General features: G+C 33.7%; 8 protein-coding genes and 2 long non-coding RNA genes across 15 annotated transcripts in view; 5 read left to right on the top strand and 5 right to left on the bottom strand.

Annotated features, from left to right (window-relative positions):
• The window catches only part of LOC134273552 (uncharacterized), a 5,595-nt gene extending 3,043 nt beyond the window's left edge, over positions 1 to 2,552 (top strand). Inside the window, exons 2-4 of the mRNA XM_062755746.1 lie at positions 1 to 27; positions 281 to 416; positions 1,031 to 2,552. The exon at positions 1 to 27 is cut by the window's left edge and continues 134 nt beyond it. Of these exons, the coding sequence (XP_062611730.1) occupies positions 1 to 27; positions 281 to 416; positions 1,031 to 2,064 (1,197 nt within the window). The 3' untranslated portion in view covers positions 2,065 to 2,552. The remainder of the gene's footprint in view (positions 28 to 280; positions 417 to 1,030) is intronic.
• An 18,107-nt stretch (positions 2,553 to 20,659) lies between these two features.
• LOC134273541 (uncharacterized) lies at positions 20,660 to 22,838 on the top strand. The gene is made up of 3 exons (XR_009993432.1): positions 20,660 to 20,705; positions 22,097 to 22,219; positions 22,317 to 22,838. It is a non-coding gene; the product is annotated as an uncharacterized LOC134273541 (long non-coding RNA).
• Positions 22,839 to 23,699: 861 nt separating this feature from the next.
• Positions 23,700 to 27,527, top strand: LOC134273551 (uncharacterized). Of its 3 annotated transcripts, none has more exons than XR_009993439.1 (7): positions 23,700 to 25,406; positions 25,491 to 25,598; positions 25,692 to 25,836; positions 26,061 to 26,169; positions 26,469 to 26,546; positions 26,658 to 26,752; positions 26,867 to 27,527. It is a non-coding gene; the product is annotated as an uncharacterized LOC134273551 (long non-coding RNA). The 3 variants fall into 3 exon arrangements; XR_009993438.1 differs by having other exon boundaries at positions 25,689 to 25,836; XR_009993437.1 differs by having other exon boundaries at positions 25,491 to 25,836.
• A 4,538-nt stretch (positions 27,528 to 32,065) lies between these two features.
• Positions 32,066 to 58,633, top strand: LOC134273556 (AP-1 complex-associated regulatory protein-like). Its single transcript, XM_062755752.1, has 9 exons — positions 32,066 to 32,188; positions 32,845 to 32,896; positions 44,681 to 44,701; positions 45,358 to 45,383; positions 56,865 to 56,961; positions 57,273 to 57,442; positions 57,538 to 57,620; positions 57,748 to 57,852; positions 58,105 to 58,633. The coding sequence occupies exons 1-9, from the start codon at positions 32,145 to 32,147 to the stop codon at positions 58,302 to 58,304; spliced, it is 798 nt and encodes a 265-aa protein (XP_062611736.1). The 5' UTR covers positions 32,066 to 32,144; the 3' UTR covers positions 58,305 to 58,633.
• LOC134273540 (uncharacterized) lies at positions 40,879 to 43,478 on the bottom strand. The gene is made up of 3 exons (XM_062755736.1): positions 42,700 to 43,478; positions 41,599 to 41,745; positions 40,879 to 41,392 (listed from the first exon to the last, which is right to left on the bottom strand). The coding sequence occupies exons 1-3, from the start codon at positions 42,914 to 42,916 to the stop codon at positions 40,920 to 40,922; spliced, it is 837 nt and encodes a 278-aa protein (XP_062611720.1). The 5' UTR covers positions 42,917 to 43,478; the 3' UTR covers positions 40,879 to 40,919.
• A 1,665-nt stretch (positions 58,634 to 60,298) lies between the features above and the next one.
• On the bottom strand, positions 60,299 to 62,854 carry LOC134273539 (uncharacterized). The gene is made up of 3 exons (XM_062755735.1): positions 62,396 to 62,854; positions 61,545 to 61,691; positions 60,299 to 61,433 (listed from the first exon to the last, which is right to left on the bottom strand). Exons 1-3 carry the CDS (start codon positions 62,610 to 62,612, stop codon positions 60,928 to 60,930), a joined length of 870 nt encoding a protein of 289 aa, XP_062611719.1. The 5' UTR covers positions 62,613 to 62,854; the 3' UTR covers positions 60,299 to 60,927.
• Positions 62,855 to 65,530: 2,676 nt separating this feature from the next.
• Positions 65,531 to 95,208, bottom strand: LOC134273545 (uncharacterized). The gene is made up of 30 exons (XM_062755738.1): positions 95,169 to 95,208; positions 94,519 to 94,685; positions 93,110 to 93,214; positions 92,586 to 92,712; positions 91,970 to 92,298; positions 89,296 to 91,826; positions 88,148 to 88,329; positions 86,579 to 86,729; positions 86,078 to 86,247; positions 85,254 to 85,424; positions 83,106 to 83,294; positions 81,331 to 81,464; positions 81,014 to 81,187; positions 80,559 to 80,666; positions 77,905 to 78,057; positions 76,852 to 76,960; positions 76,112 to 76,347; positions 75,724 to 75,960; positions 74,776 to 75,235; positions 74,211 to 74,374; positions 72,953 to 73,183; positions 72,486 to 72,656; positions 72,206 to 72,366; positions 71,410 to 72,109; positions 71,112 to 71,244; positions 70,268 to 70,515; positions 69,333 to 69,507; positions 67,633 to 68,874; positions 67,375 to 67,478; positions 65,531 to 66,314 (listed from the first exon to the last, which is right to left on the bottom strand). The coding sequence occupies exons 1-30, from the start codon at positions 95,206 to 95,208 to the stop codon at positions 66,117 to 66,119; spliced, it is 9,300 nt and encodes a 3,099-aa protein (XP_062611722.1). The 3' UTR covers positions 65,531 to 66,116.
• A 1,568-nt stretch (positions 95,209 to 96,776) lies between these two features.
• On the top strand, positions 96,777 to 108,103 carry LOC134273538 (MAM and LDL-receptor class A domain-containing protein 1-like). Its single transcript, XM_062755734.1, has 17 exons — positions 96,777 to 97,004; positions 97,216 to 97,344; positions 100,024 to 100,075; positions 100,513 to 100,548; positions 100,686 to 101,000; positions 101,369 to 101,449; positions 101,701 to 101,967; positions 102,144 to 102,278; positions 102,458 to 102,618; positions 103,017 to 103,203; positions 103,405 to 103,665; positions 103,911 to 104,057; positions 104,841 to 105,001; positions 105,503 to 105,704; positions 105,823 to 105,972; positions 107,206 to 107,363; positions 107,739 to 108,103. Exons 1-17 carry the CDS (start codon positions 96,777 to 96,779, stop codon positions 107,928 to 107,930), a joined length of 2,862 nt encoding a protein of 953 aa, XP_062611718.1. The 3' UTR covers positions 107,931 to 108,103.
• Positions 108,104 to 109,817: 1,714 nt separating this feature from the next.
• On the bottom strand, positions 109,818 to 113,382 carry LOC134273537 (macrophage mannose receptor 1-like). Its single transcript, XM_062755733.1, has 9 exons — positions 113,277 to 113,382; positions 112,816 to 112,898; positions 112,553 to 112,640; positions 111,463 to 111,529; positions 111,115 to 111,266; positions 110,920 to 111,002; positions 110,720 to 110,807; positions 110,237 to 110,456; positions 109,818 to 109,860 (listed from the first exon to the last, which is right to left on the bottom strand). The coding sequence occupies exons 1-9, from the start codon at positions 113,335 to 113,337 to the stop codon at positions 109,827 to 109,829; spliced, it is 876 nt and encodes a 291-aa protein (XP_062611717.1). The 5' UTR covers positions 113,338 to 113,382; the 3' UTR covers positions 109,818 to 109,826.
• A 2,639-nt stretch (positions 113,383 to 116,021) lies between these two features.
• LOC134273550 (protein TBATA-like) lies at positions 116,022 to 139,141 on the bottom strand. 4 transcript variants are annotated; one of them, XM_062755742.1, is made up of 10 exons: positions 138,814 to 139,141; positions 131,032 to 131,080; positions 129,780 to 129,991; positions 127,892 to 128,140; positions 125,538 to 125,800; positions 125,282 to 125,363; positions 124,947 to 125,109; positions 124,449 to 124,523; positions 123,450 to 123,553; positions 116,022 to 116,441 (listed from the first exon to the last, which is right to left on the bottom strand). In XM_062755742.1, the coding sequence occupies exons 2-10, from the start codon at positions 131,064 to 131,066 to the stop codon at positions 116,221 to 116,223; spliced, it is 1,404 nt and encodes a 467-aa protein (XP_062611726.1). In that variant the 5' UTR covers positions 131,067 to 131,080; positions 138,814 to 139,141; the 3' UTR covers positions 116,022 to 116,220. The 4 variants fall into 4 exon arrangements, with proteins under 4 accessions (XP_062611726.1, XP_062611727.1, XP_062611728.1 ...); XM_062755743.1 differs by lacking the exon at positions 138,814 to 139,141 and adding an exon at positions 132,775 to 132,793; XM_062755744.1 differs by lacking the exon at positions 131,032 to 131,080 and having other exon boundaries at positions 116,023 to 116,441; positions 138,814 to 139,140.
• Between the last annotated feature and the right edge of the window lie 5,038 nt (positions 139,142 to 144,179).

The following is a 144,179-nucleotide window of genomic DNA, read 5'->3' as shown; positions in this document are numbered from 1 at the left end:
GTTAAAACCCTTGCACTTAAATCCCAGGTACGTCCATCAAAAATTCAAAAGACATTTCAATAATATTCAAATTCTTCATGTACTCCAATGTTTGTTTGTTTTTACTTTAGCACAATGTTTGGTAGGTACATGTTTAATACTATTCTTATTCAATTTTCAAACTTTTTGTTCTTGGGTGTTGGTTACCGTACATACATGTTTCCATTCTTAGGACATATGGTCATAATTCCATTTCCATTCACCATACAGATGTTTTGTTAACATATTTATGACATTGTAGAAATTAGAGAGCTTACATTTGAAGTTCAACAAAATTTCCAATAATCTATTGATGAATGTGGTGGAGAATTTACCAGCTGTAAAAGAACTGGACCTATCCTGTACAAAGTGTAATGATGCCATGATGAAAATAATAAGTATGATCTATGTGATATAATTCTGTATACTAATGTTTTGTTGTTTTAACAATTCAAAAATGATTCTTAGGATCTCATTTCTGCTGCTGATGTAACATTTTTTTGTAGAAGCAGATAAAACTTTAAAGGGAAATTTGTATAATTTTAATATAAATTCTGTTGGAAATTTTCCTACATGAAGAGAAAAATTTTCTGCTTTGTATTTGAGATTTTAATTTTTTAGTTTTTCTACTATTGAATTTCTGGTGTTTCATGTTTAATGTTTTGTTCTGACACAGATTTGTATAGTTTGTAGCTTTTATTTTTCTTTTTCATGCTCAAGTTTTGGGCTGATTCAAGTAATCATATATTCTGACTGTATTAAGGAACAGACCCATAAAACAGTGTCAATGCATTCCTTTACGTTACGATGTAGGACATGACCTGCTAAGCCTTTACCTCCAATTTCGTAATATATTTTCTGACAATTAGTTTCCTTTTAACAAGTCAAGATCAGTTGGTATACAGCATTGTTATGGATTTATAATAAAAAAGTAGACAGACATGGACATGTAACCCTCTTTACAACTTTATATTAATACTTGATATTTTAATGCTGTTGCATTTTTTTTCAGGTTTAAATTGCCCTCAGTTGTACAGACTCTCCATTAGTAGTTGCCCAGATGTTTCAGATGATGGTATACACTTCCTGTGTGCTGGCAAAACACCAAAGTTGCAGTATGTGTCTCTGGTAGATTCTAACACAACAGAACAATCAGTCTATCAGTTACTGCGAGCCTATCCTGGATTGAAAGAGGTGGATATGAACATCAACATCAATGGGGTCGCCCAAGTCATTGAAGAAGACATTTTGTGTGGGAGAACAGAGAGCAAGTATGGAATCCAAAAACTGAATTTAGAGATGTCAGTACCCTTTACTACTAGCACATCTTTGATGGCTGAACACTGCCCATGTGTCTCTGATGTTACGTGTTATGGTGTCATAACAGCCGATATTCTGAAGAAAGTAGCATCGTTCAAAAGCATGAAAAAATTGAAACTTTTTCATACAAATGAAAAAATGGGACGTCATGATTTAAAGGGTTTTGTCAAGTTTTTGCAGATCGTAGGAAATCAGTTGACTGAATTGAGTATTAGCAACACGGGCCTTATGCCTTTGAATGAAATTGGGATGTTCTGTTTAAATTTGAAACATCTGTTAATTATTTGTGAGGAAGACATTTTCCAGCAAGATACAGCTGCAGTTGATGACCTTTGCCTCAATTCTAGGAGTTTTACAAAATTAGAAACTGTTAATCTAATAGCATTGGATAACTTAATTTTAGCTTCAGAACAACAAGTTACATTTCTTTTGTATCAAGCTGAAAACCTACAGAAGTTATTCTTTGAAAAAATTAAGGGAATAACATCAACAGGTTTACAAGCAGCATATCAGCAGCATGGGTTTAAACACTTGAAGTATCTAGGACTGACTAATTGTCCTGCTGTTGATGATATCAGTGTTTTTAAAATGCTTTTAGAAACTGAGAATGAATTAACTCATTTAAGTCTTATGTCATGTTTTAACATCACACAAGCACACAATGATGAGCTTACAGCATGTCTTAAAAAAGGCAAAAATTGGGACATAGCGTATAAATGGGAATAATGTTACCTACTGTTACCACCTCTTTCAGTGTATTTTAACAGAACCTAAATATTTATAATTCAACACAGCATGTATATGTATTTATTAATTGGTTTTCATTTAGACTATTGAACTAGTCCCAGGTTTTTGAAAATGATGTGTACTTTTGACATTACATGTATATTAATCGGCAGACTTTATATTTACATGCATATTATTCATTTACTGTATATACATGTGCCAATACTTTGTAGTATAATTAGTTTAGTGCACCTGGTATCAAAGAAACAGATAATAAGAAAAAATAATTTCACTGTACAAAAAGATTATTTTTGTTATTTCCATGATATATGGGTTCGAGTATGAACAGTAAAACGAATAACTTTCACCGCATAGTTTTTAATTTTTTATTCAAATTTTCACAAAAAATGGAATTTGAAGTGAAAAATATTTGTATAGATAAATAAGGATGGTTTCAGAAGAGCAGACTTTTGAACAATGTAGGAGGTTTACAATTTCTTAATATTCTAGAAATTTATTATACATGTATGCATCATTTGTAATGAAATTAGGCCAAAAATATATACCTGTATCATCTGTCCTTAGATAATAAAAAAAAAACCTGTTGTCTCAAAATACAAATAGTTATGTACGCAAAATTATTTTGATTATCACTTTATATTTCTATTTCAGTGTTTTCTCTGTGATAACTCTGAGAAAGATAATTGAGTTAATTTCCTAATCATTCTACTAGAATACAAATTTCGCCAAGTGATAGACCAGGCACTAAGGGGGTCTAATATGCATGTAAATCTTGTGCTGCTGTCTTTGTGTGGGACTATTGAATTAGTTGAAAACGTGGGACAATTTATGCCTAACGGGCTACGCCCATTATGCAAATTACTACACGTAGTATCCCACGACGTTATCGTTTATGCCATGGCATACTCTACTAACTAGACTGATTCCTTAAATTACATTGTAGAACTCTCTCTAGATCCAAAGGAAAATTTGACTTGTATTCTTTCTGAAAAATCCATTGGATGACATTGTTTATATTGGCCAGTTCTAATTTTTAATAGAGAAATATTAATTCGAGATCACTTGTCATATAAACTGTATGATTTGGTGATGGCACCTAAAAGGTTCCTCACTGCTCAATGGCCCTGTTTGAGTGCCTAGTAGCAGCTAGAATATGACACCATTTACAGCTCTTCACTGGCGTCTCCATAATGATACGAGTGAAAATTTCTCGGAAGGGACATTAAACCACAAACATATTCGTTACTGTAGTACTTTAATGTATTAAAGCCAACCAATTCTGTGACACCATTTTCAACTGAATGACTTACTTACTAAATGGCCCCCTTCGTCTTGGCTAGCACATAAGCTAGGCCGTCACCAGAGACTTTCATGTTGGTCTGTGTCCCCAATGTCCAGTTGTTTTTTTTTTATTTCTCTAGAGATCTTCATGTCTCTTTTGGCTTCCCCTTTTCTCTTCACAGTTGGTGTCCATCCCAATCCAACCCTTGAGATTGGGATAGAGGTTGGGTGCATATAACGTAATTACTAAGTATAATATGTCCTTTCCATAGCCTTTTTCTTTTCTTTAATTTAGAACTTGAGATAGAGGGATGATGTTAGTCTCTTTGTACAGCTCTTCCTTTGAGATGGTATTAAGCCAGAAGATGTTATAATATTCTGCGAAGGCAACAATTGTCTGGAAGGCATCTAGCTTGTTTGAAATGTTTTTTTGTAATTTTCCATGCTTCAGCACCATATGGGAGGACCCCGAGCATGTTGCTCTTGAAGATCATTATTTTGAGAGGCCAACTTTTTTTTTCAATAACGACATCTTTCTGTGCCAAATTTTCTTCATACAACACTTCATTACCCTTATATCAATTTTCTCTAACAAAAAGGGGGGTGTTAACCCGTGAGCATTTCATTGAACATTTTCAATAGTAAAATTTAAGTTTGGAAAAAAAGTGGGGAGCCTCCTCCTAAACCCCCCCACCCCCCACCCCATCCCCCCACTCTCCCGTTGCTACCTGCCTACATTTGTGGTGATCTTGCTTCGTAGATAGACAAATTTTGTGACCTTTTCTAATTTATCATTATACCCCCCGCAAACGAAGTTTGGGGGGGGTATATAGGAATCACCTTGTCCGTCTGTCTATCTGTCCGTCTGACCGTCTAGCTGTGACTGTCTAGCTGTCCGTCTGTCTGTGCAATCATGTCCGGTCTATATCTTCTTACAGAGGGACATTAGAATCTACTACTCTACACTAAGATTGCTCATGACCTAAGGGTATGTCATGACCTTGACCCAAGGTCATTTGGGGAAGTTCAAGGTCACTGGAAGAAAAATTTCATAATTCGTGTCCGGTCCATATCTTTCTTATGGATAAACTTGGTAGGTTCTCATTTCACACAAAGATTGCCCATGACCCAAGGGTGTGTCATGACCTTGACTCAAGGTCATTTGGGGAAGTTCAAGGTCACTGGAAGAAAATTTTCAAAATTCATGTTTGATACATATCTTTTATGGATAAACTTGGTAGGTTCTCATTTCACACAAAGATTGCCCATGACAGAAGGGTGTGCCATGACCTTGACCCAAGGAAATTTGGGGAAGTTCAAGGTCACTGGAAGAAAAATTTCATAATTCGTGTTTGATACATATCTTTATTATGGAAAAACTTACTTCTGAAAAACCCAGCGGGGGGTATTTTGTCCCGTTTGGACAGTTCTAGTTTATATTAGGGTGATGTACGTGCTTGTCTGATTTAGTATATTGACCTTCATGATCTTAGTCTTGGTGTTGTTAGTCAATTTTCAGGCCAATCTTCCTTGCTGTTTCTGCTACTTGGTTGTTGTTGGGTTTTTTGCATGTCTCAATGTCGGTGTGATAGCAGTGCTACGTCGTCTGCAAATTCTAGATCTCTAAGCATCTCTGTCATAGCCCAAGGAATTTCCGTCCTTTATTCTTGGTGGTTTCTAGCTCGCATATGATTCAGTCGATGCAGAATGTGAAGAGAAGAGGGGAGAGCAGACATTCCTGTTTTACATCAGTCGTCAATTTTACACATGTAACTCCTCTGATAGGTTTGTTTCACAGATACATGTAACTCTGGCATTAAAATCTGTGTGCAGCATATCTTAATGATGGAGATGATTGTATCTGGGATTCCATAATGACTGAGATTTTTTTTCGTATAGCGATTAACACTGTCAAAAGTTTTTGTAAAGTCAATAAAGTTGATGTAAAGTGGAGGGTTCCATTCATAATTCTGCTCTAATATTTGTCTGAGAGAGAATACCTTGTCGTCACATGACCTTCCCTTTATAAAACCTGTCTGTTCTTTTTGCAGTAGAGGATCTGCTATGTCTGTGTAGCTGTTTGTCAAGATGGTAGGTGTCCAATATTCTTCGGCCTTGAGGAGCTCTGCATTTATCTGGTCAATTCCAACAGCCTTTCCTTTTTAGCTCACCTGAGCCAAAGGCTCAAGTGAGCATTTCTGATCACATTTTGTCCGGCGTCCATCTGTCTGTCTTTAAACTTTTCACATTTTCGACTTCTTCTCAAGAACTGCTGGGCCAATTTCAATCAAATGTGCCACAAAGCATCCTTGGGTGAAAGGGATTCAAGTTTGTTCAAATGAAGGGCCACGCCCTCATTCAAGGGGAGATAATTGGGAATTAATAAAAATTTGGTGGTATGTTTTAAAAATCTTCTTAAGAACCACTGTGCCAGGAAAAATGAAACTTATGGGGAAACATCCTCAGGTAGTGTGGATTCAAGTTTATTCAAATCATGACTCCCGGGGGTAGGGCGGGGCCACAATGGCCGACAAAATTTTTACATAGAAATATATAGGAAAAATCTTTAAAAATCTTCTTCTCAAGAATATAGCCAAGCCAGAATTGATCATATTTATATGGAAGCATTCTCAGGTAGTGTAAATTCAAGTTTGTTCAAATCATGACCCCGGGGGTAGGGCGGGGCCACAATGGCCGACCAAAGGTTTACAGAGAAATATATAGGAAAATTCTTTTAAAATCTTCTTCTCAAGAATAGTCAAGCCAGAATTTATCATATTTATATGGAAGCATCCTCAGGTAGTGTAGATTTAAATTTGTTCAAATCATGACCCCCGGGGGTAGGGCGGGGCCACAATGGCCGACCAAATTTAAGTTTTACAGAGAAATATATAGGAAAATTCTTCAAAAAACTTCTCAAGAATAGCCAAGCCAGAATTGATCATATTTATTAATCGAAGCATTCTCAGGTAATGTAGATTCAAGTTTGTTCAAATCATAACCCCCGGGGGTAGGGCGGGGCCACAATGGCCGACCAAAGTTTTACATAGAAATATATTGGAAAATTCTTCAAAAATCTTCTTCTCAAGAATAGCCAAGCCAGAATTGATCATATTTATGTGGAAGCATCCTCAGGTAGTGTAGATTCAAGTTTGTTCAAATCATGACCCCTAGGGTAGGGCGGGGCCACAATGGCCGACCAAAGTTTTACAGAGAAATATATAGGAAAATTCTTTTAAAATCTTCTTCTCAAGAATAGCCAAGCCAGAATTGATCATATTTATATGGAAGCATCCTCAGGTAGTGTAGATTCAAGTTTGTTCAAATCATGACCCCTGGGGGTAGGGCTGGGCCACAATGGTCGACCAAAGTTTTACATGGAAATATGTAGGAAAATTCTTTAAAAATCTTCTTCTCAAGAACAGCCAAGCCAGAATTTATCATATTTATATGGAAGCATCCTCAGGTAGCGTAGATTCAAGTTTTTTCAAATCATGACCCCCGGGGGAAGGGCAGGGCCACAATGGCCGACCAAAGTTTTACATAGAAATATATACCCTTACCAAAGTAAAATTATTGCAGCAATATTGCCGCTATATTGCGGCAACATTGCAGCAACACATTTTTGTCACCAGAAACAAGCTTTTTGGGTTACTCTGTGAAATATCACCGCTAGCGGCAACAACTTCTGGTGACATTCTGGCAATACTGCCAGAAAAAATGAAATATCACCGCTAGCTGCAACAACGATCATTATATTTCTATTAAATAAAAATTTATATCTAACTTACATACGAAAAACGATATTGCCGCAATATTGCGGCAATAATGCCGGAAGATGTTGCCAGAAGAAAAATATTTTGGTCATGATTTGCAGCAATATTGCCGCAACCCCTTTCTGGCAATATTGCCGCAAAACTAATTAACATACGAAAAATGATATAGCCGCAATATTGCGGCAATAATGCCGGAAGATGTTGCCAGAAGATCAATATTTTGGTCATGATTTGCAGCAATATTGCCGCAACCCCTTTCTGGCAATATTGCCGCAAAACTAATTTACATATGAAAAACGATATAGCCGCAATATTGCGGCAATGTATTGCCAGAATGTTGCTGCAATATTGCGGCAATAAAGCCAGAAGATGTTGCCAGAAGGTCAATATTTTGGTAAGGGTAGGAAAATTCTTTAAAAATCTTTTTCTGAAGTCAATAGTAAAACCATGATCATATAGGAAAATTCTTTAAAAATCTTTTTCTGAAGTCAATAGCAAAACCATGATCATGGGACTACTTTTGGATTTAATTAACTTTTCAATAATAAACCAATTTCTACTTTTTCCTAGCAACAGTGCTCAGGTGAGCGATGTGGCCCATGGGCCTCTTTTTAACAATAGATTCCATCTGCAGTACATGAATATCCATATCATCAAAGTTTAGTTTTGCGTACTAGTATGTAAGTAGTGTTATTCCTACAAGTAAGAGCCTCGGTTAACGTCCCTACGCTCCTTATATACCTCGTTACTCGGCGCCAAGTCAAAAGTATCTCGCCGTGAACCTCTAGCATGCTGGAGTAGTAGTAGTGTTAGGTACATGGTTCTGCTACATTTATTGCCTACGTTTGGACCCAGGTGTTTTCTGGCGAGTGAGAGTGATTCACTCAGCTGTTACTTAGCCCCAAAGGTGTCAGCAAGCCAAAAGAGATGAGGACATCTCATTCTCTGGAGGGGGACAATGTAGTAGTGTCAGATATATGTCAGCTTACTAGCTTGGGTTATCGGGTTAGCCCTTTAGCTCAATCAGTAGGGTACTGGAATGGTATGCCAGAGGCCTCGGGTTCAATCCCTAGCAGAGGCAGTTACATGTCTCTGTTACACTGAGAAGGGAAGAAGATTTTGATTTTTTGGTAAGTGGGTGGACATTGTAACCATAAGGAAATTGACACTTGATCACCGAGATATGTGTTCTTTCTCATCTACTGAGCATCATACAGAAACACATTACATATGTATGTAATGTATGTAGAATATGTATATACAGCATATTGTATTATAATGTTCATAAATAACTAAATGACTAAATGTCCATCAATTTTTAGCACCCAATGATAAAATTTTTGATTCCCTTGATTGACAGAGATGCACAAGTCAGGTAAATCTGAAGGTTAATTATTATCTCAGCCTTTAATTTTATGGTTTGATCAAGTCAATGAATGCAATTCATAATAATGCTAAGAATATGGTTTAAAATACATGTACTGTCAAAACTATTTGGTCTCAGTCCATTTTATTGTGAAGCAGAAAAAAGGTGTATGTCTGGAAAGTGGAGATGAAAATAGGATTGGGTCATTACAAATCTTTTTATTATGCCCCGCCATGAATATGGCCGGGGCGTAGTGTTTGTCATGTCTGTCCTCCGTCCTTTCGTCACACTTTGCGTTAATTAGCTCTGTTCAAAGCTAAGTTTCAAAGAAACTATCAAAGATATTTTTATCAAACTTCATATGCTGATAGATATTGATGAGAGCTATGCAACTTCAACAAAAGTTTTTGACCTTGACCTTTCCTTTGACCTTGGTCTCACTTTTCTTAAATGAGTGTTTAGCTCAGTTTTAAACATACCACTCAAGATGGTGTTATCAAACTTCACATGTTGATACAAACTTGCATGGATGATAGTTTTTGGAGCAGGTCCATTCCTAAGGAACTATAATCCCTACTTGGACCAAATTAGCATGCATGATGCATCTAGGGATGGACAATACCAGACTTGCTTTGGATGCTGGATCTGACCTATATTTTCATTCCCAAGTAACTATAAGTCCTACCTGAACCAAATTTGCATGGATGATGCATTTAGGGATGGACACTACCATGCAGACTTGCTTCGGATGCTGGATCTGACCTATATTTTCATTCCCGAGTAACTATAAGCGCTACCTGAACCAAACTTGCATGGATGATGCATCTAGGGATGGACACTACCAGACTTGCTTCGGATGCTGGATCTGACCTATATTTTCCAAACAAGCAATTCAGCTGCATCACTATTCAAGATATTCTAATCAAATTTTATACACATACAAATTTTCATGTTGCTTTGCTAATATATCCTCAGCGGGGCATTCATGTACAATGGACATATTTCTAGTTTTTCAAGTACCACTGGGCCAGAAAAGCTTTATTGTATGTGGAAGCATCCGGTGGTAATTTAGATATTAAATTGTTAAAATCATGATCCCTTGGGGTAGGGCGGGGCCACAATAGGGAATACAATTTTCACATTGAAATATAGAAAAAAATTTTAAAATCTTCACAACCACTGGTGTAGGAAAGCTGTCTTATTTGGAAATATCTGTTCATGTAGATTCAAAATTTCCCAAATTACCATCCCATGGCATAGGTTGGGCCACCATAGGTATTGCAATGGAAGGGGGGAATGAAAAACAGCATTGCCAAGTTTTTTCAGGTGATCACTGTGGTCCATGCATTGGCCTATGTTTAACAAATGTTTCTCAACAAATCAGATTCAACCAATTAAAATGAGAAGTATAAAATTCATAGCTATAACATATTTCATACAGAAGCAACTTTTTCATGCATGGGTCGAGGACTTTAAAAAAAAAATTCGGGGAGAGGGGGCACTGATCTTTAAACAAACGTGATTCTAATTACATTTGTTTTTGTTTAAGACAGAGTGTGGGACAGGTCACTTTCCAGCTAAATTCTTGAGAGTCCCATGGAGGTTTGGATCCCTCCTCCCCAAGGATCCCAGTTACCCTACTTAACTCCTCGCTTGGGGGGGGGGGGGCATATTTAGGACAAAATGCTTTCTTTCTTATCTATGACTTTCCTTAAATTCTATGGTTAAAACTAAATCAATTAGATTCATTGGGAGTCTAGGCCATGCTTTTAATGTTGAAATATAATATGCCGACTTGGTATCCTGCACTCAAAATTAGCACGCAAACAATATAAAAGATTGATATACTAGTATCTAAGTATATCAATAAATATTTTATCATTTACTTGTACAATTTATATTCTGTTTAAAGAATAAATACGTATAACATATAATGCAATTTATAACTGTAATTTTAAGTAGTTTATTAAAATACCCACAAGATTTGTTTTCCTACAGTACACTTAACTTCGACGAATTAAGCAATAATGCGAAGGAGGAAAATGAAGGGGGAAAAAGAATTTCTGTTGAAATCTGCAATATACAAATAACAAAAGATTAGTGTACATGCGGCGTTAGTTTATACACATTTCACGATTTAATGACCGCAGTAGAGTAATGAGTGAGGAATAATTAAATCACGTGAGCATGATCTTTGAACATAATTCACCGATTGAATTCACAAAGTAGTAGCAGGTAAATGCGCAGCAGTCTTTCAGATCATTTCATATACAATTTTTCAGTAGAGAATGTTTTACAGGGGCCTATAGAGATCATCAAGAATTGAGGTAAATATTCTAAACAGCCGTTAAAGCTGTTGCAATAAAAATATTTTTAAAGAATTGATTCAATTTCTCTAAAGAAGGTCGTGTATTTATGACATTCCCGCCACTTTCAAACGTTATTTTCGCTGGTCAGTGGTCAAACGACACGACTCCCAGATCTTCTTAGACAGTTGCATGTAGGTTTACAAGTAACACAATATAGTTTTATTTTATTTACAGTAATATAATTTTAGGGGGAAATTGCACGTTTATGGATTACAAGTGCATGTATGTGACATGTACATGTGTGTGGTATGTATTTATTGACTGTACATTCACAGGTTGATTTGGTACGGTGGTACCACTTTAGCAATTTGAAGCAAGATCGCAAATGGGATATAACCATGATAACAGCACGTTTGAGTCGTACATGTAATATGAAAAAATAGGACAAAATATATTCGCATTAAATGTTGCAAATATGGATCAAAATTTGAAAAAAATGAAAGAAGGCTTTCGGTAAAGAGCTTTCTCACATTCTCAAAATGCAACAGTACTCATAAAATCAGTTGAAAACATGGAAAATTGATACCATTTACTAGTATTTCTTTAAAAAATATTATCTCAGAACCACCACCCCCTTTTTTTCCAGAAACCTAGCAATGTCGCTTATACCATGTATACATCAAGACAGACTTGAGACAAAGTCACATTAATATTTTTATCCTGTCTAGAGGTAGAGCATGTTCTAGGTTAATCGCCAAAACTGTTCTATAATTGGGGGATAAAATAATGCAGATATGTTTCCTGCAAGTATTTGTAATTTATTTGCATCGGGATCGAAATTGTGAGTTTAAAATTGTGACATGTGGCGCGAACAGCAAATTTGGCGTCAGTGGACGGTCAGGTGAGCTTGTTGAAATTCGTCGGGGGAAAACATGATTTGTTGTCTCATTCAGATGCAGTTATTGATAAAGTATTTTTTAAGCTGCGGAAAGGGACAGCTTAAAGCCTAGTTTAGCCTACAACTTAGTACAACTACAAGTGAATTTAATCTGGTAAAAACAGAACAGGTTTTTCTGCAACCCCACAGTTTGTATTAAGATTGATCCCCAAGAAGTTAAGGAACTTCCGAGGGATCAATCTCCGAAACAATGGGCATACAGAAAAACTTGTCAACCAAAAGTTATTCCTTTTTAAGTGTCCTGATGCGGATTTATGATACTTATTACCAAAATAAAAAAAAAATAATTTTTGCACTGTAAATTTATAGCCCATTTGGGATATTATATCCCAAACGGACTATTATATCCCATTTGGGCGATATGTCCCAACCTGGGGAATAGTGAATTATTATGTTGTATTTTGAAAATGTATTGTGCTGATAGACTATATAAGTTTGAGACGTCAGATCCTGAGTTAGGCTAACTTTGCATTGAATCAGCTGTGTATTGATAATGCAGATATATTTACTGTCAGGCATTTTAGGGGGTTGAAGGGGGCCGGGTTTTTTTGCTCCTTTCTTAGTGGCAAAAAGTGGTTTCCCAATTTCATCAAAGAAAATTTCCAATAGACAATCAAAACAAACAAAATTTGGTTATAAAATGTTGGGACTTGGTAACATATAATCTAAATGATGTTCAAAAAAATATATAAATGGCGTGCTCTGTTACAACGCACTTTAAAAATTTTTTTCAAAGTGCGTTAAATTTGGGACCACATCAACGAACTTTACAAAAATAAAATTTCTTTTTCAAAGTGCATTAAAATTGATGATGAGGTCACTTCAGGATTTGAAAGTGAGCGATTTTGATTTTTCCATGCTTTGAAAATTCTTTCTCTCTAAAATGTTTTACTGAACTTATTTTTTTCCAGTTTGCATGCATTTTTTATTAATTTAAACTAAAATTTATTGAAAGTTTTCAATGTTATACCAGTTATGCAAATAAATACATTTGGTGTAGCATAGAAATTGGTGCTATTGTATGTATAAACTGACAATGCTGGTAATTGTTTATGTTTGTATTCAGCATTAATCATACAAGACTTACAATATTATAATACGCAATCTCTCCTGCAATACAAGTGACTAGATCTACACACCTCCATGCACAACAGACGACAACATACTCACACTTGCGCATAGCACACAGTGTCAAGTTAACACATACCTGCACACACTCATACAACACTACACTCCCCTCCCTTTTGAAAAAGAGGGAGGTACTCCTGTACCTTAATGCAACACATGCAAGTAAAAAAGTCAATGAGTACCTTGCAGATAAAAGAAAAACTATTATTTAATTACATAAATAGAAAAATGACAAAATTATAGGTTTTTTTTTAAATTTCAACCAAATGTCACTTTTTAGCTCACCTCAACGAAGTTGGGGGAGCTTATGTGATACCTTCGGTGTCGGCGTCAGCGTCCCGGGTAAAGCTTAAGTTTTTTTGAGTTTTCTTTTAAAGTACTTTTATGTCCTATATTGATTAGACATGCATGGGAGATGTTTTAAGTGTGTTTCATTGTACCAGTCAAAGTTTCAGATGCTGAAATTTCAGCAAAGGAATGACTAGGTTAATGTTTTTGGAGCAGGTTAACATTTTTGGTGCAGTTTTTGGTGTAGGTCTCATTTTCGAGGAACTATAAGCCCTATGTTAACCAAACTTGCATGGATGGTACATCTTAGTATGCACACTACCAGGCTTGGGATGCTGAATTTGACCTACATTTTACGGTTGAGTGAACAGGGTAAGGTTTTTGGTGCAGGTGTCATTTCAAAGATATTATGAGCCCTATAATGACCAAACGTGCATGGATGGTACATCTTAGGATGCACACTACCAGGCTTGCTGTGAATGCCGAATCTGACCTACATTATCCGGTTGAGTGAACAGGTTAAAGTTTTTGGTGCAGGTTTCATTTCCAAGTTAATATGAGCCATTTAATGACCCAAACTTGCATGGATGGTACATCTAAGGATGCATACCACCAGACTTGCTTCGGATGCTGAATCTGACCTACATTTTCCGGTTGAGTGGACAGCTTAAAGTTTTTGGTGCAGGTGTCATTTCCAAGTTACTATGAGCCATTTAATGACCAAACTTGCATGGATGATCGGTGTCGGCGTCCCAGGTTAAGTTTTTTGGAGCAGTTTTCTTTTTAAGTACTTCTATGTCCTATATTGATTAGACATGCATGGGAAATGTTTTAAGTGTGTTTCATTGTACCAGTCAAAGTTTCAGATGCTGAAATTTCAGCAAAGGAATGACTAGGTTAATGTTTTTGGAGCAGGTTAACATTTTTGGTGCAGTTTTTGGTGTAGGTCTCATTTTCGAGGAACTATAAGCCCTATGTTAACCAAACTTGCATGGATGGTACATTAGATTCAAGTTTGTTCAAATCATGACCCCCGGGGGTAGGGCGGGGCCACAATGGCCGACCAAAGTTTTACATAGAAATATATAGGAAAATTCTTTAAAAATCTTCTCAAGAATGACAAAGCCATAATTCATCATATTTATATGGAAGCATCCTCAGGTAGTGTAGACTCAAGTTTGTTCAAATCATGACTTCCGGGGGTAGGGCGGGGCCAAAATGGCCGACCAAAGTTTTACATAGAAATATATAGGAAAATTCTTTAAAAATCTTCTTCTCAAGAATGACCAAGCCATAATTCATCATATTTATATGGAAGCATCCTCAGGTAGTGTAGATGCAAGTTTGTTCAAATCATGACCCCTGGGGGTAGGGTGGGGCCACAATGGCCGACCAAAGTTTTACATAGAAATATATAGGAAAATTCTTTAAAAATCTTCTTCTCAAGAATGACCTAGCCATAATTCATCATATTTATATGGAAGCATCCTCAGGTAGTGTAGATGCAAGTTTGTTCAAATCATGACCCCCGGGGGTAGGGCGGGGCCAAAATGGCCGACCAAAGTTTTACATAGAAATATATAGGAAAATTCTTTAAAAATCTTCTTCTCAAGAATGACCAAGCCATAATTCATCATATTTATATGGAAGCATCCTCAGGTAGTGTAGATGCAAGTTTGTTCAAATCATGACCCCTGGGGGTAGGGTGGGGCCACAATGGCCGACCAAAGTTTTACATAGAAATATATAGGAAAATTCTTTAAAAATCTTCTTCTCAAGAATGACCAAGCCATAATTCATCATATTTATATGGAAGCATCCTCAGGTAGTGTATATGCAAGTTTGTTCAAATCATGACCCCCGGGGGTAGGGCGGGGCCAAAATGGCCGACCAAAGTTTTACATAGAAATATATAGGAAAATTCTTTAAAAATCTTCTTCTCAAGAATGACCTAGCCATAATTCATCATATTTATATGGAAGCATCCTCAGGTAGTGTAGATGCAAGTTTGTTCAAATCATGACCCCCGGGGGTAGGGCGGGGCCAAAATGGCCGACCAAAGTTTTACATAGAAATATATAGGAAAATTCTTTAAAAATCTTCTTCTCAAGAATGACCAAGCCATAATTCATCATATTTATATGGAAGCATCCTCAGGTAGTGTAGATGCAAGTTTGTTCAATCATGACCCCTGGGGGTAGGGTGGGGCCAAAATGACCGACCAAAGTTTTACATAGAAATATATAGGAAAATTCTTTAAAAATCTTCTTCTCAAGAATGACCAAGCCATAATTCATCTTATTTATATGGAAGCATCCTCAGGTAGTGTATATGCAAGTTTGTTCAAATCATGACCCCCGGGGATAGGGCGGGGCCAAAATGGCCGACCAAAGTTTTACATAGAAATATATAGGAAAATTCTTTAAAAATCTTCTTCTGAAAGATAGAAAATCCATGATCGTTCATGGAACTACTTTTGGATTTTACTTTTTCAAGAATAAACCAATGTATACTTTTACCTAGCCACAGTGCTCAGGTGAGCGATGTGGCCCATGGGCCTCTTGTTTTTTTAAATAGGTTTCATTTTCAAGTAACTTTGTTAAGCAAACTTGCATGGATGATACATCTTAGGATGCACACTAATTGATTTGCTTCAGATGCTGAGTTAGACATATATTTTCCAGATAATGGACCTAGTAAAAGTTATGGGTGCAGGTCCATTTCCAAGAAACTGTAAGTCCTACCTGATCCAAACAAGCATGGATGATGCATCTAGAAATGGACACTACCAGAATTGCTTCAGATGCTTGATCTGACCTACATTTTCCAGATGAGTGATGAAATTATTCCCAACTCAGCCCTACCCTGACCAAACTTGCATGGATGATGCATCTAAAGATGGACATTTGAAACTTGCTTTGGATGCTGGATCTGACCTGCATTTTTCAAACGAGTGACCAGGTGCAAGTATTTGGAAAACGTCAATCCTCAATGAATTTTAAAACCTATTTAAACAGAATTTGCTTGAATATTGTTGTCAGGATAAATACTAACTGTTAAGGAAATATGATATGAATTTTGGATTACTTAAACTGATCATTCATCGAGGTGAGCTTCATAATCTTTGATTATCTATGCTTTTAAATGAAGTTTCATACTTGATATGAAATGAGAGTGTCTCCCCTTTAATGTGTCTGTTTTTTCTTTATAAGAGCAGAAGAAAGTTGAGGCTGACCAGGATCCTGAAGTGAGGAGTATTCCCTCTTCTGTTTAACAGCATTCATGAGCAGAAAGTGCGGGTATGATTCATACTTGACCTCTTTGCCCCTTTTCCCAATATTTTGGCTTTCCAATTTGGTGTTGGCTTTGTCAGGCTTTGACCTCTTGATTTTGAATTGACAGGAAGCAGAGATGCTGAGACAGTTCAGAAGAAACATCACCAGGAGCCACAGCAACAGCAAAGGAAGCTTACATGGAAGTATTTTTGATTTTCTCCCTTCTTTCCTTTGCTCCCTGCTGACTCTAACATAACTAACCATCACCTACCCTTTCCCCCTCATTCTTCTTCCTGAATTCAGTCAATGTTTTCTGATTTTTCAATGAATTGTGTTGTACTGATTTTATTCACGTGAATTTTTGTGATTTGTTGCATTGATTTGAAGTTTTACTAACATTGTGCCAGTTTTATACTTTCAGGGACTCGGAAGAGGAACAACGATGGAGGAGTAAGGTCGACCCAAAGTGGTAAGTAACTTTTCGTGATTTGTTGCATTGTTTTGAAGTTTTACTAACATTGTGCCAGTTTTATACTTTCAGGGACTCGGAAGAGGAACAACAATGGAGGAGCAAGGTCGACCAACAGAAGGAGACGAGATGACGAGTCCATTTCCCATCTCTACGCAGCAGCCAACATGGCCCAAAGTGGTAAGTAACTTTTTGTGATTTGTTGCATATTTTGAAGTTTTACTAACCTTGTGCCAGTTTTATACTTTCAGGGATTCGGAAGAGGAACAACGATGGAGGAGCAAGGTCGACCAACAGAAGGAGATGAGATGACGAGTCCATTTCCCATCTCTACACAGCAGCCAACATGGCCCAAAGTGGTAAGTAACTCTTCGTGATTTGTTGCATTGTTTTGAAGTTTTACTAACATTGTGCCAGTTTTATACTTTCAGGGATTGGAAGAGGAACAACGATGGAGGAGCAAGGTCGACCAACAGGTGGAGACGTGATGACAAGTCCATTTCCCATCTCTGTACAGCAGCCAACATGGCCCAAAGTGGTAAGTAACTTTTCGTGACTTTTTGCATTGTTTTGAAGTTTTACTAACATTGTGCCAGTTTTATACTTTCAGGGATTCGGAAGAGGAACAACGATGGAGGAGCAAGGTCGACCAACAGGTGGAGACGAGATGACGAGTCCATTCCCCATCTCTGTACAGCAGCCAACATGGCCCAAAGTGGTAAGTAACTTTTCCTGACTTTTTGCATTGTTTTGAAGTTTTACTAACATTGTGCCAGTTTTATACTTTCAGGGACTCGGAAGAGGAACAACGATGGAGGAGTAAGGTCGACCAACAGAAGGAGACGAGATGACGAGTCCATTTCCCATCTCTATACAGCAGCCAACATGGCCCAAAGTGGTAAGTAACTTTTCGTGACTTTTTGCATTGTTTTGAAGTTTTACTAACATTGTGCCAGTTTTATACTTTCAGGGATTCGGAAGAAGAACAACGATGGAGGAGCAAGGTCGACCAACAGGTGGAGACGAGATGACGAGTCCATTTCCCATCTCTGTACAGCAGCCAACATGGCCCAAAGTGGTAAGTAACTTTTCGTGACTTTTTGCATTGTTTTGAAGTTTTACTAACATTGTGCCAGTTTTATACTTTCAGGGTTTCAGAAAAGGAACAACGATGGAGGAGTAAGGTCGACCAACAGAAGGAGACGAGATGATGAGTCCATTTCCCATCTCTATACAGCAGCCAACATAGCTCAAAGTGGTAAGTAACTTTTCGTGATTTGTTGCATTGTTTTGAAGTTTTACTAACATTGTGCCAGTTTTATACTTTCAGGGATTCGGAAGAGGAACAACGATGGAGGAGCAAGGTCGACCAACAGGTGGAGACGAGATGACGAGTCCATTTCCCATCTCTGTACAGCAGCCAACATGGCCCAAAGTAGTAAGTAACTTTTCGTGACTTTTTGCATTGTTTTGAAGTTTTTCTAACATTGTGCCAGTTTTATACTTTCAGGGATTCGGAAGAGGAACAACGATGGAGGAGCAAGGTCGACCAACAGGTGGAGACGAGATGACGAGTCCATTTCCCATCTCTGTACAGCAGCCAACATGGCTCAAAGTGGTAAGTAACTTTTCGTGACTTTTTGCATTGTTTTGAAGTTTTACTAACATTGTGCCAGTTTTATACTTTCAGGGTTTCAGAAGAGGAACAACGATGGAGGAGCAGGGTCGACCAACAGAAGGAGACGAGATGACGAGTCCATTTCCCATCTCTACACAGCAGCCAACATGGCCCAAAGTGGTAAGTAACTTTTCGTGACTTTTTGCATTGTTTTGAAGTTTTACTAACATTGTGCCAGTTTTATACTTTCAGGGTTTCGGAAGAGGAACAACGATGGAGGAGCAGGGTCGACCAACAGAGGAAGACGATATGACGAGTCCATTTCCCATCTCTATACAGCAGCCAACATTGCCCAAAGTGGTAAGTAACTTTTCGTGACTTTGCATTGATTTGAAGTTTTACTAACATTGTGCCAGTTTTATACTTTCAGGGATTCGGAAGAGGAACAACGATGGAGGAGCAAGGTCGACCAACAAGTGGAGACGAGATGACGAGTCCATTTCCCATCTCTGTACAGCAGCCAACATGGCTCAAAGTGGTAAGTAACTTTTCGTGACTTTTTGCATTGTTTTGAAGTTTTACTAACATTGTGCCAGTTTTATACTTTCAGGGTTTCAGAAGAGGAACAACGATGGAGGAGCAGGGTCGACCAACAGAAGGAGAGGAGATGACGAGTCCATTTCCCATCTCTATACAGCAGCCAACATGGCCCAAAGTGGTAAGTAACTTTTCGTGACTTTTTGCATTGTTTTGAAGTTTTACTAACATTGTGCCAGTTTTATACTTTCAGGGTTTCAGAAGAGGAACAACGATGGAGGAGCAGGGTCGACCAACAGAAGGAGACGATATGTCGAGTCCATTTCCCATCTCTGTACAGCAGCCAACATTGCCCAAAGTGGTAAGTAACTTTTCGTGACTTTTTGCATTGTTTTGAAGTTTTACTAACATTGTGCCAGTTTTATACTTTCAGGGTTTTGGAAGAGGAACAACGATGGAGGAGCAGGGTCGACCAACAGAGGAAGACGAGATGACGAGTCCATTTCCCATCTCTGTACAGCAGCCAACATTGCCCAAAGTGGTAAGTAACTTTTCGTGACTTTGCATTGATTTGAAGTTTTACTAACATTGTGCCAGTTTTATACTTTCAGGGATTCGGAAGAGGAACAACGATGGAGGAGCAAGGTCGACCAACAAGTGGAGACGAGATGACGAGTCCATTTCCCATCTCTGTACAGCAGCCAACATGGCCCAAAGTGGTAAGTAACTTTTCGTGACTTTTTGCATTGTTTTGGAGTTTTACTAACATTGTGCCAGTTTTATACTTTCAGGGTTTCAGAGGAGGAACAACGATGGAGGAGCAGGGTCGACCAACAGGTGGAGACGAGATGACGAGTCCATTTCCCATCTCTATACAGCAGCCAACATGGCCCAAAGTGGTAAGTAACTTTTCGTGATTTGTTGCATTGTTTTGAAGTTTTACTAACATTGTGCCAGTTTTATACTTTCAGGGACTCGGAGGAGGAACAACGATGGAGGAGCAAGGTCGACCAACAGAAGGAGACGAGATGACGAGTCCATTTCCCATCTCTATACAGCAGCCAACATGTTCCAAAGTGGTAAGTAACTTTTCGTGATTTTTTGCATTGTTTTGAAGTTTTACTAACATTGTGCCAGTTTTATACTTTCAGAGACTCGGAAGAGGAACAACGATGGAGGAGCAGGGTCGACCAACAGAAGGAGACGAGATGACGAGTCCATTTCCCATCTCTATACAGCAGCCAACATGGCCCAAAGTGGTAAGTAACTTTTCGTGACTTTTTGCATTGTTTTGAAGTTTTACTAACATTGTGCCAGTTTTATACTTTCAGAGATTCTGAAGAGGAACAACGATGGAGGAGCAAGGTCGACCAACAGGTGGAGACGAGATGACGAGTCCATTTCCCATCTCTACACAGCAGCCAACATATCCCAAAGTGATGAGTAACAAATTTCTTATTTAAATGAAGTTTGTCACTTGTTAGGGAATGAGAGTGATTCCCCTTTGATGTGTTTGTTTTTTCTTTTTAAGCAGAAGAAAGTTTAGGCTGACCAGGATCCTGAAGTAATGAACAGTCCCTCTCCCATTTAACAGCATTCATGAGCAGAAAGTGCGGTAAGATTCATACCCGATCTCTTTGCACCTTTTCCCAATATTCTTGCTTTCCAATTGATGTTGGCTTTGTTAGGCTTTACCTCACTTTTATTTTCAGTTTCCTTTAACCGCTCAACCAATTTCAACCAGTTTTGGGATTAAGCATTTATGGGTGAATGTGAAGAAAAATTGTGAATTTCATGCTCTCCCCCCCCCCCCCCCCCCTCCCCCTAAGGCCTGAGGGGTGGGACAATCTTTAAAAATCTTCTTCTTTATTCCTGGACTTATTAAGCAGTCTGTTTGCATGATTGTAATCAACTTTGAGTCCTCTACCAAAAATGTGAAATTCATGGCCCCTTGATCAGGGGTCAAGGGCAGGGATAAATTAATTAAATAGTGAAAAGAGTGCATTATTTCTTTAAAAATCTTCTCTACTCATGGACAATAGATAAACTAACCAGGTACATAATTATGTTGAATAAGGATGCCTCTTTCAAAATTGCAAATTTCATTTGGTCCCAGGGTCAGGGGTTCTGTTGTAAGGGTGAAGTTTGTTTGATATACACTTTATACAGGGTTATTTTCGCTCCATGTTATTTTCACCCTTTCACACATGGAAAATATTTTGCCCAGTTTTATATTTGCCTAGTTAGAATTCTTTCTAAGAAATCATTCTGTGTTTTACAAATGCAACCCTGTTTTAAATTCACCCTCATGTGTGTAGGGCAGATGGGGAGAAGATAAAACGGGGGCAAACAGTAGTGAAATTGCATTTTTTCTTTGAAAATTTTCTCTTCTCCTGGATAACAAACTAATCATGTACATAGTTATGATGAGCAAGAAAGTCTCTTCCAAAATTGTGAATCTCATAGACCCTGGGTCAGGAAATCTGGTGTTAGAGTGGAGCTCTATTGATTATTTAGTGAAAAGGCATAATTTTTTGAAAATCTTTTCTACTACTGGGTATTAAACAAACTAAGTACATAGTTATGATGAGCCAGAATGCCTCTTTCAAAATTGTGAATTTTATGGCCTCTGTGTTGAGTGTTTTGGAGTTAGGGCAGGGCTCTATTGATTATATAGTGAAAATACATTAATTCATTAAAATCTTGTACTCTGCTCCTGGGTATGAAATAAACTAACCAAGTACATACTTATATTGAATAAGGCTGCCTCTTCCAAGATTATGAATTTCATAGCCCCTGGGTCGACGGTTCTGGTGTAAGGGCGGGGCTCTATTGATTATATAGTGAAAATACATATATTCTTTAAAAATCTCCTCCTCTGCTCCTGGGTATTAAACCAATGAATTATGTACATAGTAATTATGAGGAAGGATGCCTATTTTAATTTGTGAAAAGTCTCAAATCAGTTTGCAAGGAAAGATGAAACTCATGTGGATTTATTGTTAGGTACATTGTAGTGGTTGAATAAGGAGGTTGCTGACTCTGCATCGTTGAAGATGGCGGAATAAGCATTTGGAGGAAGCTGGACATATTGGATTGGAACAACATGCCAACAATGCTGGAATGGAGGTATTTCTCAAAAGTTAGAGAATAGCAGAGGTAAGTTTGTTTTATTATTATTTTGACACACCTACTGAGTACTAACATTTATGATATTTATCATTAGGGGTCTAGGTGGTCCTTCGTGTTTATGGGTCCCATCGGTTGTTCGCGATGGCCACCTTTGATGGTCAGTCTGGAGTGTTTCCTGCTGCAGTTGAAAGGTAAGAAGTGTATAGTAGTTGTAAGTAGCATTACCAAGGTGTTTCTTAGTGTTAGGTTTAGTTTGGTGTTGTAGTTTGAGTTAGTAAGTAGGCTTTAGTTGTTAGTTAGACAGCTTAGAGTTCTTTAGGAGTGTAGGTTGTTATTGTAATTAAGGTATTTGTTAGTTAGTGCATGATTAGTGCTTGTGGTGGATAGGTTTGCATGATTAACACGCTAACAAGCAGGGTTCTCCATGAGCTGTTTTACTGTGTTGGTCCCGACACAGAAAAATGTTCTCCGACACAGTAATGATTCAAATTTTATCTGTGTGAACAGGAAAAATTTTGCCAACACAGTAAGATCTGTGATAATAAGAAAATCGAAACATACAAATTCTCTGTATCTGAAACATTATTAATCAAACAATTCTACCGTCTTTCAATTCTAAAAGATATCTAAAGCACTTAATTACGGTTTCACCTTGCGTAATCAATTATTTCCTACACCCTCATCAGACTTTACGCATGAAAGAACAAAGGCAAATAATTGGTTCTCATACTTCCATGTAACGGTTAATTGGTACTAGTAGTTGCAATTAAAGTACATTGTATTATTTTTAGAAATATATTTAAATGTCTTTTCTATAGAGCAATGGCTCTAGAATTACTGTAGATCACTAAATTTTCGCGACACCTTGATTTGCGAGATAGTCATTGACTCTTGATAAGCGAGACAAAATTTCATGAATTGTGGTCATTGCTCTGTATAATTTTAAGGAATACTATTATACGCGAGAATTAAATTTTGGCTAGCACACTATCTTGCGTAATTACACAAAAATAAAGTTCACACAAATAAAAAGTGATTTACAGTATGTTGGCAATGTAAATCAAACATAACACTGTACCGAAATCATTTACTTGATGTAAATAAATACCGGTAGTTTTAAATTTTCAAGGAACTTTTAAAAGTATTTTACTATTCCGAAGTTTCTTTTTTTTGTAATTCCTTAATTTGATCAAGAAAATTGACAAAAAAACAAATTTGCTTTAAAAAATTGTAAGTAGTTTAACTTTATCGACAAGAATTTCCTCTACATTTCACAATATGTGCTAATATGTTCGACCATACTATTTTTGTAACGAATTAGCAATTTTTTTTTTAAAAGTGTGTGCATGTATTCTTAAGTTAAATAATAATAAATAGTGATTCAGTTGCAAATTCGATCGCTAAAATACCGTGAAATTTTAGTGCTTTGCGTAAACTCTACAACACAGTAAAATTTCAAACGATGGAGAACCCTGCACAAGTAACAAGCTACTAAAACTACTAACGTCTGCTAAATGTTGTGTGATGCGTCTAGTGTGTTGGTGTTAGTGTGTGTGTGCTTGTCACCTCTCGCTTTCATCCATCACCGCTGGCTAGCAGCAATGTGAAAAGGGAAGGAATTTTTATGTCTTCCCCTGCCAGAACATAGCCTCTCCACAACAAGTCCTATGCGATGCCTCCACGTGGAAGCAGACGGATACTGGGTACCATTTGGTCCCAGGCTAAGTTCGCAAGGGCGCACGGGAAGATGAGTCTCAAAAGCATTGATAAACATCTTATCTAGGAAAGAAAACTGATCACAACCCCTATTTAGTAGAAGAATCAATTGATATAAGTGCTGGTTTTTAAAAGAAGTGAACCTTTGTTCATTTTATGTCTTTGTCATCTTTTTTGTAAAATTTCCCATTTTCATCTTTGTCAAAATTCAAGGAAACTTGGCAAAGAGTATCCTTGGATAAATGCCATTATGGGATTTAAGTTTATTCAAATGAAGGCCCACTCCCTCTTCAAACGGAAGATTACTACAAATAAGTGAAAAATTAAGGACATCTTTTAAAAATCTTCTTTTCAAGAACCACTGAGACAGGAAAGAGACTCTTATGTGGCATCATCCTCAGGTAGTGTAGATTCAAAGTCAAATTAAGACCCCATGTTGGGGTCAGAATAGGGGATCAAAAATATATATTACACCGTAGATTCCTTATTTTCCGCATGTAATTATTATCGCGAATAGGCTTTTCACTCTCAAATCACGAGAATTATAATTCGAATGGATGGTTGGTTAAAAGATTTTACATAGATTTCAGCTCCATAAAAATAAAGGCGAGTAATTTAATTTTAAGTTTGATGCCCCTCGAGAAATTACGCGATAATTACTTCCACGCATATATTTAGGAATCTATAGTATGTACCAAGGGATATACATAATTTTTTTTTTCTCAAGCCACAATTAGTCATAAATGATATCAGATCATCCTTTTTGGTAGTGAAGATTTCATTTTGTTCAAATCACGTCTACCGGGGACCACAATGGACAATCAAAGTTTTACGTTGGATTATATTGGTAATATCTTGAGAAATCTCAGAAACAAAAATGTCATGACTGGTAATATGTATACGCTAGCATCTTCATGTAGCGTAGATTTAAGTTTGTTCAAATCATGACTCCCGTGTGTAGGGCAGAGCCCCAATGGTGGATCAAAATGGACAGGAGAATATATAGGAAACGTCCTCTCGATAATACTAAAGCCATATGTAGTCATATTGATATGGGAGCATCCTTAGGTAGTGTAGATTCACATTTGTCCAAATCTTGATTCCAGGGGGCAGGGAGGGGCATCAATGGGGATAAAATTTTAACAAAGGAATATATAGAAAAAAAATCTTATGTTCAAGAACAGCTAAGCCATTGTTATAATAAATGATATGAAAATGTCTCAAGGTAGTTTTTCAAAAATTTATACTTTTCAATACTGGACTAATTTGTGCAAATGCTTAGGTGAGCATATCGGCCATTGGCCACTTGTTTATTTTAGAAATCTTCTCACTTGGTATGAAGTGCCAATGATCTCCTTTTGGTGTCTGTTTTTATCTTTTTAAGCAGAATAATGTTAAGGTTGAACAGGATCCTGAAGTGAGGAAGACTCCCTCTCCCATTGAACTGCAGACATCAGCAGAAAGCAGAGTAAGATTCAGACTTGACTTCTTGTATCTTTGCTTGCCAATTGATGTTGGCTGTACCAAGCTTTAACCTCTGGACTTTCGACAGATTTCAGTTCCTCTTTTATTCAGAAGAGGAACAACAATGGAGGACCAAGGTCATTAATATAAGAGTCTATTCCTGTCTGTGTTTTGAAGGCATTGTGTTTCAAAAGTGGTAAGCAACAAGCTGCTTTTTACTGAAGCTTCTCACTTGATATGAAGTGAAAGTGTTTCCCCTTTTATGTCTCTGTTTTATCTTTTTAAGCAGAAGAAAGTTAAAACTGACTAGGAATTTTAAGTGAGGAAGAGTCCCTCTCCCATTCCGCTGCAGCCATGAGGAGAATATTTGTACTCCTTTTTTTTTACCTAAGGAACTTCATCAGGACCCACTTGAACAAGCAGAAGTCTTACAAGTACTTTTTGTTTAATTATTTCTGAAGTATTTTTGTCCTCCCTTCTCTAAAGTAACTATGCATTCCTCTCCTTGCCCCAATAATCCACCTTATTCCTATCATAACCTTATTGTCTTAATTTGCTCTTTGATTTTCCAGCTAATAATGTTGTAATGATTATGATCATTTGAGTTTCTTTGATTATTACATTGCTTTGAATTATTGCTTATCTTCTCTCCATCAAGTATTTTAAAGGGATTTGACAAGGGAAGAAGGAAGAAGACCAGTGCTGACCAAGAGAAGAAGAAGAGTCCATTGCCATGCTTTGTCCAGCAGCCAATATCTGATAATGGAGTGAGTAAAAAGCTCTTTTTTTGCGATTTTCAAATTTTCTTTATACACTTATTCAAATCATAGGTTCAGGGTGATTTACTTCTGCAGCACAACAGCAACCATGTTGCAATCTAAAGCATCCTGAGGATGTCTTGATTCAAATTAGGTTACATCATGATCCCTTTGGACTAGGATTAGTAAAAATATGAATTAAGATTTTTTTTTCTTCTGATGACAAGGTCAAGATGATTCAGGTGAACATTTTGGCACAAGGTCTCCTTCATTATTTTCAATGATTTTAGATTTTTCTTTGTTAACAGGCAGAAGATGAGACTGACCTCAACTTGTTAACAAGTCTGGAGATGAAGGACTAACTACTGTCTAACCTGAAATCTTTGGTAAGTCAGTTCATGAGTTGTATGTCAAGCTCCAGACCTTGTGTTATGTGAATTAAAAGAGATTATGACACTCGCATTTCTTGAATTTCTAGTTTCTTTTTTTGTTAATAGGTAGGGGTTTATGCTGGCATTGATCCTGTTTCCAAAAACAGCTTGCCAAGTTTCTGTGAGAGTCCAAAGAGATCAGCTAGAACCTGAAAATAAAGGTAAGATACAAGCTCTGCAAACTCCTTCTAATCTGTGAAAATATGTTAGCCTTTTTTCATTTATTAAGATTTTATTAATATTTTTTTATCCCTCATTATTTGTTATCTTTACAGACTGACTGCCATCAATTTTGTTTCTTTGACAGCAGACAAATATGCTTCAACAATAGTGCAGAGATTAAGGTTTGGGCTGCAAGTGATGGACACACTAAAGAGCTTAACTCACAGAATTCAATGGACTGTGCTGAGTACATTGTTATCAGAAAGTGATGGACACACTAAACAGCTTACCTCACAGAATTCAATGGACTGTGTTGAGTACATTGTTATCAGAAAGTGATGGACACACTAAAGAGCTTAACTCACAGAATTCAATGGACTGTGCTGAGTACATTGTTATCAGAAAGTGGTGGACACACTAAATAGCTTACCTCACAGAATTCAACGAACTGTGCCGAGTACATTGTTATAATAAAGTGATGGACAGTTGGACTCACTAAATATCTTAATTTGTAGGATTCAGTGCACTGTGCTGAGTAACTCTTATCAACACAGTGATGGAAACGCTAAACAGCTTAACTCACAGAATTTAATGGATATTGCTTGAGTATGTTGTTATTACAAAATGATGGACACAGTAAATAGCTTGATTCCAGAATTCAGTGGACCGTGCTGAGTACATAACTCATAAAGGATAACTCCTGACATATTCACAGCAGATCACTCAAAGTTAACTCTGTTAAATTTGTAATAAGGCATTTGGAGAAAGCTCAGAGTGCTAATACATTATTGTACATCTTTTCATATACTAAGTTATTTTTTTGGAATGTTTTTTCTATCTGTATATTATATTTTTAAATAAAATTTTTTTTTTAAAGACTGGATTTTAAAGCAAAAATATCAAGAGAGGTAAATCAGAGATTGTCGGAATATCTAAGCTTAAGAGAAATGGAGGTGATTTTTAGCTCACCTGCTCAAGTGAGCTTTTCTGATCACATTTTGTCCGTCTAGCTGTCCGTCCGTCTGTAAACTTTTCACATTTTCGACTTCTTCTCAAGAACCACTGGGCCAATTTTGACCAAACTTGGTACAAAGCATCCTTGGGTGAAGGGGAATATAAATTGTTAAAATGAAGGGCCATGTCCCCTCAAAAGGGGAGATAATCAAGAAAAGATAAAAAAAGGGTTGGGTCATTAAAAAATCTTCTTCTCAAGAACCACTGGGCCAGAAAAGTTGAAACTTATGTGGAAGCATCCTAGGGTAGTGTAGATTCTAAATTGTTCAAATCATGACCCCCCCGAGGAAGGGCGGGGCGACAATGGGGAATCAAAGTTTTACATAGAAATATATAGGAAAAATCTTTAAAAATCTTCTTCTCAAGAACCACTGGGTCAGTAAAGCTGAAACTTATGTGGAAGCATACTGGGGTAGTGTAGATTCTAAATTGTTCTAATCATGACCCCCAGGGGTAGGGTGGGGCCACAATTGCCCATCAAAATTTTACATAGGAGTATATAGGAAAAATCTTTGAAAATCTTCTTCTCAAGAACCACTGGGCCAGAAAAGCTGAAACTTATGTGGAAGCATACTGGGTTAGTGTAGATTTCAAATTGTTTAAATTATGATCAGTGGGATAGGGTGGGGTCACAATATGTATTACAAGGGGGAAATCTGGTAAAGAACAGAATGGCCAAAGCTTCTCAGGTGAGCGATGTGGCCCATGGGCCTCTTGTTTAGCTCACCTGAGAGATAGGCTCAAGTGAGCTTTTCTGATCAAAATTTGTCCGTAGTCTGTCGTCGTTGTCGTCATTGTTGTTAACTTTTCACATTTTCATCTTCTTCTCGAGAACCACTGGGCCAATTTCAATCAAACTTGCTACAAAGTATCCTTGGGTAAAGGGGATTCAAGTTTGTTCAAATAAAGGGCCACGCCCTTTTCCAAGGGGGGATAATTATGAATTTGAGAAAAATTAAGGGCATTTTTAAAAAAGCTTCTTCTCAAGAACGACTGGACCAGGAAAGGTGAAACTCATGTGGAATCATCCTCAGGTAGTGTAGATTCAAGTTTGTTCAAATCATGACCCCCGGGGGTAGGGTGGGTCCAAAATGGCCGATCAAAGTTTTACATAGGAAATATAGGAAAAATCTTTAAAAATTTTCTTCTCAAGAACCTCTTGGCCAGGAAAGATGAAACTCATGTGGAATCATCCTCAGATAGTGTAAATTCAAGTTTGTTCAAATCATGACCCCAGAGGTAGGGTGGGGCCAAAATGGCCGATCAAAGTTATACATAGGAATATATTGGAAAAATCTTTAAAAGTCTTCTCAAGAACCACTGGGACGGGAAAGATGAAAGTCATGTGAAATTATCCTCAGGTAGTGTAGATTCAGGTTTGTTCAAATCATGACCCCCGGGGGTAGGGTGGGGCCAAAAAGGCCGATCAAAGTTTTACCTAGGAATATATAGGAAAAATCTTTAAAAATCTTCTTCTCAAGAACCACTGGGCCAGGAAAGATGAAACTCGTGTGAAATTATCCTCAAGTAGTGTAGATTCAAGTTTGTTCAAATCATGACCCCCGGGGGTAGGGTAGGGCCAAAATGGCCGACCAAAAATTCTAGGGAAACCTTTTAAAATCTTCTTTTCAAGTACTTCAAAGCCCTGATTAGTAATATTTATGTAGAATTATCCTCAAGTAGTGTAGATTCTAGTTCATCCAAATCATAGTATGTGCTTTTTCCTAGCTGATGTGTTCAGGTGAGCGCTGTGGCCCTTGGTTCTTTTGTTTAATTTCCCCATTGCCTTTTTAACCTTTTCTATATGTTTTTATGGCTGGAGCCTTGGTTGCTTTTCTCAACTTTTGCATTTAAGTGTCCGAAGATAAGCTGGACATCGTGAGATGTTGTCTTGTCTATAATCTCTTGTAAGCTGTTGTAAAAGGAGACTTTCTCATCATCTGTTGGTGCAGACCATACCACTGCAGTAAGTTTGGCAAAAGCTGAGTTGAACCTTGCTGTTATGATACACACATAAGTACTCTGAAGTTGACATCAAGAAGATGCTTGATTTTCTGATTGACAATATCTATGTGGTTTTTGGAGACCAGGTATTCCAACAATCTATTGGAATTCCCATGGGTACAAATTGCGCTCCGTTATTAGCAGACTTATTTTTATATTCATATGAAGCAAAATTTATGCAAAATCTTATGCGTGAAAAGAAGAAAACACTTGCTGTGGCCTTCAACTCGACATTTAGATATATCGACGACGTATTGTCAATTAATAATGATAATTTCCATTCCTACATCGATACGATTATCCTGGTGAGCTTGAGATAAAAGATACCACAGAGTCCGACACTTCTGCTTCATACTTGGATATTTTACTTGAAAAAGACACTAATGGTAGTCTAACAACCAAGCTATATGATAAACGTGATGACTTTAACTTTTCTATCGTCAACTTCCCTTACTTATGCAGCAATATACCTTCATCACCTGCATACGGAGTATAAATATCTCAGTTGATTCGATACGCAAGAGCGTGCTCTACGTATGAACAATTTCTTAAACGAGGTAAATTATTGACAAGCAAGTTGATGAAACAAGAATATCAACAGTATCGTTTAAAGTCATCATTTCGTAAGTTCTATGGTCGATACAATGACCTTGTCAGCAATTACAATTTATCACTGAGTCAAATGCTGACTAACGTTCTTCATACCAATTGTTAGTCCATTATTTATACACTGAATTGACGACGGATTTGTCCAGTTATTTCCTGATCATGACAACGAGCACACGGCGGGTGTGACCGGTCGGCAGGGGATGCTTACTCCTCCATGGCACCTGATCCCGCCTCTGATGTTTCGGAAGTCCGTGTTTGCTCTGTTCTTATTTTGTATATTGTTTAATGGACTTTGAGATTGAATACTGTTCGTTATCTCCATATCCTTCTCATACAGCCACGTAGCATCGTTTTTGAAAGTGTGGGGGCCAGCCAGAGAAAAATTTTTTTTTACTAATCTGAAAAAGTTGACAAGCTAAAAAAGAAAAGAAAATTGCCCAAACTCGAAAATCCTCTTTCGTGGGAGGGGGGGGGGGGGTAGAAGCCAACTTTTTCCAATGACAACTCCTTTCAGTACCAATTATTTTGCTTCCTAAACTAAATTTTCCATGATATCAATTTCCTATAATAAGGTGGGGACCAACCAACCTTTCAGTGAACATTTCCTATAGTCAAAGTAATGTTGGGAAAAAAAAGTGGGGGGGGGGGCTGTAAGGGGGTACCCAATGTCCATCTGCTACCTAAAGGCAATACCTGGCAGAGACTACTAGTTTAACATATTTTGCTAACTCTTTCGCAGCAAAGTGCTGGCCAGGGGTGGAGCTGAAGACAAGCAAAGACATACCCTATGTATGCGTCACACAGCCATTAAGCAGTTTCAACTGAATAAAGAACTTGGCATTGGCGTCGGAAGCAAATTGAAAGTGGGGGGCTAAGTGTAAAAAAAAAATTGTACCTTCAAAAAAAACCTGACAAGCCAAAAAAAAAAAACAAAAAAAACAAAACAACAAAAGGGAAATGTCTATTTCCAAAACACGAAAATCCTATTTCGTGGGGGGAGGGGGGGGGGTAGGTTCGAACTTCAGTACCAAAAATTTTCTTCCAAACACCACCACTTTCCCCATTTTTAACCTTATATACTAAGACGTATCTGTGGAAAGTGGGGGGCTTAGCCTACGAAAATATGTTCAATGTCTTTACTATAAGTATATATTTGGAAAAAAGTGGGGGGAGGGGGCAAAGCCCCCCTAGCCCCCCCCCCCCCCCCCCGGTTCCGACGCCTATGCTTGGAGACGATGAGATGTAAAGTCATGCTGATAGTGTCAGCAAAGACCTACAAGTAAACAAAGCAGGGATTCTACGTGATTCGTGTATAAAATTAAGCACCAGTGATTATTTCATTACCAAATCTCCTTTAATATGGTTTGAGTGGCTTAGTGTTTAATCAAATTTAAAAAGCACATCTTAAACTCCTCAGGATTTAAATAATATACATATCAAATTTTCATCTCTTTAAGATTGGTAATGTTTTACCTCCCATTTTATAATAAAAATTAAAAAAGACTGAAGTATTTACAACCCGACGATGATCCTCTTTAATTCAGTACATTAAAAAAAGATTTCACCTTTGACTTTATCAAAAGAAAAGCGGGAGGGGATGGGACTTCATTTTCGCAGGTAATAAAAAATCCCTTTGTAATATAGATTTTAATCGGGATCAGGATGCAAATAAATACAAGAAAGGCGGAAGTTTATGTCTGCAAAGCCAGGCCAGTCATGGGAAGATGACAGGTCGATTAACACAATTTCTGACTGTGGTTTAGGATGGGAAACTGCATAGCGAGATGCTTTGGCATCTCAAGTAAAAGGTAGTGATTTGTAGATTCATGCTTTGCATTTACAAGGCGGGATATGATAAACAATTCATTTAAAGTGATCGATATATTCGTCAAGTTGTTTTTAATTTTGGTACCGAATTTCCTCTTTCAAATTTATCTCAATTTCTGCACTTTAATTAAAACAGACATACATTTTGAATGATAGTTGAATCTGTAGCAATATCCGATACTTGTTTCACTATCCATGAAACAGCGTAGTTTGAATTAATTACGACACGTACACAGAAACCAATTCATGAAATCGATAGTTCTTCTTCTTCCATTAATGTGCCTGGCACCAATGTTGGGCATTATGATGCCATTATCGCACATGTTTAAAAGGTTGAAATCATGCTGATAGCATTTGAGGTGGCAGAATGGTTTTAAGAACCTCAAACAAAGCATAGACCCATCGTAAGTGTACATTGTATTCTAACAAAACGGAAGTATGAAGCCAGAAGGAGATGGTTGCATCGAAAAATCAAGTCATGTTAAATGAGTGTGCAATTGTATTTAATGGATTAAGCAGTATTTGAAATAACTGTGCACCTGACTGCCCGAGACATATTATTTAGTATATTTACTGGTTAATATTTATGTAAATTATGTATTCCTTATACCTTGTATAATGTTGCTTTATTTTATAGGAGAAAGTACCTGCGAACAAGATACAGTGTGGAAAGAGATATTTCTGTGGAGGTACGAATTGTGATCATGAAAATGTTTTCAGAAGCACCTCTCTCATAGACAGGTGCATTTACACATATATTGCTAAAAAATAAATGAAAAATGGAAAAAAAAGAATGATCATTACTGCTCTATATTCTATAAAATGGCAGTAGTGGGTGGTACCCCCTCCCCCCCCAATAATTTTACCGATATATTATATACTACAGAAAACATAGATACTACATGTATATGCTCATGCCCCCTCAATTAAAACGTCTGATGACCTTTTTTTTTGCTTGTCAAGGAATATATGGTGCCCCTAACTAAAAATATAAGTCCCACCCCCCAACTGAAATTGCTTCGAAGGGGCCTGTATACTGTTATTTAATGTCTGATTGTTGTTTTAGTGGATACATGTATTCATGGTCAACCAAGTGGTGAGGCAGTTAGAGCAAACTAATTAAAACTAGATGTTAGATCCACTCGCATACTCGCTACACTTACATCTAAAAACATCCCATAGAGGGTCACATCAGAGATCAAATTTGGAACAACTCTAGATTTATTTGCTTCAACAATACAATGGTTTTGCAGGCGACAATTTGATTGGTTGATAGAATTTAACCTCTGACGTGACCTGCAATGAGATGTTGTTAGATGTTAGTGTAGTGAGTATGCGAGCGGATCTAACATCTAATTTTAATTAGATTGGCAGCTAGAGCATTCTGCTTTAGAGCTGCAGAGTAAGGAGTTGATCCTCACATCCCAATTTTAAATCTTTCAGATAAAACCATAAAAACCTAGGTCCAATGTTGTTAGGTGATGCTAGGCTGTTGACACAATTGACAAATGAGATCCCTCCCTAGTCAATGCCAAAAAATTTGAGTGCTACAGATCTAAATTTACAGCCTTCTTTCAGAAATTAGTGATGTCCCAAATTCCCAATATGATAATGGATGAAAAATTCTCAAAAGGACAAGTAAATGAATTAGGTTAGATATATGTTATACAGTACATAGTCATATGCACTAGTATGTTTTATACATTTTAAAACCATACATGCTAAAGGTGAAGATGACAGCTAATCAATCTCATAAATCAAGTAAACAAAACAAATCATGAACAGAACTTAAATACAATTCCCCTAGAGACACCAAATGTGGAATCAAGTGCTTATAAGACTAGTTAGCATTTACTATTGACCTCTTGAGCCCTTTGTATTCATCATGTATAGTAGGTACAGGTACATGTATATACAGAATACTCTGTACTGTAGACAAATTGAGTATAAAAATGGTATGATTCATGACATAACATATTTTGGGTTTCCCACAGCAAAACATGGACACTGCCATTATATTCATATGGGAGGCGGAGGGTATCATTTAGTAAGCTCATTGCTCACAGTACCTCTATTTATCATTGATATGTAGTCAGTTAAACATTGAAATAGGAAACATGCATGGCAGTTTCTGTATAGCTGCAGAACTGTAGCGTTCTGGTTTTATTTATTAGTCTTTGACCATAACACAACAGATTCTGTAATGCAAAAAAGGTGGAGGATTGACTAATGCTAGAAAGTGGAGGAATTCTCACCAACCATGTACAGAAAATCTTGCACTAAAAATTGCACCTTTTTTGCATTACGAGTCTGTAGCGTTATGGTCAAAGACTTGTATATAACACTGCAATGCTACAGTTTTGTAGCTAGACTCTATAGTGCCATTTATTTCAAGTTTATTGAGATACAAAATGTTGAAATAGCATTATGAATGAAAGTACTGGTAACTATTGTTAGTTGTTGTAATGTTCAGTTAAGGGACAAAGCAAGAGTTTTCTTTTTTCTCATGTGGTAGGTTTTGAATGAATTCTGCTACATGTATACTTAAAGCAATATGAGCTGCAAGTTTGACATTGAAAATATTTTGTTGTAAATATGTAATCAACAACTTCAATGACGTAAAAAATAGTACATAATAAACTTCTGTTGTTTATATTTGTGATAGAATAACTTTTATAAATTTTAATTGAAGCAAAATTACATTATTGTCGTCCCGTACAATATTGATTTCTTATATAATACTATACGTTCTATTGTACAGAAATATTTCTCCTGAAACAATTTAAAATCTTATTTTGGTTTTAATAATCATAAGGGTTTAAAAAACATACAAATAAATCATAATAACACATTTTAACAGCAAAATTTTTTTTTCAGAAATGCAGCTCATATTGCTTTAAAGTACCAGTGAAAAATCTCTCTTTATGTGATTGGGAGTGTGAAAACTTTTAATATTGATGGAAAAGGTGCATTCTTGTGCATGTGAAGTCCCTCTCTTCATCCATGTACATATAAAATTTGCTTTAATGCTTTTAAATTTAAATGTTTAATTAAATTACACTTAAATCAGCATTCTATGTGGGCCTACAGATTTAAAGAAAGAGACATTATACTTGTAAATTTTTAAAGGAAATAAGATTTGTTGCTATTATTGATAGCCCTTTCAAGTTATTTATTTAAATGTAAAGTTTTTGTTCCCTCTTCTAAGCATTATGTATTTAATTAGATGAATTGATATGAAGGCTTTTATTTCTAGAAAATAAAAAGAGTTGTTGCATAAATCATTTTGAATTTCATTTTTGAAAAAAGCCTTTTGATTAAGTAAAATTTTATGATATAAGAAGTATTCTGGAATATCATTTTGAACAGAAAAAGAAAGACAACTCTTTGAAATTTTCCTAACACAGGAACCTACATTTATTTCATTAAAGCAAAAACCAAAATTATTTCAATTTAGCCATTTATTTCTTTTAAATGAATTCACCATTAATGCGATGTAACTCTAATGCAACTTTATTGAGGAACATTAAGTAGTAATAAAGTGATGAATCGAAGAATTTATGTTGTGAAGCACACAATTTTTAGAGTTAGCATATATTAACCAGGTTCTGAATTGGCGGTACAAATGAATAACTTACTATATTGCAGCCCTACATATTTCTATAATTATTCGTCTTGTTGCCTCTCCTTTATGTGCAATTAATTACATCAAATCAAAATTTAAAAATAATCATAAAATCATAATTTAATGTATGTATGTTCGAGAGGATATATTTCTTGTGAATTTAACGTAGTTCTATTGTAGTTTGGAAAATTTCGTTCGTTTTAGAAGCAAACAGCATATTCATCTAATTTTCTTTACTTACATACTAAGCAAATGTGGTTGTCAGAAATGTCTTATAGAAAGTGATTTAAAATTAATAAATACCATAAGTTCTTCCTTTGTCCTTTTATACACTAAGGCACATCATGCGATTTATCAAGTTTCTAATTCACTTTGAAATTCTGTATTTGAGTGCTGTCAGTCTGTTTTATTCAAAACAAACGCTCGGTGGGTATGCATGTCAACTCACGTCTGCTCAAATATAATCAATATATTAATATTGCTAATTTTAATTGCTTTTCACTAGTTTATAGTGCGTCAATAGATTAGCTCTGTTCCCTCACCCAAATGAAAAATGATTTATTTTGCAATTTTGGAAATGGATTGAATAGATGCGATTGGCATAAACATTGAGTGTCATGCATGATACTGACAATATCTCTCTCTCTCTCTCTTTCTTTCTCTCTCTCTTTCTCTCTCTTTCTCTCTCTTTCTCTCTCTCTCCCCAATAAAATAAAAAAAAAAACAAAGCTTGGATGAGTTTTTTCTTTTTAAATCAGAAAACTTGCCAACTGAATTTCATCTCTTGTTCTCAAATCATACACTTGCAGAAAATTATGAGTTGTTCTTTTTAACTATCGATTACTGGTACTTGAAAAGCCATATTCACTGATGAATTGTATGGGTTGTATAGACGCTCAAAAGGAATGACAACACGTTTAAATACTCTACAGAATGAGAAATATTTGTTTATATTTGGAGTAAAGAATTCAAAGGAGAAGTATTTAATTTTTCACACAAGGAATATTTGTTCTCAGTTTCTATTACCGGTAATAAAGAAAATGACGAGAGGTGCGATTCTAAAGATCACTCACAATTCGTCAGTGTTGGAAGGAAAGAAATCGGGCCTAAGTATTTTTCATAAATTAGCTCATCCTTTTCTATTACAACTAAAAATCTTAGTAGAATTATTTCTAAACCCATTAAAATGTCAACATTCAGATACTGGCATGCTTAAGTGTATGCTTAAGTAAAACAGCAATTTAGCTTGCATAAGTCCTTTTCTTCAAAGTCTAGCTATAATTTTGCCTGATAACTGATTTTAGAAGGTGGACAAAGTCATTAATAAAATTTTATTTTATTAATATGATAGCCAACTAATTGAATTTTTTCTTTTTAAAAATTTTCTTTTTTTAAAATATTATTTTCACTTTTTATTTGAAGAATTGACATAAACATTTCAAGAAAACCATATTTACTCCATATTGCTTTGGGAAAAGGGGGGGGGTATTTTATATCAGAATGACTGCTTCTTATGATAAGTGCATAAGAATTCGATCAGGAGGTCATTTGGGGTAATTCGTTACTTTTTTTCCCACATAATTTGTTTAGAGTGCAGCTTGTATTTTCTTCAAATTAAACTTGAAAATCGGTTATTCATCTTTTCAAAACAACAACAAGCACAAAACAAGCAGGAAAACATATTTTCTTTTGCAAGCATACAGATTACAAATATACTTTTTTTCCTACCGTGATATAATGAATGTAACCCTTTTTTTTTTTTTAGCAATTTCTGTAGTCTTACTTTGTTAATTTGATTAAATGATTGAATTGAAAATTATTAAGGACAACAACAGAGAATGAGACGTCTGAGTAATTAGAAACAACTAGAGTTTCCGTTGCGCAATACTGTGTTTCGCGCAGCATAGTGATTATTAACGTATCAACACCATCAACATTATTTTAGCACAAGTATTTATCAAATCAGACAAATTAAACAAAATCAAATGCATTTTTAAAGTATAGTAATTTTAAAAAAATGATATTTCAACTAATTGCTTGATATGAACCTCGTTATGCATTTGCTCTTAAAAGCGGGAAAATTTGTAAATTTTGATATTCGTCTCCCGTCTGGAAACCAGGTAGTTTCTTTCATATACTAGCTGTAATGTACCACCAGTGATGTGAAGTTAATATTCATCATTACTTATAATAATATATGAGCATAAAGTCAGTTGTAGTATATTTTAATAAATTGGTTCCCCCTTACAATCCATTAGTAAAGAATGGAGGCGTACTTGCCAGATGATAGTTATAAATTGCTACAGGCACAAGTGTAGTGTAATCTTAAAGAATTTCTCTACCGTAGTTTTTACGTCAAAAAAAATATTAATCTTATTTTATATTAAAAGTTATATTTTTCAAAATTATATGGTTTATATTATCTTTTACACATTTAATTTAAATGTAACGGGATCATATTAGATAAATGATTAATATATTGTCATATCCTTTTTAACATTACTGTTCGATTTTCATATTTTAAAAGAAATTCGGTTATCAGAAATTAAAATTCACTTAGTAAGTATTACTGAATTAGTTTCATCCGTATCTGATCATTGCTTCAAAGTAGATCATCATTAAGATCTTCCATATATACTTATTTTGCATTTAAAAAACGGTTAACTGCAGGGGTATTTGGTTTACATAAATTAAACTGCATTATGTAGCCCAGAGAATATTTTTTAATTTAATTTGTAATTACATTTTTATAGCTCTAGTAAACCCATTTTCCAGGACAAAATGTGCTAAATTTGTCAACTTAGACATGAAAATTCCAAAGATTGATTTTAAAAATTGATAAGCCGTAGGGTATACTGTAAAATAAAATAATAAAATGTTTTGAAGATGACATTACTGAGAACGTGATTTTAGAAAAATACAACTTTTCTGTGAATTTTGAAAATTGAGAAACATTTTGTCTCATATATGAAAGAGACTTCATATTTGGTATGCATACTCCACTAATTAAACTCTTTCAAATGACACCAAGGTCAATGACCTTGTGGCCTTTAAGTAACTATTTTTAGATTTACTGGGTAACTTTTGAACCATAAAAGATAGAGACTTCATATTTGGTATGCATAATAGTTATAAACTTAAATGCTACCATGGTCAATGACCTTGTGACCTACTGTGACCGTAAAGAGTTTCTTTTCTACAAATTTTTCGTTAATTTTTGAACAAAGAAAGTGCATGAATATTTGGCATGCAAAAATAAAGCCAAAATAATTCGGTAAATGGCCTTGTGACCCCCTTATGCTTAGATTTTGAACCTTCACCATATTTTATGTAAGATGCCCTCACAATATATATGTTCTTTCAAATGATCACATTAGATAAATATATGCTAAAAATACATTGCCACACACAAACACATCCTTTTTAAAACAAGACATATAAAATAATTGAAGAATTCCTTTTATGGTTTCTTTTTAAAAAAAAATTAACACATATTATGATAACAATGAATTCAACAAGATTATCAATCGATTTAATTAAAATAAATAGGAATACAGTGTTCAAGTCTGAATTAGTTTATTCATGCGTTTGTGAAAACAGATTTTTAAATATCCAGAAATTTTCATTAAAATCTTCTGTATATATACTTTTTTTGCATTTTAAAAAACTTTTAACTGCAAGGGTATTTGGTATATATAAATTAAACTACTTTATTTAGCCAATTGATAACTTTTTTTCAATATATTCTGTAATTTACCTGATAGTATAAAAGAATGTACAAATTTGAAGGGTTCGTAAGGGGAAAAAAGATCATAACATGCAGAACAAAAGAAGTTATGATAGATATGAGAATTATTTCAAATTAAACATGAAAACTCTAAAGTCTGTTTTTTTTTTTTAAAATGAAAGAAATCTGACAGCAAACGGTAGGCTGCTGCACGTTTAAGTACAGCGGTTATCTTTGTTTTCACTATGCATTAAAAATAAATTTGATCCTGTCTTGACATAATTAATTTAACACTGCGACACGTCTATAATGGAGGGACTTTTTTTCTTTTGAAAACAAGACTGATTTTAATTTTGAAGTTAACAACCTTATTCCTTTAATGGATTTCATTTTGTAAAAAGATTTTTAAAAACACATCCTTTATGATAACAATGATTTATTCAACAAGATTTAACAATCGATGTACAAATAATAATAAAATAAATAATAGCAATACATGTACATTCAAATCGAAGGTTTGAGAAGTGAAGTCGTAAATTATTCAAATGGTCTAGGAGAAAGATTGAAATAAATATCCAATAAAGTTTTCTAGTAGAAAACTTAAAAAACACGAACTGCAGGGTGTAAATAGAATGAATAAAGAGTGTGCTTGAAAATGGAAAAGGTCAAATAACACGGCCATTTTTTTAGTTATTGCAGGGATTTCAAAGGAATATAACTTCATTAAATTGTTAAATTGCTCAAAAACTTAATATATTGCTTGTGAGTGTGAAAACTTCTTCATGTTTTTATCAAATATATTTCCCTATAGTTAGATAACGTGTATAAATTACTGTTTATGAAAATGTTGAGTTTTCAAGGTTATTTCCAAGCAGATGTTGCATTTACTGGTTTTGATCACGATGTATATGCTTTTATAGACCCATAAAAAAGATTAAATAAAAATATATACACTTTTGTGATGACTAGTAAGTCTACAACTCTACATGCATTTCTGTTTCCGTATTTCAATGAAAGAACCTGTAGATTGTAAACAAATCTGGAAAATAAAAGATTTGTTCTATCTTTGACAGTATAATTGATCGGAAGTGGTTTTCAAAACCAAGCATCGAGGGTTTTTCATACGCATTTCACAACAAATACCGGTATTAAACTGTTGGTGAACTTGACTACAATTAAATATTTGTTGGTTTTTTCAATGTCAAGGCACTTTATGAAAGTGTCATATATTCTGACATCTGAAATGTTGAAATTTGGCACGTTCATGATCAACATCGAAAAAAATCAAACACTTCCAGTCAATAGGCTAGCTATAGGATGTGGACGAAATAATTTCCACTCAAGTCGGAAGCTAGTCCAGTTATCTTGCTTTGTAGTCGTATCTTTGGACTGATGGTGGTGTTCTATAGCGACGCGGCGTCGACGTTGTTGATAGGTTGCCGACGGACAGCGGGGTCGTCGAACGTAAATGTACCCGCACCAATTCGCGTGGAGTTCGACGTTCCTTTGGACGTGGGGTCTCGTATTCTTTATACTCCCAATATCCTCTTTTCTTCGGAGGGGGACTAGGGGTGAAGTACTCGGGCGTGCGTTCCCTGTATCTGTATTTTGGAGGGGGGCTTTCTATGGGTGGTAAACTTGGTGAAGGTGGTGGTGGGGTGACGCGACGTTTAGTAGTCTTGTAAATGTTATTACGAATGTCTGGTATAAGTAAACAGGCAGCTGTAGCAAAAAGACCCGCAGCTAGCGTGACCAGTCCCAGGGAATAGGATGTATAGAAATCAGTAGGCAGAAGAACTGCATATACAATCATCCCGGCCACTGCAAATGTTGCTACAAAATAGAAATTTTGTTTAGAAATTACCTTATGTCTTGTGAACTTAAGAAAATTGAACAGTTGTGAAAAGCAAGAAATATCCTCAAGACTATGTTTGGCGTTAAAAATAACATTGCGTATAGTCTTATTTTTCGATGACTCTTACTAGATCATTTATATCTCGAACACACTTTTTTGGAAAAACATGACAAATAGAATTTACCTGCAGCGAATGACATACAAATAATGGTCAATGCCAGGCATTTTGATCTGGCGGCTTCCGTGGCAACGTAGATACTGTAGAGAACGGTGATGGGTACCGCGGCGATCATCACCACTATCATCATTCCCAGAGTGGCGTCCCTTCCATCTATAAAACGTCAAAAAGTCATTCAGTGAGATCTTTTTCTGTTTTATTCCTAATAGGACCAATTTTTTGTATTCTTTTAAACGGCTAGCATATTAGTAAGATTTTTTTTTTCAAAACGCCTGGGTCTTTGTAATTGTGCAAAGTTACTGCAAAGGGTACTCGATAGTAAGAAAATTAAACCGTTCAAAAGACACTTTGAGAGGCAGTAGTGAATTACGTCTCTTATTTAAAAAATATCGAAATTCTATATATACTGGATAAACCAATATTCAGTTAAAGATTGTTGATATGGTACCAAAGACTAAAATCCATCAATACGACCTTGTATGATTTCTGTCATAAACCATTTTCTTTTAATTTGTGGTTGCTACACATCTTTATGTTTCTTTGAGTTTTAAACTCTTGTAAAGAAAACGTAAGGAATATACTGTAATGGGTGTATTTTATGGTTGTATTATATATCGGGTGATGCATGCCTTGAATGAATGGAGATTTTGTATAGTATAAAAATGTTTTAATAAATATATCTGTGTTATTATGGTATCTGGCATATAATTTTTTTTTATAAATAAAAACTCGAAATAATCTTAATGTCCCATCGCTTGCAATAAAACGCAAGATTGTTATATTAGCTGTGCTGATTAAGGTTAAATAAACTTATTTAAGTAAATCAAACTTTACGAACTTTAATCTTATTGATATCTATAAACAAATGTTTAGTAATAAACCACACATTTGGAAAAAAAAATAAAGTTCTTGTATGAAATACTTAACTTTTTTTTAGAATTTAAAATAATGTATGAAGATGTTATTCTTTTGGAAGCATTGAAAAGCAACAGACTAAGTATGCATACCTGCGCATTGTTTCGTTAAGAATTTTAATTTCGGGCGATAACATTTTTTTCGTTGATAAATAAAATGTAAGAAGAAAAAAAGTACAGTGTATATACTTACTATTTTGGTATTGAGATGATACATCTGATGTTGAACAACTTCCCGAGGAACAGTCGATCATTCTGAACAGCCCCACTGTAATGTCTTTGTTATCCTGAACAGTTTGAGTGATCATCCATCCTATAGTTCCAAATCCTGACAAAAACAATGCCAGTCCGATATACTGAAACACCAGGCCAATCTTCGCCCATTTTGATGCCGTTCCACAGAATGTCATTTTGATTGCAATGGCTTTACAGTCCTGTAGAATTAAATTTTACCGTTCCTGGTTGAGCAGCATTTCATTACAATGTTAAAAATTATTTCCATTTTGCCAAAGTTTTTATCCGCATGAAAGAATCACAATGTTTCTAAACTGTATTTTTCTTCGAAATTTTCAATCGTAAAAAAAATTTCCGCTGTTAACTCGCACTTTACTCATCATCATTTGTTTTAGAATTAAAAAAGATTTTAGAACTGAATTATGCAGTTTAAAATCCATGTCGGATGACGTCAAATTGTCTCATAAAAGCATCATAAACTCATTTTTGTAAAGGAATGGCAGTTTCCCTTTCTAAGTCATTTGAGGTCGATTCAGTCGTGTTAAATACTTAAAGGAATAATCATACAACCAGTTTGATATTTAATATATATCCAGAAATCGAAAACTCTTTGATTCTTTTGTCATTGTTGAACTGTGGTCTTTATTGAAACCTACAACATTCTGCTGGGAATCGTTTTTGCCTGAGTGTATTTAAGTCGCTTTTGTCGTCGTTCTTAACGATAGAATAAAAATTTACCAAAGAAAACTAGTTAAGTTTAAATAGGCATTGAAAATTTCATTGGTTGTCAACAATGATGATATTAGCTCATGTGGAGGCTCCATTTATATCATGTGTATGCAATGAATACCAAAGACTGATGTCCTATTATGCGGAAAATTACAGGCTTCTATGTAGACTACTGAGTATGTCGAGAATGATTTGACAATTTATTGACATTTCATATTTTCACATCTTTACAATCTTTTAATGACGTATTTTTTCATTTGCTTTAAAAATTCTTTTAAAGATTTTTTGATGCAATGTAAGATGGTTTGTGAATTTCCTGTTTTAGTTTCAAAACTAGAAATAAATGTGTTTCGTTTTTTTTTTGTTTTTTTTACATTTAAATTTATGTTTAATGTAGGACAGATTTCCGAAATAAGGTTAATCGAGTAAACAGCTGCAATGTGTTAGAAGTACTATATAATTTTTGTGATTAAATTTTTGACTGGGAGATGAACGAGAAAGCGAGTTTCCAACGGATTTTCATGATTAAAAATTCACAAATGCAATGGTTGAATATGAACGAGACCTTTTGAATTTTATAATCATAATCTTGCAAAACAAGATTCATGAAGCTTTACTCCATCGAATGAAGAATTTTTTGTTGTATACATCAGCGTGTTCTTTTCATGTTAAAAAATCCTATTGTTAAATTTGAATTTGAATGTTCAAAGGGGAAAGAAAGAGAGTATACAGAGTTCAAGTATTTTACAGTCTTTTGCCCATGTATTTCCTCTCTTCTTATTTTGGTGGTGGTAGGGCGGTGTTTTGGCTGATTTGTCTCATACAACTTCTTGGACCTTTTTATTTATACATGTACTAAACCTGACTACAAAATGTTCTGTCTACATGAGCAGTACATAGGACTCATGGCGGATATGCCAGGTCTAAAGGAGATGTTTATTTCTTAATGGCATCTAATCACACCTCTCATGTGATTAGAGATTCGACTTTGTTCTACCTCCTCTAAAAATGTACCAATACAAAGGAAAAATTCATTCACTATAAATAAATTTATAGAATGCTAATGGAAATTTGTAGAATTCAAATGCAAAAAAATTATAGAATAAAATTGAAAAGTTGCACAACTCAGATGCAGTGTTTTTTCATGACATAACAGCAATTGTAAATGTTTATTTAAAAAAAACAACTCACTTGTTTTCTTTTTATTTCAGTTTGAAAACCTTATGGAAGATGTAAGTATGACATTTACACTATTAAACCACTTAAACCATTTTTAAACCACATTTCTTAAAGGTGCTGGGTGGTTGTGGCCATTTTACTATTTTGATCTCCTTTAGAAGAAGAGCTCCATATAAAGATATAACAAAATAATCAAATTTTAAAATTAAAATTTATGAAATTTTTCTTTGCCGAATGATATGGTGAAAGCTTAAGATATCATATCCCAAAATTTAAATTATATCAGGTGGTTAATAAAAAAAAATAATTTGTTGACCCCCTAGCCTCCTTAATATAGAATAAGCGTCTTTTTTCAAGATGAAATGGTTTTATAGGTATGCCACAACATTAAATAAATTTTTTAAAAAAAGAATTCAATGTTTTAATAACCATAATCAAAATGAAATTATGAAAAATGGGGGAAAAAATTATACATGTATATCTATTCATTGAGAGTTTTATAAGAAAATAACGCGTACATGTAGCTGATCGTTATGTAGATCAAGGAATTTGGAGAACTAACAAAGAGTCATCAGTCAACAATTTTATTTGTTCCATTGTTTTTACTAGATAGATAGGGTAAAAAATAAACTCATCGACTCCTTTTCATATGTTAATGAAGAATAAACCATCTGAACAAAAGTTTACTGATTTTAGTATCTGTTTTCAGGATCCGGTACAGGATGAAGTAACTAGGTAAGCAGAGTTTTCTGAAATGTAGGAAATTTAATCTTATTGTCTCTCAGTCTTTCAGTTTGTCCACCTGCCAGTCTCTCACAAAAAAAGAAAATAACCTGGGTCATTGCATTTGAATGCTAGCTAGTAGGGCTTTCATAATTCACATGTGTTTTACCTTTGAGAAGACTTCCACCTGTACTGAAATATTTTGACCTTTGACTTTTGAAGTTTCACATACTTTTCAAAGATTGAAGCTATTGATAATAAATTTTTATTTAGAGAAGTTTAGACATATTTCCCGTCATAACTTAACAACAGTTTCACTTTCAAGGACATAACATGCAAATTTGTCCAAGAAATACTACCTCACCATAGAAATTGTATTGGCACCATGTAATTCGTACAGAAACACCTGGCATTTCAAAATCATTGCAAAGAAATCTCTTCTTTTTTTTGAAGCAATGATGACATAAGATTGTGAATTCGATCTACTCAGTACGTTGGAGAAGTGAGCTTTCTTATAGTTTTTCTATGATTTAGCCGGTAGGTGTGAAGAGTCTTATCGAGCCTACCAGTACCGCCTTGACATAGAAAGAAATTCTTATCTGAAAGGGAGCTTAATGGGGTCTCAAACTTAAAAGATTTTAATTGTTTGTATTTTCCTGCAGCGAATGTAAACAGTAGATGAGAATATATTCTTTTGAGCATGCTCAAGCAGTTTCGACGATAGTCATGTCTTTGGTATTTAGAAATTGAATTTGATTTTATATGTAAACTTTCCATGTTTAATGTCATAATATAACCGAACTCTTGTGGTGATTTTAAGATCGTTATGTAAATAATATTTTTCTGTTCACACAGATCTGCTTCTCTATTTAAAAATATTCGATTGTTTACGTTGTTTCGTTCTATCTTAACATAGAGTATTTTACTCGAAGAAATTACAAAAACGCATTTAAGTCGATCAATGCAGATTTTACCTAAATTGCAAATACATGTATACAAACGAAATGAAGTTCCACCAATTGACAAAACAGCATTTATGGTAATGATTTTGAAGAGCGAAAACTTTTCAATAATTGAAAAAAATATCATAATGCAAAAGTTCTCAAGACCCCTAGTACAGAACGTGAAGAAGTGAAAATAAATTACCTTCTTCGTGTACAATTAGATCAAGTATGTTAAGTACTGGTTCAACAAATATGAAATCGGTAATTAAAGAATAACCTTTGTCAAAAGAATCATAATAAGGATTTATTTATTTTTAGACAATTTAATTTTAGAAATTGTGAAAAGGAAAGAAAATTGTGCAAGATATTTGCGATATCTTGAAGATTCATCTATTGAAATTTCAATGAAACATAACAAATCTCAGATGTTTTTTTTCCAAAATTAGTCCTTTTTAGCTCACCTGAGCCGAAGGCTCCGTTGTCTGTCGTTGTCGTCGTTAACTTTTCACATTTTCGACTTCTTTCAAGAACCACTGGGCCAATTTCAACCAAACTTGGCGCAAAGTATCCTTAGGTAAAGGGGATTCAAATTTGTTCAAATGAAGGGCCACGCCCTTTTTCAAGGGCAGATAATTAAGAAATAGTGAAAATTTGATGGTATGTTTAAAAAATCTTCTTCTCAAGAACCACTGGGCCAGGAAAGATGAAACTTAAAGAGAAGCATCCTCAGGTAGTGTAGATTCAAGTTTGTTCAAATCATGACCCCGGGGATGGGGCGGGCCCGGCCACAATGGCCGATCAAAGTTTTACATAGAAATATATAGGAAAATTCTTTAAAAATCTTCTTCTCAAGGACTTCTGTGCCAGGAAAGATGAAACTTATAGGGAAGCATCCTCAGGTAGTGTAGATTGAAGTTTGTTCAAATCATGACCCCGGGGGTAGGGCGGGGCCACAATGGCCGATCAAAGTTTTACATAGAAATATATAGGAAAATTCTTTTAAAATTTTCTTCTCAAGAACCACTGTGCCAGCCAGGAAAGATGAAACTTATGGGGAAGTATCCTCAGGTAGTGTAGATTCATGTTTGTTGAAATCATGACCCCCGGGGGTAGGACGGGGCCACACTGGCCGATCAAAGTTTTACATAGAAATATATAGGAAAATTCTTTAAAAATCTTCTTCTCAAGAACCACTGTGCCAGCCAGGAAAGATGAAACTTAGAGAGAATAGCAAAGGCATGAATGATCAAATTTTTATGGAAGCATCCTCAGGTAGTGGACATTCAATTTTATTCAAATCATGACCCGTAGGGGTAGGGCGGGGCCACAACATGGAATCCAAGTTTTACATAGAAACATGTGGAAAGAATCTTTGAAATTCTTCTATTCAAGAATAGCAAAGCCATGATTAGTCCTGTTCATATGAAGTATTTTCAGGTAGTTTAGATTCAATTTTGTTCAAGTCTTGACTCCTGGGGGTATAGGGCGTTCAAATGTAAAGGACAAATGAATAAAGACACAGGTAGTCAAAGAAAGATGCAAGCATCCTAATAGTTAGTGAAGATTCAAGTTTATTCAAATGATACCCTCTCCCTTTTAAGGATTGGTTGGGACCACTATTGAGTTTAAACTTTTCAATAATAAACTGATTTCTGCTTTTTTTCTAGCCACATTGCTCAGGTGAGCGATGTGGCCCATGGGCCTCTTGTTATATTTTACTTTAAGAACCTAAAAAAAGGGGGGGATGAAGAAAAAATAATATACCACATTTTTCTAATAAACCAGTGTTTACAGTGTATTTTAATAAAAAGCGCGATGGACTCTGAGTTTATTTATTAAAAAAGGTAGAGTTCATTTGTTCATGAATAACTCAATCTAGTGATAGAAACGTGTTTTTCTCTTTTTAAGTAATTTTCAGAGCTACTCAGGTATCTAAAGCTTCTTCTTGATTAATTCATTTGGAACCCAGATCAATGATTGGTTTAATTAAAAAACAAATACCAGATAGGTCGTTTTATAAAATTATAGAATTTTCATTCTTTGTGTGATTTTGTTTCAAAGATATAAAAGACTCACAGATAATAATGTGAAGCGGCATTCACTTTGTCAATGTGTGCAGTTTCATTTAATTTCATAAAACAGAGCTAACTAAGGGAACATTGCTTTAAAATCACTAATTTATTACCACGGAGAAATCTGAACAATAAAGCGTCAAAAAATTACTTTGTCATTTCTCAAATACTGTAAAAATCACATATTTTCGTGGGGTCAAATTTTCGAAGTTTGAGGAAGAAAATACTGGTGTGTGGGGGATTTTATTTCGTGGTTGGAAAATGTTTAGTAAGTAATACGTATGAAATTTTACATTTTATTGTGGTCATAAATTCGGGGGTCTCTCGGTACCTCGGAAAAAACACGAAAATTAAATCCCCCGAAAATTAGTGATTACACAGTATAATCCACCATTTCAGCCAATTCGCTTGTATATAGTGACGTCTCTATGTTAGCGGAAAATTCTTGAAGGGACGTAAAACACCATACAATCAATCAATCTTATTCCAACTTCATTTTAGGAGGGGTTTTTTTTTTGCGTTTTCCCAAAACACAAATTTAAAGTACACGTATATCACAACATATAATTGCTGCTTGTAATGTCCTGTGACGTCTTATTTTTCTGCCAATTCTGGAACGAAGACTGCGTATCGTCTGCAATTAGATCAACGAAGCCAATAATTATGTATAACATCAAAATATGGCATTGGAAAAATGTAACTTTACTGATTAAGAATTTTAAACGATTCTCTTATTGTTTTTATGCAACTTTACATAAATGTGACTATTGAAAATATGAAGCAAATTGTGGTTGTCTTACTAAAATTTGACTTGCTGTGTAGCCCTTTCTTGCTGTTAAAACATATGCATTACATGTGTTTTGAATGACCCTCGTTTACTTGACCCAATGAGTTTTGAAAACTGGCATCTGTTTTGCAGGGGTTTTTTTGTCTAGCTTTATGAATGTCTTTCTCTCATAGAGCGGTCACTTGGTATTTGATATTTGACTTGTCCGCCCTAATCCATAATGAATGTCCAGTCTATACTGACGGCATACCGTGGTATTTCTGTAACCTATTCCTCAGTCCTTTTCAGTAAAATGAAAAGGGGTATGTATGAGTCAAAAGATTTGTTTACTTTATATGTAAAATCTCAATGTTTGATGTTATTGTATGATTTACTTTTAAATGGACCAAGTTACTACGTAATTAGTATATATAAATGTAATGGAATCATACAATACACGTTAAATTACATAAAAAGAAATACTGAAGGGTAAAGAGAATCAAGATTTTCACTGGAGACGTCTAGTATTCAAAATTAATTTATGGAGAAATATTATAATAGTATTTTCCACCAATTTTCTATTGTTTCCGATTTTAAAATATTTATTACGGTTAAATTTCATTTATAGAGATAATTACTACATTTTAACAATTACTACATGTAAGTTATCTATTAATAAATAAAAGGTTAGCCATATATAGTTGAATATTATTTTGGAAAACAAATATTGATATTTTAATTTTTCAATCGACATTAAGGGTGAAAAGTAATTTGATGTTAATGGATATTATTTAATTTCACAAACGAGCGAAACAAATTTACGTTTTTTGCATTGTATTATGGTGAAATTACGTATGAGACAGATGATAAAATCGCTTGAAAAATCCATTAAAGCAAAGTAAAGGGATTAACAAAATTGGTTCTTTTTCTTGATAGAAGGCTGTAATGAAAAAATTTAAATAAACTGGCATTTTTTATTAATTAAAAGTAAAATGGTATTCATTATATTGTTTAACAGAAGTCGCACATACCTTGAGTACCACTTCTGCTAGTCAAGGGTGTTGATCCGTTCCTTAACTTTTACACAGGAAAGAATAGGATCGTTACCTTTTGATTGGGAAGATGCAGATGTATATTGTACTTGTTTATCTCATATACTTTAAATAATAACGTTTTGTCTCCTAAATTTTATCAGACCTTCTTAGAAATGTAATGTCCTTTCTGACACATTTTTTTTTTTGAATGAATGAACCCATACATGTATGTGAAAGAAACAATAAGTTTGTTATATAAAAACTTAAATATTTCGCATGCATTAGGGCCACATCTGGTTTGCAAAGACTTGTTTAGCTTTGTGGAGGTCTTTCTTTCATGGGATGGCCACGCGGTATTTATATTTTGACTTGTCTGCTCTCATACAAATGCCCCGTCTACACCGGTGCGTATTTTCGTAACTTGTGCCAGTTCTTTTCAAATTTTGTTCAAAGAAAAGAAAAGTTCTAGAACATAGCTAAAATGTTATGTAAAATTTTCAATGTATTGATGTCATTGTAGAATTTACTTTTAAATTATGATAAGGGTACTATGTAAATATGTATATATTTGATGTTATCGAAGAATTCAAAACATGTTGGATTACACATCTTTGTCTCAAAACTGGGTCGTCGATCTTAATGTACTCACTCAGAGAAATCTATATTTCAATACCAATGTATGACATTTGTAGGTTGTAGGCCGGGTCATGGAAATTTTCTCAAATTTGATTCGTCTAGAACCATTTTCCCGCTTAAAACGGGTTACTTTCTGAATGCTTAGTCACGGACTAATGTTTGATTAAACGTAGCAACAATCAACGTTGCTTGACGACGGATGATATTAACAAAACAAAAAAAACGTTGACTGCGCAGTATATATGCGCGTGCACCTTCAAAACAATCAGCATGTAATAATACATGCTAAAAAACACCGCAGTTGAGAATTACCTTGAAAATTTTCACCATTCGAATAGCGATGTTAGCGTCGACTTCGCATCAGTAGACAATGATTTCTTGGATTCCCCCCCCCCCCCGCCCCCTACTCTTTTCACCCTCACCTTCACTTTAGGTGTATGTAACATGTAATTAAATGCTGTTATTGTTAACTGAGGGTACATTTATATTGCTCAAAGTTATATGTTTATAAATTGTATAATTATATTAGTGAAAAAAAATGTTTTTTACAAACATAGTTATTCCTGTGTTCAAGCTATAAAACTATGATGCGTGTATATAACCATTTAACTTATGTAAGAGCAGTTTAAAAAATAATTGTAAAAAGCTTAAAAATAAATGTTATAAAATATATTAGTGTGTGATAATACATGTACTGATTAAAAATACATATAGATGGAGAGATACAAGTAATTTTTTGCAGTTGATATTATTAACATCTCAGGCGATCGGAAATAATAATAATATCTTAAAATTGTGCATATATCTTATTGACACCTCCATTCGAGAAAATTTATAAAAGCTCGTGCAAGAGAGAAATGTTACAACAAATAGGTAAAAGATTATTACTATAATTACCATTTTGTTGAGCAAACTGATATTTGTATAGCAGATGGACTGCCAAATTAGGAATTTATTATTAGCGTTATATAATTCTCTCTAATTTTTTCTACTATTTTTGAAAAAGATTGTCATCACCGTGAACGAACATTCAATATGCATTTAAACAGAGTTTGAAGTCCAAGGCATTTTTGAGAAAAATAATCATAATGAATATTTTTTTCATTCAACATAGATGTCTTTACTTGTTAGGTCAGTTTTGAGACGCTGAATAAACATGAATCAATGTGTTGCATAATTCTGTTTCGGGAGCATTTAATTTATGGAAATAATAGAAATAACACCTAATTTTTCATCATTACTTGCCCGAAATTCTTGATTTACCTGTTATTTGTTGGAATTCTTAGAATCCATAATAGGATTTATTATCCAAATTCAAAAATAGCAAGGGTTATTTGCAGAAAACATTTTCTACGAATTAAGTATATTAAAGGTCCAAATATTTAAAATATTTTTTAAATTAATTAGCAGGAAAACATAATAGGAGTCTTTATTCGCTGAATTTAATACTTTTAAATTAATGAAGCTTTTGAAATTGAATTTACCGATGTTTGTATTTAACCAAATGTCCTTGTTCGTTTAACAAGAGGCCACTTGCAGTTAAGGTCTGCTCCTTTCACAGTGTCTAGATATGTGCGGGTGGTAAGTGTGCACGCATCCCGACTAATATAGGCGGGAAAACGGCTTTTCAAATCCTCCTACCCATTCAAAACAATTAGGAACCTGCTCCGATTATCTTTTCTTTAGAGGGCGCCACAGGCAAACACGGTCCTGTATCGGAACACCCTCGCGCCTTATCAGTAGTTACCGATCGAAGAAAAACGTAAACAATCTGCTGTCAAACACATGCTCGTAAAACATGCCTGAAACTTGTTGTTGTGTGCCGAATTGTAGTAATCGGGGTGGCCATATATTTCCAACAGATCCGTTAAGAAGAAAAGCATGGATACACGCAATAAAACGTGGTGAAACTCGTTTTCAAAGCTGGACTCCGTCAACTCATGCTGTTGTTTGCAGAGCACATTTTAAATCAGACGACTATTTGACTGAAACCCAGCATGGTAACAATATTTATTTATTTATTTTGAAATCTTTGATAAGCATGTGCAAAGTAATGTTAATAGATTTTATTCTGAGCAATATTTATGCCTTATTTGCTTAGATGAAATGCACTAAAATATCGAATCCCTTGTTTACCTCTCATACGAAGTAATCTGATAACGTTACAGACACTGCCACATGCAGACTCCCCACTGACAACTTCAATTACTGGTCATTTATTACAAACGCATTATCTTTTAACAATATAAACACAAGGCATGTCTAAAAGAACACATGCTGTTGCCTGATAATTTATGCATATCTACCAGTACAAGATACTGTGTTTTGACATTGATGTCTAATTAGCACCCTGCTTAAAAACAAATTTGACCTGTTTAGTTGAATTAATAAACACATGGGCATGTTTTGTAACATCAATTTTATAACAATAATACTTGTAATAATAAAAATATTTTAGTAAATTTATATTTGTTTTATTTGCTTTAAAAAGTTAGTTCAAATTATAAATTAATTATTTAATAAATAATCTAGTACTATGAACAAGTATTGATATATTAAATAATTTAATTCTTAGGAACTACTCCTTTAAGTAAAAGATTGAAGAAAACTGCAGTGCCAAGCATTTTTCCCTGGGTAGAGCCAAGTCCACATTCACATGAACGAGCCGACAGAGCCAAGTCCAGAGGCATCAAACGAAAACTAGCAGAAGAATTTTCTGCTTCGTCTTCCATAGTTGAATTCATCTATACATCAGCTGATGATCTGCAAGTATCCGAGGAAATTGTATCTAACTCTACCCAAATTTTGGCTGAAGAAATTCAAGTCACTGTTCAGAAATCTGACGTTAAATTTTTTGATGTACAGACACAAACTCCTCGGTATCCCCCAATGAGTATTGAAAACTTTACAAATGATGATGCCGGAGTAAATTTCTATACTGGATTGGAAACTCTAACTAAATTTTATTTTGTTTTAAGAACCTTAGGACCCGCAGCTCACTGTTTGAATTATATTTATCATAAGGTTTCAAACATAAGTGTTCCTGACCAATTTTTCTTAGTCCTCTGCAAGTTACGGCGCCATACGACCAATTTTGAACTTTCAAGATTATTTGGAGTTTCCGAAAAGACTGTATCAAATATATTTTTTACATGGATTTTATTCATGAGTAAGCAATGGCAGGAAATCGACATTTGGCCTACAAAGTATCTTGTAAAATATTACTGTCCATCAGATTTTAAAACAAAATTTCCAAATACTAGAGTGATAATAGATGGCACAGAGTGTCCAATTAAAAGACCAAAGTTACCAAAGCCACAGCAAGCAACGTATTCTACCTATAAAAACCGTAACACGGTAAAAGTTCTTGTAGGAGCGACACCAGGTGGATTAACATCTTATATTTCTACAGCTTATGGGGGATCCACAAGTGACCGTCAAATAGTTGAAAGAAGTAGGCTGTTAGAAATGTGCAATTCTGGAGATTCAATAATGGCGGACAAAGGTTTCAATGTGCAGGATATGTTTGTACACAGGAACATTCAAATAAATACACCAACATTTTTCAAAAAGAAAAACAGAATGTCATGTGCTACTGTGATTGAGGACCGAAAAATATCCAGCAAACGTGTGCACATTGAGAGGATCATTGGACTTGCAAAAACATTCAAAATTCTGACTGAGCCCATGAATAGTTCTGAAACAAAACTTTCTTCAGAAATAATCTATGTTTGTTTCATGTTGTGTAATTTTAAGAATTGCATAGTGCCATCTTATGCATAACTTGGTATTAAAAATGACATAATAAGAGAAAAAAGTCTTTATTTCATTTTTCTTTATTGCAACTACATTTTCCATCATATGTCTTGAAAAAAGTTTTTTCCAATAGAGCAGACTTAAAAAAATCTTCATAGAATTCATTCAATTTTTTCTTCATCTCATCAATAAATTTATCATCCCTTTCTATTGCAAAGAACAAAAAGTCATTGAAAGTATACACAACAAATATACACTCATTTTTCTCTGCACAGTAAAGTTGTCCTTGGACCTGATAGTAATAGTCATGGGTTTTATTCAAATAAAATTTACTTCCAGACTGCTTGATATAAGGAACTGTTTTTGAGGAAATAAAACTGTTTCTTGCCACATATGGACACTTAACTTCAATCAAGGTGTCATCGTCAATAATACCATCTGGGGTTGCTGCTAAATGAGGGGAGTCCAGACTGACACAAATTCCACTATTGTAAACTGTGCGTCCCGAAATTTCCTGGTACTTCTTCACAGCTTCTTTTTCGTATTTTCTTCCATGAAGAATAGGTTTAGCATTAATTTTTTGTGCCTTTGTTGTTAAAAAGTCAGCAAGTTTCACCTTATCAGTTCGATCAGTTGCTTTACATATTCTCCCGAATACCGAAGAATGAAGACGTTTGCAACGTTCCTCAAACCAAAGGTCGTTGGCCGCTTGTGTAGCTGTTTTTATCATAACTTGACGTGCATTCTCCTCTGAAATTTCTGATACATTTAAAAGTTTCAAATGATTTTCACTAAACGTGTCTTTTAGATAGTCATGGTCTAGGTTGTAAGCTTTCATGTTTACAGGCTCATACAGCTGAAAAATTGGAGTCTTACTAATACCTGGGTAATTCAAGCACACATTTCTAAAGTAAGACTGGTATCCCGGATTGCCTCTAAATTCAACTGGACGAGGGTCATAGTCATTATTGCATACTTCGTCACAGCCTGGCATGTCCAACTGTCTTGCTTTCATAGGGCTTCCTTTATGGGGCTTAGCACGATGAAAAGTTTGTAACCTCTGTGTGCAGGTGAGTTCTGTTTTGTATGTCCCATGCTTAACAAAATCTGCACATGAAAAAAGTACAGCACAGACATGCTTGCAATGTGCATCGGGTCCCATGCCTGCCGCACATTCACATTGAGACTCTATAACACTTCTGTCTTTTCCTATCATAATGTCAACAACATATTTCACAGACTTCATCATTGAAGCTTTTACACTACTTCTAACGAACCAATTTGAATCATGAAATGTCACCCTCACATACTGGATAAACCCATCGTTGTACATATCCCTTCCTTTCTTATCAGTTGTCTTATTAAACTTCGACAAGAAAGTGGAAATTTCTGCCTCTGTGCAACCTGGAAAGGTCTTGTCACCATGAAGGTCCTTGTAGAGTTGTGGATCTGGCGTCATCATCATAAATTCAGGTCCATAAACATCGGTCTTAGCACAATGTGCATTTCTTCTGTAGGCTTCAAGTCTGCAATAAAATAAGCATATTTAATTCTTTTTCATGTATATTTTGAGTGAAACATAGCTGCAACAATCAGGAAATAATAATACTGCTTCATAATAAAAATGTAGAGAAGTATTCTTATTTTACTGCAAGCACCAAGCAATATGAGATCGATGTTAGAATTACCGAGGAAATTCAAGTTAAAAATCTAACACGCTAAAGTTGCAGATTATTTAAGAATTAGTTTCTTAAACGAGGTAATTCTGATATTTACTGTCAATTTGACTTAATGTTAATCTTTTACACACCATTGATAATTATTTACTGTGTTATTAATAATGTTTACTTGGATTTGCATGAAAACATCGTATGTTTATTTACCTCTCCACAAGTTCCCACTTCCTTCCTGATTTCTTTGCTCCAAACTTTTCTAACTCGTTCTTAAGTTCAGGTATAGTCATATCACCACAATTAGATGCCATAGTAAATTAAGGATTGTAACTGAAACGTGTGTGCTTTCCGATATCGTATTCGAGAATGGATGCTGATTATCCATCTTCACAGGTTTTATCACTTTTGTAATGGACCGCATTTTCCTGTGGCGCCCCCTACCGATACAAGATAAGATAACCGACTCCGGTTCCCCATTTTAGTTATCGCATTTTCCTCACCATGTTCAATGTTGTCACGTCATGTTTGCGTCAAAGTTTGTGCTGAGTCATCAGAAAACTATTTTTCTTTTGTTCCTATATTTTTATAATATTTATTTTCTGTTTGTGGTAGATTGGTGACCGAGAGAGAAAAACAACTCTTGGCTTCAAAACAGTACACAAATCTGATTCACGAGCAAAAACGCATTGATGCAGAAATAGACAAGAAGGTGAGATAAAGCATTCAAGGACACCAATCATACCACGCATGTGTCTTTCATAGGTCTTGACTTTCATGATTTTAGTTGTGCAACGTTTTATGAAAATAATTAACACGTGGTTAATTGTTGTTGCTTTTGTTATGCTTAGTCTTGTAAAGATCGAACTTCTACCATCATAAAAAACAATTATATTTGCTTCAATAAAATTGTAATAAAAGCCATTTAATTAAAACAAAATCATGGAAATTTCTTTTATAATCATATATTTGAAAGGTTCATGAATGTACAAAGAATATATTCGCCCATAATTTTAAATTTAGCTTGCCCAACAAGAAGAGGATATTCGACTAGAAGAAGAAAAGTTCTATGAAGCAAAACGTGAGGCAGCTCGAATTGCAAAATTACAGAAAGCCAAAGAAATGAAGGCTAAAGTCTCAACCCAAGGTTCTGGCAAATCTTGGCTTGGAGAAAATGAAAAAGAATGGGATGTGTAAGCATTTTTCATATTTTATTGCATATGTTTATTTCTGCAAGTCCGAAAATTTCGAAAGTGAATTTTTAAGTGACAGTTAATATTATTTTCAGGGCTGGTGGTGAAGACGATTTTGAGCTCTTTTTAGCCAATGTTAAAGCTAGATCATTGAAAACCACAGCAAGACTTCGAGAAGGTTTGACTATACATTGATCTGGCCCTTTGCAACATTCTCCAGATAAGAAATAAAATAGAAGAAAAATAAATTATTTTTTAGATTTCTAAATGTTTAAGTTTTGAAGGACTGTTTCTTTGATTTGTAGGAGATGGTCAAAGTTCTAATAGTTCTGGACAAACAACAACACATTCCAAAGATCGGTCGCAGGCAGACGGTTCTTCTCTAGATTTGGAATGGGAAAATGAGGATGGTATGAAATCACAATAAATTTTGGCGAAGATTTTTTTTAATTTTGATTATTTGCTTTCAAATTGTCCCTTATCTTTCAGAATAATGTTTTAAGATGGTACTTTTCAAATATAAATTTGCTTGCAACTCTGAGTGCACTATCATTCTTTTTAAGCAAATTTGATTTTATATTGTTTAACGTCCCTCTTGAGAAGCAATATTTGAAGGAATTCTACACACAGAATAAGGTTGTAACAAAGCTTTTTTTCCCTAGGTCTTCCCCAAGTGAAGAAAGACAAATCTTCAACTGATGAAAATGCTGTCTCTTCTTCATCAACCCAAGGAAGACAAAGTCCCATAAATTCCAATGATCTGGAATGGGACAATGACTTTGTGTCGGCAGAAATCGATACCAGTGACACTGCACAACTTCTGGCGGCGGAGATGGCTATTCAGAAAACAGCTTCTCGTTGAATTACTTATACATGTAATAGTTATTTGTTGTTAAGCTGTTGACTTTTAGGTTATATATTTACAAGAAACGGACAGACTTAAAATGCTGTAAAAGATATTTTCATTGGACACAAAGAGAAGAAAGTGCTATACTTGTAGGAATGCTTGCTTCCAGAATCTTCATTTGCATTTGTGCTAACTAGGGGACCAAGATATTTTTACATACAGAGTGGATTTAAATAACCTCATTTATTTATCCTATACATAACATAGATATGATAAATAATACATTCTATTGTGTATATTCATCTATGTAATAATTTTATCAATAAAATACAATGTGTATTCTTTTTGGTATTTTGGAACCATAAAACACTGCATTGAGCTCAAAGAAAATGTGAATATGTCAATTAGACCATGTTGATCCGCAGAAATAACAAGAATCAAAACGGCATGATTTGATTTTTGTATTGACATTTTTATCCAGTGTTCAATAACACAACAGGAATGCATACATCGATGTATAATGATGAAGGCATAGTTGCTTAGTCTAGTTCTGATAAATAAAATATGGCAACTAGTACAAGTACTATAACAAAATAATAAACTTGACAATAAATTAAAGTAAAACAATGTTCTGACTAGAATGATGCATTGATATGGTGACATGGAATGACGATCTGTCCGTTTAAGATTATGCTTAACTATGTGCAAGAACGACTTGTGTACATATAAATATTTGATTGTGGAAGAAATGCATATTTTGATATTGCAAATGAGATTGAAAACATAAATGCCCTTTAACTTAAGTTAGTCATGAAAATCAACAGTTGTTCACAAAAATATCAGTGAATTCACAACTTGACATGTACGAGGGTTGTCCCATAAAATCGTGGACAAAGCGTTTTTCTCGAAAAGTAATGGGCGCACTAAGCTGAAATTTTCAGTAAATGTTTATTCATCATATTTAAGTGAATCATAATGTTTTTGATAATATATATTCAAAAATAAAGATTTTATTCTGCTTGAATGTGCACAAGGTACGTCCTACGGCGCACGGTAAAAATAGCAAAGTTATATTAGTGAAGACATAAAATATAATTCGTAATAAAAGTTTTCAATACATAAGATTAGGATGAAAATTATCCTTATTCCATTCCTTAGTCAATTTTGTCGTCTTTTTAAAAAATTCAAGGCATTTGGTTAATTTTTGGCAGTTTCCCGAGCATTTGAAATGGGAAAGTAATAAACACAATACACGAAAAATGGCGACTTTTTATGACGTTACGGTGCACCGGAGAGCAGTTCAGATAGATTAGGATGTTGTAATGACGCCTTAAGAGACTTTAAATGAATACAGAAAAAAGAAAATATGAAAAATATCACCAGATCTTTGGTATATAAATGAAATGAAAGTTTTCTTAGTGAAGTCTTCGCGGTCGAGTCCCCAGATATTACAAAACATATGGACAGACTGCCATTTGTAATAGCAAAGGACGCTGTCACTGTCGACCGTCGATGTGAGATTCTCTTTTAGTTGAATGATGGTGAGAATACTGTCTGTAACTTGCTAATAAATATTCAGAAGATCGCATGAGTGTGCCACATTGGTTTCTTAACTGGTTATAGATACTCACATATGTAAATCAATAAAAGTTCTAAATTTAAGTGGGGCTTATCCAACTTTAAGTTTAGCAAAGATGAAACGTGACGCTGTTTTAGACACTTTGACGTTATCATCCGTGCGCCGTAGGGCGATACAGTACATAACATAAATTATCACAATTTGTTTACTTATGCATATATCTATTTGAAAATTGCTATGTATATTTATAATTTATCTACTTAAAAGTGGTGAAAATTTCAGAACGCGGTGATGATTATTTTTCAAACTAGACAACTTGTCCACGATTTTATGGGACAACCCTCGTACACACTCATGCAGTTTTTCTCAAAGATCATCATCAAATTTAGGGGAGATAAAATTAAATTCTCAGTTATAAATGTGTGTTGCAGGGAAATGTAAATAATCGCATAAATTACATTAATCATGCAATTTGTAATTGAAAAGTGATGAATTTCGGGAGATATAAGTAATTTGAAAATGACCTCTTTTGTATACATGAGTGGTACTTAAGTATTTTCAATCCGTCGTGTAAATAGTATTTGGTATCATTGCAAATTATCACAGATCGGTTCCAATTTAATTTCTTGCTAATGAGCATGGTATTTAAAGCGATGTATATACAATTTGAATTCTGATAATTTTTGTTGTATTTACAAAACCGATTCAGATTCCAATGTATCTGCTATCATCTTACGAAGCATGAAATGTAAATTGTTGCAAGAAAGCATTTAATTTTAAGTTTCCTTTTGAGACTTGATAAAGTAAATGATAGTTTAGGATATATTGTTCTTGACATTAATATGGACATCCTTAAATATGAAATGGAATGGTTTCCAGGTTTCGTTGGTTGAAATGTAATGATTGGTCCTAGTTTTCACAATCCAAAGGCTTAGATGAGCTTTTCAGATCTAAAGTCCGTTGTCTATCGTTGTTAGCGTTGTCGTCGTGAACGTTTTCTAATTCCTTCCTCTCCTCCAGAACCACAAGGTCAAATTTCAACAAATGTTTATCGCTGCTCTATCTGGCTTTGTAATCATAACGTTGAACAGACGGAGGAGTACCATAACGTCTGGGTGTCGCATACGAAGCTTGAGAAACCGAGGGCACCCGAACATGATGAACACGGACTACCTCCCTTGGAGGAGAGTATGAGCGTTTTATTTCCCGTGGTTCCCTTGGTGTGGACCGGTGTACACGTGTGGGCGCAGAATGGTCATCATATTCTTTATATATCCAGACGCCCTTAGGACGGCGGGGTGTGTAGTATACGGGGGTTTCGGCCCTAGAGGTGTAGCGTGGTGGAGGGGATTCTATTTCCGGTAAACTTGGGGTAGAAGGAGTTCTGACCACACGTCTGTGACTACGACGTCTATACACTTTGTTTTTAATATCAGGTATTAACATACAACCAGCACAAATAAATAGGAATGATGCTATTGTAACGAGTCCAAGGGAGTAGGAAGCATAGAAATCAGTAGGTAATGAGGTGGCATAAATTATCACACCTATCAGAATGAAAAGGGCTGAAAGCAAAAATTAGATAAAATGAATATATAAAATTAATTTATATTTTACAAATTTACAGAGTGAGTATTTCTTGGTTATATTTTTTTCAAATCTCAGTATACACTTACCTGCAAAAAAAGTGAAGCACATGATGGTAATAATCATTGTCCTGTATCGGGCCCCCTCAGCCGCAACATAAATACTGTACAGGACTGTGGCTATTACTGCTACTATCAAAACGATAATCATAAGGGCAAGGGTTCCATCTCGCCCACCTGGAAAGAATAAGTCCATTTTTTTAGCATGAGAAGATGACTAATTCATAGATTCAGTAGAGTACAGAACGGAATGAAGAGTAGTTTCTTATGAAATACATAGACACTCTAAAGATAATACTGAACGGTCAACAGGGGATGTTTATACTAATCCTAGGCACCGGATCCCAGTCTGTATTTTTGCCTTTTTCACAAATTTGTATAGTTTGTGGATTTCTTGAGATTGATCGCTGTTCGCCATTTACATTAATTTATTATTAAAGACAAAAGGTATATTGAGTCGGTACTCTAAAAATTGTTTTTGCTGGTTGTTGCACAGTTTTGAATAAATATATGATAATTTGTTAAAAAATAATTTCTTGTGCAAGAAATTACAGATATGCGTGCTAGTAAACATTTAAATTTTCTCTGATTGAGGAAACATTTTTAAACATATATTTTGACACATTTCTTGTCCATCAGTACTTAGTGTATCACCTTAGTAAAAGAAAGTGTGATCAAATTTGTGACAGAAGCAAGAATTATGTAAAATCACAATAAACCCAAGTTCCTTTCGAAGGAAAAGGCTCGAAATTTAGATCGTTAGCATACACAACATTTACTTTTAAAGGTTCCGAAACATTTCAAGATCCATGTAAAAAGTATTTTTTACCATTATGATTTGGATTTTGAGTCAAATATTGGATTTTTGAAATAATACTTACTGTTTTCGTAAGCAGATGAGAGATCCTGTGTGGTACAGCTACCTGTTGAACAATCTATCATCCTGAAGAGACCGACGATAATATCCTGGTTGTTCTGGATAGTTATGGTAGCCATCCATCCTATTGTACCGAATCCCGACAAAAACAAGGCTAGTCCGATAAACTGAACCACTAGACCGACCTTTGACCACGTTGTTGCCGTACCGCAATACGCCATCTTATAATCAACTTAAATCTTCTACACTTTGGTTTTAATTCCTCACATTTTCTTTTTAAGAAATCGATTTAAAATGGAATTATTTTGAATTTTTTCCTCTCTCTGATACGTGTTATCTATCCCATTTCACTTTCAATTCTCAGCAAAGATGCGTTAATTATCATTTTATAAAATGGTCATTTAACATTGCTTGTTCATTTCTTTTGCGCAATTTCAGCCCAAGAGTTTTTCTCCAATATCAACCAAACATTGAACCATTAATGAACACCTATTTGATTTCCTGAACAGTTGGGAGAAGCGGTTGTTTCTAAAACATCATTCAAGCCCTTCTCCCTCCATGAGTCCCTATTTAAAGATTATAAAAGAAATTTGAAAAGTTTAAATAGCTGATTTAAATCTATTTGGCGGAACAATGATGAAATACCGAATGGGGTGCTTTAATTTTCTGTGGGTACAGAGACCTTTACTTGTCTATCGTGTTTGGGGAATTAAATGATTTACAATTATGTAAACGTTGTTTGTCATAAAAGGTTCGATCACTCATGATTTCTCACAAGGGGGAAAATAGGACTTTGAAATCTATGTTGACTTTCTCATAACTTATGTATTTTTTAATAATAGCTACCATTTTCATTTTGAATATTTTTAGTCAAAAATATCATTAGATATTACATGACAAATACTTACTTAAAATTGATATCAATGCAACGGACATTTAAATATTCATAAAAGTCTAAGTTAATTGTAGAGAAAACATAATCAACCTAAATATTTTTTCAAAGAATTTTTTATTTCCTAATTTATGAGTGATGTAAAAAAAATATGTGCACTTTTTCAGGGGAGTCTTTAGTGTATAAAGCCATCAAATTGTGTCTTCAGAAGTACACTGTGTGCCTAAATGTCTATTTTTATTAGTTTGGTCGCAGCCTTAGAAACTAGGGAAATGTTCAAGACGTATGAGGAATGGTTGATTTATTTAATATAATACAAAATATTAACCAAAGTACGTGTGTATTTCTATCTAATAAAATAAACTAAGTTTAAATATATATTAATGTCATTTCTAATACTCATAAAACGTAAATTTGTTTACGCAAATGTCAATAACAATGATGAGTTTTAAATTATTTCAATGGAACGTTTATGCTAAAAGATTAGTAGTTGCATTAAAATCTAATTATACGTATTCTTTTTTATTGCTTTTTATTAAGAGATGTCAAAAAGGCCATAAATTAGTAAAACGGTTATCTGGCGGATTCCTGAATATGAAAATGACTCGATTATTTTGATTCTGAATTTAACCATAAAAAATAAATTAATATTAATAAAAAAAAGAATGCTGATGATCAATACATGTAACATGCCTATAGTTTCAAACGTTTTAAATCATATCCAGTTTGTGAATTTTCAATAAAGAAGTATTTAAATACAATTAGACAGTTTCTAAATTTCCTTTCATTTTGTTATAAATAAGAAGCTATATGTAAAAAACAAATCAATATATTCTGTATCTCGTTTGTTAAAATAAATGATGTTCAAATTTTTGGTGATCATTAGATGATGCCTTAGTTAGGAATTGGAAGCATTAAAATTGATTTAAAATTTAATCAAAATTTAGTATTTAGAGTAAATTTCCTATTATTGAAGCTATGAAAAAACAAATCAATATATGGGAAAATCTTACCTCCGAAATTTGATTTATTTAATCAAATCTTGAAAAAAGAAGAAATATTTTTTATTCATCCCACCCATTTCTTGTTTTCTTTCATCATCACCCTTTAATGATAAAGCGACTCTTCTTTTCAACGAATTGGATTTCCTTTTATTCATGGGTGCTTTAACGCAAAAATTTCGGCAAATGGATAAAGAATGTTTTACTTGTTTTGAAGGAGAGGTCGAAAGACGATGTTATAAACACTAAACAAGTGGACAAGCCCACAGAATTTAGTTTTTAATGACACTAAGCATTATTTTTCCTGCCGATGGCACTAAAAATCTAACAAACACTTTTAAATCTACCATTAATTAACACATAAGGCCTAGTTTTCTTTTCGTTATTTTATTTTACTAATACTATCGTATTGTCAATTAATAATGGTCCATGGCACCCGATCCCACCTCTGATGCTTTGGAGGTCCATGTTTGCTCTGCTCCTATTTTGTATTGTTTTATGGACTTTTATATTGAATACTGTTCGTTATCTCCATATCCTTCACGTATAATATTTACGAACTGCACTTTTTATTTATTTTTTTTATTTGCCATTACACCGTATGAGAAATATTTGTTAAAATTTTATTTTGAAATTAAGGACTTTTAGTTAATACCTATCGTATAAATGTGTTTATTTCAATATAATTACCAGTTAAATGCACTGAATAATAGTTTTCATTCTTTAAAAAAAGGGCCCAGAAAAAATTTAAATCATTAGGTTTTATCAAATGATTTTCGTGTTTCCTTACAGGGAAAACATGATTAAGGACATATGCAAGGTACCTTACCGATAATTTTCCCAAGATATTATTTTAAGATAAAAAGTGTCATTAGAACTTCAGCATGTGTTACCAGGTGTTTTGAAAAGATATTATAATTGATGAGAAATCTTTTACAATTTGAAGAAAAATATTCAAAAATTACTATGCCTATACTAGATCTTTTGTACATCAAAAAGTTGTTTTAGAAGATATATGGACATAAAATATAGCACACAATTTATCAAAGTATTGAGACTCTTCAACTCCCGGGAAAAGGCGATTAATTTCTAACTACGTTGTGTATTTCCTTAAGCACTCAAAACACAAGTAAATTTTATTGAAATGATGATATCATTTTCCTTCACGTTAAAATAGCATAATACAAGTTTATATCGATAGAGTTTTGTACCAATGTAATTCAAATTGATTCATCTTTTTCAGCAAGTATGTTTACTTTTTTTCATAGCAAAGGGGTCAAATTTACGCATTTTTTTCATTTGTATTATATTCTTGAAACACAAGCTTGCACAGATGTGACCAGAAAATAAACAACGCATATGAATTATCTTTTTTTGGGGCCAACTTTCCATGTTGAATGGGAGACATATATTTTTAAAAATTAATTTGTTACATGCGTATCGATCACAAAAATATAGACAAAAATATTTTTTTTATTGATATTACATATCGCCACAAATTCACAATATATCCCCTCCTTTTAAAAACTTTTACATTGAACATCTAAAAATGCTCATTTGAGTTTGAAAAGTCAGAATTGTTAAAATTTCGCTACTGATTTATTCTCGACATTTACATTTGCCGATTCGTTTTCTTTCAAAAAGAATTTATTGAAAAACACCATCTACAAGTTCATCACCATGGCAATTGCAAATAAATGTAAATAGACATAAACCTTTGATTAATAAAAAAGGTGATTTAATCCTAAACAATTTCTAATAAATTTATCTTTCTGGCAATATACACATAATACTGCTAATAACGTTTGTTTTAATTCATTCAAACATTTTAATCACAGATATCCAGAAAATTCTTGCACTTTCTTGGTGTACCGGTCATCGATTGTCAGATCTTCATCCTCCATGGGATTCTTTGAAATATCTTCGTTGTGATCGTCGTTGTTTTCATCATTATTCTCATCAAGTTGTATCGTCAGTTCTGTCTGTGTTACAGGACGCTCATACGGTTCCGGAATTTTCTCCATGGTGTTCTTCAACAAAGAACATATGAAAAAATTACACAAGTTTTAATAGTAATGATTAATTTTTTTATTTTTTTTATTTATTTATTTTTTTTGTTTTTTTTTGTTGATGTAGTAAAATTTAACTCAAAACATGTAGTTGGATAGAATTGCTAATTTATTTAGCATTACAGATTATTTCTAAAATATCAAACAGGTTATGTGTATTTATGTATATAAAGGAATTTATGTGATCTAAATACCGTATAAGTGGAAATTTTAGCGAGACGCAAATTTAGCGATTTGTCCTTAAAATCAGGTAATTTATTTTTAGCGAGAAGTTAATTTAGCGATTTTAAAATACACATTAAAGAAGCTATTACAAATAAAACGCAACTAATTTTTAGCGATATTCAATTTTAGCGATCTCGGCAGTCTCGCTAATAATGCCAAAATTAAATCCTCGCTAAAAATTCTACTTATACGGTACGTAATAAATTGTATATTTTTATTAATCAATAATTTTTTTGAATTCATGGGTCCCGAAGGGTTTTTCCGGGTTTTATACTTAAGCGTCCTCTAGTAACGGCTATTAGCCTTATCATTATCAAAATAACATTGGGCTCCAAAAGGTGGTTTACAAATTTTACCCACCACCACCCCTTCAATCCTCCATAATTATTGTTATTGTAGAAAATACATGTACTAGTTTCTTTTATATAAGGTGCCTATTGTTATTGCATAACTGTTGTTATTGTAGAAAATAGATGTACTAGTTTCTTTTGTATAAGGTACTTATTGTTAATTTTGTAGAAAATATATGTACTGGTATGTACTAGTTTTCTTTTGTATAAGGTGTGGGATGTTTTTGGGCCCCACCTTCTGCTGCATTCTGAAATTGTTAAATCTGTAATCTCATTTGGCATTTGTAATAAATGCTCTATACACACACACACCCTCTTTATTATTTAACATGCTGCAGAACAGAGCTGCAAAATATTAATGTGCTTCAGGTTCACATGAACCGAATTGTTCATCATCAGTTTTAGTATTTAAGAGCACATAAAAAATAATAAATTAAAAATCTTACGAATCCATCCTTCCCGTATTGTAAAAATATGTCTTGCAGAAGATTGACGATATTTGGCGGGTCGAAATCTGGCTTTCTTGATTGCAAGAGTTCATACTTGCGCACTAAAAACATAAAATATAAATCTGAACAAAGAGGCTTAACCCGTGTACAGTTCAGTCATACTTAATCTCACTTTTCAAAATTCAAAACTTTTATACCAGTATGTAATCAATATCGGAAATTAAATACATATATTTAAAGAAAAAGATACTGTACCTGGTTCAATGCCCTCGGAGGCAGTGGATTTCTTTTTGCCCCCAATGTTCATAAACATTCCAACGATGTTTTTGACGGAATCGCTGACGACGTTCGTAAGACCGTAGATACTTTCTCCATCTTGTATCTCTTGTTTCACTACTGTTATACTTATGTTAAGAATAACAGCAAACATAGAGATAAGTACCAGAATAACGATTAGTATGTAAGTAAAATAGTACACTTCTCCGAGTGCCACCCCCGCACCGCGCAAAATATCCAGATGGTTTTTACCAATTATAGAATTTAGAAGGCTTCCAAAAGAAACAAATAACGATCTGTAGGAGGAAGAAATTTTCCCGAAAAGAAGATACCCAGCCACCACATAAGCAAAATAAATGATGCCAAACACGATGGCGAAACCTGACAAGTCTTTAGATGCACCGGAAATTACAGCAATCAGTTGTGTCATTCTTCGATTGTATCCTAAAATTTGAAGAATCCTAATCGTGGCAATGAAGATTAAAATTCCAATAACGACAACGAAAGCATTATCCCAGAATGCAATATGTTGAAACTGAATAAAATCAAGTTTGTTGTCGTAGTATTTATCCAACGCTTTATTTGCGTAGACATAGCGCACGGCCCAGAAGGCGATTGCTATCACCCCTAGAAACGTCGACACGAGATCAACAATGTTCCATGTATCTTTGAAAAAATTACATCGCTTTTTCCATATTTGAAACATCATTCGACCAGTTGAAATTAACAAGAAGATAACGTAAATGAAATAACACAATAAAGCGTAAGTCCCGATAGCGCCCAACGCTTGGAATGGTCTGAATACCTGAAGATTGACCCATGTGACAACACCAGCTGATTCGGGAAACTCAACCAAATAAATTCCATTGAAGAAAAGATTCACATTTGGATTATACAACGTGAATTCCAAAAACACTGATCGAGTCCGTCTATCAATCCAAAGATTTTGCTCCAGTTCGTTTATGATGTCATGAGATGCAACAATGTCTTTTTCAAACTGGATCATATACCCCCCTCCACCGTATGTGTTTCTTAATCCTTCAAATGGCATCCCCCATACTTCGCCCGATGATGTGTATTTCCAGGCTCTGTCTGTTAAAGAGCTACCACAAGAACCGTTTGTAAGTTTCCAACCCAAGCAATAATTGTCAACATCTTCATTTTGAATATCGTATTCATTGACGCATCGATGGTGTGAATCCACCACAAAATTGCAACTTGCTGTAATCAAATTAAAAGATTTCTGTAGCTTTATTCTTGATAATGAAAAAAAATCACATGATATTAACTTTCCGTCCATCCCCCACCCCCGATCATGATATTAAATAGCCCCTTCATGGTAACTGCAATACTACTCTTTCGCAGGGCAAATTGATAAAGGTATGGTGAAGTTTTTATTGATAGATAATTAAATGATGTACGTGTATATTACACAATTATTTTTACGTCATATTTCACCAAATATATATATCAATCATTTTGCCCAGCAAATAAGCAGTACCGCAGTTATTGTGAAAGGGCCTATTCCCCTCCCCTACACTCGTTACAATTCATAGTGGTTATGACCGTTCAACAGGTAATGCTTACTCCTCCTAGGCATCAGATACAACCTCTTGAATTAGTATTGTTTTTACATTGTTTAGATCATCTTAATTTTTTTTAATTATATGTGTACTTACATTCTTTCATTCTGTTTTGTCGTAAAAGGGCTGGTCCAACTCGTACTTGACTGAAGTCTGAGAAGAACTGCTTGTCCAGGACCGAAATTGATTGACCACGAATGTCCGAAGTAGGGAACAAACGAGGTAGCAGCGTGTGACGCAACCATTCTATAAACGTTCTGGCGCTTGTTATCTATTATGATACCAAAAGATATATAAATTCATATATAATTTCTTCTTCATAAATTTTGGAAATAATAATTATAAAAAGTTTCAATGTTATCTATTTAATATGTAAACATTTTTAAAAAAATTTTGTGCTTAATATTTTATTTAAGAAAGAGGTCCTTTTCTGGTTTATAGCTTAAATGATTTTTTATGGTTAGTACGATCTTCAAATTCATAAAATCAGCAGGTAATTAACTGAAAATATTCAAAAAATTATCTCCGAATTCAAAATCTATGCATATTTACTCACAGAATCCTTCTAAATTTATTTTACAGTTATGCATGATGTTATATACAAAATATGTTGGTTTTATTTTTTTAATTTCAAATATACATTTAGGAAACGCAAACATCAATTTAAACGTTAAAAAAAATTATCCCCAAAAACATATGCATATATCCAAGCATTTAGAGAAGTGTGTTTTCATACTTAGGCTGTATTCTATGTCTTATATTACCTTCAATTATAATACATAGTGTAATAGGTTGTACTATCATTACAAGACACAATTTCACCCATTGTATGTTAATAACTTGCATTGATACACATGCGTGTACCTACGGTAGATTCAGGAAAAATCATTTTCTCTATAACTGTTTCATTTTTTGTACTTTTCAAGGCTAAAAATGTAAAAATCTTTTGCAAGATATTTTAGTTATACATATATTTGTTTCTCGACGACTAATGATGTTTTACCGAGGTTATTCATATTGTTTCCACTTACACTTTCAAATCCGTACGTTCCTTTGGTCGTGTGGTAAATCTGACTGTCTATACTCCTTCTAAGGTTGTATGATCGAGCATCTCTGTTTATGTATCCGATGCTGAAGACGATAAACACAAAGACGGCGTAAACCACGAGCCTCCTAAAAACTGCCTGAGCTGCCACTTCATTCTGACGTAACTTCCGCTGCGAGTCTAGCAGCGTTTCATCGGGTGGACCATTGCTACATAGTACTTCATTTCGGAATGCTAAAATGATTGTTTTAAAATAGGGTTTTTAACTTAGGTTTACTTTACAAAACATGTTGCAAAAACAGACTTCCCTCATTCAAAAGGTACACATTTCGTGTCTGAGAGAAAAAAAAACTATGGTCAAGGTCAACAAGTTAAAATCGAAGTATATTTGATAGAGACTTCTCATAGCAATTTGCACCTATAAATCAAAAATGTCCTTTCTTTTCTTGATCTAAGTATTTTTAACTATGTATTAAAAAGTATAAGAATTTTTAATGGAGTTCAAACTTCCACATCAATGTCATGAGGTAAAAGGTCACAAAATTTAATTGAAAATGGTTTTATGCGTACTACGCATTTGCAAATATTCATTCACAAGTTATTACTGTACCAAAATTTATACTTTTGAAAAATAGGTAAGTCTTCTCTCTGAAGGTAAAGAGATAATTTAAAATGGCATTGTATACTCTGAAATGTTTTGTCACAGGTAATGCACATGTATAAATGTCCTAAAATCTTTTTCCATCAAAAAGTTTATAGAAGTTATATAAGTTTATAAAGAGGGAGACTAACTAAATTAATATCTCCAGGTTGATTTTAGGAATACTCACTTAAATAAATTCTAGAAGAATTCTGCTGTTTTTGCTCTGCAGCTGTTTTGATAACGTCCAAATCAACATTTGGGCATTTCCCATCAACTGGTTTCCTGAACAAAATGGCCACCAGAATGGCCATAACAATCACCTAAAAAAGAGGTACTCGGTAGAGAAAGTATTAATTGCCGGGTTTTATCATTTATTAAATTAAATTTTAAATTGAATTATAAATGAATTGGCAGTAACAAATTAAATTCAAATCTAATGTGGATGAAATTTAACTTAATGAAATGAAAGTGATGTTCTTTAGTACGTTTATTGGATCCAAGACAAACAGCGATTCGAAGAAAGCGAAGACAAACGTTGAAAGCCATTCTTCCGATTTCGTTTTTCCAAATTCCATACTGTACAGGATAACGAAAAAGGCAGATGTCAGAATTGCAAGAATGAGAATAGTCCAACCAACATAAACCATGCCATGAGGCAACGGTAATTTTTCATCCTTGAAAAAGTTGACAGTATCCTCCTCTTCGTTATAGTATTCATCATCCGGGGATTTTTCTTTCTTGTCTTCCTCTTTTTTCAAATTTGTAACAGTATCTTTGGCTCTTGACTTTTTGAATATAAAAGTGACTATGAAAATTGGCACTGTGGCGATGAGAATACTTATAAAAGAAATATAAAATGTTGTTAAAGAAAACTTAATTATTCCAATCGATACTTGATTAGGCCGAACTTCATCATCAGTTTTGAAGAACATGCAACTTGTTATCATGGTGAGAAAAAGTAAGGCAAAAGCACATGTTAGTCTCTGAACTCGGGTAAAGTTGCTTCGCTGAGGACGTATAATCATTGACAGCCATAAATGGTTTTCTGTGGCGTTAAATCGAGCATGCTCAGATATCAGCTGATCGTAGGAAGTAAGGGTTTGATTTGAAGTCAGCGGGAGAATTCGTTCCACCATCCCGTCATCCTGCTCGACTGCCAACCATTTGTCACACAAAAACACATATCTATATAAAATAGGTCAAAAGGAGAAATATTATATTTTCAACGATTGATTTAATCAAAACTTTTAAAAATTAAAAATGTTGAAACAGATAACTTGCCTTTTTCCATTCTGCAGATCGTCTACGAGTATCTTATCTAAATACCAAGATTTCTCGTTTCCAATCCCAGAATTATCATGCCAAACCCGAAAATACGTCAGATCACCCAAACAAAATTTCGTACCCATTAAGAACGTTCTTAAGCTTCCAGTTTGAAATCCCTGTAAGGTAATAATAATGTTTAGTAACACTTGAGGACGGAGAAATTTTATAACTCAAAAGAAATTCTGATTGCTTTGTCAATTATAAGCAAAGAACTTGACAAATTTCGTAAACTTACTTGAGTGTAGCCATCACTGAGGATTCGGACCCCAGAATCCCCATCCTCTCCCCCTATAATGAAGTTAACGTTGGACTTTGTACCGCCGTCACGTCGGAGTCCTGTTTGAACAGTGATTAAGTAAAAGTATGCGTCTGAATTCTCGCTGTCCACCAAGAATCGTGTTCCCCACTGTCAGAAAAAAAATTTTAATGACTATAAGTGTTTCTTAGTTTTTCTTTCTTAACAAAAATACAGAGGTCATATTTGGTGGATTTTTATTCACGTGTTCTATTTTTTACAACAGATTTTATCAGTGCTAAAAGTAAATACTTTTTCAGAAATCATTTAAATTTTTAGAAATGATAAATTACCACATACTTTTAATTCATATTTTAAAAATACTAAACAGTTGCACTGGAAGGCATTTTGAAGGAGTCTTTCTTTCTATTGATTACAAATCTAGTTAATCTCTAGGAAATCTCTACCTTGGTAACATCCTGTTTATCCTTTCGTCTCAGGTACAGTAACGCTATAAAATATATCACAAGCAAAGCAGCGATAGTGCCATAGACAGCAGCATTCTCTGGGTCGAATTTCCCCCAAACTGCATGGAAGTCGATCTTGTTTGGGGGAACATAAAACGTTGTTGCAAACATAGTTCCTGGGGGATCCGAGCATCGACATATGGTCTCATTAAAGGTAGAAATATCCAGAACCTAATTTTGTTTTACAGGAAAATATATATTAGAATTAATCAATTCTATCATAAATGGTAAAATATACAAAGTATAAATGAGTCAATTCAAGCTAAAATGGTGTAGGCTGATCTTGCAATGAATGGCATTTTAAAATCATGCTTTATTATTATTTTTTAAATTCATATATCAAATATTTATTTGAGATTTCCTCCAAACTCAGATACTATACAATTATTGCTGTTTTTGAGGTGAAAACAATGATTTAGCCATCTGAGGAGTACAATATTGTACTACGAAGATGGATAAATCATTGTATTGACCGAAAAATAGCAATAATTGTTTTATTATATGATTCACTGATAAAACGATAGAGCTCATTTCTTGTGTGCATTTAATTAAGTCCTAGCCAAATACATGTATAAGAGAGAAGCAGAATTAAAATGTAAATAAACCTTAATACTCGTATCAATTTGAAATGTTTTTATCAATTCTATTAAAAAAAAATATAGAGTCAGTCTTTTTTTAGGATAGATTTTGAAAGAAAGGAGTATTATCAGGAAAAACTGACAGTTAAAAATTAAATATAGCGTAGATTTAATTCATATGTTATCACCACGGCTTCCGTTTTGAGGGCTCTGACAGTAAAATAATAGACGGGGTCACGTATCCCCGTCTAAAAATTGTTGTTCAGTAAAAGTGTTGGAGGAGGGTCCCTGCATCCCCTCTAACCACCCTCACCCAAAAATATACTTATATTCGCTTATGTTTTGTTCACATGAAAAAAAGTCATAGTTATTCGTTTAAATATCTTTCCAAAACAATTTGCATGAATTTGGAATTTCCCTATCTATTTTTAGATCAATGTAGAGGAAATAAATCCTTGTATTCACCTGGGACGTCACGTGCAGGTCAGTACAACGTAGTATTTTTCTAACATAGTTGGATCTAAGCCAATCAGAGAGATGGAAATTATTCAATCATATAATGATTAAACATTTATTCAATTTAAGATATTGTATTAACAAGCCAAAAAAATACACATTACTTTACAACCGTTATCCACCCAGAGACTCGTTGCCTCGTCATATGTTCTACATCCTGATGTTGCTAAGGCTATGCTGAAATTAGCCTCTGTAGGGTTAAAAGAGGGCGACGTAGTGTTAACTGCAGCCCGCTTTCTTCTCCGGGTATTTTGAGACTCGTCAATTACTACAGAACAAGACATATAATCTTTAGGTACATATGAGAAAGATAATATCAGTAATATCTAACTTCATTGTTAGAATGTTTTACATATATTGTTTTAAAATACTTTATGAATAAAATATAATATTATCAATTTATTGTTAGAACGTTTCACATATACTGTTTTAAAACTACTTTATAAATAAAATATAAATATTATTCCCCAAAATATTCTGTTAATTCCCTTCTTAGTTTAATGTTTAATGTACATTTGAGTAATATACATGTAAATGTAAATATACATTGAAATGTGGGAATGTTTAGCACAAAAAAGTATTCAAATTTTAAATATCCACCGTTGTTTGATACAAGTTAAAACTAAAAATTACATATATGCATAAAAAAATTAAAATATATTTAAATACCTTTTTTAGGTTTCAATCCAATGTATAATTTCCCTTTTCGAAATATTTTATCAGGAAGAAAGATTTTGAAACCAAAGGGTTCCTCCCAATTTGAACCTTTGATATCTGTTTTATAATCGTAAAGATTACTTTCTGGATGCTCATCCATGCGTCCAAAAGCAGTATATAAAATCTGATCACCAAGACCCGATTGATCATATGCATCGGGTTTGACATACACTATTGCTGCATCCGGTCCGTCGAGGTTTGTGATGAAGTAAAACATAGGATCCTCGCCTTCAGATATGTTTGTAAAAAAGAATGACTTTGCATACACCGTTCCATTGTTTTGGAATTTAATATTCTTTGGAATGTCTATTTCTTGTTCAGTTTCATCTCTTGTTTGGATGGAAACCAATGATGATCTTATTTTGTCGGAACCAGAAGCAAAGAAGTAAGGGTTTTTCCTATATTCTGTCATCTGTCAATATAAAACAAACCTAAGATTTATTATATCTATTTAATAATTTCCATATAATTTCTGTAAATGACCATTATTTATATTCATTTAATTATATTTCAATGGAGTGGCGATGGTATACGTACATTTTCATTCTAACTATAAAGGGTTAACATAATTTTTTTCAAGGGAATTTGCAATATTGAAAAATTGCTAATTTCTCAGTAAGACCTTTTTATAGTAAATAAATTAAAGTTTTGATAATATCGATATGTATATATGAATAATAAAACCAATGTTCAAAAATAGATAAAGATGGAGACAGTGTATCTAAGTCATGTGATTGAAAAAAATAAGAAAATAAATTGCTTTTAACAGTGGTTAGTTCAATCAACTCATTCTCCTCATAAAACATAGATTTGAAATATACATGCATATGTATTTACATTAACTTTACTTTGATTTTAAAAGGTGAGATGATTGTTCACTTTCGATTATGTTTGACTTACCCATACTTCTACAGCCTTTGCCTGTGAGTTGTTGAGTACCTCACTATCGAGTTCCAATCCAGTATCACGTCTCTGAAGTGTTTTACTTATCAAATCTTCTCGCTTATCCTTCTGTACTGACATCTGTAGTTGATCCGTGGTAATCGTGTCTGTACCCGTCCCTACCTGAACAATTCTGGATTTCGCTTTGAGTGAATTTTGGATGGCTGATGACATCTTTGCTCCAGCATTTCTTGCCTTTAGCAATCAAAACAAAACAGGGTAAAATTGAAACAATTTAAGTTCTTTGAATCATGCTTAACAAAATATTGTTAATCAGCATTATCATTTCCATTCAATTTCCCAAATCTGTTGTTGTACGTCATCTAAAATCTGACTTTTTTTATACCGTTGGTGATTTCTTTTGCTGCTGTTCTCTGTGTTTTTTCTTTAGATTCAAAACTGACTCCGCGAGTGAATTCTTTTCCTCTGCCGTCATGTTTGCCAGATTCGTGTTTCCGTCATTATAATACTCAGCATCACTGATATCCGACAAGACATCTGTCAGTGTTGGCTCTTTTTCCGGATCTGATATCTCATTGGGAACCATGATATCTACAAGGTTGCTCAATGCCTCAAGTACACCTAAAAAAAAATAAAAAGAAGACTGATTGATGAAAATCGTTTAAGGAGGAGTAGATATAATTTGGCCCATCTTTGCGATATTAAAGATTTTAATTTTCAAAAACTGCACTTGTCTGCAAGCGTTGCTGAAAATGAAAAAAAGTAACTTGGTAGATGTTTGAAATGCGTACAGTTTGTTTGTGAATATGTACAATTATTTCGAAAATATTTGATGAAAATATTGTTGTAAAGGAAAGGTTGTACATGTAGATACATATACAAAAGCTATATAGCTAATTACTTTTGATCCGCAAGAAAAGACTAATTGATACATAAAAGATCTGTTAAAAGCCACTATTTCATAAGTGGATATGATTTTTTTAATATTCAGAATTTTTTTCTTCTTTTATTGATAACAAACAATGATATAGATAACACACAGATAAACTACATTGCATTGACATTTGATAATTTTTTTTTTAAATTTTGATGAATCATTCAAATTAATTTCATATCTCTCTTTACCAGAGGCAGTATCTTGTATGTTTTGTATTTCCTCTACTGGAAACGGATTGTTAAAAGACACTTGACGAATATTGTCCATCAAGACTCTAGTTCCTTCGGCTGCAGTCTCCTGTAATTTAAAATTCCGAGTTTTAATATCAAGTATTATCAGAGTACTTATTTCTGCTATGTAGCATTTTTATCCTTGCCCCGTTATTTTATCAATTTGCTTCTAACTAAAACTTCAAATTTACTGCATTGTAAAGCATGTTATACAAGAAGGGGAAAATAACTATGAGAACTCCAGTAAATTACATACTATCCACCTTTTTTTAATACTTATCTGCTTTAAAAAATTATTTCAGGATAGTATTCTTTAACCAGAATCTTTTGAAAATCATTCGGCGATACATTGGTAATAGCGAATATCCAAAGCATCTTATATTCCTGAAACCGCAATCCGCTATATCCATTTAATATTTTTGTTCAAGTATTAATGTTCATTGAACTTGGACAATAAAATGACTTATATGAACTTGGGTTTTATCGAAATTTTTCATTCATTTAGAAAATATTTAAAGAAGCTTTGTAATATGAAAAAGTAAGACTATTTAATGTACTGATGACTCAATACAACATGAACCCTAATCCTTCTTAAAGGAAATTGCGAATGGTTTTAAGGAGAACGACGCCTACCTTCACAGCAAGCTCGGAAATTATTTTCCAAGTTGCCAGAAAGACACCAGAATTAAGATACAATTGCTACAAAACAGTACATGTCACTGAAACCTTTTTACAAACTAATGCAACATCGATCTACCAATCACTTGAAATAATTGTATTTTCATCTAAACATTTAAACAACATGAACTATAACAAATAAATCAGTGATTCCACTGTCAAAGTGAGAGGCACTTGAGTGTCTTTATTTTGAGACCCACTGTGCGTAGCTGTCTTCATTTTAATTAATCGATCCAGTAGAATAAACCAATAGGTCAGGTTTCTGATTCTGTATTTTATGAGTGCTAGCTCATCTATCTATTTTAAAAGATAAGTTTGCAATGTATAGTTTACCACAGAAACATCATCTACAATCATTGGATTTGAAACACAGGAAGCAAGACTTCGCGCCACTTGGCGGGCATTTGCTGCACTCATTGGACTGTCACTGGTTGCTGGAGTTTGCGATGTGGCGTTCAAAAGAATTTCTGTAAATTGCCTTGTTCTCTGAAATTCATAATAAATGCTGTACTTTTATTATTTAGTCTGCATAACATTTGATAAAATGTTTCTTTGTTGTTTCTTTGAATCAATAATTTTAGTTTCCAAGTTAAATGTGCAAATCTTTGATGTAATTTACGCAGAAATATAAAAATAACAAAAGTAAATTTTATTACGTTAAAAATCAGGTCCATTTACTTAAATCTTGAAAATTTACAACGATTTTTACTATGAGGACATGGGATTCACGGAGCAATCACTTGACAATTGGCGACGTGACAACCAGATTTTTTTCCCGTTAAGCTTTGTCCAGTTCTATAAATCTTTCATTTCTATCTTATTTCCACTTAAAAATTAAATATCTATATCAAGACATGTTACTTTTCTACTATAATGTCTTTTGTACTGATTCGGATTGTTCTGATTCAGATATTATTGAGATCTTTAAAAAAAAGTCTATGCAGTTAATCGAGCAGGAATGGAAACTATGAAAAACTATATAGGCACAACGTCCGTGCGATAAGGGTTATTGAAGTATCGATGGAGTTATTCATTAAAAATGTTAATCCTTCCACTCTTACGAGGGGCGTTCAATAAATAATGTCATTGGGGCTCGGAAAGAAACAAAAAACGCTTTCTATGACTTTGTCTTAATGATTCAACTAAAATATTATCTTTCAATTAAAACACATATCCGTAGCATTTTCATTCAATTTCTAATAATTATTGTTTTTCGAACACATTTTTGAGTATGACCCATCGTATACTGGAATACGACAAATCCTATGATTTGTTGTACTTGTTTTTTTCTTTCTGATAGATGTTTTTCTAAGTTTGGGAAATGAAACAAGTCAAAGATTGAAAGATCTGACAAATTTTGTTGGTGTGACAAAACATTAATTTCCTGTTTATCCCCAAAACTCCTTTACTCTTCATGGCCTGTAGGTTTGGACGCCGTCATGAAGACACTTAATGTAGTGAATTCATCATTCTGTTTCCTTTCTCTCATAAACCTTTCAATGTTTTGCAAAAATAATTGTTTTCTAGACTCCTCCATGAATTGAACTTTCTCCCAGAATATGAATTTGAGCAACAAGACTGCTAATATTTCAGAAAATAGCATATAAAACGGTTTTATTCTCATGCAATTCTTTGCTCTTCTTAGGCCTTTGTAGTTTTGTCAAGTGCATCTTATTGTAAATTTGTTTTGTGGGCTTAAAGCAAAATGGATTCAAGTTTTATTATCTGTTAGAATTTCATACAAACGTGGATAAGTAAAATTTTTGATTTTTTTTAATAATTGTCTGGATATTCCTACACCCTGTAGTTTTTACTCATTTTTCAAAATATAGGGTGACATTTGAGTATTAAACTTTTTTACTATAAAATGTTTCTTTAAAACAGCACGAACTATCCCCAAAATGATTTTTATCAATTTTGCTATGTGTCTTAAAGTCAATAAAACATAATCAGTGATAATTTGTTGAAATTTCGCAAATTTACATCGGTTGTTGTAAGTCATTGTTGCCAAGGACGGTGCCCATTTTTGATGCCCGTTATATAATTTTTGTTTATTGAAATCTACTTGTTCACCTGTCTATAAAACAGGCATTTGTTGCTGTATATTTCACATATATCAGTTAATATATTTTTTGGATATTAACAAGTTTTACAGCTGATTTCATGAAGCCTTTAATTTTAGTCTAGTTTACTGATTCTTGACCATTCATTTTTAATGCAGTGTCTCGAATAGCCCTTGTTTTCCAGCTTCCCACGATGAAATAATACGATGAAATGTGGTCACACAAACTGTTATCAATTCATTAAAGATTTAATAGTGAGAGTATGTAATATGACTACCATGTTGTATGTCATCGAGCTAATGACATTATTTATTGAACGCCCCTCGTATAAAGCTACAACCATTTGAAAACTTTGTCCTTTGTATATGTAGGAACGTACTGGCAGCATTTGAACATTTTAATCTCATTTTAGACATTATCCTGCCTGCACACATAATTTTTACGTAGTGCTATGCTCCATGACGCTTGATGACGTTCCGAATTTTGGCTGTGTTTTTACGCGTTGATCATTTATAAATGGCTATAAAACTTTCATATACCCTCCAATTTTATTCAAAATTTCTCCCAGTGACGTTTCATAAAACCTTTAGCGACAGGTAAAATATCATAAATCTCTTTTCGCTAAAATTGTGCAATTTTTAATTTCAATAAAGAGTCTATGAGATGTAAACGTGCCAAAATGTAGCATGCTCCGTGAAGCAAGTTTTATCAAAATAAAAAAGCTGTATATTTTTAAATGATCACTGGACAGCACCAAATTTTTGGATATTTATTGGAAAATAGGTTTAAGATTTTATCCGGAAAGTTTGACGGGTTTTATGGAAATAGCGCGCTCACAATAGAACTTGTTCGCGAACTTTTCTAACACCCCTCGAATTTACAAAAGGAAATATATAAAAAAAAATCTTCATTTTGGCAATGTACCTGCATCAATTTTTCCTGGGCTGGTTCGATTGGTACGTCCTCAACTACCTGAGATTGCCCCACCACTCCAGAAAATAGGTCACTTGTACTCGTGACAGTTCCATTCGGCTTTAAAACCGAGAAGTACATGTTTGTCAATAGTATCTTCAAAGTTCTTCAATTTGGTTTGAAATGCTTTTAAAACAATACTTTAAATTTCATAACAATATAGATTTTGAAGATGGTAGTTGTATGTAAATTTATTTATGTTTTCAAACTTCGATTTTCTACAAAATACTAAGCTTTTGTCGATAAAACTACATGTATACTAAAAGACACACCTATTCTAGTCGGCTTGTCACTGCTTATTTTTGTATACCATTTTTTTAGCGAATAAAATCTCAATGAAATTCGCGAATAATATAACAATATATCCATTTCAATCTGAACATTAACAAAATTAATATTATGTTTACCTCCAAGTGAGCAGACAAGTATATTGAGGCCGTTGATTGGACAAGCCTCACCACCGCCATACTGTTTCCGCCAGCCTCTGTTATTGTGTAGTTCCGGTCAAATACACCAAACAGTGAATCAAGGGACCCAGTGTCCTGAAGATCAGCTGGAACCAAGCTGGAGTCTGGCACTACCTGAATATTCATGTTTTTTATGAATATTCATTAAAATACATGACGTCTTGTATCAGTTTGAGAGTAACAAGTTCTGAATTATTTGACTGAATTTAAAGGATTGAACAATAAGAATAGAGCTATATTTTCTAGAAATTTCGAACCGTGACTTCTGTATTGGGATGATGGTAGACGGCAAAATCACCATATCTATCATAAATTCGAACTTCAATTTCTATTTTGTAGTTTAGTGTCTCACTGCCCACTGGCAAAGGCAGTTCTGTAGCCGTGCTCTCACCTGTTACATGATAAAATGCAGACGTCATTTCACAACTTTAGATTTTAATTTTATTTTCTGCGGAGATATGAAAGACTAAGGGCTATAAAGATCCATTTTGAATCAATGAAAAAAATATATGTATTTCCAAAGTTCTTTCACATTCAGATTTGATCTGACAACGAAACTATTAAATTATAAAGTTATTTAAGGTGATATCTTTTTCATAAGTTTAATCTTATTTTGTATTTTATTGCCTCCTCTTGGATTACTTTGCAAGTCATAGCAAAGTGAAATGGCTCTGCTGCTCTTTTTTTAATAAAAATTTCCAGTATGCAATTTTTTTTCTTCAAATCTATAATTACTTTATTAAAATCCGTAATCTCAATTGTAAAAAGGAGAAAAGGTTTGAAGGAATATTGTCTTCTTTGGCAGACGGTATTCAGAGTTAAGGTAGGATTCTTCTCGGGTTTCTGGCTAGATGAAATATTCAATTAGACTAGTATATTTGCATATGCTTTATATATTTAGATGTAATTAGGGATTTAAAAGACCATATTTTTCTTTCCTCGTCACAATTGTACAGTTTTAAATATAAATGGCAAACTGCTTTTGAAAACTAACAGGGACTATATTTTGGCGGAATATGGCGTATGAAAATATCTACTTTTCTGCCTCTCAAAATTATTATAGAACTATGAATTAAGTTATAATTTTTACACAATCAAAGACTTGATGAAATTTTCAAATGTAAGTTAAATTAAAAATAAGGGACTAAAGTTTTTTTCCAACTAACTAAAACTATATAAGCTTTAAAAGCTTCCAATCTAAGTGCCGATGTTAACCAAAATCTGTAGAAATTATTTTTTTTCTCTCTTAGTAAACGATCAAAACTTTTTTTTTTGTATCATTTTGTATATCTTTATTTGACAACCTTACCATGTGTGAATACCGGAAGCATATAATAATAATTATATATCCTTTAAAAAATAATAAATATATATCCTTTAAAAAATTAAAAAGTAGAGAAAATTCGGATTAGCCAATATCCATTTTAGTTAAATTATATATGTCAATTTGGTCATAAGAACTAATAGGCCATCTATGGTATAATATTCTAATGCAAAAAAAAAGAAACATTCAATCTTTTGAAATACAAGTAGGGATCACATGATCGGCAACATTATTTTTTTTTTATTCTTAATGTCCATGCAAAAGGTAAAGACCTTGACCTGATCTTGTTTCTAATATAAAACGATCAAATTTAATTTCACTGATACCATCACTTTGTGATATTGTCTTCTTGATTCTGTGAAAATTTTATTTATTTTTAAATACATGTACAAGGAATATGAGAAGAATCCTACCTTAAAGTAATTTACAGTTTTTCGAACACTTCTCTCTTTTGTAATTGGTAGAAATACATGACGTGAAAACTTTCAATTATTTCATTGGTTGAAAGGATGTACAAGGCATGGGGTATAATTTTCTGGTGATATTATTTTCGTAACTGTATATTTGATTCTAAAAAAATCAACAACACGAAAAACAAAGAAAATTGCAGTAAAGGAACACGACACTATAACATCTTTTAAAATATCAGTTTAGTATTTAAGTTTTTTTGAGACGCTACGTATTCGACAAGAATTGAATGATACTCACTTCCTCTAAACAATGGGACGGCTCCACTGTAGTATTTGCTTGATCCGTCTGTTTCCGGGATATATGCCACGTACTCGTAAACTAATGGCTCGTTTAAGGTAGGGTCGCGCGTTTCACTCCGTTCAGGATAGATGCCTTCGTCTCGCCATTCCTCACAATTGACCGAAAAGGAGCTCGTGGATGCATTGCCTGTGGTGGATCGAGAAGACGCAGTTTAACAAAAAGGATTTTATTATACTAAAGGTTCTCAAAAGACTTTGTGTTTTTCTAAATAATAAATTCAATTCATTTTGATTTATCAAAATTATCTCTTTTCAGTGAAATGAAATCGTCTAAACTTTTTTCTAATGTAAATTTCTTTTTATTGGTAACCAACTCTGAAATAATATAATTATACTTGACTGAAACTGAAAAAAAAATGAATGTCTATTTGATGCATCATGACATTTCTATCATTATTTATCTAAGGCAATAATTTGACAGGTTGTCTTTTTTCTGCAATAAAAACTTTTTTTTGATTTTGGAAAGTGCATTTAGGGTGTCAATCCAAGGCCATCATTTTAGCTCCTGCTTATACGAGTATACCAGTATTTATAGAGATATTTAGACAGTATTCAAAATAATCAAAACAATTACTATTTCTCTGTATTCACTTTTTCAAAGATGAAAGATATTTATTGATATTTTGGAGAATATTGATCAAAAAAGTTTATTTTTATCCCATTACTTATCAAATGTTTGTCTCCATTTTTTGTTTAGATAAACATAAACTACTTAAACAAAGTAAACAACACCCCATCCCTGCTTAATTCACCATAGATTCCAAATAATGCTCAAACATTAAACAAAAAGTCCATTCTTATGGAGAAGTGAATTGCAGGTTACATGAAACTGAATTAAAATTATATAGCCAAAGTTCATTTCATTTTATGCATTATTGAAACTCCATGCTTATTGATTGTCATATATACTTTTTTACTTTATGATGCCAGACTCCTACGCACTACAGACAATGAAGTACATCCGGTACTCATGGGAATCTGGGCCTAATCAATTTTGTTTAATAGCTGGTTTCATGCTTTGGATTTTTGGAAAATTTATGGGCCTAATCAATTTTGCTAAGCTTTATTTTAAATCTTTGATTTTGAAAAATTAGTAATGTACTTGGAAAGCCATCTTCAGTTTGTGTGTTTTTGTTTTTAAAATGAACTCTTTATAGGATGAGAGTATCTTCAAAAAAAAAGATGCAGTACAGAAAATTTCATTTCCTGAAGGAAAATCATATGGAAATTTCTTTAATTCATTTCTATCTTAATTAATATGAAACAAGTTTCAGTAACCAAAGGATTAAGAGTTTTTTTTTCTCCTACAAGCTAAGACCAGCTATGTGGTCCTTGAACTCCGAATAAAATAGCATGTTGTATGACTTATAGTGATAGCAATATTCTTGAAGTTTGCTTCCTGAAGTTTACTTACTGTATATTCATGAAAAAAGTCCATTGTAAATAAGTTTCATTATGTGAACAACGGGGAGTCTCCTTTAAGTCTGTTTTTTTTTCAATTCTGGTGTGGCATGAATTTCAAGAAATTAGTAGAGGGCTATGGCTGTTTATTATAAAAATCGCACATTCATCGATGAAAAATACTAGTATTTTAATATACGACCAACTCAGCACCACCTCGAAGCCTAAACTCAGAATTGTCTGATTGGAAACACCAAAAAAAAAGTTTTTAGAAAATACGTGGTCATTCTTTTTTTTAATGAATTTCGTGTTGAAATTGATAAATTTACGACAATTTCATATAGGGATTATAGGACATTTTCAAAAAGAGCGGGATTCTTTTTTCAGAAAATATAGATTATCATAAGATTTACTTTAGCTTCTGTACTAGTATATCAAAACTTTATTATCTATTCATTTGTAAAAAAAAAAAAAAAAAAAAAAAAAAAAAAAAAAAAAGAAAGAATGATTAACTGAACATTGAAGTTTGTGTTGTTGATTTGTTATTAATTTGATATAGGAACCCTTCTAAAAACGCATTTCAGTATTTATAATAGTTTTGGAAGAGTTGACAAAATACATCATATGTATCAAAGTGTTATAAGTTTTAACTGTAACCGTTTTTTAATATAAATACATTCTTAACCTGTTTTAGGCATGGAATAGCACGTCCCATTATATGGAGGATAGTTGACAGTGATGTCCCAAACAGCAAGCGTGGGGTCCTTCTCATTGGAGGTAACGTTCACACTCAGGGCATACTTTTCCCCAGGAACCAGTTGGTTCGCCTTCAAGGTGATTGATGCCTCTGTGATGGCTAAAAAGGTATATACTCAGATATGTTAATGATCATAAAAAATGTTACTTTTTAAAATACTCTTTAAGTAAAAGCTACTCCATCCGTTCAAAACATATTGGATATGGTTATCAGGATGTTATCGTTATTTTTCTGTTTCTGATGAAAGATTTTTTTTTGCAAAAGGAATGAATTTAGAAATAACGTATACACAATTTCAATAGAAAACAAGACGTTTCATCTAAGGAAGAATAAGAGTATTGAAAAAATAGCATGTAAGTGGTTAAAAATTTTTGCAGTCTCTTGAGTTGTAACAATTTTTTCCCATGGTTTTGAAAATGCATTATCCATGATATAACAATTTATTTTTTAAAAAATTGAATGGAATGGCTGGACTTGAATGCTTTGTACATTGGCATTCCTCAGTCGATGCTTAAGAAATTTTTTTTTCACTATAGTTTTTATTTAATGACAAAGATCAAATTTAGTACTGTTATAAAATTAATTGATTGACCTCTCCTGTTGACATTTTAAAATCGAAATATATATTGATTATTTTGAGGCTTTCGAAAAGAAAAGGACTTTTATTTTTATCAATGTCACAGTACTAATTAAAGAATGCAATTATGATTTTCAGTTAACGAAATCAATGAAGAAAATCAATACAGGCTTACGTGTGCTTGTCATATTTATCAACGACGGTATATCCTCGTATGTCCTGTTTAGGTAGTGTTGGAGACGCCATTCATATTTCAGTAAGGTTTCTGGTCCACAATCGTTGCAGACGGCAGTAACACTTAATGGCGATGTCACGGCATGTTTCTCCAGACAATTTATCGAACACCTAGTGAAATTATTATAATTTTCAGAAATCATTAGTAAAATGGGTTGGAATTTATATCTAATTAAATAACTAAAAAAGGGGGGTTTTAAATTTGAAAAATGGGGGATATGAAACATATGGAGATAACGAACAGTATTCAAGATCAAAAATCCATAACACAATGTAAAATAGGGGCAAAGCAAACAGTTTTAGATCTCAAAAAAAGTCTATGAACAATTTTATCTGTGAAGAGAGCATATACGTGGACCCCTGGAAGAGGTAGGATCAGTTGCCTTGGAGGAGTGAGCGTCCCCTGTCGAACGACCGTTCACAACCGCTGTCGTATACTTACACAACGCTGATATCATGAGGAAGAGTGGAGACGACCTGTACAAGTTGTGTAAAATAAGATGTCAGTTCGTCCTTTGCTACCGCTACCGTGATGATATAACCGACATTTGGAACTGTAAGGGGAATCGTTTGTTTTCCGGCACCAAACACACCTTAAAAGAAAGATCAAAAGTAAAATACCCATTCCACTGTCATAGCACTACATGATTCGTATCTACATTAACACTACAACATAATATACAAACTGTAGCAAATTATAAGTTTGGAGTGCGCATGCGTATTGGCATGTGTTTTATTTCTTGGACTGTTACTGTAAAAGCTTAGCATGGAAAAATGAATACAGACATCTTAAAACTGACCTTCAAAGAGGGTAGCTATGACAGTTACTTCACTTCATTCTGAAAGTTTAGAAATGTCCCGAACTAAAAAAAAATGTTAGATCTACTTTTCCATTCAATATATAGGACCCATCTTGGTGATTCTTTAACCTCCGAACTGTTCGAAAACCTTAAGTTTGATCGTTAGACTGTAAGGTTTAGGCCAGGAACTACTTAGTACATAGCTGTCTAATTCAGAAAGAAACGAAAAGATTCAGAGCGCACTTTAAGCTTGAAATCAACCCACCGAAGGAACTAATCTGATAATTTGTAGGTCGTGAATTTAACTATGGATTTCACTTAACAAAAGTTTTGATTATATGCAAGAACGTTTTTCTTATTTGAAGTTTATTGTAGATAAATAAGTGAGAAGGAGAGACACTTTCTGTAAAGACGTGATACATGCAAGAAAATCATAATTTAGTCCAATTTCACAATGTTGAGAAGATGCTGTAGACATGGTTATGAAATATTAAATCTGGTATTCATTGTTTTTTCTTTTAACGAGGCTGGGGGGTGGCAGCCATTTTCAGACTATTTCGATCTCCTTTAAATGAAGAGCTCCATATAAAGATATACAAAAATGATCAAATTTTAAAACTAAAATGTATGAATTTTTTCTTTGCCAAATGATAGCTGACAGCTTAAGATACCACATCTTAAAATATAAGTTAAATCTTATGGTTAATTTGTGATTAATTTGTTGACCCCCCAGCCTCCTTAAATGTATATTTTTTTTTTACTCTGAATGGCATTTTAACACATTTATGCCTATGAAATGTTCCATTTATGTTTTGTTAAAATTAACGATCTAACAACAAGCTATTGTATTCTACTTCCTTTTTTTAATTTGCATAAAATCTGATTTACGAAATATTGGAAGCTTCTTGTCTGTGCGAGTATATTTTAGATTTTATTTAAAACATTCAAACCAGTCTCCGATTTGGCCGTATCATGAACAGAAAATCCGTCATGGCTTGAATTTTCGTTATATCCCTAAGATTTTGCACTATAAATAGGTATAAATTCTTATACCTCCAGTGTCTGATGTGTTTACAACTTAAGTGTTTCGTTTGAAATTCAAATCAATTTCTGTTTTGGCCTTATCCAAAATAAAAAAAAATATCTAATTTTGCTTGAGCCTTCGTCATAGCATATACATTGTGTACCAGAATTGTTTTAAATGCTTTTACCTCCTGTTTCTGACGTGTTTCCAGCTGAAGTGATATTTGACGAGTTTGAAACACTGTGATATATTTCCGAAAACAAACTTCTGCAATCACTATCAAGGCCTGGACCATATGTCATGTAATAGTTTCGGCCTCCGTTGCTGAGATATAATTCGTCCAAGTGCACGATATTCGGCGACGGAACTCTGAAAAGAAATTGTTGAGGGATTACTGTTTCTCTGGATACATCAGACATACTGGATGCACCCAAATGGAATACTACAAGTAGATATGCTTTTATTTTAGAATTGTTTTTGGTTTGGCTTGATTTTACATTGTAGAACGTTGTTTTACTTGGCATAACAGTCAACAATAGAATAACACTTAAAAATGTTTGTTTAACGTGCCTTTGGAAAATTTATTTTTCACTCATATTGGGACACAACTACTCGCTAGTATATACTCGCCCATAAGTCGACCCGCCTTTAAGTCGGTTGTATTCAATAAGCTAATATATCAAAAGATCCATGAAAAAGAGACAAAAATGTCTTTAGAATTAAATAAGAAAAGGCCCAGAGCGGGTTTTGACCGGTAAACAGGGAATGCTTATCCTCCTAGACACCCGATTCCCTTCAGACATTTATTGGAGTCCGTGTTTTAAGCCTTGTAGTTAAGTCACCCTATTGATCAATCACCGTTCGTTATTTGAACTTTTTATAATGACGGTTTTATAACATGGTATCTGATGCCAAATTCAATTTACAATGAAAATCATTTATTTGACACTAAAAAATCCAGAACAGTTAATAATAGTTTGACAAAGTCAGCTTGAACAAATCCTCGGAAAACTGCTGCTTGATACGTGCCTCATCAACAGACTCCAAAAGAACATGCACCTTCAAATTGTCGAGAATTACAGAGATACAAGTATCTTTACCAATAAAATGACCAGCAAATGATTGCTTTGTGTTTAAAAAGAATCAAGAAAAGATAATCCGGACTTCTATAAAGGTTGTTCAAATGTCAGACTCCGTAATTTTCATTATGTTACACGACTCACAATGCTGCATACAAACATAGGGAATACAAAGAAATTTCTTTCAAGAAAAAAGGTCAAATAAAGTCCTTGCAATATATTGTTACAAGAATATAATGAAATAAAAATGACTTACGTGTTGCAATACCAAGTAAAAGTGAGTTCGGAGTTAAAACCGTATCCCTCCTGAACGTCGTACGATTCCGTCAGAGCATCCAGTTCTATCTCTCCTGACGTCACTGATGCGATGTATTTAGACCCTCGTACGATATGTGCATACGGTTTTGGTTTTTCAAACTTCACAAAAGTGTATTCTTGCATCCAGGTTCCATCTAAAGTAACATTCAGGCTAACTTTATACAGGCCAGCAGGCACGGTGCCTTTCGCAAATCGGATGGATCCTGTTGGTTTGACTACCGGAGTGTATTCATACACATCTTCATCCTGGCCTGTTACGTTATAAAACGTCCATCGGTAGTCCGGTCCTCTTTCCGGACAGTACACTAACATGCGGCTAGCAAGATCGATGTCTTTCGAGGTCAAAACAATCATTGGAGTCGTTCGATTGGAATACTGTCGATCAAATATCCCATTGATGGAGAAACATTCGTTTTGAACAAGAATGATTGTAGAATTCACATAAGTATGGGCAAAGTTCTTACAATGAAGATTAAATAGATGAAATCCAAGAGTGAGGTATTGATAGTTATAAATGATTGGATTGCCATCTGTGAGATTTTTTGTCCTTGAATGGATAGCTTTATCAATTCGATCACCGGAAGTAAATTCACATCTTATGTCTAATACCGGATCAGCACCGTTTGGGACTCCAAAAATAAAAACCGCGTGTCCAGGTGGTAGTTCCAGCTCTGAAGGAACAGTCATATTTATCCCCTCAAAAACGTAGTCAATTCCTACATGATATGGCAAATAAAGTATCTCAGTTAGCGTTCCATTGCTTGCGATGACTTTCGGCAAATATTGTCCGCGATGTGGGTAGATTATAGAAGTAGATACGGGATTCCCTAAAGTTCCTGTTAATATACGTTGTGCTATAATCAAATCAACTTCGTAGACAGCTGTTCCCAATAAATCTTTTGTGGTGAAAGTTATCGTGTCTTTTGATGGACTACCTTCGTAAACATTTGCTGAAAAATTTGCTACACCCATTTTAATGGAAAATGGAATTGTTGCTTTTTCAGAACCGTATTCTACTGTGAGAGATCCTTCATAGAACCCTCTGTCTTTATATTCGTGTGGACAATCAAATCTTGGACTATCAAGTTCAAGTAAGGAATTTTCATCAATTTCATCACCAAACTTCCATATAAATCTTACTCTTGGTGGAACATAATTCATTTGGTACAACTGAGCACGAAATGTCACGACCACTGGAATGCTTCCAATTTCCCCAAACGGCAGCAATTCTGTAGCATTACCTCTGAGAGTCATATTCATACCAACCTCTGGCGGATGATTAACAACTACGTCATTAATATCGAAATCTCTAATGGTGACTGTAGCTTCACTTCTCCATGAGCTTACTAGATTCCAACATTCAAAAATCACCGTTTTTGTCTTGGGAGTAAAAACGAAAAAAAAGAAACCATTGAACGTGTACGTATATGTTTTTGTCACAGTTTTGTTATAATCAAAGGTAGTTGGCTCTTCAAATACTTTATCTTCGAAATCAAATCTACATGTGACATTCGTTGGCGATGGTTTATTTACTGTCATTGTAATATAGAAAATAGCTAGACCGTCGTCCCTCGGGAAATCTCCCCCAGTCGGGTTCATTTCCAAAGTTGGAATTGGGTGTTGAGCGGTGATGTTGTATGTCTGGACGACGGCATGGAAAGGGTTCCAAGCAGTCATTATCACGGTGTAAACTGCCGGAGACGTGTAACCAAACGTCCATGGAGCAACATTATAGTCACTGTAGTAAATCGTGTCATTAGTGTTTGTCTCGTTTCCATCCCCATAGGAAATTGTATATCTGAATCCGGCGTTTGGTGGATCCAAGAACGTGAAGACAGTAGGTTCCCCAATGGTTTGCAATGATGAAGAATTTAGTGTCATATTTAGCTCGTCCCATGCATAAAATGTGAAGTTAAATTCCTCAAAGCCAACGTTATTTCTCACTTTTGCTGAAAGAGTATAATTGCCTTGAATAAGGTATTGACAAAGAAATGTCTTTCCACTCGTACTTTTATTAAAGCCTGTTATATCTTGGAAATATGGGTTCAGATATATTGTATCATTCTGCCCGTTCCCATATAGGACTTCTAAATACAAGTTTCCCATGGATATGACCTCGTCGATGGTAAGATTGTTTGATACAGTCATATTAAACTGTTCCCTCGTCTGATACAACCCTGGTGTGGTCTCAACTTGAAAGTTAGAGGGACGCCGAATCCCCATGACATTTATAGTTTTGTATTTCGCTGTCACACCATTTCTTGCAAAAACTGTGATATTGTACATGCGCATTTCGGTAAATTCAAATGTTTTCACGACATTCCTAACTTCCCCGTTATGAATTTCTATGCATGTTGTAATATTATGGTCGATCATCCATTCCATTTCAACATTTGTTCCAGAAGTAAGGGACACGAAAAATTCAGCTAATTCGCCTAAAGGTATGTATGACCCATAGGCAGTCTTTACCTGAATGATGATAGTGAAAATTAACTTTATGGAAAAAAAATTGTTGAATGTTGAAGCATTCCAAAGACATAAAAATAAAATTGGATAAAAATTAGGTACCGGTAAAATACGAATTAAAAATATTAGACTAATCTATAACTTACATCCAATCCTGCTATCATTTCTTCATGATAGACAATCAAGTCTTTATTTCGTCCAGTTCCTTTACATGGCTGAACTTCCGTTCGAAGCAGGTATGTACCGAGAGATGGAAACTTGGAGGAATCAAGTGTGACTTTTGCCTCTGTGGTGGTGGTCATGGACGAGGTCACCGTACTGTTGGTATCGAGGTAAGAAACGATGGAGAGGTCGGTACCCGAACTTTGAACTATGAAGCTGACCTCTTGTATGGAGTTGCGAGATAAATAGACAAAATTTTCAGAAAGCGATGATGGCTCCAAGTACGTAACAATACCGGTTTGTATGCTGCCATCTGATTATTTTTAAAAGGGAAAAAATTAATCTGACTCAATCTGGGATATTAGATTATCAGTGTTTTATTTTTAAGCAATATTGCCGTAATATAAAACAGAAGTGACCGAAATATTTGTTTCTCCAACTTTTTTTGAATAAGCGACTGTTCTTACCTCATTTATAATACATGTGTTATATATGATTAGACATAAATGTGAATTGTATATTGTTTTTGTACATTTCATGTCCTAGCATATATTGATTTAAATTTTTTATCTCCAAATATTTTAAGAATTCGTTTCAAACCTGCTATGCAGTCACACCCTTGAAGATCAACTTTAACTGTGCATTCCCCCACACATCCAGTTGGAACGATCCGGAAGTAAGAACCATACAAAGTAGGTGTTAGAGTGAAGGCACTGGCTGTCGAACTCTATCAAAAGAGGTCTTAAACTGAGTCCAGCTTGCATGGTCAATTATACATTATATAAAGAATTATTATTCTTGGAGAATATTCGATTTGTTGATCGTCACGTGGTCAAGAAATACAAAAAGTTGAAACATACGCGTGCATAACGATTTATGCAATATCGCTCGCTAAAATACAAAGGTGATTCAAGGGCTAGAAAACTAGAAATAAAAAAGATTCAAAAATGTATACAGGATATCTCTATGCAGTATAAACTAGGACGTCGATATCTGATACTGATATCTCGACACCTCGGATATCTCGACATTTTCCGACAGTTCCGCCAATGTTGAGATAACAAAGTTTACCAGTATAAAGAATTTCAATAGATTAAAATGAATTATTGTTTTAAGATACTTACCTGTTTATCCCAAATAACTCCGTCAAAGCTGGACAACACGTCATAGGAATTTGTACTTCCGTTGAGTGTCAGTGAAACAAATTTATGAGAGGTTGAAAATGTTGCCTGAAAAGAATGAAGGTCCTTAATTATTACCTTTATCTACATTTACCATTTAAGATTTCACCGTAATTTTTCATTTTATATCATCTCAATGCATCGATCGGGTATTTCAAATACCCATATTTAACAGCAATTTTCTTGTCACTCTGGGATTCTGGGATTCTTCTACATTTTGAAGGTTTTCAGCTTCGATATTTTGTTTCTTATTTTGTAAGCCTAAATAAGAATTTATTTTGTCTGCCTATTTTTCAGTGTCATTACATTGTCCCTTTTAGTTTCTTTTAAAGTAATTTAAATTATTAACTTTGAAGGAAAATCGAATTAAAAAGATAGACGTGCATATCTTAATATCAGTATATATAAAATCATGAGAAACATGCTTTATTCCGTTTTTTCAGAAATTAAATTTGACGTTTGATAATTTTCCATATATACTATAATTAATTATACATCAATTAACTTTGAAGGAATGCAGTTGGTACATGTAAATACACTCTTTCAAATACTTAATTAAATTCCATTTCTCAGAAATGGAATTCGGGCTAACTTTACTTGTACGAGACATCAAAAATCATACTTAAGTATTCTTTACAGAACGTCAGTCAGAAAACGAATGATTGGTTAAATTAAAAAAAAAATATGTTAAGCCCTGTTCAAGTTTTTTAACTTCCGTAATAGTACCTTCAACCAGTGCATGTGTTGATATTCTTTTAAAATACAATATCAGAATTGGGAATAGTTTTTTAAGTGCACTGACATTTCCATTAGTGCATTGTGTTGCAAAACTGTCTATTTTTGAAACATATTTGTTTAGTTATATTACCCGAATCGGTTCCCTATGAAGAAGAATTGCAAAACGGATCGATAATAAATAATTTATTTCATTAAAAAATTTAATATATTTCTTTCCTTGTTAGGATGAATGGTTGCAATAATTACTGAAATTTTACCTGACATGCCCACGTGAGTTAATTTTTTTTAGCACGAGTATTTATTTTAATTTCTCTATGTCGCAACCTTTTATTCCAGATATCCCTTTTATTATTTTACTACACTCTCATCAAGCTTGAATTTAAAAGGGACAGAATGAATTTTCAACAATTGGTAAAATGGTATTTTTCTTTAAAAGTATTCATAAAGAAATTTGCTTCGATTTGCTGACGAATTATGCATCTTTTTTATCAAGCATGCCAAAAATTAATTAATTATATCTGTGTCATAGAATTTTTGGTTTTGTATATTTTTTGTTGATTCAAATTATGTCTTCATACTTGTATTTTCTTTACTGAGACAAAATAATGACTTGCCTGTACGTATGGGTTGCTGTCATTAGCAGATGGAGTCCAATATCCAGGCTTACTAGATTTTATGTTAGCAGCACTTGTCTTTTCTGTGGAGGCGCTGAATGCCGAGTCCGTTAGGCTGTTTAGAATGTCCACATTGCATGCATTTGAAGTCCAAATGAATGTTAACCCTTTGTAAGAAAATGTAAAAATGAATGAAACTTATTAGTCATATTTAAGGCATAATTAATTAATATATATACTTTTTTAAAATAATTATGTTATTTTTGTCTTTCTAAAAACGTCGGGGGTAAACCATTGCCAAATCTCTTTGAAATACAGCAACTTCTCATTGAATCAATTTTCCTGTGCACGATAGTCCAATAAAATATTGTTTAAGGACTCTATTTTGTATTTGATTGAATTGTTGTTTGATGTAACAGTGAAATAAAACTTCCCAATTAAACAAAGAATTTGTGTATACAGCGTATTAAATTTGTATGATATCCAAAAAAAAAAAATTCTTAAAACATACATGTGTATAATAAATATTAAAAAAAAAAAAACATTGAAAAACCAGTTTTTGATCTAAATTAAAATTTTCAATCTTTATGATAATTATCGTTTTAAAAGTAGGACAGAAACATAAAATGAAAAAAAGTAATTTGACTTACAAAAATGTAGAAATATAAAGTTCCAGGGAGAACTAGTCATCTTTGTGTTTCACTGTCGTCTATTCTTCCTCATCTTTCCCGAGTTTAAATTAGGGACGCGATAATAAGTTTAAAAATCAAATATCAATTCTGGTCGATACCTTATTTTACTCTAAAATGTACCATGAGGGATGGCAAATAACCTACAAAACGTTTTTGTTTACAAAATTGAAATTTTAACAATGAAAATCGAAGTTCTTCCATCACGATGAAATATTGTTAATTCCGTTCTCGGTACAGGGCTAGATGAAAGAAATTTTCAAAACAAAATATTCTATTTCGTGAGACATCGAGTTTTTCAAAGTAATTGTCTTAGGAATTATTTAGCATGTAAATAATTTTATCTTTATAGATCGAAAAGGCTTTGAAATATTATGTTTCTTCTTTTTTATAATTTTTACTTAACATTGACTGATTGAACATGATTTAAGCAAGCGCGTCAATTAAAATCGAAATTTTTTAATAACATAATGACCTTGTCTAGTTTCATAAGTGTGTGAAAAGCATTTTTAAATATTCAGAGTTTTATCAATCTAACTCTAATGAAAATTACTTTGATGAAAAAATGAATCCATACCAAAGAGAATTCTGCAATTTCATCAACATCTAGATTTAAAAAGAAAACTTTTACCATATATCATTTGGTAAAATGTGAGAATATCGTTTAATCCTTCTATTTTAAACGTTTTTTTTTTATTTGGAAAGGCCTATTTCCGTGGTCCGAAATATTTTTTTTTCAAATTTCAGGTAAATTGATTATCAAGATCATTAAAAATGTAATACTCCAAATAAAAGGGTTGAGTTATGATCAGCATTTAGTTGTAGTGCTTTTGTTGTTTTCGTCTTCTTCATGGCTTTCTAGCCTATTCCTTGCATCTAAATATACATAAAGTATTGATATGCACGTTTCATTTCCCGCTGACCATTTTTATTTGAAAAATTACTATCAGTATGCTCCACTTCCCTCTACACAAACTCGCCCTTGCCTCATTGATTTGAAAGAACACTTGTCAAGTTTATTAATGTCAAAGCCAAAATATTTATATAAATCAACATTTTAATTTGATGTGTAGACAAGATTTCTCACCTACTTTCTGCATACTAAAAAGAATTTTGGCCTATGGGTTAAGGTTCTCAAGATCTGTAGATATCTAAAGTCCAAAAAAGTTAAGAAACAAACAACTTGTTGACCATACGGATGTACTTGCTAAACCAACGATTAAAAGAACTAAACAAGGCTTACCACCCTATTGCTTGTTTCACGTGTGTTTCTTTATTTCTTTTCAATTACATTATTAACCTGAATGTTTAAAAGGTATATAAAAGTTTGAATGGAACATCCATAATAATTAGAAGATCTTATTAAAGGCTGCATTCTGATAGCAACCATAAATGGATGCTGTATAATATAGACCAATATGGCGTGCGGTTTATGAGGACTGATAACTGTATCAATTGCAATCCTATGAAATACAAAAATATCGCTTCATTGTCCCATTTCTTCTGAATTTCTTATCACGATTCACTCACTTTGATTACAATGCGAAGTCCTGATAAGGTTGCAATACTATGGCAGACGATAAAGTGACGTATGATGTCCCGACTAAATCTTCTCGTCAAAAGTCTTTGTTTTTATCGTCTGTGATTCTGGTGTTCGTTTTCGTCAATACTGTAGTTTTCCTGGCTCTGACAATTCATCAACTCAGGAACATTGGCGAAATAGAGCGAAAGCTATTGGTAAAGCGTCAAAATGTCGAGACCTTGGGAGCTTCGTGTCAGAACAATGAATATTCAAAGGTATGATTCACTTTCAGTGGATTTCATCTTAAAGAAAGAGTACCTTATTTTGATTCTAAGAATTTGAAGCAATAATGATTATCTTTATACAATTTTTACATGTATAAGTTTTGGGGAATCAAGACTTTCGTTGAACAATAAATTTTTCTTGTTAAAATTCAAGTGCTGAAGAAAAAAGACATTTTGAGTAAAATGTTGTTTTTTATTGTAGGAGAAACTTCTTCAGATAACTGACTTATTGCTGAATATTGATCAGAAGTATTCGGGATTAGGTGAAAGGCTTCGGAAACGCCAAACAGCGTCCTTAGCAACACTTTTTCAAGACCTTGTACATGCACAGGTACCAACAGATTTTAAACACTTTAATTACGTAAAACTGTTACATTAACATGTTGTTAGGATAATAAATTATTAATGTTATAAACTAATTGTCATCATAATTGTTCTATGTGTATATTGATTTTTTTTTTAAATCAAACGGAGAAACCTTAAATAAAAGTGATTTTTATATGCCTATTTTAAAAAAAAATTGTTATACACAGAAGTTTTTTTTAATTTTAATTTGAAATTTTAAAAATGTTAATATTTTACTTTAAGCTGACAATTTCTTCTCAAGTTTTTGAATTTAATTCTTTTTCTCCTGAAAAAAAAACCAGACACACACATCAAACAATGAACACATGGAAATTTTTAAATCAATATCTTAAACTATTAGAACATAGAATTGCACTTATGAAGGGATTCAAGCAGTGTAAATAATATACCATTATTAATGCTGTGTACATTTTAAATATAGGCTATGGCCTTTATTTAACATTTTATCTAAAAATGTCAATACGCTATTTCGAAACTATAGGTAAATCAGTTATAAGATTAAATGACACCATGCGTAAAATATAATTGTTTTTGAGGTAAATAAAATGATGTACCATAAACAGTAGAGTGAAATGCAATATTCGATGTAAGGAAGAGATGAATATTTTACATGTACTTTGAAGGTTGTTAAAATCGAATTGACTTGACATGGTTTTATGAATATATTAAGTAACCCATTTCACAGACTATGATGAGTATCTTGGTTATAAAAGGTTACTATGAATATTCAATCAGATAAGCAGAAGATGAAAACCAAAAACTATGTTCTGTAAGAGAAAAAAACTACTGGACTGAGATAGGTTCTTTTTTTTCTCACAGAAAGTTGGTTTTTATTTGACTAAAAGCATGAAATATTTTATACTTTAAGTTTCTTATGTGACATAATAAGAGTGAGAATTCTTCTAACTCTAATTTCAATCTAACACGTGATACAGCCAAGATGTTGAAAGCAAGGCGCGAGATCTGCCAAACCTTCGAATCAAGCAGGTCTGGAAAATAACAAAAAAGGAATGATTTATCTAAAATACAGAAGCAAACGGTAAACTGGACTTTTAAACTTTCCGTAATTTGGCAGTAGCATAAACAGAGGAGACAATCACATACTTTCGTTTCAAGAAATTTTGAACATGAATTGTTTGATACTGAAATTCACAGAAGCTTGAGTTTTGTGGCTTAACTGAGCAGTAGGTTTGCAGTGGAAAAAATGCCAAATACTTTATTTGAAATCTTTTATCATATGAGCCAAGAAAGGCTTTTTTATTCGTTTTTTGAGGACAAAATCTTTCATGGAATAAGAACTATGTTTGACTCTAAAACAAAAGTTTAAACCAGTCCTCTAGGTTTAGACATTGAAGAAGACAGAAGTTATAGCAGCAGATAAGGAAAAGACAAATTGTTTAAAGGAAACTTAGGAAAAGAATTTTCGCAAATACGTTGGATACATTTCTTTTTCCAGTAAAGTTATATTTTGCTCTCTGAGCTGGCCAAGAACATATGGAATCTACGAGTAAGTGAAAACAGGAAACAGTTTTTCGAAGCCGAATGGAACAAAGTACATATACATGTAGCATAAAATAATTTTTTTTTAAAGAAAAATAGAAACTTCAACAAAAATACCTAATTACAAAAAGACAACAATAAAATGACAAATGACGAGCCCACCAGAACAAGATGTATTTAAATATGTTCAGTATTAACGTTTGAAATGAAATACAAGAAACGTATGAAAGTAAACAACAATAATCCAGCTCATGAGTCTTTCGAAGCAATATAAACTTGGAGCAGAGTACACATTAGCCTCTAAAACATCAGACATAGGATCTGGTTTCTATGCGGATTAAACTTGCCCTGTCGATCCGTCACATTGGCCGTGTGTTCCTTGTCATGATCAGATGCAAGGAAAGATTTTGCATTCTAATCTTCTTGCAGTATGGCAGACGAAAGGTCATACGTGTATAATGCTTGAGAAGATATAAGCAATCAACTACTGATAAATGGACATAAAAAGATAATCAGCTATCCAAACATCCAACAGTACCCAAGGCACTTGATTTGTGAAAATCAGTGCAATCTTCAATGTATGTGGGGAAAATTAGTAAAAATCAGGAGATGCCAAAAAGAAAACATAAGAAATGTGAGTCCTGTGAAGAAAATGTTGCTAAATGCGCCCCTGGATCAATGAAATCTACATAGAACATTGCAACTTGAAATTCAATTTCTAATGTGATATCCAGCATATGTATTTACAACCATTGATAAGTGGGAATCATTTGGGATTGGATGTGATTTTAGCGTGTCGTCGTAGTTTTATCTGTGACATTCGCATAATTAAGAATTCATAGACTCATTCATTATGTTTCTTTCTTCAGTGTATCTGACACTATTCAATAAAACGAAAATAACTGTCCAAAATATGTTAAATAATAGATAAGTTTTAAAAAAAACTTTGGACGTGCAATGGTTACATATAAGATTGTTTTCAAATTTTACGTTATTGATATTTTGCTATAAAACAACCAAAAATAACAAAAGTTACATAACAAAAGGTGTTTTAATAAATGAGTTAATTCAAGCATGCAGTAAATTGCTAACAATAATGAAAATTAATTTCCGTCATACATGTATGTTATATTTTTATTTTCAGGAGCAGCTTTTGTTGGAACGTTGTACTCCTGATACAATTATTTGTATTAAAGGTACATTTGCAATATTTTACAGGAGTCCGGATATATAGTTAATTTCTGAATTTAAAGTATATAATAAATATGTACATGTTACATGTGTACAAAAGCTTAATACATTAACATTAAAATAGAATATCTACAAAAATGCGTACTAGCTGAAACTGTACAATTATTTGATTACTAACTATGTACAATGGTCTGATAAGTTTGCAATCATAAGTTTTTCACACTGCGAATAAAATCTGATTTTTTTTCTTTTAAATCTACATTCAGTTTATCGGCGCAGAAGAATAAATATCTGTGCTTTTACATCTCACTTACTTCTAATTAACATACCACCTGTATAACATCCAGAATAAAACTACATGTATTTTAAAGACAAAATAAAAAACAATACAAAACAATATATAAGCTTATCGGTAACTTGTTTTGATTTCCTAATTCTTTAGGACTGAAAGGAGACCATGGTATTCCTGGAGAAAAAGGTAAGACTTTTTTTTAAACAAAAAATATGGTATGATTTGAAAATAAAAATACGTCTTGCAGCAATTTTTCCCCTGTTGAGATAAATAATAAAAATTTAAAATGTACGCCAACAATTTATAATTGATTTTCTTTCAAGGCGACAAGGGCCAGACCGGAAATAAAGGAATGCCAGGAAATAAGGGCTTTGATGGCACAAAAGGAATGCCGGGAGAAAAAGGCGAAAAAGGCATTATGGGAGATACAGGAGATTTGGGACCAAGAAATGTGAATGGGTCAAAAGGAGACAGGGGAATCTCTGGTGATAAAGGAGATGTAGGGATAGTGGGTGCGAAAGGTGAACCGGGAGTAAATGGTGTTAAAGGGGCACCAGGCGATAAAGGCCAGACGGGCCCCATAGGGAAGCCTGGATTGAATGGACCCAAAGGTACTAAAGGGGAACCTGGTAACATAGGTAAGACCATTAATATCAACGGGCTTGTAAAAATTGCAGAACAGTTTTGTATCTATGTCAGTGGTTTAAATTAGCCTTGTATTCACCATTTGATTGCCATTATGGTAATTGGTTTTGTGAGTGTGATTAATTAAAGATCTGCTGAAAATTTTGCAAATTATTTTTATGTTTTCAATTTTATTGAAAAAATTCTAATTGGTCTTTGTTTAACTCATCAACACGGAACTTTAAATCATATAATTTTTTGAGATTGATTTCATTTTGAAACAAAATGGAATAATCAAATTTCAGAGAAAGATAAAACAATCATTTAGGGCGAAATGTTCAGTACGTTCAAACGATTTTGTAATTAAATATTTACAATCAAGGTGAGAAGGGTGTTAAAGGAGCCATAGGTGACACTGGACCGAGTGGAACTTCTGGAAGTAGAACAAACTGTGACTGCATGGGTAATTAAATAGTAAATGTAAAGATATTCAAACCTTTTTACTTATATACTTTAAAATTTAAAGAGATGCGAAAATTAGATTCAATGGAATATTGATCAAGATAAAACAGTATTCAAGTTGAAAAGTCTTTTTAAACAATAGAAATCTATAGTAGAACTAACACAGGCATTTAATTAAAACATCAGAGGTAGGATCGCGTGCCACGGAGGAGAAAACATCTATATAATAATTATATGCTCATTTCTATCTAGATAAACCAAAATTTTATGAAAGCAGTAAAACAATGGCGGTACACTACGGCGATAATGTGACGCTAGACTGCTTTACATCAACAAAACCGGAAGCCACAATTACGTGGACCAAGACTGATAGCAATGGCTGCTTCGCCAATTTTTCCAAGACATCTAGCGATAAGATAGAACTGGAGAGGATACAACCTGTAGATATCGGAACCTATCAATGTTCAGCAGAAAACGTCTTGGGAACAGCAGTTAAAACTATCACACTCACAACTACAGGTTTTCCCTTTTAATAAATGTACAAGTAAATCACTAAAATCAGTTAACTATAGTAAATTTAATATTTATCATATTCTAATCATAAAAATATGTTGATATACATGCAAGATCATGTACTTGATTAAGAAAAGTTTACAATTTTCATTGTAAAATTTTCCGTTATGATTTACACATAGACAATCCTGACGTCATTTCCTGTGACTTTGAATCCGGTCTTTGTGGCTGGCATCAAAGTAAATCAGATGACGTAGATTTCTCCAGAAACACGGGCTACCTCAGGACGCCAACAACAGACCATACCCCTGGAAAAGGTTAAAAAGATAAAGTTGCATAGTTTTTAATTTAAATGTGAAATTCTAATAGCAACACCACAGTCTACAACGATTCATGCATATAAATGTACATGTATAAACATATCTACTTACGTACTTTAAAGGAATTTTAAATAGGTAATGAAATTGCTTTTGAAGTGTTGGTTTGTTTTTGGAAGGAGGAAAGGGTTATTATGTTAACATAGACAGTGCTTCAATGACAACTGGTCAAACTGGTCAAGTAGAATCGTTCTTCGTCCCGGCCCACCAGAAACATTGCCTGATCTTCTGGTATTTTATTGACGGGGCATCAGGAGCTACTCTTCATGTTAAAACTAAAGTGGGTTTTATGTTCTCTAAAAATAGAGAATTTTAGTAGTTATAATTTTAGTTTTTGTCTATAAGTTGGAATGAATGATGTTATGATTATTTGTGTTAACAAATATATGTACAAGTATCTCGTATTTCATTGCTTTTAGTGAAAAATATTAATCTTGCATAATTTACACTTAAATATGCACTAAATGACTGTCAATGTATGTATATCACTCTTTATTAAATAAAAAGTTATTTAGCATATTTTACATGTACCAAAAAAAGAATGTTTCTTACTGTTTGAAATTGAATGTTTTACTAAGCAATATTTTGCCCTACCTGAGTGGTTCTCTTTTATAAAATTTCATTATTAACCTGAAATCAAGAGAATATGACCAATTAATTTAAATATTTTGTTTAAAGGCTTGTAGCATGGATGAGGCTACTCTTCTGAAGTTAACAAGTTCAAGGATGGGTTGGATGCAGGCGAAAGTCGACATTCCTGTCGATATTCATGGGCGACAAATTATTTTTGAAGCAAAACGAGGCAATTCCGCCTCTGACGTCGCCATTGATGACGTCACTTTGTCCAATAACGAATGTCCTCCTGGTAGATGGAATTTATTCATATAATTAAAAATTCAGTAAAATGTACATTTACTATTATTTTAAAGGTACAAATAATTATTGCGTATCCAGGTATTTAGTTAGTTAATTGATAGAAAATATCATTTATCATAAAAAAAACATGCCTTATTAAAATAAAAGGTTATGCCCAAATAGATTAATTAATTTTCAAAATTATTTTTAGCTGACAAAAAACCAGAAGTATTGAACAAAAATACAACAATTCGGAGTTTTCCGGGAGATAGAGCAGAGTTACATTGCAATGTTACTGGTCAACCTCAACCTAACATCACATGGATCAAAGAAAGTGCATGTAGCAAATTCGAGAGAAATGTACAAACTCTGATCTTACCAAATGTAACACAAGCTCAGTCTGGGACCTACAAATGTATTGCCACTAACAGTATGGGGCGAGATGAAGGTCAAGTGAAACTAGTAGTCAACGGTGAATACAATTTTCTTACTTATCACGTCTGAAACTACATGTAGTCAAATCCAGTTATCGTGTATTCTTAAATCTTGCCTAATATGATGTACAATCTAATCAGTTCCTTTCAGTAACTTCAGTTTTTTTGGAAAATTTGTATAATGTAGAATGTAGTTTAATCCATTAAAATAATATTTGACAAGTTTTGTTTTAATATGAAGCAGAAACATGAAAAACTAATACTTACAAGGTTTGTCTTTTAGAAACACAGACTTGCACATTTGACACTACAACGGAATCATGTGATTGGAAGAATATAGCATCCGGAGACGACAGGGATTGGATGAGACAAAGCGGAAGTACACCTTCCAGTACTACAGGGCCTTCAACTGATCATACTCTGGGGACCAGTACGTAAGCATTTTCAAAAGAATTTGTTTGTTTTTTTTTTGAGGGGGGGGGGGCAAAAGATGAAATCGTTCAAAATAGAGCTTGGGAATACAGCTGTCTTTTTCTCTGCTTGCATTCATTATCATTTGTCACCAAAACGGAAGTTAACCCTCTAGGTCTACAGGGCTTTCTACTGATCATACGTTGGGAACCAGTACGTAAGCATATCCGAAAATATTTGGAATCCTGTATGTTAAATCTTTCTTCTCTTATGTTTGAAAATTATTCTTCTTTAAAAAAAATAATGATACATTTACTTTGGACTTTAACATTTTTAATTCCTAGTCATTTTAGGTACACTAAAAATCAAATTATTTTTTTTTTCAATGAATAGAAATACATTCATGTATAATCAAAAGTATGCAACGTCTGCATCAAAAGAACGTGGCTTGTGTTTTCCTTGGTCAAAAGTAATCAAATGTAGTAATTTTAGTAAATATAATTATGCATCTAATCTGGGGAAATTCAATTTAGCTCAAAGAATGACTTTTAAAATTGCTTTTTTAAGTTCAACATGATGGTCTGTGCCAGTTGATAAGACACTGTTGAAATATATTTTCCTGATCATATTGTAGATAAAGTTATTCAAATGCAGAGCTAAGACATACAACTGTGTTTTTTTCCCTTTTATTCGTTTCATATGTTACTGATATATCTTGAATAACAAGTTTCCCATAAGTACTTAAAAAGAGCACCATATTAGAAATAGTGTGTGATAAAGATTTTTTTTTGTTTGCTGACAGCTTCCGGTTATTATATGTATATGGAAGCATCCAGTCCAGTTCAAGTGAATGACACTGCAGTTCTACAGTACAAAACACTGCCTTCTGATCAACCGTTCTGTCTAAGCTTCTGGTATCATATGTACGGTTCTAGCATGGGCTCACTGCGAATAATGGCAAAGGTGAGAGGTCACGTCATATTGCAATCTATCATGAAGACCTGTAAGTGACAATATCTTGCACAATAAGATATGTTATCTGATATTAGTAAGGTTTACAATATAATATTTGTATGGCCCATTTTAAAATTCATCCATTTTTTTTTCAGTTATTTATGTATAGGGATAATTTCTGTTATGTATTCATTTTCAGATAAATTATTTTCTTTAAGTGCAACATGCAGGCACATAAACTTCTCAGTATCTCTGTGGAAAAATATTATTTTAAAACTAGTTCTCTTATCCGAGAAAAACGTAAAAATTAAAACTGATTCATTGGCCTTTGGAAATGAATGCTTAATTGAAAATTCTGGCTTGGTTATTGCAAACAAAGATTTTTTCTTTTCACTTGATCAGAAAAATTTATCTAAATAGAAATCAGAGAGCGGGGTTTAATGACAAAATGAGAAAAAAAGAAGAATAACAGGTAATATGTATGGATTAAGTAATTTTGTTTTTGTGTAGGACTGTGTAACGAATACCCGAAGTCAGCTATGGAAAGAAAGTGGAAGCAAAGGTGATGCATGGAAAAATGCTTGTCTTCTTGTGGAACAACAAGGTCACGATTACAATCTCCAAATCGAGTCTGTGCGTGGTCCAAACTACCATTCAGATATCGGGATAGACGATGTTAATGTCAACACCGGAACGTGTTCTTGCCGAAAATGTACAAAAATTCTAGGTTTCCTCTAAATTCAAAATTGACATTTCAGTACTCTGAGAATAACAATATAAAGTAATTTTTTAAAAATTATTTTCAATGCAAATATTTCATTTGTTTTTAGCCATCAGTATTGCCTGTAATTTCGAGAAGGATATGTGTCAAGGGCAGGGTTTTGCTGCAAGACATAATACAACGTATGTTTTGCAATGGACTCGGATAAAAGGAGTGACACCTTCCGTAGACACGGGGCCGGATCATGACCACACCACAGGTATCAATATTGTTTAGATGACCGTAACAAGGATAACGGTAAACCATGACCACACCACAGGTAACAGCATTGTTTTGATGACCCTAACAAAGGTAACGGTAAATCATGCTGCCATGATAATACTGATGACCCTAACAAAGGTAACAGTAAATCATGCTGCTATGATAATACTGATCATAACAAAGGTAAAAGTGAACCATCCTGCCATGATAATACTGATGACCTTAACAAATGTGACAGGAAACCATCCTGTCATGATAATACTGATGACCTTAACAAATGTGACAGGAAACCATCCTGTCATGATAATACTGATGACCGTAACAAAGGTGACAGGAAACCATCCTGTCATGATAATACTGATGACCTTAACAAAGGTAAAAGTAAACTACCCTGCCATGATAATACTGATGACCATAACAAAGATTACAGTAGACCATCCTGTCACGGTAATACTAATGACCTTAACAAAGGTAACAATAACCTATCCTGTCATGACAATATTACAGAAAACAGTATTTTTTTACCAATCCACAGCCGGGCATTAGTATACATTTAAAGTATATCATTGAGGGAGTTAGCAAAATTCTAGTTCCCCTAAGACAAGACTATTTCCCGAGGCGCAGCCGAATCTTGCTTACTTCTTCAATGATATACTTTTCAACTGTTTTATTACACCAATACAAAAGTTTTTAAAAAAATAGAGGATTAAAAATGACGGGGAATTAGTTTCCGGACTAACGCACGGGGATAAGTCTATAAACATATTAGACCGATACAAAAGTAAGATCTAAAGGATTATGGATAACCGGGGAATTCCATGGAAAACTTAATCGTTCTCATTGCCATGAAAGAGGTTTGTTTGTTTTTGTGACAATTTTTTGCTCATTACAGAAATTATAAAGGCGTTGTTTATGTACTAGTAAGGTTATTATTTTTCAAAGTAAAGGTATTGATGCATTTTAATACAGGCACCCATCAATGCCTTTCAATAGAAAGAAAAAAAATATGTATATGAGATAAGGAGCCATTGATATTTCTTTTTAGCCACAGGATTTCTATTTTCTGATATTTTAAGCGTTCATGCATACCACATCATATTAGTTTAAAATTTTATTTGAACTTTGAAGTTTTGTTTATATTAAATATTGAGAAAGATCTATCCAACACTGACTAGTTTCTCTTTTTCGAATAACTTAAATTTCTCCGCTTAAATTTCTCCGCATTGTCCAGGCACTGGGTATTATATATTTGTGGAGACTTCCGGAGGCAGTTCTGGTTTAAAAGGTTCATTTGTATCTCCCGAGTTACCTGCTAACCAAGAGGCATGCTTGCACTTTTGGTACAATATGAATGGAGTGGATATGGGGAGTCTAGATGTACTCATTGAGGTATTTTGTCTGTTTAAATTTTCTTCTACTTTTCGAGACAATAAAACTTCTTTTTAATAAAAGCAAATTATTTTTTAGAGGTAAAAAGATTGCATTGGTATTTTGATTTTACACCCCTCCCACTTTTAAATAAATTTGAACCTTAAAAACGAATCTACATCAAGAAAACAGTATTAAATGTGATTATTTTTATGAATATATGCAGTAAATTACCAAATTAAATACAATTATAAAAATACTGATTTATCAAAAAGGATGCTGTTTGAGTTCATATTATCTTATCATAAGATAATGAAAAAAAGTCACAAACCGGTTCGATTAACAAATTTCTGAGAAAAAAAATTGTATGAAATTAAACCTTTTTTTTTATTTTAGCCGTCAAATGGCGGTAGTTCCAACATTTTTCATCAGACTGGAAATCATGGAGTTAAATGGATCGAAGCAAGGATGACCATACCTGTACAAAACCACCCATATAAAATAGATTTTCAGCCAACCAGAGGAGCTAGTTTTCATGGTGATGTGGCGCTAGATGACATTTCTATCAAAGATGGTTCATGTAGCTAATAAAAAAATACACAAAGAAAACGGTTTCCAATTTTAATAAAACTGTTTTTACACCAGTTGTACTAAATTCTGTACATAGTTGACAATTTAAAATACAACAAGAATATGAAAAGGTATGCTGCTGCTTTCACAAATAATGAGTATAAATCAAAGTATTTGCTGCTGTACATTTACCAAAACATTGGATGGCAGTTTTCAAGTAAGTATCTCATAACTACTAGTATTTCATCAAAACTGCATACAATTTATCTACAAACATTTTAATAAAGAGGATATTCAATGTTTTATCGTTGAATTTGGACTTATTTCCCGAGTGGATTTTTATATGTTCACGATTGCAAAGTAAGAGTGAAATATCAAATATCCTGTCACACAAGTGAGAAATAATTCCATTTTAGATAAAAAAAACATTGAATTTTCTATTTTTTACATGTCCATTGTTTTGTTTTAATTTTTTCAACAGGATAGTTTCTCTCTCTCTCTCTCTCTCTCTCTCTCTCTCTCTCTCTCAATAGATCAGGGAGTATTTTTTTTATATTTCAACACTTTGAAATGGTAACATTTTTATTCAATAAACAAAACTTTGGTATTTGAAAATTGTTTAATACCCAATAAAACATTTTTAGCTTCCCTCAACGAAGGCTGAAGATCTTATGTATGTGTAAAAACCCTCGGAGTCGGTAAATAGTTAAAGTAGTTGCAGTAAATTGTTAACCAAGAAATTATATGCCGAATTTAATCTTACATGAATGGATAATGTAACTATGTAGTATGTTTCTTTGTGGTACTAAGGTTTCAGATAAATCATATTCAGCCAATGTTTTTATCACAAGATTTGCCAGGTTTACGTGTTTTATGCAATTCTCATTCCTAATTAACTATAAACCTTATCTGCACCAAACTCTTAGGATGATAGTGGTGCACATCACTAGACTTGCTTCAGGTTCTGAGCTACATTTTCCAAAAGAGTGACCTTGAAAAAGTTTTTTTAAGAGAAGGTCCATATCATTTTAGGTCTGATGGACTAAACCTGCATATGAATTATGTTAGTATGAAAGCTATTAGATTTCCCTTCGGATGCTAGACTCCAAATGTATTTTGGGATGAAGGAACAAGTTATATTTTTCTAACAGTTCATTTCAATGTATCAGTGAGTCCTACCTGCACCAAGTTTGAGTGTATGATACATCTTGGGATCCTCACTACCAGACCTTCTAGTTCTAGATCTGGCCATATATCACAGTTGAGTGAATAGGGAAAAGACATTAGAGTGGATTCATTTACCAGTACATCTACATGTAGGTAGAGGTCTAATTGTGATTAAACTACTTGAATGATGCACCCAAGGATGCAAACTACAGACTTGCTTCAGATGTTGGAATAAACCTTGAATTTCCAGAGGAATGAAGATAGAAGTTTTATGTATTCCATTCTGTAATACATAAGCCTCATGTGGACCAAACCAAAAGAGAAAAGCTACCAGAGTTGCTTCAGATTTTGGATCTAACCATCCAGTTTGGGGGTAAAATATCAATTCTTTATTTAAGATATTCATTCTCAGCGTACGGAAAGTCTTATCCTATTCAAATTTGCAAAGATGCTGTCATCTTTTAGACTTGCTTCTTATGCTGAATCTTTCCAGATGAATGACCAAAATTATTTTGGAATTTAAATGTTACCCAATCCAGATTTGAGTAAATGTTAGTTCTAGAATGGATACTTCAGAATAGTTCTTTCATATAGAACTTGAAATAACATTCATTGAAATAATTTCTTTCATCCTTGATTAACATTATTTTCTGTGCTGAAAGTAGCAGTGAATGAATTAATTTGAGTCAAGAAACTGACAATTTTATTCTTTATTTAAAAAAAATAGAACTGAATCACCAGCAATCGTCAGCCAATAATACCAGGAATTGTCTCCCGTGAGCTGAAATAACAGAAAACGAGCGTATATATTTATAACGCAATTTTAAAACTTTTTAATGCTTTCCATGTTGAAGGTATATGCTCTCACACAATGAGGGTAAACAAAACACTGGATACACATTTCTCAAGAAGTTATGACTGGGTATAATTTTAATCAATTTATGATGAAGTGAGTTAAATAAAAATAGATTTTGAAACAGAACAAGAAGGGAACTGTGAGTACTGATTTTTCCTTCAATACTGTGATAAAATGACATCATTTGGCATTTGAATGATTTGAAGTTTAAAAAAAGAGATTTGTATCTCAAGTACAGTGTATTGCATGTTGAGTTTTTTTTACCAACATTTTCTTTTTAAGTGTTACACTTTCACTTTACTTTTTTTGACAAATGAAATGTTCCAGTCGTGAACACTCCACGTCCGCCCAGTGCCCTCTGTTGGTGGGTTTCTCTGCAATAAGGACACAGTTTTCATTGGTTGCGGGGTCGGGCTCACCCATTCCCCAATCTGCGGTTTCTACAGGTTCCCTAGAACTCGAATACACCCACGAGTGTCGGGCGGGCACCTCCTGGACTCCAATGTAGAAATATCCACTACCTTAATTTGGATGAATTATATAGTATTAAAAAAAAACTTAGAAAGAATTTCTATCTCGTGTATATTTTTTTTTGGTAAACAGAAATGAAAAATATGTCATATTCAAGGTCGATCTTCAGCCCAAAATCATATGTATAATTTTTTTTTCTTTCACTCCAGTGGAACAAACATGGAATATCTGTATCTTTTGATCCAAATTTATTAGTAGCATTTTAGCTCTCATTGAAAGAAATTGTAGTTTGCACCATAAGAACAAATCTTACCAATTCTGTTAATTTGTGTACCCAGAAAACTATTATCCTCTACTGATACAGGTTCAGCAAGTCCAGCATTTAATGAGAGACAGATGGCCTAAAAATAAGAATTAAAGTTTTAATACATTTTCCAAAGTTAAGTTGTTACGAAAGTAATTAATTATTTTGTGGTTTACTGCACAACTTATCTTAAGTATACAATTGGATACCTGGGCCGTGCTGAAATTCGCCACGGTCTTGCTGAAGAAAAAGCATCGGTCATTAAAGTCTATCCATCCCAGAGGACATGGTCCTTAATAAAAGAAAACCATATTCGATTTTTATAAGGAGAATAAAATTTTCCTTAAAAATTTCTTTAACTATCTATATATTTTTTACTTATTTGGGTATACAAAATAACTGACCTTTTTCACAGACAAAATGCTCGTGTCTGCTACAGTCCACATCCGCCCAGTGACCTTTGTTTGTTGACTTCTCTGCTATAACGACACAGTTTTCGTAGGTCGTTTGAGTCGGTTCAGAAGGCCCCCAATCAGACGTAAGAACGCTAGTTTGACTACAATTAAGAAAAGGATAATATTTGTCGACATATCTTTACGTTCCAAACGAAATGTACACATTACAAAACTACATGCAATTGAAATAAATAAAATTTATTTAATCTTGACTGCAATACATTGCTTGAATTAGATGAAACAAACTACTATGTATAAACGAATCAAATATTAAAATATATTCAAAATTTAACTTACTCGTAAGTGTACACCCAGTTGTTTTCTTGAACTCGGTCATCTACTCCGATGTAAAAGTATCCGTTGTCTGTTTTAAAATTTATATTAAAAAAGGTTATAACGAGGAAAGATCCATATTTTTCCAAAAAATTTAATACTAACAAAAACTCTTTCCTATTTATTAAAAATTATCACGATTCTAAATAGTTAATAGCAGACCTATTTTTATATTCATATGAAGCAGAATTTGTGCAAAATATTATGCGTGAAAAGAAGAAAACACGCTGTGGCCTTCAACTCGACATTTAGATAATTATATCGACGACGTATTGTCAATTAACAATGGTAATTTCCATTCCTACGTCGATACGATATATCCTGGTGAGCTTGAGATAAAAGATCCACAGAGTTTGACACATCTGTTTCATACTTGGATATTTTACTTGAAAATGGTAATCTAACAACAAAGCTACATGTATAAGATAAACGTAATGTCTTAAACCTTTCTATCGTCAACTTCCCTTACACCTTCATTACCTGCATACGTAGTATATATATCTCAGATGATTCAATACGCAAGAGCATGTTCTACGTTTGAACAATTTCTAAAACGAGGTAAATTATTGACAAGCAAGTTGATGAAACAAAAATATCAGCAGTCTCGTTTAAAGTCATCGTTTCGTAAGTTCTATGGTTGATACAATGACCTTGTTAGCAAATACAATTTATCATTGAGTCAAATGCTGACTGAGGTTTTTCATACTAATCGTTAGTCCATTATTTATACACTGAATTGAAGACGGATTTTTCCGTTATTTCCTGATCATGACAAGGAGCACACGGTGGGTGTGACCGGTCAGCAGGGGATGCTCACTCCTCCATGGCACCTGATCCCACATCTGATGTTCGGAGGTCCGTGTTTGCTCTGCTCTGGACTTTGATATTGGATACTGTTCGTTATCTTCATATCCTTCTCATAGTCACGATTCCATAGAAATGGCATCACTTGAAACTTGATACAGAAACAAGTACTAGTAATCAATGTAAATAACCCTTGAAAAATCATGAATACATTGGGATGTTTTTTTAAATCAAAGTTAAATGTCCCTACTGATTCTGTTCACTTGGCTTCCTAGAAATGCAATTTCCTCTGACGTCTGTGGCTCGGCCAATTTTCCTCCGTAACTTAAACAGGCGCTCTGCTTAACGAAAGTGAATCCTTAGAAAACTATTATTTGTAACCAACAAATCAGAAAAATATTATTTCAAAGATACAGAAATGATTTGTATGACGATGTTTTCAAAAGATATAAAAATGTCATTTAAAAAATTGAAATCATTTTTCCTCTTTTTTTTTTTTAAAGAAAAATTTACCGTGGCTAATTCAGAGGTTAAGGTTACGTTACTGAAATAGTAACATTTCTTTCCGTCCCTTATCCACGTTATTGGGCATTGTGCTAATAACAAAAGAATCAGATTATGTCATTATTTCAGAGATTTCCATATAATTATTACAAAAAACAGATAATTATAAAAGAAATATTTTTGTGTCATGCAGATTTCATTTGCCTTATGATTGCTTATCAGTTGGAAAATGCAAAAAGCTCTCTGGGTTTTCAGCGAAGTGGGTTATGCTGTACGGAAAATGTCTAGAACTTCAGAGGAAGTTAAAAATCTTTCTTTGATTTTGATGTGTTTTCTAGATATTCTGAAAGTCTTTTCTTTCTTTTTCGAAAAGTTTCGTTTGAAGATGTAAATGCAGTAAATTTTTCTAATTTCTGGATTGTTTCATCTTAGCATCTGGCTTCATAAGACTTAAAATTATTGAAACTTACCTATAGCACATAGCGTCCCGATGGTCTGAAGAATTAGAAATACGGTCAACCAACGATTCATAATACATGTAATGGAGTAGATAAAATCTTATCACACATTTTAGAGATCTACTAGTATAGGATAAATGACGGCTTATCTAAATATTTGTAATAATTGGCAAGAAACTGCGTAATATTTAAATATATGTTATAATTTTATTGGCAAGAAATTACCCAGGTATCAATCAAAATACCTGTATTACGAGAAGTCTCTGTGATTTGTGAAATTCTAATAATTCTAATAAATTTTTTTTATTTGCTTTATTTAATTGTTACGATTCAATACCAAATAAGAGGCACTGTGAGCTCTAAGCTCATTAAATGATACTTCCGCCTCCCATATGACTATAATGGCGAATTCCATGCTTTGCTCTGGGAGACCCGAAATAAGAATCAGATCAAAATGTACAATAGGAGGTCACATTGGCATGATGTAATAAAGAATGTGTGTAAGTATTAATCCTCCTAATCACTCCTTACGAACGGACAAACGGACGTACAAATGTCCTATTGTCTGTACGTCCGTCGGTTTTTTTTTTATGTTTTGGGGTACCCAAGTCTTATCCTCAACCCCTCGTATACCACTGCATGAAATTGAATGAGACTTTCACAGAATCTGTAACATAGTGCCATTATGCATCCTCTATTTTACTTTTTGATACAACATATATTTCAGGTATCCAGTAGCAAAACATGGACACTGCCTTTTTTTTATATAATATTGAAGGGGACCAATCTCTTATCTGCAACTTCTCCTATACCATCGAATAATTCTTTTGATATTTTCAGAGATAATCCCTTATCCACAACTTCTCCTATACCATCGAATACTAGTAATTCTTTTGATATTTTCAGAGATTCTTTATTACATAATGCCATTATACACCTTTTATTTTATTTTTTGATCTGACTCTTGTTTTAGGTTTGCCAGAGCAAAAACATGGACTTTGCCATTATAATCAAATGGGAGGAGAGGGTATCATTTATAGTGAGCTGAGGGCTTACAGTACCACTATTTTCTAAATATTTGCTAGACCCTGCAACGTATCTCTATTTGCAAAAACTATTTTTAGGTTTAGGAATTCTATATAGGTAGGGTACAGATCAAACTCACCTTGGCTGACTGGCATGTAAAAAGTTTTAAATACAAAAGGTGATTTTTGAAAAATTTCATCTGCGAGTATAAGCTGGATTTCCAGAAAGAGAATTGATGTCATGTTTTTCTAAAATATTGCTATAATAACGAGACTTGCAAACAAAGAGGATAATATCGCAGCCTTGTCGGCTAGAACTATATAGTCTTTCTAATTCAAATTAAGTGAAAACGACAGGATAGATTGTTCGCATAAGTATTGTCTTTATATATTTCATTTACAGTTCTTCAATGCATGTATGTTTCTAAAACGTTTAAGCAATTTAAACAAAATGTTCTGATCTATCTTTTCATATTAGCCCATTGTCTTGTAAAACATTCAAAATTCAGAAGAGAAATGAATGTAATTCAGTCACCAATTGAAAGATGGGGAAAAGACTGAATCTTTTATGATAATGTACACATGTATGTAGGTACTTGTGGTCAAAACATCTATTATATATTTTTGTCAAATTTAAGTTTAAGGAACCTCTGGGGTTTCATTTCACATTTTTTCATCTTCTGCGCACTAAAAATGATTCTGCAAGGCTCGGGTGACTTTTTGTAACGTTTTTCAACTGAAAAAATAACTTGTCTTCCCCATAAAAACCTCCTGAATAATACTTAAATTTAATAACTTTCTCACAACTTTGCTAATTATATAGGCCTATTATTAGTTATTAAAAATAAGTACAATCCTTCAAATACGTAAATTATCAAATTCTTGGTGTTAGGAACTGATGAATTCTAGAATTCTGCCGAACAAAATTTTATCTGTATATTGTTAATTACCATCTGTAAAATACAATAAATTTCAAAACTGAAAAACACTTTAATTGAATGATAGAAAATATCACAGCACGTTTATTTCAGAAATAAATATGAACATTTGAGCAAATACAGGCATAATATAAGACTAATGAGCATTGAATTAAATGTACAAATGTTCAGGAAAGAATCTATCTACAACTTATGTACAAGTAAAAAACAAAATTCAAAGCATTAACTGGCGTTGGAATCAAATCACGCACACGTGTGCTAAACGTCTGAATATTTCACAAAGGTAACAATTGTGTTTTTTGTGGCATAAGGTGCAGGGTTGTTGCAAGTCTACTCTGGTCTTCAATTGACTTTTGATTTTGTTTGATAGATGAATTTAATACTTCCAGAACAAAATAGGAGAAGAATTTAATATACATGTATACTGTATAGTATGAACAGAATTCAGCTGAAGATGATTACATAAATTGTATGTATGAAGATATTATAAATAAATAGAATGTTATTTATACACCAAGGTAGAGGCAATATCATACCCAAAGAAATTAAGGCAGTTTACTAAAATAACTTGCCAGCTACTCAATAGACTTATTCAGATATTTGTTATTTACAATTGTTACAATTTCTTGATGTACAGATACAAATTACATTAATTACCATGTCTACTCAAGAAAATAATCAAAACAACAAAAGAGTAATACTGTTCATTTCTTCATTGCAAACTCCTCCAGCATTTAACATAGGGTTTGAAACACATTTTACAATTTCAATTCAAAATTGTAAAAAAAAAAAAAAAAAAAAAAAAATAACAAAGTATGCAACACAAGAAAGGCATACTGGAAAGAATAGCATCAATAATTGGAAAAATATCAAGATTGTATTTGGCATTTCATAATCCATATCTAATAATTTATGAAATGCCTTTTTGAACCATATCATGTTAAAGAGAAACTATGGGTATAGTTTATAATCCAATTTAGATTTTATCTACTTTCAAAATGTATTCATGCTATCTTGTTGAGTTTTTACTTGTGTTAATGGTTCACGTTTTCCCTCAGCAGATTTTGTAAATCTAAGAGTGTTTTCCGTTTTCTTTTGACCCTCTGCGCATGTGTTAGATGGTTTTACGCCATTTCCGGTTCTACCAGCTTGGGTAGAGGGTCGACTTGGCTGTTTTCTAAATGCGTCGGTGACGGGTGGCTTGACTTGGTATCCTGAAAAACAGAATAGAATTTTATTTATTTTTAACTATTCAATAATGAACTAAATAATTTAGATCAAATGACAAAATAATTGATGGATATGATGTACAAAAGTTAAGATAAAGCTTTAAAAGTATTCAAATGTTTAAGTATATTTAAATATTCTACTATATACCGGTATTGCTCGACCTATACAAGACGAGACAAGGAAAAGTATAAATTATAATACGATTTATCATATAAAGATTGTAACAGCAAGGTAATATTGGTAAAAGTGCTTTGAGTGATAAATATCAAAACATCTTTGTGAATCTTTACATGTAGATATTTCAAAAATCGTGTTTATTTCACTGAATGTTTAAAAATTTAAAACCTATATGAATTGATACAAGTTTGTAACATTATACACAAAAGAAATTAAATCTGGATATACATGTATATACAGAGGATAATACCCGTTTTGTCATTAAGAATCAATATACCGGGTATAAAAGAAAGTTTTATATTTATATCGCAGCGCTGAAAAAACAAAGGAAAGTCTACATGCGCAAATCGTCACAGCATAATCAGTGCAATTTGTGAATAGATGTTTCAGCTATTGGTTTTATTGATCCGTACACATCCCAATTTTGGGAGAATTTTTCATCAACGTTCTTTATGTTTTGTTGTGAAGTTATAGTGAAAGAACGGGTGTGGATCAAACATCCACATTGTTCATAGTGATGTGAAATTTACACTAAATACCTCAGCATTAAAGCCATGGGGTTCAGGATAGAGATCTGGAAGGTGCATATAATATAAGATGCTTCATTAATGTAAACTATTACATCCCTGATGATACATGTCATGAGGATAATAATAAAGAGTTTTGAAGGTACATATTCAATAAGTTCTTTGGCACAAAAGAAGATGTAATGTAGAAGCAAATTAAGTACTAACACTGCAAAGTTGCATGTTAATGATAGGTCAGGCTCATAGTTCAAGATATCTTATATCTAATATTGCAAAAGAACTTTTAAAATCTAGAAAATGCATTGCAAATAATTTTCTATGTCAGGATATTGCATTTGCAATTGCATTCACTGAAGGATGACGTTGAGTTTTTAGACAGTTACCAAGGAACATACTTTGTTTAACTATAACTAGATAGCTTTTTAAAGTACCAGTCCACATAAAAATCAGACAAAGGGTGATATATGAGGGTTCTCAGAATTTGATGATTTTCCACTCATAGATTTATTTTGAAGTATGAACAATGTATGTAAAATGAAAAATGTTTTGAGTCATGGTAACCATGGAAACCCGGCCAAAGAAATTTCCTTAGCAACCGGCGGATTTTTCAGTGTTGAAGGACAAAAAATCACCTATCTTTGAGGCTTAAAATAACACGTAAATACCATGAGAATTATTCTTACTTGTGGGTGTAATAAAGATACACATTTATAGTGTTCTAAAAATGTAATAAAAAATATTTAGGTCTTAAGTCATTTCTGTGCTAGACATTGGAAGGTACACATGTTTTACAAGTTTTACTGATTCAGCATTTTTCGTGATTTTGACAATATTCAAGGCCAAATTTTAAAAATGGCCAGATTAATACAGTTGTTGCACGTATCTCACATAAAAGTAGAGATATTCCTCTTTTAGAATTTGAAGTCAAATCCATGGGCTCTTTTGAAAATCGAATGTGTTGCCTAGCAACAAAAATGGGCTTTTTGAGGCATAAAATGAGAAACAATGTAAAAAGTTTACGGAAAAATCAAATGAACGGTTATTTATGATAAACGAGATATACATTTTAAAATAGTGTAATTAAATTCGGTCTCCCTAGCACATTATTGAATATTGCATAATTCTTTATCTCCATAGCAACGGCAGGTTCTCCATAGCAACAAGGCAAAGAAAGGTCATTTTGGCGTGTATTCGTGTAATCTGATTAAGACTTATTCAAATTAAGTCAGAAAAATCCAGTTGAGCAAAATTGACAATGAAATTTTGGTTTTATTGTTTTTTTTTAATTTCTTAATCAACCCATACGGCAAGGATTCCGTGTACATGACAGCCAAAATTCCTATGTCTTCTGTAAATCAGATTTGACCTTTGGGATTGTATTGTTTGTCATGGAATTAGATATTCAAGTAATATGCTAATAATTGCATGGTAATAGTTCGGAAAGAATTTAAAATGTTGTATCAAGTTATTGAATATTGTTCAATGACTTATTTCCATAGCAACAACACCGCTCCATTAGCAACGACACAAAGAAAGTTTGACGCATATTCATTTTACCTGTAAATCTTTATCTAAATCACGTCATGAAGAAAAAAAATGATGTCGAAATGTTTGTTTTTCGAAAGTATTTTTAAACTCATTTAATCATAACAACTATTTCTATAACATAGCAAATGTCTTTAGAGAATTCCTTTATTGATTATTTTTTTTCTATGGCCGTGTAAGAAGCGGGGGGGGGGGGGAGGGGCTATTATGCCGATACTTAGCTATAGAATACTATTGAAAACTTCACTACAATATACATGTGACGATCTTCTATTTTCTGGTTTGTTTGTCAAGGAATTTGCGGTTGTTGATTGTTCCCAAACTGAAAATATATGGTTGTCCCCCCCCCCCCCCCCCGAAATTGCTTACTAAGGGTCTGTATTTACCGAAAGTGGTTTCTGCATGCCTTTTAATTTCCATCCTTGCATATCTGAATTCAAACTTAAAACTGCACTTTTAAAAGGGAGTTGTGCCTCTGAGATTTTCAGGTCACCTGAGTCTTTCAGGTGACCTATTGCTACCTCTTTCCATTCGTCGTCGTAAGTCATTCGGCGGCATAGGCGTAGTCACAGGGGGGGGGCAGCGGGGGCACTAGCCCCCCCCCACACTTTCAGATCTGGGGGGGGGGGGGGCAAGAGTTTGTCTGTGCCCCCCCCCCCACTTTTTAATGAAGAAGAAAATCACAGCTATTTTGAAATAATATTAAACCTCATTTTATGGCATTATTTCTATGTTCAACAACTGAGTAAGCATTTCTGTTGAAATAATATAGTTGTATAATGTGGGTCAAAAAATTGGAATTGAAAGTAACTTGCCTTTGAAAAAAAGTTGTTTACTACCCCCCCCCCCCCCCCCCCCCCCCCCCGAAATAGGATTTTCGAGTTTGGGGAACTTTCACTTTCTGGACTTGAGCCCCCTCACTTTTAAGTTTGTGAGTTTTTTTTTTTTTTATTTGGCTTGTCAAAGAATTTCTGGACTTGAGCCCCCTCACTTTTAAGTTTGTGACTACGCCTCTGGGCGGTCGTAAACATTAATTTGACCATTTTTAGCCGGGCTTATTGCTCAAAGAGTAATTGCCGGCTTATGTGATCCTGTTCAAGGCGGGATGTTAACCCAATAGTCGCCATTTTAAAGTTACGTGCAAAAATATAGTTCTTACTCTCAACCGCTTTTGAGATAATACAAACGCTATATAAAGCAACAAAAATAAAACGAATTTTTATCTATATAAAATAAACATTAGTAGTAATGACTTTTAAAACCTCATAAGTCAAAGAACATAGTTCATTAGCGTAAGGATTTTTGATACTCAGTGTTACCGTAGTTCTCTACACATACGAGGTAAAGCAGGAGAGGGAACCAGACTGGCCTGTTTGTTTATATTCAGCTGCGGTACCAGATTAGGATTGAAAAACTCACTGTCAGTGTCTTATCATTTATATTGATAGTTTTAAAATATTTTTTTCATCAGAACATAAACGTGATTCATGTAAGAAATCCATTCTACTCTGTAAATGAGCCCGGCTGTCTGTACTTCTGAGACTTTGATTAGCTTCTTCTCTGGAACCACTGAACCAATTTCAACCAAATTTGAAATAACCCATCTATGGGTAAAAGAGGAACAGAAATTGTGTATTTCATGGTCCCTGGGGCCTGAGGGGTGGGACCAAAACCACTAAAATAAATGCAAACTTTAAAATCTTCTTTACTTCTAGACACCAAGCAGTGAAACTGTTGGAATGATTGTAATAAGCATTGAGTCCTCTACACTGTACCAAAATAGTAAAATTCTTTGCCCCAGGGTCAGGGGTTCTATATGCTAGGGCTGGGCTAAATAGATTATATAGTGAAAATACATTATTTCTTTGAATATCTCTGCTCCTGGGTAAAATTAATTAAGTACACAGTAATGATGAGAAAGAATTCCTGTTCTACAGTAGTGAATTTCATGGCCCTTGGGCAGGGGTTCTGGCGTTAGGACGGGGATAAAATAATTATAGTTAACATGACTTGATTTTTTGAAAATCTTTTCCTCTGCTCCTGGGTATTAAAACAAACTAACCACATATATAGTTATGATGAGGAAGGGTGCATCATCAAAAATCGTGAACTTAATGGCTCCAGAATCAGGAGTTCTGGTGTTAGGGTGCAGGGCTCTTTTAATTATATAGTGAACATGCATTTTTGATATGGATAATCTTCTTCTCTGTCCCTGGGTATTAAACAACTTACTACATGCGTAGTAATGATGAGGAAGATGGCCTCTTTGAAAAGTGTGAATTTGATGGCCAAAGGATCAGGTTGTGAATTTCATGGTGCAAAGACTAGGATTTCTGGTGATACTTAGGATGGGGCTCTGATCATTAAATGGTGAAATTGCAATAATTCTTTGATAATTAATCTTCTTCTTTGCTCCCATGTATTTAACAAACTCACAACAGACATATAGTTATGATTTAGCTATGATCGTTCTTCCAGGATTGGGAATTCCAAGCCCCCTGGAACAGGGGTATCATAGAGGGCTGGGGTTGGGGGTTGGGTGGGGGGTTGTCTCTGGCTATATACTAAAAATGAATTACTTCTTTGAAATCCACTCCATGATGTTAATCAAACATTTATGATGAGCAAGGGTACCTTTTCCAAAATTGTGAAATGTGTGGACCTGAGGTTCTTGATGGGTGGGGGCACCACTGCGTAATGCTAAATATTACTTAGATTGGTTGAAATGCATTTTTTTAATTCCCCTACCCTGTCTATGGTTATAAAGTTACCAAACTACATAGGCGTCGGAACCGGGGGGGAGGGGGGGGGGCTAGAGGCTTAGCCTTTTTTTAGTACAGATATAGAATATTGCTGCGTAGGTTTAAACCCCCCCCCCCCACTTTCAATATACACGTTGCAGAATAGGTTTGAAATTAGGAATTCAAAGTGGTGCTGTTTGGAAAAAAATTGGTACTGAATATCGATCCTAACATCACCCCCCCCCCCCACCCCCCGAAATAGGATTCGTGTTTGGGCAACGGACATTTCCCTTTTTTACTTGTCAGGTTTCTTTTTGAGATCTAAAAAATGTTTTCTTACACTTAGCCCCCCCCCCCCTTTTAATTTGCTTCCGACGCGAATGAACTAAACATGCTAAGAGTATAGTTATGATGAGCAATGGTTGTGCATGTGAATGTCATGGCCTTTGGTTTCAAAACATAACCCAAAGTCAATTGCAAAACTCATTATTTTGGGTTTCAATGATTTATTCATGATTTATTCTGAAATATTTTTCATGAGTCTTAAATCCTAGCTACTTTCATTGCAGAAAAGTACTGCTTGAAAAATGTCAGAGATGAAAACTTGAAAATATCGGAAATGAAAACAATTCCGGAAATAAAATGCAGCCATTGAAACCAGGTACCGTGAGTGTCTTGAATCTAATCCACAATATACACTTATGTGTATGTACAAGTTACATTAAAACATTATTTATGGAAAACATCCTTAATTTGGTATCATATGATTTTTTCCAGTTCACACATACAAGAAATTTTGCCCCGTTTTAAAATGGCCCGGTCACAGTTCTGTTTAAGAATTTATACTTTGTTTTTTTTTAACTCGCCCCATTTTAAATTCGCTCACCTGTAGTTGTTGCCATGACAACAATTGATGGAACATGCATTTCATATATAATTTTTCAGCACTCTCCTCATATACAATCATCAATACATTAATTTAATATTCATTTCCATAACAAACACTGATCCCAACGTCAAATTTGTTTACAGGAGGCATAGGGTACATTGGTTGCCATGCACTGGGAATCGTTGCCATGGGTTGATTAAAGACGAAAAAAAAAATTAAGATTGACCAACTGTTCATTTTCAGTTTTGCTCAATCACATTTTTCTGACTTAATTTGAATAAGCCTTAATAAGATTACATGAATACATGCCAAAATGACCTTTCTTTGCCTTGTTGCTATGGAGAACCTGCCGTTGCTATGGAGATAAAGAATTATGCAATATTCAATAATGTGCTAGGGAGACCGAATTTAATTATACTATTTTAAAATTTATGTCTCGTTTATCATAAATAACCGTTCATTTGATTTTTTCCGTAAACTTTTTACATTGTTTCTCATTTTATGCATCAAAAAGCCCATTTTTGTTGCTAGGCAACACATTCGATTTTCAAAAGAGCCCATGGATTTGACTTCAAATTCTAAAAGAGGAATACCTCTACTTTTATGTGAGATACGTGCAACAACTGTATTAATCTGGCCATTTTTAAAATTTGGCCTTGAATATTGTCAAAATCACGAAAAATGCTGAATCAGCAAAACTTGTAAAACATGTGTACCTTCCAATGTCTAGCACAGAAATGACTTAAGACCTAAATATTTTTTATTACATTATTAGAACACTATAAATGTGTATCTTTATTACACCCACAAGTAAGAATAATTCTCATGGTATTTACGTGTTATTTTAAGCCTCAAAGATAGGTGATTTTTTGTCCTTCAACACTGAAAAATCCGCCGGTTGCTAAGGAAATTTCTTTGGCCGGGTTTCCATGGTTACCATGACTCAAAACATTTTTCATTTTACATACACTGTTCATACTTCAAAATAAATCTATGAGTGGAAAATCATCAAATTCTGAGAACCTTCATGTATCACTTTTTTACAGTTTTGTCTGATTTTTATGTGGACCGGTACTTAAATAAAAGCAACAGTACTGATGGCCTAATACTTACCGTCATCAGCTTGTTTGGGTGGTGGGGAGGGAATTTTCTGTTCCGTCTTTTTCATCTCGTCTGCATTGGGTTCTCCCGGAACGCCTGGTTCATTCAACACTAGCCTACAATATAACGTTCGATCATCTTGACTATAAAAAGAAGTATGTACATTGTATGTCATAAGCATTAGACTATATATGAATTGGTTATGTTCATAGTATAGAAATGTTGAGGGAGGGGAAAATAATTTGTATTTTACTGCATATAGCAATAGGATTCTGCAAGAATATATATTGGAAGTAAGTTTTAATGTACAGTGAATACTAGTAATTTTAAATACAGTATATTACATGTTAAAGTGTACTATACATGCATACCGTTTTGTGTTTAGCAGTTTAGGGGTGAACGAAAAAACATTGAATGTGCCAAATATTATCTGTCTGGCGTGTAATGTAAAGGGATATAAGAAGGATATCATTTCAGGTGAAATCCTCTTGTATATAATGTGAAATAGTGTGTAACTTGTGCAAAAAAGAAATGATAACTGAATTTTTGGCAGGTGCTATATTCGGTACCAATTTTCATAAAAGGGTTAACATATTAGTACTTTTTCAAGAGAACATCAGCCTATAAGACATATTTTATAAAACATATCAAACATCCAAATGAAACAAATGCTTTATCGCAACGGTTGTACAAAAGCATCGAACAGAAAAGACAATAAGACAAAAGACAGTTATGACTGACAGAAAGCATTAGATCTTTTTTAACATACAAACTTTTACAAAGATATGAATTTATAATAACTTGATAATAAATGAACGATTTGCCATGACTAGATGTAATATAAAGGACACTTTTCCAAAATATTTACTGAGATCATTTAATGAGCCTAAAAGGAAATACGTATGAAGAAATTGCATCAATATCTACAAGTTTCTAAAACGCCTGAATTCAAGCCACTGCAAGTCAAAAATCAAGTGAAAAGACACACTGAAATCTACTGTGAATACCGACCCTTGCATTGTACTGAACATTCTCATGTCAGCATTCTCAGGATCGAGAGAAGCGATGGGGTCTTTCAAAGTAAGTCTGTAAAAGTTAGAGTTTCACTCTACAGGCGTGTTTCTGACACCTCAACAGTCAAAGGACTGGTTCAGTTAGAACTCTTAGATAGTTTTGAAATCTTTTTTGGTAAAATTATTTAGTACTTGAAGAGACGTTGTACATGCAGCTTATCACTGTTAGCATATCTAATTTTGTAAAGATTTTTAATATGAATTTAAGTCGCACCTTTAGATACCAGAAACTCATAAATGAATAAAACTAGTATATTTAAATGTTTTTTTTTTTATATTTTACCATTTCATAAAAAAAATTTGAATGTTGAAATATTATATTTCATTCCATTTAAACACTTCCAGAAATTAAATATAATTTCTACATCACCCACTAGTTTCTATAACACTTCCATGCCACTACCAAAGGAAAATTATGTAATTTCCCTACACCCACCTGTCTGATTTCTCGCCTCCCCCCACTATCTGGCCCGTCTCATTGATGGGAGGGAGTTTCGTCCTGGTGGAGTCGTCCACGTATTCTACAGGGACTTCTCTCTGGTAATATTCACTCTGAGATCCCATGGCTGACCTGATCAGGTCCATCACGACTCCCTTCTCTGAAATAAGAAAGATAGATAGTTGCAACTATATTGTATATTTTTTTCAACATTCTAATTTTGAATGTAACTGAAAATAAGTTTACTCTGTAACAAGGTATTTGTTATAATTCTATGAAAGTTAGGATGCCTTGCATCAATATTGTTTGAAGTCATTAAATCGTCTTCAAACCTCTCTCTCCAGCTGAAACGAGCCAGGCTTGGACTGCATTAATGTCTTCTGTTTGTAAAATCTGGCACAACATCTGCAATACCTAGCAAAAAGAAAGATCGAATGCAATTAAAGAACTCCTTGCAAAAAGAAAGATCGTATGCAAAAGAACTAGCAAAAAGAAAGATCCCATGCAATGAAAACTCTTTTAAAACTTTAGGTCAATTCATAATCATTAAAAAATGAATTATTTTAGAATTTAGATTTCTTTATTTACCATGGCTTCTACATCTGGTTCTGGTGCTATATGCTGCAGATTTCCGTAGTATTTGTCTCTGCCGCTCCTAGATCCAGTCTTACCACGTGACATAGCACGTGATGGGGGCGGGATGATTCTTCCTGTTGTTTCTGAATACTGTGTTTTAGGTCTGTCCAAAAGACCAGGGGGTTGGGGCTTCTTAGGTGCCAGTTCCTCGGGGGAAAGTCCGATGGCTTTAGTTAACTGATGGAGTTCATCCCGCCATTGTTCTGTCACGGGCACTAAATACAAAAAAAAAAAATAGGTACATTTAAGACATGAAACTAGAGAAAAGGTAAAAGCATTATCTGTACAGTTGTAGATTATTATGATAAATTTATCTTTCAATTATCATACACTTTGACTTTTCATGAAAATCACGATTCAAATAGTTTGTAGGAGTTGCATCCTTTCGGCTTAGATCAATTATATTCAACTAGATTTCATATAAATATATTTGTGATTTTCCAAGCCCGAATTCTTTCGATCCAACAAAATAATTGGTTATGTTAAACTGTAATTCCCAGCACACAGCATGCATTAACCCAGTGATTTTATATCTGCTTTCAATATAGGTCAGTAAATTTTGCATTCTCGCTCGCCATGTTAGAACTTTCTCAAGTTTTAACAAATTGAAAATGGATACAATCTTAGAGGTTAAGCCCTTTTTGTTCAGCAAAAGTTCATGAATGATCTCGAGTCGTATTTATCATTGGTATGACTTTTGCTAACAATAAGGGCTTAATTTCTTTCAGTTGAACGATTTCGTTATTTAGAGCGTTCTGGAAAAGCTATCCGAGCCGACTACGCTAGAAATAATATTCACTAAATCTACATGTATTTATGTATGAAAACACTTTTATGTTGCCTCAAAGCTAGGTAAGCCTTATGAAGTGAATTATTGATTAAATTTGAATTAAAATCACAACAACAAATTCTTTGCTGGCTCTTTATTGATCAACAGTAATCATAACATATTTAAGAATAAAAAAATATAAAATAAAATTAAAAGATTGATTAAATAATTGTCAATATATCTTTATGCATCACAGCGCTGCATGTCACGTGAATTGTGAAATGGGGTCAACAAGCTGATTAATAACTAAAGTGAAAATAGAAAGAAAAAATCAGTCAACAATCACCAACAAGGACCACTCGAACACACGCCAGCGACCTTGAGTGCTCTCTAAAAGCAGTAGTGTCACAAATACCGACCTCAAAAGCCCCAATTTTATCACAAATGCATATCGTGGTGCCATGAGGATTTCAGATCCTCGGCCAAGCTCTCTCCCTCATAAAAATCTTCGCGCGGAAGCTCCGTCCTGAGACGAAGCTCTGTGCGCGGGCGCAGAGGTGCAAGAGAGCGATGACCCAAGGACGCTTTGGCACTGTTTTGGTAATGCCCAGAGACAGAATAACCTGTTAGATAAAAGCAAACATTGCCAAAATTAATAGTGACAGTTGAGATCGGATTCAAGGAGGGTTTGGGTAGAATTCCAGAACAAAAAAAGTTAGCGTGGTAATGACGTAAAAGCTGACGAACAGTTTTTCACCATGTCTTTTATCGTAAACAAATACATTAAAGCAGTACTCAATGTGTTTGGAAGAAGAAACGATGTGTTAGTAATAAACGAAGGTTATTGAGATTTCTAGTTTTAATATGGGGATTATTTCGAAAGGTAAATATTGGAGCATTTGGCTTATTTAACATGAGATTAAGCATATCACAAGTGTTTGCGTATGGTAGTTTGTTCGTAGGCACAGGACACTTATTTTCACTCCGTTCTGTATGCTTTTCGGTTTAAATTCCAGATGTTCATAATTTTATAAGCAATGAATTATAACTACATAGTCATTTTAATTGGGGGTACTCGTAACAAACACATGCAAAGTAAATTTAATATTTTGTTCTAAAGATATGCTGCTGATAATTTCTTGTAGTCGTTTTAATAAAATTAGTTAAACTATCATGAAATTAATCACAGTCATTGTAAAGTTTACTGAGCAGATTAACATATCTTTTTAAGGGAGAAGAGAGCCAATAAAAATAAGTGATTTGCGCAAATCTAAGCATTAAATAATTACCAAAACTTTGCAACACGTCTGTTGGGCCCGACAAAATAACATAACATTAACAAAGAAAGATTCAAGTCTATTATAGAAGAAATAAACAACTGTATAGCAGCTTCGAGTTTTGGGGGTTTAATGGTTCATAGTGAAATAGATCAGAAATATTTGAGAGTTCTACGTCTAGTTCTTTCAGTTCCGTGCAAGCAAAGCCAAACAACAGTTTTGTTCAGATTCCAGACACATAACCAAGCATGCGTACTCACCCATTCCCACTCTTGGGACCGCCTTCTCTCGGAATGGGTAACTATTGAGTCCCGTGAAGTACTGTAGACCGGTCACGGTATTGATGGGGTGGAGCCGGGAGTTGACATTAATGGCGTTCACCGGAACTTGTCCCTTCCAGTTGCTCATCTGCTTGTTGTTGAAGGCGTTTGGCGGGAACTGGAGAGAGTATTTAGGGCTGGCGAAGTAGCCGTCATCATTAACAGCACAGATTGGAACATCTAGGAGACCTTAGATAGAATAAAACAATATTATACTCATGGTCAAGGTTTGAATTTGTATCATGTTGTAAATTTTGAATTTACTGGGGGAGGTAAATGCAGAATTTACAACATGTTGTAAATTTTGAAATTTTACGGAGGGGAGGTAAATGCAAAATTTGCAACATGTTGCAAAGTTTGCATTTATCTCCCCCTGGTAAATTCAAAATTTACAACATGGTGTTTGTGTGAACGATTATTTCGATTTAAGGAGCAAGTTTTCCCCATTAGGTACCATAGGGCATGGTAATGGAAGTACTAAAAGTAAGGAGAATTATTTAAAACATTTAAGAACTTGCACCCCACCCCTCCATCCCCAACCCAATAAATCAGTACTGAAATTTTGTAATTCAATATTCAAGTAGAAAAACTATATCACTATATTTTGTTTCATTTTTTTTTTCAGTTTGTTGAATGGGATGTACATTAGATGGTACTCTGTTACATTGGAAATAGCATGCTCAATTAAAATTTGAAATTCAATGCTGGCTACGTAGGGTGTAATTATAAAAAATCAGTATTTCAATACAACTTTTTTTCGAACTTATCTCAACCCATCTTGAGTAAAGATGATAATCAGGTAACACATCTGTACATCGATATATATATCTCAAAGGTTTACAATGCGGTTTTTGAACAATGGAAGGTAATAGTAATATAAAACTGTCTGATATTTATCTAGATAAAATATCATATCATTGACGGTTTGAACAACCCCTGTATTATAAGTCAGAAGGACATATTTGCGAGAAGAATTAATTTTGATTTAAATGTCTTTCATCTGTAAAATAGGCCGCTCCGTGAGACGTTTTGGTAATTCTTTTCAGTTCTGTATAATCCGCGTCCAGATTAAAATTTAATTGAATATCCTTCGTTGGTGAAATTCTCGATCGCCTTATTTTGATGTAGGTATTCCTGTATGTTTTGACAACAGTGTGATCTTAAAAATATTTTGTGCATTATAATATTTACTAGTTCTTTGAATCCATAACACACAAGTGAAGTCAATTTATTGAACTCTTCACTGATCCCTACATGCAATTTGGTCATACTCGGTGAGCCTTTGATTAAAGAGGAATTTTTTATAACAGGTGCGTTTAAAACATCTGAGATTATTCATAGACTCATTTATTTTATTGACAAACATAGAAAAATTGACACATTATTCATTATTAATTTCCATGGTTATTTAAACTAATACTAAATGTAACTGTAACGCATTTACAAGGTTTCACACTGTTAAAGTTGATTAAACACTTTGTGCAAATGTCGAACTTTAAATTTATTGGGCGACACATAAACTTGTGAAAAAGTTTAATCAGAGATCAGCCATCTATGATAACAATAACATTTAATCAATCAATTCTGAAGTCGTGCTCTTGCTCGCCAGATATTTTAATTGGTAGTTCCTTTAATTTGAATGCTTCTTAAGTAGTACGACACGTATGCCGGTATATGTTGAACTTCCGAGGGAGTGGGGGGGGGATTCATTTGTTTATTTTTACACTGTATGTCAAAATTTTACGTTCTTAATTTGTAAATTATAGTTTTTGTATGCATACACTGCATCAAATTCATGGGCATGTATATATTCTGGATTTTCTTTTACCTTTTATATGACGCACGCGATGGGGGTGTGGGTTGTGTCGCGTGAAAAATGAGTTCTGGCTAAGCTGTCCAAATCTATATCCTCCTGTAGATCCCTGTGTTGAGGGCCTCTTTCGGAAGCTATCTAGAGAGGCCATGTATCCCTCATCAACAGGTCCAGGGCGAGCAAACAAATCACCATTGGTCGGTCGGAACACCTCTGACTGACTCATACTGCAGAAGGAAAAAGTTTTCAGTTTAAAAGATATAGAAAAAACACCCATAATGCTTCTCTTATTATTGCTAATTTCTAGTCTTGGCATTAATCTAATTGAAACTTTTTATTAGTGTGTAAGAAATATATACAACTGCAATAGGCCTAGTAAATTTTGTGTTTATACAAGTGTATTTTTGTATTTTCTGTCATATTCTTGCCATACTATATATTCTGTCTTCCGATTGTAAGCTATTTGTGTTAAATTCAAGTGCAAACATAACCTTCAGTTTGATCCTTTGATACATCAACATTGTCGTTTTCACAAATATTTGTCATTTTACGCCATGGGTATTAAATTAAAGATCAATACAATGTAAACAACCAAATACATAAACGAGTTTGGTGTTTAAGAAACTACTATTCTACTCATGCATATATATCTAAAGTGGATTTATAAGCCATAAAAAGCTAGTAAAGGATTTGTTAATTCTTACTGAAAATGAAAAAGACTAAGCTTTGATCTTTTGATCAATTCACCTTTCAGCAATGAAAATACATTGTTTATCTAAATGCTTTGATCTTTTACACCTACAAATTTGTAAAAATGAAAATGAAAATACCGGGTATATCTTAATTTGTTGATGTCATACCTGAAACGACACATTGGTAAAACTTGACTACAACCCAAATAATTCTATGGTCAACTTGTTAAAGATATGTTAAGAAACAGATTATTAATGATGTAACAGGAAAAAAATATACATATAATGGCTTCTATATTTTTGTCTATTATAGTATCGTCATCATCATGTAGAGAATTTTGTAAAGCATACAAAAAGTTTGAAAATAAAAACTGAAATGAGTAATAATAAATAAGTTAATAGTTGTATAAATAGTATATATAATTTGACTACATCAGAATCAGAAAGTTAAAATGCTGTTCTAAATTACCCTACATGCATAGGTTTATGTGTAAAGATTGACAGGAGCAGAAGAGAAGATATTCTACGTTGGTTTAATTTATTACTGAATAAAAAAAGAACTACGTTACACTCACTCAAACATGTGGCCTTGTTGGTGTAGTAAAGCCATGATCAAAAATAATCCTGTGCAAAAATGAATTTCACTGTATATCACATTAAGGGTATCGTGGATTTATAAACCAGCGACCAACTTGCTGAACCTCTCATTTACAAGTACATGTAATATTTTTTATAGAATTAAATACCCGTAGTGCGACATATGCACTTAAGTGCGGTTCCTAATTGCACATAGTTCGACACTTAGGCATGATGCAAACTTTTCATACCTCAATAGGCAATATGAAGTTTCATTGTAAAATTGTCAACGATTTATAAGCTTCACACTTTTCATTGTCATTGGTTAAAGAATGGTCTATTGCGTGTTTTAATATTGAATTGATATTCTGGTCATGATGTGTTATGAATCGAAGTAAAGTTCTTGTCGTTTTTTTCATTCACTTCAGCGTTCTTACAGTTTCTTTATTTTCGAAAAATATTAACAAAAAAATAATTATTGCTACTTTAGTTCAAGACTATTCAAAGCACAGTCAAACCTCGATATCCCGAACTCAATAGGCGATTACAAAAAAACTTCAAAATATCCGAGGATTCAAGATATATTCAAGTTAAAATACTTAAAAATAAAAAGCTGGGAACTTCCAAATCACTTCGATATATCCATTATAATCGAGATATTCGTGTTCGACAAACCAAAATTCAACTGTGTTTAGTCCGCGCGTTATATATGCATGAATACTTCAATTTTGTTTCCTACACAGTTAACGGTAATTGAAAGAATATCTGTTAGTTTATTTTTATTTTTTATCACACCCACTGCCAATAATATTAACTAAAGACTTCGTATTACAGGTATTTTACATTTTTGCCTCCCAAAGAGGTCGTCATGATAAATATAGAACTAGACCCATTCTCGGCCCTACGCTCTTTCGTCGCTTGATAATTTCTCGATTCAGTTAGACTTGAGCCCATTTACAATTTCCAATATTTGTTTTCCTCTGAATTCAAATACACACATCCGTTAATCAATTCGCTATTTGTGTAACATTTCTTTTTAACAATAAAGTTTTTAAATACGAGCGTGCCTAGCGACGTATTGTGTCCCTCATAGCAATGAGAAAGTAGCCGCTTATATCACTAATCACATAAAGTGTTTGCTCAAATAGAAATTATGCATTGAATGACACAATCGTAAATAATAGATACACGAGCCTACTGTTGGGATGATATTTCGAATAATACAAAGGCCTACATGTTTATATTAACTTCCCGGAAAATGAATTCGAGCTTGCTGGATTTTAAGGACCCTCTTCCAATGAAAATGTAGTGTTGAACTTTGAGAAAATTGTGTCATTTAGAGAAGAAATTATAAAGTTGACTTTTTTTTCATTTTCAACTTATGGTACCCTGTAATCCCCCTCTCACATCACCCCTAGGAAATATAAGTCAGCTAAGTATTGATAAACAAAAATCACTACTGCTCATTAGCCAGCTTATGTAGAATCACGTGCGAATACAATATTCACTTAACTTAGTCTATTATTATGTTTAGACTACTTCAAATAATATTAAATAGTAGATTTTCAGTTTATCCTATTTTAAATCGAAGGGCAGATCACTCAAATTGCCCCATAGACTTGGAACTCTTCAGTACTTGTGCAGAGTATATTGCATCCTTAAAGTTACGCGTTTGAAAAATTGGGTTAAAAAGAAGGCCGTGGCGGTTTTTTTTTTTTTTAACAAAATCCAAAAATACATACCTATATTTGTTTATAAATTCAATCCATTTATAAGAATGCTCCCGAATAAAAGGAAATGATGTTACTTTAATAAATAAAAAAAAAAACAGTTGCAACTTCAGTTCATATTCTCTCAGGCTCAAAGAACTCAAAAGTTGTTGGTTGGTTATACCTTAATCAAATGTCATTAAGATCCAGGATTTTGTAAAAAGTCCGTCAATCAAAGACGATAAGGCTAAACATAGACGTTATATTCCAAAAGAGAATTTCAAAAACAGCTAGTATTGGTGATTTCTATAGAAGAAAGTTTGGTTCAATAATCATTCTAGATCAATGTGATTGAAGACTTCCATACACAAACAATTAAACAAACCAACAAAACAATCGTCACTGCTCACGTTAACCTAAGGACACAAATGTGCTACAAAAGTTCCCTAAAAACAGATCTAAGTATTTACAAATCCCCGCGTTCTTAAAGTGTGTTGTCTGAGAAAAATCTCGGTATTAAAAGATTGTGCAAAGCAATAAAACGAAAATTAAATCGATCAACAAAGGCCAAAGGAAAGACATACATCACTTCTAATACAAGTTCAAAATTTGACAGATACACGAAACATTCTTGCAGCAAATGTTCAAATCGTGGTTATTCAAACACGAATCCTTGGCGTTCCAATGAAATTCTTAAATACCGACATATGTATATGCAAGTTAGAAGCAAGACATAAGCTCATAATGTGTTTTTATCATCCGCCATTTATTTTAAAAAATCAATTTTAATTCCGCACAGTTTTATTTTATCAACATTTTGAAGTATACTTGATAGTCTGTTTTTAAAAACAGAGGGGGTTCTACAAGTGTCAAATATATAAATTTTATGAAGTTTTCGAGCAGGAAACCATTTCAAGATATCAGGAATGTTTGTCAATCTTTCACAAGAACTTTTAGCAAATACAGTAAATAGGTTTTCATCAAAATTTTGACAGGGATTTTTACATTCTTTCATTTCATTTCATCTTTTATTGCTCTCTTGAGAGTTAAGGTAATTTTCGTACTTTAAAGATATTACATAAATTCTAAAATTAATTTACAGGCTGAATAAAATATGGAGTGCAAACATAAACTTTATAAACAGAAAATACATTATTGAAATGAAAGATATTTTCAGTTATTAGAGCCCAAGGTTGTTTAGAAAGTGTAATCCCTATTTAGAATCTATTAGTTTTATATTGGCATTCTAATGCATAACAAATAATTCTAAAACACATAAATAGCAACGGCACTTGGCAGCCAAATTATGCACTTAGTTTTTTTCTCTGCACTTATAACTAGCCACCAAGAGCAAACTTTGAAATAACAAAATTCACATGAATGAATTCTAATACAAAAGTAAAAAAAAAAAATTCTTTTTTTTTCAAAAAAAAAGAGGGGGGGGGAGAGTTATGGCCTCCGACTTAGATAATTGTTCTTCAAGGGCGGTAACTTAATTCTGTAGACGATTATTAAAATGTAAAGACTGTCATCTAAATCCGTCGAACGTTTGGCAGACAGATCAGATCAATGTCTGTAATTTGGAGCTGTTCGTCATGGTTATGTAATGCTAGGAAGTTTCGGCTTTTCGTGAGATAAGGCAGGATAAAAAATATAAACCAAGTGTAGGTTTTATTTAGTTTTCTTGCAGTGGACCTACATGCATGTGTGTTTTTTTTAATTTCTAATTAATAGAACCAATTGCTTTAACTCAACCAAAAAAGTTTGTGAGTAGCAATCAATTGAATTGACTTATCCTCGATAAACATTTGCCGAATTAAAAGAGCATATATTAAGTGTACAGCACTTATTATTGCAACAAATTACCAATCAATGACAAAACATAGATTTGGACACCGTGTGAATTTAATCAAGTATCTGCAAAGTCTTTGATCCAGGGGATCGATTGCGCCTACAAAACTTGCATGCCCATGCAGTCCCATAATTTTCCTTTTGATCTAACCCAGCAGGCCTTATGACAAATTGTCACAAATAGCTCAGGCAGTTTGTAGCCATTTTATACAGTATAGTAGCGATTATTTTCATTTATCAGTTAAACTTTTGACAACCCAAACTTGCTTCAATATTCTTTCCAGAGCTAGTTTGTTCAATAATTCTTTAAACACCAAGCATTTACAAGGTTCTTGGTAAAGGCTGTCAAATGCAGTGTACCAATGTGTTTGCTTTTAAGCAGATTCACTGCTAGGGGGCGACGTGCCCATGAACCAATAACGGTTCTGTTGATCAAATATCATTCACTGTCGTCAGTTTAACAAGAGACTTATCCTTTAACTACGACTAAATTAAAACCATTTCTTTAATTAAGGATTGGGTTTATGTATACTTTATCAAATGTATCTCCGTTTAAGGCATTTAACTGCAATTGAAAGCTATAATTTATGTTGGTTGACGCGCAATTTTCTCTCGGAGACGGGATAAAATGGTTATAAGATGAAATACTTGATGTATGTGAACACTGTCAAGCTACTGGAATGGGTCTACACAATACCCACGTTGGATTAAAAGAAATTATGGCATATGGCGACAGCTTTTAAACGCCAAAGCTATTTTTCCAATATTGGTCACATTGATACTGATAACTTTTTTTTTTAACCGAGGATTCATTTATAAGGCATTTTTAAAAACATTCAGAAAAAGCTTTCTCATCAGAAATAATTTTTTGGAATGTATTTTTTAAACAAGAAATTAAAAGAGAAGCTATAAACTAGACTGAACAAATTTGTTCTTCAATACTTCAACCTCTCACTTTCATTTAGAGAAGAAAAGCGTTCAATGGTCAAAATAAACTGTATCAGCTATGCAAATCAAATACCTCGTGTTATCGGTTTTTTACAATTGATGGTAGTCATCTATTCTAAGACAAAAACCTGCAATTTGTCATTGACTTTAGGGTAGATGGCAACATTTGTAGATACAAACAGGCAAAAGTAAAATCAAATCGTCGATAATCACCAAATTATTGGACTTTATGGCTCTTTAAGTTTAAAATATTCATAATTCGGATGAAGTAATAGCTCCTTCAGGGAATATGTGAACCATATTTCGATCAGAAAGCGATGATGCTCTATATGTAATGGGGCCTGATGTATTTAATAATGTACTTTGCAGCCTACATAATAAATGAAACGCAAAGCAATGAAGTGATCTTAGACCTATTTAAAATAATTTTGCATGAATGGCAATTAACTTTCAAGGCCTTTTGAAGTATTCTAATGGAAACATTGAAAAGATACCAAAGTTTTAGTTCGAACATTTTTGGAAAAATAAGTTGACCATCAATGGGTGTTTTTCTTTCAAAGACATCCCAAAGTAGTGACATACATTTGCTTTGCAATAAAAACATTGACACTGGTTGTTAAAATGCAGGTGAATGAGATATATGGAAAATATAGATTGATTCTAGAAACATTATAACCTGACAGAAAATGAACCAGGTATAATCTTTATTTTCGTCGGAAAATTCAATAAATATTTTATAAACGGATAGATTTTTGCTCATCTAATAAATGTATTTGAAGCTTTCGAAGCAAGATCCTAAATTTCATTTTTTTTTCAAAGAAATTTTAAGAAGGACGTACATGGGTGAAAAAAAACATGTATAGTGCTCCTAGCTGCAATAAGATTGTGAAACATGCTGAAACAACCCCCCCCCCCCCCCCTGTACACCATTCTTAAGATGAAGTGTTATATAACTTTTTTTTCAAAAAAGCAGCATGGATTTATTTATTTTATTCATTCCTAGTTTATCTGTTAACATTCCGGCAGAAGTCAGAGTAATTTATTTTAAATAGTCATTAAAAATTTCACTCAGTTAATATTTAATATTTACCTACAGGGATAAAGGTCCTATGGGCGTTTATATTCTTACCAGACTCTATTATCAAAACCAAACACCTTCTTCAATAAATCGTCTCTTCAGACCAGTCAGTTTAAATTATTCTCCGAATGCTTCTCGAGTGCTTTCCTCAATTTACAATGAATTTCTAATCAATTTATCTAGTGTCAAAAGATTAGAATATACAAAACTACGTATGTACAAAATGAGTTCCCCATATCTATTATACGTTTGGATTGCAGTTTAACAGTAAGAAATATACTTCATATTATTTGGTGACGTATTTTGGAGTGCAGTGCATGTGCCAAGGCAAGCAAGTGCTATCCACGTAATACCGGGGTAGCAATGTAACAATTTCAATATATTGAAGGACTGTATTTACATGCATATACCCAAATTTCAACATTTTTATATAACAGGTTTTTGTAACATTGGAGACATCGTCGCAAACCACGGCCAAAATGTACGATCCTCTCCCATTCTGGTAGGAGAGAGCTATATGCGGACTCCGGACCGTGGCTTGAGACGATGCATTGGAGAAAGACATGGACGAAAAAGATTCTATGTAATACAGGACATTTTTCAATCATCTTCGCTAGCCAAGGTTTTTTTTTGACCCGCTACTCTCCACACGAACATGTTTTGTGATGAGAGTATCGGCTAGAGAAGAAGGATATTTTGGGGTATTTTTATCTTTTAAAAAAAATACAATATTTCCTCTTTCATTTATCAAGTGATTTAGTGATACCTGAGGTGGCTGTATTGATTTTTGACTATAATTATTTATAAAATACAGATAATGGTGAAATATTTATGAACTTTTCCAAAAAAAGTTAATTTCTGAGTCTTTGTTGGGACTGGGAAATAAATCATTAACGCTGAATGCGCATGTGTCGTTGCAACGAGATATCCACTGAATTTACAAACGACGGTTTTTCAGCTTTATCAAAGCCGTCTTTATATATCTGAAAAAAAAAAGTCGAAAATGTCCCATCGATTGATATCACGGTTTAAAAATCAATGTGATGCTCAGTTGGCATAATTAACAGAGAGAGAGAGAGAGCACACAAGCATTTGACGTTTTTAACATTTCTTTTCATAAATTAAAAAAATCACCATACTTTTATATAAGTATGGGAATTTTTTATATATGAAAAAGGGCTTGAGAGAGAGAGAGCGAGAGAGAGAGAGAGAGAGAAATAATTATCGAAAGGTAAGATTACATTGCTACATTTAAATAACCTTTTTTTTTAAATCCTTAAATTCAATAGTACGCAGTAGCTTTAAAACAATTATTGTCATTTCTGAACTGACACGGTCCTACAAAGAATACCCCGCAGTCCTAGATAATAGTAAATTCCATTTCAGATTTTCGAAGCACTGGGTGTCATAAACATTACATATTCGTATGCGAATCACGCTCCAAATTAGCATGTACGTTTTTAAAAGGGAATAAAACTCGGTTCATTTTCACAAATCCTTGATGGACACCCGTATTAATCAAGCACCAAGGATCGTCACCATTTTAAACTCGAGTCTCTTAAAAGAATCTAAAAATCTCGTACATAAAATTGACGATTCGTCGAATGTGCACTACAGTGGAGCAACTTATTGGTTGTGAAAAGAGTTTAACTATGTAAAATAGTTGTCAAATTCAATAGAAGTCAAAAAAAGGCTATTTAATCCATTGATTAATTGAACCACTCTTTGAGCGTGTAATCTTTGACTCCGGAAACTCTCGCTCTTGCAATTTCCTCTCCTTTTGGAATCTACGGAAGATATTGGCGTGCGAGCGCTATAGATTCTTGAATATTCCTATGATAGGTATTGAAAAGGTAATACTTGATCTGCAAGCCTGTAATTATTCTAGAATTTGATCCATACTAAGAGGACATATCAAATATTGGGATTTAAATTATTTCTAATAAGACAACAATCATCCAAACAAAATATGTTAAGGTGGTCCATTTTATGCTTAAAAATGGTGTGAATATTATACAGTGAGAATCAACCTAAGTGTTTCCCAGAGGAAAAAGTTGGGAACACATGTAATTTCTTAACAAAATATCAGAGCCATCAAACTTACAACTGCATTTTCATTTTTTAAAAATGAAAAAAAAATTATGACGAATTTTGTGAATCTGTAAATTATTTTATCATCTTGAAACTACTCTTACCTTAAAATGGACCAGACGAACAATTATCCTGGTGAAATGTTGTAAACCAGTATAACCCCCAATTCACTCCACGGTAGTCCGAAATGCCGCGTTAAAGCCCAGAACTGGTAACCAAGGACGCCACGCAGACGAACGATCGGCTTAGTCAATAGGACTGATTAATACACTAACTGGAACAATACACCGGAGAAAAAATAGATTATACCTCTTAATGCAATCTATAATATATTCGTTAACAAGCTCCAGGTATTAGCACCTGACGGGTTTTATGCCATGTTTTTAAATTTCTCTAAGGTTTTTCTTTGAGGCCCTTGTGGCATTTATTTTCCTTAAAAAAATTACGTTGACCATTTAAAACAAAATTAAATGCGTTGACGATGCACTGAAATTCTTACAATTTAACAGTAGTAGTTATCAATACGGTTAGACGAGAACTTAAAGGGGCGTATATATCAGAAGGCTTTAACAGATAAGCCCTGTAATGGTTATACAAACTGTTTCGCTAAGACAAACACAAGATATCAGCTGTGAACAATGCATATACTGTTTCAAGATCCAAAATGTATTGTTGCCAGTTTTACTGATCTGATAACACTCCGGTAGGGGGACACAAGTGATATCCTGAAACTTAAGCCCCCGGATTTTCTTTTTCTCGCCCCAGACAACTGAGCGACTATTGCCGAAACGACATGGCTAAAGAGATTTGACTTTTTGGGTTTTGGTGACCATTTGTCTTATTTTGATTCCAATCAGTCTAATACAAGTGATACATGAAGTATGCAAGAATTTAAGCCGAGCGTTTTGGCATCTACAAAATACATTTTAATCATTGTTAACCTTTTAAAACTGTATATATATACTGCATTTGTATGTAATCCCTTCCGGAGAATTCTACCAGATCTTGCATTGAATGTAACTGCCTAGCACCAAAGTAACTCTTGGACATCAAAGACTATTTTGTACAATTAAGTGTCTGACAGATAAAGGTGAAACGTTAAATTGCAAGTTTAAAGACTAAAATGTGTATTTTACATAAGTTTGAAAATGGATTTAACATTTTAAAAATAATTCAGAGATATATTCATACTAACAAATTAAAACAACGTCATTGCAAAATTTTTCAGTCAACTTAAGTTTTTTGGTCTTATACTGACATTCTTTAGTAATTAAATCAGATTCCAATAACCTAAAGAAAAGCTCTGTTACTAGAAGTTTATGACAAAAACAAACGTATCCTTCCCAAATTATAGCCCCATTCAGTTCAGTTCTGTTTCATCTATAACATTATCTTTATTGTCCTTGAACGTGATATTAAGTCAAGACAATGGAACATTCTTACGTCATAACCAACAATATTCTCACATTCAAATGAAGGGTTTCAAAGTTGTAGCCTAGTTATCAATTTCATTCAAAGGCGTCGGAACTAGGGGGCTACCCCCCCCCCACTTTTTTTTTGCAAATTTATACAAAATATAGGCATTGAAAATCGGGGTTTTCCTTTTTTTGTTGGTTTAGCCCCCCCCCCCCCTTTTTTTAATTTGCTTCCGACGCCTATGTCATTTTTTATGACTTCAAAGTTGAATAAAAGTACATAAGTACTTTGTATCAAGATCAAGGTATACTTTGACATCATGAATATCAAAGTTTGAAACCATTTGAACCCTGTATTCACAATCGAGTTAAGATCCAAAGATTTGGTGTCCTGGCATTGAGATACGACATGAAGTCAGACTACTAGTATGCGATAATTATTATTCTGTTTAAGTCTCATTTAATTTTTCAGTGTTATAGGAGTACGTTTTTATATAACAATTATTTGTCAATTATTTACACAGAACTTTGCCGTTTGCCCCGATCAGGGATGCTTACTCCTCCATGACACCTGATCCCATCCCTGATGTTTTAGAGGTCCATTTTGCCCCATTCCCGATTTTCATGGTTTCAATGGACTTTTGTGCTTGAATACCATTTGTTATCTCCACATCTCAGTAAGATTATCGTTATACAGTGGCATTGTGCACCCCCTTATGCTTTGAGACAAAATATACGTGTATCTGTGCTTTCCAATAGTTAAGCATAGTCAGTGACATTCTTTCTATAATATTGAGGTATCCATCTCTTCTCTGTAACTCCTTCTATACCATCTTGCACCTCCTGTTTTACGTTTCGATTAGACAGATACTATATAGTCGTTTATTGAAAAACATTGGCTTCGTCATTATATTCGTATATAGGTGGGGGTGTATCATTTTGTGAGGTCAAGGTTATTAGTTCCTCTAGTTTTTGCCAGTTATTTAGTACACCTTATAATTTACATGTTGCTAACATTGCTGTAAAGAACTGAATTAATTTCAGTTCAATTAGATTTTTTTCTTAAGGATGTACAACACACCTACCCCCAAAAATTCCTGTCGTTTAATTTTCGTTATTTTTATATATTTAGTACATGACTATATCTACTGCATGTATGCATATTTTGGACAAAATCGTTCGAGTGGTTTTTGGACAGGAACTTCCGAAAGTTACCCCCCTTTAGTTGTTTACAAGGAGAGAAAATTTTTAATCAATGAACTACTTAAACCTTGATTTTCAATAAAACCAGATTAGATATAAATGTCAAATTTCATTGATTTATTCCTTTAACCATTTAACACAAAAACATAGTCATCTTTTTGATATACATATCATCAAAATAATTTTTAAAGACCTTAAACTGAAAAACTATGAATTTTCTAAGCCTTGAAAATTGCGTATTTTTCAAATAAAATTTTTTTTTGTGAAAAAACCTGTCGTTTAATTTTGGTAAAAAACTTTCTTTAGGTAGCTGGTAGTAAGAATAATCTTCATAAATTTTTGTATAATTTTTGTTCGACAAGTTTTGATTTAATAGCGGAAAATTACCCCCTCCCCCTTTCTCAATAAATCACGTTCCCGCGCGTCTTTCAGACGGGGGTCGATCACTTTGTTATATAATTCTACTAATACACATTAAAAAAAAATTAAATTGGAATATTGCTTTTGCTTCACAAATATATTAACTTACAAATTTAAAAGTTCTTATATATAAAGCGTATTTAAATGTAGATTTTTTGGCAATTTTTGAATACCCCTATCACCCCCACCCCTTCCTTTTTTGCGTCGCAGACCATTTAGCGTTTGACGAAACGTCGTTTACAGTGCAAATATACTGGTATTTCGTCATTTGAATCCCGGAGGTATGCATTAGTTTTTAAATTCATGAATGCAGAATAAATATTGACTACTCTTTTTATATGTATCAGGAAAAAATTACTGAAAGATTTTAGTGTTTAGTCCATATACGTATGCGTTATGCATTCCATATCACATGAGACCTGGATACGAATATTCAAGTTTAGTTGAACTTGAATATATTTGTTGATTTTTAATTTTATTTCTTTAATTTTATTCATTATAAAAATGGTGTATGTTCAACTCTTCTGTGATATAATTGGAATAATTGTAGTTTCTTTCATGTCATAATTTCAAAGGAGACAGTATGTGGCCGTGGGAATACATCGACATTTGCATAAGATGTACATGTACATACACCCCTCATGATATTGTACGCATTTCTTTCAATGTCGTCGCTTCTAAAGTTAAAATGAAAATTCCGTATTCGTCCACATTAACTTCAAAATATCAAACATTAAACTCTTCATCTATTTCAATTTATATCAAATCCCACATTGATATTATTTTTAAAATCTTATAGGCTACGTTTTGTTTTGATTCGAGGAAATGCGAACCGACATTGTTGACAGAAAGTCAAAGTTACGATTTCCTGCAATAGGATATTCATAAATGCAGATAATTTCAGTACAAGTGAACAATTCTTTTCAATTCTATACTTACATTGTGTATATGAGGTCTATAGTATTCAATTCTCGGACTTATCAGATCTTGCTGTAAATGTATCTGATTCTGTGGACAACAGAGAATAAAGGGAGGAAAATAAACATCTCCTACATTTTCAGAGTTGTTCCTCTTTGATCAGTAAGGGTCAGAGAAAAACATCGATTTTACATTGTAAAAAGCTTATTGTTTATTTATTATTGTTTTATTTAATTAAAGAAGAAAAACAATATTTATATCGTGTATGCACATATTTAATGAAGACCATTAATTGGAATGTTATATAGCCAATTGTACATAATGAGAATTTCGGCAATGTAAAACAAAATTTTCAGAATAAAACAAATGCTGCGCTTTGATCAAAATACAATTTATTGTACATATGAAATGAAATGAAATGAAATAAACATAAAGGGATGGTATTTTATGTCTTGCTTTTTGCGGAGTTTAATCGGGTTAATTAAAAAAATACTTATTGATTGAGTATGGTACGCACTGTCAATCACAGCCAAGCCCCATATCCCAATTTTCTTTCATGATTGATATACATCGGGATCGTTTTACTCGTCGTTTTGACGCTTTATTTTTGACGTTAAACTTGACGTCACGTCAAACGTTCAATTGAAATCGCAAGAGTTATCTCCCCCAGTGTGTTGTACGTCTTTAAAACAAAATGTAATACATAGTATGAGTTTCATTCATCATTAAAAATACTTGACGTTTATAGAGATTATGTAAGCATCTTAGGGCTGGTTTACACTGTGCATCTTGATACATGCATCGAAACTCATTCTTCTATTTTAACTCATGTGTCTTCTTATTTACACTATATGTCTCTGGACACATGCATTTTTAGAATACTTTATCAAGATGGAATTTATCTACTTAAAAATTTACAAAACCTTCAAACTCCCTTACCAGAACTATTTTAGCTGAAGAAATTATTCCTAATTTCCTTTAAATGATAATTCTTGGAAGATATAATTTATATATATTCTTAAAAAACCCTCATCTATATGATAATTATTAATTAGTTTTTTTTTTCTAATTGTAGTTTTAATCAGTATTTCCTTTGTTTTTTGTAATTTGGGAAGCAATTTTTGCAACCATATGAAGGAAAGTAAGGCTTATGATTCAATCTCAACTTTGACCTTTCTTTCATTGGTCAGTTCCATGCATCTTGACACACGGAATAGAACAAGTTCAATTTGATCTGTCAAGATGCAACACCTATTAAATCTGACACTAGGATTATTTACACTTGCAATTAGGATGCATGTGTCAAAATACAAAACGTACTTAGGTATGTGAAGGATGGTCAGAGTTCACATTCCTTGTACACGGTATTGGAAGTTTAAATGTGACGTCATTGAAATTTAACAAGCCACAAAAATTAATCAACCATACGATCATGTGTAAATAACAGCTTGATTTTATTTATTTTATCAATTATTTATAAAATCTTGTAAAAATGACAATACTTGATAGCAATA

The sequence above is a fragment of the Saccostrea cucullata genome, unplaced genomic scaffold (assembly GCF_032062105.1).
Source record: "Saccostrea cucullata isolate Sc308-1 unplaced genomic scaffold, CSIRO_AGI_Scuc_v1 ctg560, whole genome shotgun sequence".
Classification (NCBI taxonomy): Eukaryota; Metazoa; Mollusca; class Bivalvia; order Ostreida; family Ostreidae; genus Saccostrea; species Saccostrea cuccullata.
Note: the sequence above shows the minus strand (reverse complement) of the source record. Positions and strands in the feature narration are given on the sequence as shown.

What these genes read in the sequence shown, in the direction of transcription:
- LOC134273556 (XM_062755752.1), top strand. Translation starts at nt 32,145, where the DNA reads ATGGGAAACTGCATAGCGAGATGCTTTGGCATCTCAAGTAAAAG. An exon ending in TTTGGCATCTCAAGTAAAAG is followed by an intron (nt 32,189 to 32,844) that starts GTAGTGATTTGT and finishes TTTATTTTATAG; the next exon opens with GAGAAAGTACCTGCGAACAA. An exon ending in ATGCAGAAATAGACAAGAAG is followed by an intron (nt 56,962 to 57,272) that starts GTGAGATAAAGC and finishes TTTTAAATTTAG; the next exon opens with CTTGCCCAACAAGAAGAGGA.
- LOC134273540 (XM_062755736.1), bottom strand. Translation starts at nt 42,916, where the DNA reads ATGACATTCTGTGGAACGGCATCAAAATGGGCGAAGATTGGCCTGGTG. An exon ending in ATCATCTCAATACCAAAATA is followed by an intron (nt 41,746 to 42,699) that starts GTAAGTATATAC and finishes GACGTTTTATAG; the next exon opens with ATGGAAGGGACGCCACTCTG. An exon ending in TTGTATGTCATTCGCTGCAG is followed by an intron (nt 41,393 to 41,598) that starts GTAAATTCTATT and finishes TCTATTTTGTAG; the next exon opens with CAACATTTGCAGTGGCCGGG.
- LOC134273539 (XM_062755735.1), bottom strand. Translation starts at nt 62,612, where the DNA reads ATGGCGTATTGCGGTACGGCAACAACGTGGTCAAAGGTCGGTCTAGTG. An exon ending in CTCATCTGCTTACGAAAACA is followed by an intron (nt 61,692 to 62,395) that starts GTAAGTATTATT and finishes TATTCTTTCCAG; the next exon opens with GTGGGCGAGATGGAACCCTT. An exon ending in GTGCTTCACTTTTTTTGCAG is followed by an intron (nt 61,434 to 61,544) that starts GTAAGTGTATAC and finishes TTTTGCTTTCAG; the next exon opens with CCCTTTTCATTCTGATAGGT.
- LOC134273545 (XM_062755738.1), bottom strand. Translation starts at nt 95,208, where the DNA reads ATGACTAGTTCTCCCTGGAACTTTATATTTCTACATTTTT. An exon ending in CTATTCCATGCCTAAAACAG is followed by an intron (nt 83,295 to 85,253) that starts GTTAAGAATGTA and finishes GATCCACCACAG; the next exon opens with GCAATGCATCCACGAGCTCC. An exon ending in TTGTCTTGGATCCAATAAAC is followed by an intron (nt 71,245 to 71,409) that starts GTACTAAAGAAC and finishes CCTCTTTTTTAG; the next exon opens with GTGATTGTTATGGCCATTCT.
- LOC134273538 (XM_062755734.1), top strand. Translation starts at nt 96,777, where the DNA reads ATGGCAGACGATAAAGTGACGTATGATGTCCCGACTAAATCTTCTCGT. An exon ending in AGAACAATGAATATTCAAAG is followed by an intron (nt 97,005 to 97,215) that starts GTATGATTCACT and finishes TTTTTATTGTAG; the next exon opens with GAGAAACTTCTTCAGATAAC. An exon ending in AAGACCTTGTACATGCACAG is followed by an intron (nt 97,345 to 100,023) that starts GTACCAACAGAT and finishes TTTTATTTTCAG; the next exon opens with GAGCAGCTTTTGTTGGAACG.
- LOC134273537 (XM_062755733.1), bottom strand. Translation starts at nt 113,337, where the DNA reads ATGAATCGTTGGTTGACCGTATTTCTAATTCTTCAGACCATCGGGACG. An exon ending in AAGCCAAGTGAACAGAATCA is followed by an intron (nt 111,530 to 112,552) that starts GTAGGGACATTT and finishes ATTTTAAAACAG; the next exon opens with ACAACGGATACTTTTACATC. An exon ending in AACTGGGTGTACACTTACGA is followed by an intron (nt 111,267 to 111,462) that starts GTAAGTTAAATT and finishes TCTTAATTGTAG; the next exon opens with TCAAACTAGCGTTCTTACGT.
- LOC134273550 (XM_062755742.1), bottom strand. Translation starts at nt 131,066, where the DNA reads ATGGCTTTACTACACCAACAAGGCCACATGTTTGA. An exon ending in CAACAAGGCCACATGTTTGA is followed by an intron (nt 129,992 to 131,031) that starts GTGAGTGTAACG and finishes TTCCTTCTGCAG; the next exon opens with TATGAGTCAGTCAGAGGTGT. An exon ending in GGAGGCGAGAAATCAGACAG is followed by an intron (nt 124,524 to 124,946) that starts GTGGGTGTAGGG and finishes TAACTTTTACAG; the next exon opens with ACTTACTTTGAAAGACCCCA.